Source organism: Ursus americanus, chromosome 1, assembly GCF_024610735.1.
Source record: "Ursus americanus isolate L20-20 chromosome 1, mUrsAme1.1.p, whole genome shotgun sequence".
Lineage (NCBI taxonomy): Eukaryota > Metazoa > Chordata > Mammalia > Carnivora > Ursidae > Ursus > Ursus americanus.
In genome coordinates, this window is record NC_142127.1 from 74,803,673 (window position 1) to 74,919,625 (window position 115,953).

The 115,953-nt window shown below is 37.1% G+C and overlaps 2 protein-coding genes across 9 annotated transcripts; one reads left to right on the plus strand and one right to left on the minus strand.

Moving 5' to 3' along the window:
• Positions 1 to 4,819: 4,819 nt before the first annotated feature.
• TRAK2 (trafficking kinesin protein 2) lies at positions 4,820 to 71,645 on the minus strand. 4 transcript variants are annotated; one of them, XM_045806493.2, is made up of 18 exons: positions 71,352 to 71,645; positions 62,613 to 62,650; positions 61,417 to 61,609; positions 42,725 to 43,009; positions 36,278 to 36,472; positions 29,228 to 29,304; positions 27,197 to 27,313; positions 25,975 to 26,184; positions 25,251 to 25,329; positions 23,627 to 23,757; positions 23,063 to 23,137; positions 21,419 to 21,556; positions 18,417 to 18,496; positions 17,911 to 18,114; positions 15,334 to 15,632; positions 13,728 to 13,976; positions 11,688 to 11,793; positions 4,820 to 8,828 (listed from the first exon to the last, which is right to left on the minus strand). In XM_045806493.2, the coding sequence occupies exons 4-18, from the start codon at positions 42,813 to 42,815 to the stop codon at positions 8,150 to 8,152; spliced, it is 2,730 nt and encodes a 909-aa protein (XP_045662449.2). In that variant the 5' UTR covers positions 42,816 to 43,009; positions 61,417 to 61,609; positions 62,613 to 62,650; positions 71,352 to 71,645; the 3' UTR covers positions 4,820 to 8,149. The 4 variants fall into 4 exon arrangements, with proteins under 4 accessions (XP_045662449.2, XP_045662448.2, XP_045662447.2 ...); XM_045806492.2 differs by lacking the exon at positions 61,417 to 61,609; XM_045806491.2 differs by lacking the exons at positions 61,417 to 61,609; positions 62,613 to 62,650.
• Positions 71,646 to 71,739: 94 nt separating this feature from the next.
• STRADB (STE20 related adaptor beta) lies at positions 71,740 to 115,532 on the plus strand. 5 transcript variants are annotated; one of them, XM_045806501.2, is made up of 12 exons: positions 71,740 to 71,967; positions 80,931 to 81,011; positions 96,878 to 97,013; positions 106,312 to 106,411; positions 109,332 to 109,453; positions 110,401 to 110,509; positions 111,321 to 111,444; positions 112,665 to 112,836; positions 113,130 to 113,234; positions 113,390 to 113,619; positions 114,239 to 114,281; positions 114,729 to 114,891. In XM_045806501.2, the coding sequence occupies exons 3-12, from the start codon at positions 96,894 to 96,896 to the stop codon at positions 114,747 to 114,749; spliced, it is 1,146 nt and encodes a 381-aa protein (XP_045662457.1). In that variant the 5' UTR covers positions 71,740 to 71,967; positions 80,931 to 81,011; positions 96,878 to 96,893; the 3' UTR covers positions 114,750 to 114,891. The 5 variants fall into 5 exon arrangements, with proteins under 5 accessions (XP_045662457.1, XP_045662453.1, XP_045662458.1 ...); XM_045806497.2 differs by having other exon boundaries at positions 71,741 to 71,967; positions 114,753 to 115,532; XM_045806502.2 differs by lacking the exon at positions 96,878 to 97,013 and adding an exon at positions 75,383 to 75,479 and having other exon boundaries at positions 71,742 to 71,967.
• The last annotated feature ends 421 nt before the right edge of the window (positions 115,533 to 115,953 follow it).

Consider the following 115,953-nt stretch of genomic DNA (forward strand, 5'->3'; position numbering starts at 1 on the left):
ACTTGACTAGTTTTGAATATTAGAAAGATCATTTTGACTGCAATGTAAAGAAACAATTGGTGAGGCCAAGTCAGGAGGCAGGGAAACCAGTTAGGAGTCCGTGGCAGTGGTCAAATGAGACACAGTGGTAGCCTTGGCTGAGGGAGCAGCAGTAGGGATGGAGAGAAGAGGACACAGTAAGACTTGGCGATTGATCAGATGTTACAATGAGGAAAAAGGAGGAGGTAATGATGACTCATGGGTTTCTAGCTCAAGCAATTGAATAGATGGCAGTGCCATTTTATTGAGATGATAAAGCCTGGGGGATAAAGAGGCTCGAAGGAGCAGATCATAACTTCAAGCTTGGATATGTTGAGTTTGAGGTGCTAGGGAGACAGACACCCATTACAGAGTTTGTTCCATGATTTGGGGTTCAAAAGAAGAGTCTGGGGCAGAAACACTTTAGGAGTCTTCAGGGTAGATGATACTTAAAGATAAATGAATGGATGAGATCACACAGGGGAAGGGTGTAAGAAGAGAATAAGGTCTAGAACATAGCCCTGAGGAATGCCACCAATATTTACGACAGTATTCTTAAAGGGTGGACCATGTTACAGCTCAAATATGTACAACCATCACCTGAATGAAAATGGCTTAAATAAAAAAGGTTCATTAGTTTCATGAAATATGAAGTCTGGAAGTAGTGCTACCAGATTGATGCAGACTCAGCAACGTCATTGGAGAATTGGTTTTTTTCCATCTTTCTGTCATGCCCATCTCAGGTGTCAACTGAGGGGAACCTCATGATTACACTTTGGCTGCCCCAACTCCAATCACCATGGGCAGACTAGATGCAGACAAACTTCAGAAACGAAAAGGGAGGCAAAAAAGTTACAAAGAGAACAATGAATAGATTTGACTAATCCAGTTGAATCCATCTCTGTCTAGAGATTGGATATTGCTTCAAATCTGTTTTGTGAAATTTTATATTTAAATGCTTTCTCATGATTTATAAAAAGCAGGATTTGGGGAGAGTGGCTAACAGCAAAGATACAAAGGAAGGCACAGGAGGAGGTCACTTGACTTGGCCAAGGCTTAGCACTAATTACCACTACTTCAGGATTTTTGTTTCCTCCTTTCCTCTCTTTAGACATGAGTACAACTTTGTCAGATCCAAAACGGCAGGGGGAAGGAAATGAAGGCTTTTAGGGTCTAAGTGTCAACTGCTCTTTTCTTTGATTGAATTTAGGGAAACTTTGGCATTGTGCAAAAGGCTCTTTCCAAAGATGCAGGAAGGGGACTGAGGCTACTAACATTGTCCGTAACTTTCCCCAAAGCAATGTGCCTTAATATTTGGAATGGAGGTGGAGAAGGCCAGAATACCAACAGTATAAAAGTAGAAGTTGAATAAATAAATGAGAGAAACTGTGACTTAACAATCCAAGTCGATCATCAAAATTAGCTTGCACACTGGGTTGGGAAACGGGCAGCACCTTGGGGGATGCTGTGGCCCTCAGGAAGTGACAAAGATGATCAGCCAGTTGAGTATTCAGAAGCTTTCCTTCTGGGTAAGCCCAATTTGTGACTTTCTGAGAATACTCCCAGTGTGGAAAAGACAGAGTTCTTTCAAGGGAGCTTATCATTACCTCCAACTGCTCGATTTCCTTTGATTCCTTTTTGTCTTTGAAGATCTCACTTTAGGGTGCTCTGCTAAGTCCCACCGACTGATTCAGCTGTTCCCAAATGTCCCCCAGCCAGGGAGCCACAGGAGTCATACAAGCGCCTGCAGTGCCACTCTCACATCAAAAAGAGGGGCCGCTGCCCTGAGCCCTGGGCTTTAAAGGATTCTGCATATCACAGGTATATACAAAAATCTAAGTTTATTAACGAACACATAGGCACTTGATCTGGAGCTCAGCGCTTGAACAGCAGGACCCATAACCCTAAACATCTGTTGTTCTCATCAGTAACATCATTCAGGATCCAGGGGAATGCTTCTCCACACTCTTACCTTTTATCTTCAAAACAAAAGTTGACTCTGTCAAAATGCTATGACGGTATTTGTCTTTCTCTGTCTGCCTTATTTCACTTAGCATAATACCTTCTAGGTCCATCCATGTTGTCTCAGATGGCAAGATTTCGTGTTTTTTTTTTTTTTTTATCACTGAGTAATTTTTCATTGCACATAAGCCACATCTTCTTTCTCCTTTCACCTGTGGATGGACATTTGGGTTGTTTCCCTATCTTGGCTATTGTAAGCAATGCTGCAATAAACACAGGGGCACATGTATCTTTTCAAACTAGTGTTTTCGTTTTCTTTGGGTAAATACCCAGTAGAATTACTGGATCATATGGCATTTCTATTTTCAATTTGTTGAGGAACCTCTATACTGTTTTCCACACTGGCTGCACCAATTTATATTGCAACCCGCAAGACAAGAGGGTTCCTTTTACTCCCCATTCTTGCCAACACTTATTTCTTGTCTTTTTGATAAAAGCCATTCTGACAAGTGTGAGGTGATATTTCATTATGATTTTGATTTGCATTTCCCTAATGATTAGTGATGCTGAGAATCTTTTCAGGGAAAAAAAAATACTATATGGTTTCACTTATATGTGGAATCCAAAAAATGAAGCTTAGAAAAACAGAAACAGACTCATAAATACAGAGAAAAAACTAGTGGTTGCCAGAGGGGTGGAGATGGGGTATGGGCAAAATAGAGGGGGATGAAGAGGTACAAACTTCCAGTAATAAAAGAAAGAAGTCACGGGGATATAAAGTACAGCACAGGAAATATAGTCAATAATATTGTGTTAAACATTGTCTGGTGACAGAAGGTGGCCACACTTCTGGCGAGCACCGTGTAATGTATAGCACTGTTGAGCCACTATGTTATAGACCTGAAACTAACATAACATTGTGTGTCAACTATAGCTCAAGAATATAGTTTTTTTCTTAAACACTAGGAATGTTTCTGGGTTGTGCTGCTGCTAAGGTCAGAGACAGACACTGCTTTGGAATTCAGGAGGAACGAGGGCAGCAGCAGTGAGGAGAGAGGAAACTTGTCAAAAGCCCTCAGCATGGATGCACAGATTCACGCATAGTGAAATACTGTTTTCCAGTGGTGCTGAGCATCCATTTTTTGCTTCTTTTAATATTTTTTTATTTAAAGATTTTTATTTATTTGAGAGAGAGTGTGTGTGAATAGGGGGAGGGGCAGAGGGAATCTCAGTGGCATCTCAAGCAGACTGCGCTGGGCGTGGGTCCCATGGGGGGCTGATCTCACCACCCTGAGATCATGACCTGAGCGGAAATCATGAGTTGGACACTTAATCTACTGAGCTGCCCAGGCGCCCCCTAATGCTTTAATTTGTAATTCCATGGGTACTTATATATTGGAGCGGTACTTGCAAGACCTGCATTTTGTGGCTGAAGAATATTTTGCAATATGAATTCTGATTACCTTAAAATTTATATATATGTATGTATAGGTCTAGATGGAACATGAATGAAGCATGGCGCTAATTCTTCACATTATTGTATGGCACTGTGTGGATCTAGAGATGCCCTTGGAAGATGGTGAAATCGTTTCCTAAGTGGTAGTGGATTACACAAAATTAAAATATTTTGTAAAATTTTCTGGCCCTTTGTTGTAATGTTTAAATGTAATGTGAAAATCTTGCTTTTAAATAACTTAGTGATTTTGCTAGAAGGGGGGAAAATTAATGTTATGGAACACTTTTTAAATTATTTTTTATGCATTTTTCTCTAATATCTCTCATCTTTGGTGTGCTTTACTCACATTTTCATAAAGAATAAACTCTTCATGCCTGCCAGCCAGCAGCTGAGTTTTTGCCAAACCTGGACAGCAACATTTGTTCATTTGAAAATTCTATGGCATTTTGGTCATTTTATAAAAACTAATGAAAAACAAAACTTGATACTAGCATAAGTCAAACTTAATATAGTTAAAACAGAGATGGAAGTCAACAGAATGCCCTCAAATATTGCCCTCCTCAGGTTTTGGGACTTAAACACATCTACTGATGCTTATCATTTGTGAAAGAAAATACAATTAAAGATGCTCGGGATATCACAAAATCACTAAATTTTATATCAAAGAATTAGAGACACATATTTCATTTATTTCTCATAAAATGCTCATAATTCTAAATGGATACTAAATGAGTTTTTTTTTTTTACATACAGCAATGAAATTGTGACAGGGAAAAGAGAACATCAAAGAACTTTTCTACTAGAGTCCAACAATTTTCAAATTTAGTTTCTTGGAAATAGTCCCTTCCATCTTTCCTTCCTTCCTTTTCTCTCTCTCTCTCTCTCTCCCTCCTTCTCCTTCCTTCCCTCATTCGTTTCCTTCCTTTTTTCCTCCCTCCCTCCCTTCCCTCCTTCTTTTAAAAAGACATAAGTTTACTGAATACACCACAAGGGAGAAGCAGGCAGGTCAGCAAAGGGGAGACTGTGTGCCGAAAACAGTTTCTAAATAGCCAAGAGCATCAACAGTAAATTGTGGAGTACAGGAAAAAAATTGCTTTACATTTTCTCAGTCTTTTCAAATTAAAGATCTGCAATGACTTTTTGTTGCTGTTTCTTTGCTAAGGAAATATGGTAAATACAGATACTCCATCCACTCTGTTTTTAAAAAATGTCTCAGAAAATACAGTAAGATCTGTTTACTACTTATGACTACTGTTGGTTTGTTTTGTATTGGCTTGGCAAATAGGTTGTTTTCTCTACCAAAACCAACATAATGGGAAGGAAAGACTCAATGCAGGATAATCTGTGAAAAGAACGGGGACAAAAACACAGAAAGACAAAAACTTAAGAAGATACTCATGTTTATTATCTGATTTACATGTGACAGAGCAAAGGTAGGTGCACAAAGAGCTGTTGACAAAGTCAAGCCCTAGAGAGTCAACCACAGGGTTCCCCGGCTGCCCCAGAGGCACTGAAACACTGCTCCCCGCGCTGTGCTCTGCAGCAGTGCTCCCCGCGCTGTGCTCTGCAGTGCAACCGCGCGGCTGGGACCGCGGTGGTGCTGCACTTGGAGTACAGGCCTGTGCGCATCAGACATCAAAGGACTGGACCATTAAACACTTGAGAGCTCTCGTTCCAGATGTCAAAAGTCAATGTTAGCAACCAACAAGTACTAATTATGTACTAGAATGGTCAGAAAAACAGAACAGACTTTGAATACTGTATAAAATACACCTTTTCTAGAGAATAAGCTCTTGTTGTGAGCGGTCTCTTTATTTCCTCCCTTTGCCAAAGTTTGTTCATTCATGTCAAATCAAGGACATAAAGTATAAAATCTTTTAAAAAGCTACTTTAACGATGGTCTTGAAGTTCTCCCTAAGACCCATGCCTAAGGCTATTTACATAAGATTTGGGATCATCATAATTCAGGAAAACTTTTCATTCTGAGCTCACAAAGGTATCCCTCCTATAGATAGTAGGATACTCAGAAATACCTGAGGTATAATCACTGAGAACCTTCCTGAAGGAGAAAAAAAAAAAGACTATAGAGTTTCCTACACTGGCATAAAAGTACATACACAGTTGATACTGAAAAACTAAAATGTGACAGGACTTAAGTATAACAGATAAACTGAGGAGAAACTTCCTACAAGGCTCCAGGTCTTCTTACTATACTTTGCACAACTTTGTTATAACAGAGATTCTCAGGCTGTACCAAAAATGATTTTAGGTGGAATCTTTAAAAACAGCAAAACCCAATTTCAAACAGATTCCCTCCTAGAGACAAGCATGTACCAGTACACAATCATTATGTTTCTGGTGGAACAGTAACATCAGTCCAACTTTCAAAAACTTAAGTCTGTATCTCTTTAATTAGATGTGCTTATTTGGCTGTGAATATGCCCTCACCCTGCCTCCAGAATGATCATTTTAGCATCAGTTATTAAAAAAAAAGTATACTAATTATATAAAACACTCCAAAATCTAGCTTAGTTTATAGCTTAAATAGCTATAGATACACAAATCTGATAATTTAACACTTTGTACTACTCTCTGGCCCTACATTTTCCCACTTCCTGATGTTTCCTGGAAACTGGCAACAGGAAGATTACTTTCTTAGAGAATAAATAAAAAGCTTTAAGAATTGGCTAAAATAAGCACCCCAGAGTTACTTTAGGAAGTAGAAACTCAAATACTATTTTTTAAAAAAGTGAATTGGAATATTCTGGAAATTTAAACATCTTTAAACAAGGAATTCTGTTTAGTGTCTACCACATTCAGGGACACTTACATTCACTTATGGACCTGCTGGAATCCTTTCTGAACGTGTTGTGACCTCAGCATGACTGACAGAAGGGGAGAGGACACTTTCACTTTTTTTTTAAAAAAGAAATTTAGAAAGGTCTCAGTAAGCTTCTAAAAAGCATGTGGTAAACTCACACATTCTTACTACTGCATGCATGTTGGTTTTTCTACCCTTTCGAGCGCACAGCTCTTCATGTAGGCGAGGCACCTCGAGAGGGGAAAGGAAGGACCCTCTTCGGGCATGAAAATAGGTGTATCAATGGGAACCAAAGGAGCAAGACTCTCGTCAAGAACTCTTCAGAAAACTGCCTTTCAGTTAAGTCACAAGAAATGAGCAAAACATTTGCAAATTAAGCTCCAAAAAGATCAAGTAATACCCTCCCATTTTCAAAAACAAAATAATTAGCCCCCTTCCCTCATCTCTTCATCACCATGCCTTTCATATACCGACATTTTTTCCTGAACTGTACTGTGTAGAGAAGCCTTGTCATCTGATGAGGAACAGACCCTGATCAGCAACACTCAGCGAAACAGGTCTATTTCTTCCCAATTCACAGCCTTGCATCACACTGCTGAATGCTGAAACCTAATCCATGAGTTTCACTTTGCCGTTTCACAGAATTTGTAAAAAGAAAAAAAAAAAAAAAAAAGGAATCCCAGAAAAAAAGCAAAAGCTTTGACTTTCCCATTAAAAAGTTCATTCTGTAATTCTACAGATATCAAGAAAAAGGCAGATGTGTTTTAATTTTACATCTAAAAAAACCACAATCTCAAAGCAAGCACCTGGGTTTTACTTTAGCTTATAATAACTTCATATGCCTGAGAATTTTTGTGCAAATACATGTCATCTTCAATGAAAAATATGCATAGCACTTTGGAAAAAGTTTAGTTGCAACTAACTTTCCTTACAAAAAAACATACAGACATAAATACACAACATTCCCTAATTTCTATTGATTGCACTTCTGGTTTAACCCCTTCCAGCCTCCAAGGAAATTTGAAAGACATGTAATTGTGTTCATATGCCTTGGCCACTGTCCTTATCTAAAAGAAATATTCTGAAAACAAATTTCCTTGGTTCCAACTTACCCATATTTTCATTCTTAAAGTAAATCCTTCCTACTTCCCAATTCATGTTGTTTGGGAGGTATTGTATAAAAATACAAATTTAAAAGTGAACTTTTATTAATCACAAATACAAAAGGAATTTGGGCGGTGTTTGGGCTCCCAGTGGCTCAAAGGCTTAAAAACAGAAAGCAAAAGGGAGTTTCCACTACTCTGATTTTATGAAAAAGATAAAATTCCTTGTTTGCTACTGCTGCATACATACCACTTAATGGATATGTGATTTAAGCAGACCTAATGGGGTAAAGCATAAAAGCCATCTCAGTTGTCTCAGTAACAGACAGGGCTTAGCCCAGCAACCCTGGAGTGCAGCTTTTTACAGGCAATGGTCAAAGTTGCTCCCTTTCTCTTCCCATCTCTAACTTGGGTTCTTCCTGCTTTTAGTTACTAGAAGTAAATGTGCTAGCAAGTTCAGTATAACTGGTATATTTTGATATTACTGAATTTATTGTCCAGTCACTTTTTATTCTCAAGATAGGAATACCCAACTGAAGGAGTTATTAAACCCTTCCTCCTTTTCTGCCTCCAAACACTCATGACCCATTCATTTATACTTTCAGTTTATTAGACCTCATTCATTAGGGCCTCATCCCAATTCTGTTTCCATTCTTCCCCTTTCCCCTTTCCACATTCACAACCCATCTGCAACATTCCTTGTCTCTCAGTCAGACCAGACTACATGTATCAGTGCAAAGCTATCCTTCATGTGCTATTTTGTTTAAGAGGTCAGTTAACTGCTGAACCTCAGTCTTCCTTCAGGATATCCATTTTCGGTGAAGTTGTGCAAACTGGGGTGCCCAAGCTACCCATCATGACTGGAAGACTCTGATTCCTCCTCAGTCCACTCAATAAATTGCTACCTGAATTTAAATAAGGAGCAGAGTCCGGTCTTTGAAGGCCAATTTCTGCCTCTTGGCTTCTTCCATTTTCCTGTGCATCAGGGGTCTTGATCACTCTGGCTATCCCCAGTCTCTTGAGCCTGTCCACTAAGTTCATCTTCAACTGGCCAGCATCAGGAGGGTTCCGTGTAGGTCTCAAACCATACATCTCCTGGAGGAATGTTTCAGCTGGTCGGGAGGCCAAAAAATTTTCAGAGAGATGCACTCGAGGCTCAAAGGGCAAAGGAGAAGGGCAAGGTGAGTGAGACGGTGAATTTGGTGGTGTGGAAGGAATAGCCAGGGCTTTAGGGATAGGCTGGAGGAGGGGGCTCTCTGAAACTGGGCTGTGATACACTTTAGCAGAAATGCCTCGCTCTTGCAGAAGTTTGGCCAAGCTCACGGTGCTACTGAAGGTTATAGTGGAATCTCGTCGGTTGGTAACAGATTCACCAATGCTGAGTCTATAGGACATAGCAGGAGAATTCACCGCCGTGTTTGATGAACTGCTACCACCACTTCCACAGGATAATGAAGGGAACCCAGAGCTTTGGGGAAAAGAAAGAAAAAAGAAAAGAAAAGAAAAGAAAAGAAAAGAAAAGAAAAAAGAAAAGAAAAAGAAAAGATAAAGGAGTGTTTAAAAATAAAAAGTAATTTTCAAGTCAGCATTTAAAGTAATTATATTAGTTATCCATAGTAAATATAGAGCAACAGGCAATACATCAGTAACTGAACTCTGTGGAAAGATCTGAACAATAAGAATTTTGATATGTTACTTCAGTGATTGGTTAATTATCTGTAATTTGTAACTAAGTCACTAACTCACTGAAACATACTTCTTTTCACAGGATATGAAAAAGTTTACCCTTAGATAACTTAATTCTTAAATTATAACTCAAACTATGTGTCTTTGGGAATATGACTAAGTTTTATGATAGAAATCAAAGAAATTAAAATATTACAGAAAGTAACCAGAAATTTTTATTTTTATATATCCATTCCATAAAGTGAAATACACCAGAGACAATAATCCATGAGTAAATAATTCTCCAACTTTTTAGAAAATACGATCTTTTACATTAAACCTAAGATGCTCTTAAGGAAAAATTGTTTTCTTTTCAATCTTTTAATTTTATATTACTAGGAACTCATAGAAGTTAAAATTGTTAAAATTTCCATTTTCAAGAATGTTAATTCCAAACAACAGTAGTATAAGGATACCCATGAAACAAATTTTTCTTAACCTTGACTTTGAACATGTGTTTCTGGGAAAATAAAAATAATTAAAAGCTTTGACAACTACTAGAAACTTTCTTATTCTATGTTTTGTTAGAAAGAAAAGAAAAACTAAGAAACCACGTACTCAAGGGAATCGTGACAGAACGGAGAAGGGACTTCTTTAGCCAATTCTCCTCCCTTGAGCAAATGTTATCAGTATTTAATAGATAAACTTTCACTTTAACACAAAATACTCAAGTATATCAAGATAACAGAATTTTCAATGATTATGAACAAAATTATTATTAAAACTAATAATTTATTAATAAATAAACTTTCTAAAGTACCAAATGGTATGAAAGAAACAAAGTACAAACAAGTTTGACTCCTTGGTTAAACGAGTCCAACTAAGAACGTCCAATCTGATGCAGTTTATAGACTGTACTCCCAGTTTCCCACCCCCCGTTCCCACTTTACTGTAGAACTGCCTGTCCTTCAAAATTGTACACTTCATATGGTATCAACCTGTATTGAGAGTCCTCCTAAGAACTAATTTTATAAAACTTGTTATCTCGTTGACTACAAGAGCAATGTAGAAAAATTGCGGATATGCCTGTTCATTACAGACTTTATTGAGATCTTCGCTGGATGAAACCCAAACGTTTACCTAAATAATTGATTTGCTCTTATATACACTGTGAATTATAAACTTATTTCTCTCCACATTGGCAGCTAGAAAGTTAAGACTCAAGTACATGGCTCACATTAGCAAGTATATAAGACTTTATGTTATAATTTGTATACTAGTTTTATTCTTCTATCCATTTTATATCCTTACTCTTGATTCCTCTGTTTCATTTTTCTTCTCTATTCCTAGTTAATATTACTCCAATGTTGTACATATCTTTGAAAACTACCTTAGATTCTTTTGGGAATTGGTAGGACAGAAATAGCAACAATATGGCTTAATAAGATCTCTCAGCTATGTGTTAGAATATGCATGGTCTAGCCTGTATAGTAAATAATTTGGCCTTACCCAGAGGGTTCTGGCCTTTGCCCTCAGCTTCTGGGAGGTAACCTATGGTGTGTCCAATACAAGTGTCTTTGTTTAGAATGAAGGCTGGCCATACTAGATCTTGGGGTGAGCCTGGCCACACCCAACAGTTTTAGGGTGGGGATAGCCATGCCAGAGAGAACAACCATGTGATTTAGGGTGTGGGCTTTAGGTCAGTGGACCTGGAGGTGAGCTCAACTATATGGGCAATCAATCAATCAATTAATCATGACTATGCACTGAAACCTCAATAAAAAATCTGGACACTGAGGCTTGCATGGGCTTCCCTTGTTGGCAATACTCTGCATGTACTATCATACATCGATGCTTGGAAAGTAATGAATCGTAAGGACAAGGAAAACTTTTCATGTGGTACCCTCCCAGACTCTGACCTATGTTTCTTCCTTTGGGTAATTTTAACCCGCATCTATTCCTTGTAATAAACAGCAACCATGAGCATAATAGCTTTCAGTGAGTTCTGTGAATATTTCTAGCAAATTATCAAAAGAGAGTGGTTTTGGGGATGCCCTGAACTTGCAGAACTTGCAAGTGGTGTCAGAAGTGAGGGCAGTCAGAAATAAGGGCAGTCTAGGGACACCTGGGTGGCTCAGTTGGTTAAGCGCCTGCCTTCAGCTCAGGTCATGATCCAGGGTCCTGGGATCAAGTCCTGCATCGGGTTCCTTGCTCAGCAGGGAGCCTGCTTCTCCCTCTACCTGCCATTCTCCTTGCCTGTGTGTGCTCTCTCTTTCTCTCTGACAAATAAATAAAATATTAAAAAAAAAAAAGTAGTGAGGGCAGTCTTGTATTGAGGGCTGGTCCCTCAAATCTTGCAATTTAGCTTATTCTGGGTACAGTTGCAGCTGGGTCATTGCTACCTCTCTGCCTTTGGACCAGTTACCTAAACTATCTGTGCCTCAGTTTTTCACTTACACAATACATACTCACTTGCCCTGCCAACTTCAAAGAGTTATAATGATCAAAGGAGAAGATACAATGTGAAAATATCCGAAAGACAAATGATCACAGAACATTAATTAAAATTCTGGGAGTTAAAATGAAAGTAATTTTTAAAATAAATTCATGAAAACACAGTTAAGGAAATCAATATTAGGCCTCAAATTGCCAGACCCCTTACCTGGGGGTAACCTGAGTGATATCAGAAGGATGCAATATCCTACAGGTAGTGAAGGTGAATGTCGAGTTTGTGCATGACAGACACTTGCCTGGGTTTGAGGTTGCAACTGAAGTAGAGATTATAATGGAATCAAACAAAATTGAAAGACTAGGTTAATAATGTAAAACATTCATCACTATTTATTAATTAAGCATTAGTCAAGGGTCTTTTCTACAAAAATCACCAAATTTGGTAATGAAATATACATAAATATTGTATTAGTATCAACTGGCTAGTATATAGCTGAATTCTTCAACACTTTAAAACTGTAATTCAAAAGGATTAAAAATAGGTTAGAAATAAGAGAAAAACATATTCTGAAAAAATACATTAATCCCACCCCCCACCCCTGCCCTGCTCCCAACAAGATCTAGTCATTCAGTCTTTCCAGCCAAACTATCTACTTTTAACATTTTTCAAAGTGTGGTTTGCAGACCTTGCGGGAATCCACAGGTCACAGGTCAAAACTACTTTCATAGCAATGCTAAGATGTTATTTGCCTTTTGGACTGGGCTGGCATTTGCACTGTTGGTGCAAAAGCAATGCTGAGCAAAACTGCTGACTTCTTAGCACAAATCAAGGCAATGGCACCAACCTATGCCAAGCTACGCTAATATTCTTCACTGCTGCCCACCCACAATAGTAAAAAATAAATAAATAAATAAAAATAAAATAAATAATGAAAAGCCAGATTCATATAAGAATGTCCTTGATGAAGCAGTAAAAACTACTTATTAAATCTTGACCCTGTATTTTAATGTTCTGTGTGATTAAATGGGAAGTAAGCATTAAGCATTCTGCTGCGTACCAAGATACAATGGTTACCTAAAGGAAAAGCACATGGGCAATTGAGTTGAAATTTTTTCATGGAACACCATTTTTACTTGAAAGAACAACTAACAAACTACAGTTATTCAGACTTGGCTATCTGGCAGACATTTTCTTGGAAATGAAGGCAGTAAACCTATCTCTCCAACAAAAATAACTTACAGGATTTGTTGTCAGTGACAAAATTTCACCTTTCAAGTGAAAATTAGAGTTTTGGAGAACTCATATCTACTCTTGAGAGCTTTAAGCATCCTAATACTAAAAAGACTTATCTGATGAGATACGTGGTGACAGTAATGTAATTTCAATATATTATGTAATGAAATAGGTTAACATTTGGAAGATCTGCATAACTCAGTGAATCAATATTTTCCAAATGACCAGTGTATGATGTTACAAAATCACGCATGGGTAAAAGATGCATTCAAAGTGTAGGATAGACCAACAGATTTTGTAACTAAGTATGAGAAGTTCACTGATAGGCTTTTGGATTCCATATTGCTATAAAGCTTAAAGAAACTACCACTTACCAGGTTTTGGTGTAATATCAAAGAATTATCCACAAATATCAGAAGAGGCTAATAAAATACTCTCTCCTTTTATAACTACACATCTGTGTCAGCCTGTATTTTCTTCCTACTCTTTAAACAAAGCAACATACCATACCAGACAACGTAGAAGCTGTATGAAAATCCAGCCATCTTCTTTTAAGCCATAAATTAGAGACTTGCAAAATTGTAAAACAAAGCCATTCTTCTCACTACTTAAAGAAAATAGCTATTTTTCATAAAACATATTATTTGTGTTAACATGCAATTGTTATTTTTAAATTAATTAATAAATATTTTCATTATTTCTCAGTTTTGATTTCTAATACGGTAAATATTGATACAACCTACAAAGATAAGCTGTCTGGAATTTCTCAATGATTTTTAAGGGTATAAAGAGATCCTGAGCCCAAAAGGCTTATGAATCACTGACTGAACTGATCTTTCTCTTATGCAGGCTGGCTAAGAGGTGGGGAGAATGAGAAAGGCCACTGTTGCTACAGATCTTTTCTCTTCTTCAAGACGCAGTGCATTCAAGTTAGATTTAAATGGAGGTGGTCAAGTGGCCATCCTGTAAGTCAAAATGCAGAATTACTGGACACACCCCACCAAGCACTGTTCTTACCTGTAACTGGACCACCACCTGAAGTAATAGCTGGAAGGAAGATTCCTGTTACTGGCTTGGATACTGAAGGTTTCTGTTCCACTTGAAAAGTGATACCTTCCTCTTCATCCTCTTCTAAATCTGAGAGGTGATAGATGGTATCCTTGGGCAATTGGGTAAAGCCTTTAGTGATGACACCTGGTCGTGGGTCAAGAATGGTTCCTAAATTTGGTTGAGCAAGCTGCTGCCAGTGGTGTAAAGTTTGTGATCCTGAATGGACAAGACCAAAAACAACAACGACAACAAAAAAATCAAAACAGAAAAACAAAAAACACCATAAGGCATGTTTTAAATTTCCCACAAATATTCAATCTTGAAACAGAGGCTAAAATTACATGTGCAAAAAAGTAAGGATAATGAAACTACTTATTTAGTCTTAATATTTTGGTAAAATTTATATAAAGTTCTCTGTGGAAGACTGACAAGATGCTAAAGGTATGAATAATAATCTTTCTGTTTCAAAAGTAAAGTTTAAAAAGGACATCTAAGCAGTGGTGAAAAAGCCAAGACAACACCCTTAATGGGAACCAGGATGCTGAGGCAGTGAGAAGGAAGATATGCATCCTGGGGTGGGGTTGTATTTTCCCAGGTGACAAAAATCAATACTTTCTTGGCTTGAAACATGCTTATGACCTTTGAAGTCAAAAGCCAGGCTTCTAGACTGAAAGACACCTGAATTTCAGTGTTTTGTTTTGTTTTGTGTATTCTTTCCCACCCTGCTCATGACCTTCCCTTCCCCAGGTTCTCCAGGGTGAGGTGAGTAGGAAAGTGAAGGAGATGCTAAAAAGAGGATATATCCCCATGGTTCCTGTCTAAGAACCCTGGTCAATGACCATCCCAAGCACCTGCAGTGTCTAATTATGTCACTATAGACATTTCACCCTAGAGTGGGCAACCCTGACAAATACCTGCACAGATCATTAATGAATGAAACTAACTTATAGAACCCTTGAGTTTGAAGGGTCCTTATAGATTACCTACTCAAAATGTTGTCGAACGCAGACTCCTTTATAATAATAACAGAATCATTTGAAGGTAATCAATATTCCCTAAATAAATTCATTTTGAATTCAAGTTCTATCTTAGGAGGGAACAGAAACTAAAAGGGATTTATCAAAACTTTTGAAAAAACAAAAAACAAAAAAAAACAAACCAACCCAGGCACACATATCTTTGTAAATGACACTTCCTGGGTAAAGAACTCTTTTTTGAAAAGGAAGGTAGAGATGAAGTATTACATCTATATTATTTTTATTTATTTATCACATGCCATTTATTTTACTGTGAAAACTGCTGTCAATGATATATCTTAGGTAAGGACAAGAAAGGATGTTCCTCCTCCCTCACATTTATATGAAAAAAATGATGGCTGATGACTTGGAGAAAGCAGCTCTTCATTCTTTTAGGTACAAAGTACCTAATGGACTGTCACACAAATGAGGTTTAGGGGTAATAAAGGTATCTCCTGCACACAGTCCTCTGATAATTATAATACAAAGTTCAATTCCAGGAAAGGGAAAGGCTCATAAGCAATATGGCTTAAGAATGGCCCTTACTGATTTATTACCTTCAAGAGGCTTGACAATTTGTAATTTTTCAGGCATAAAACCTCGAAGGCAACTGGCACTGCTGAGGTCTGTGATCTCCGACTGGTCAGTGCAGAGCGAGGCAAGGCTCTCTGTGGGGGTGCCGCAGCCACTAACCCCTTCTTTCTGGTCAGCCAGAACCTGGATCTTCCGCTCCCATTCTTCAGCAAAGAACTGCTTCTCACTTAAGTAGTTCTGTCGCCGCAGACTAAGGCGATGCAGTGCTGTGGCCAAATCACTATCTCCAGAGGGTCCTGGCTGCCCCACCTTCTGAACGTTCCTATGGGAAAATCATTCACTAGAGATCTGTAAAGGTGATAAGCACAACCTAGACTTCTTTTTTCTACAATGGTGACTGTTCAAGAGACTGATCTTAAAATCACAGTGATTTTTTTCTTAGTTATCAAGAATACAGAAATAATAACAATAGGGGCACCTGGGTGGCGCAGTTGTTAAGCGCCTGCCTTCGGCTCAGGGCGTGATCCCGGCATTCTGGGATCGAGCCCCACATCAGGCTCCTCCTCTAGGAGCCTGCTTCTTCCTCTCCCACTCCCCCTGCTTGTGTTCCCTCTCTCACTGGCTGTCTCTGTTAAATAAATAAATAAATAAATAAATAAATAAATAAATAAATAAATAAATAAAATCTTAAAAAAAAAAAAAGAAATAATAACAATAAGCCCAAATCACTAATACTACACATCATTTTTTACAGATCATTTCAAGCAACTTCAGACAAGCAAAAATATACTTATGTTTACTAACTTTTCTATTTAATTTTTTTTTAAAAGATTTTATTTATTTATGTGACAGAGAGACAGCCAGTGAGAGAGGGAACACAGCAGGGGAGTGGGAGGGGAAGAAGCAGGCTCCCAGCGGAGGAGCCCAATGTGGGACTCGATCCCGGAATGCCAGGATCACGCCCTGAGCTGAAGGCTGACGCTTAACGACTGCACTACCCTGGTGCCCCTATTTCATTTAATTTTTATACTGAAGTATAATTAACATAAAATGTTATATTAGTTTCAGGTATATAATATACTGATTTGAGAATTGTAAACATTACTCAATGCTCACCATGATAAGTATGGTCACTTAATTTATGAAATTAAAGATATGATTATCTATAAATTTAGTTTAGGTAGCCAGAAAAGTAAACTCCAGCATATTGCATTGAATCTATAATACCACTGATTACAAGAGGTACTATTATTTTATTTTATGTGCTACTAAGAGAGAAAAAAAGGCTACCCATTAAACTATGATATGCCATTAACAAGTTCAAAAATATTAAAATGTGAAAGAATTTGCTTTGGGCCATGGACTCTTCTAAGAATATTGTATAATATTAAAAAAAAACCCAAGATTTGTAAATACTACATTTTCATAGTTCTGTGAACACATTTGTTCACTTTTTAATATTTTTGAAATTAGAGGTTTCTTACAATTGATACCAAAAGGAAGAGTAGCAAACCACACTGTAGCTGCTCCTGGTTACTAGATGTGAATTCACGAAGATCTGTTTGTTGATCTTCTCCTAAGGTAATTGTGTACAATGACATAGTATTGACACATAAAGCTACTGCAGGTACAAACTGAAAGACAAAAGAAAACCCAGGGTGACGGATCTTTTTCTTTCTTTGTTTCTTCCGTTTTTTTGGCAACACAAATATTTTTATTTTTGAACCAAACAAAGCGCATCCATGGACCAACTCTGTAGTTTACAGAAATGTGACCAGTACCCTCCTGTGGAGTGACCATGGGCAAGCTACAAGATGATTTAAGCCTCGCTTCCCTCAACTACCTACTCTACAGGGGTGTTGTTGGCAGGATTAACTAAGATTTACATCCTAGTCCACAATTAGTGTTCATTAATGGTAAGAATACTATCCCATCTACTACTGGTAACAGCTAATACTTATTGGGTATTTGGTATGTTCTAGGATAGATTTCTACACTAAGGAAGATTTCTCTCAGATGCCAAACATCTCACAAAACTCTTCTGCTGACTTTCCAGTGATGCTGTTTAACTCTAGTTATATGTAATTCAATAGATGAATTAATGAAAACTGGAAAAAATCTAAGTTTAAACAAATAGGAAGTTAAGAGCAACCTACTTTTCTTCAATAGGTATTCAAGCTTATCATCCTAAAGGCACCAAAGCAGTTGAGATTATGAGCATGGGTTATGAGAAAGTGTCATCTGATGCTATGCATAACTGCCAATGACCAAACAGATTCAAACAAATCTGACTTAGAACATGAAGATTTAGACTCAAACTTTGCCATACTAAAGAAGAAAGGAGTAAAGAATTTTATAGTGCAAAACGAATTCCATTTTGAATATACTTAGTTAAATGTAGCCTTTTCACTCTAAAAACTTTTAGGAAGTCAATGATCTGTCTTACAAATAATGCTATAGGGCATCATTACTGAATGAAAACTGACAGTTCCAGAACCTCCTTGGACTAGCACAGAACAATGCTGGACTATAAGTATGTGAATCTGGTATGTCAATGACCTAAAAATTACAGAATCACTGTCAGGATCTATGTTTCTTACTCTGAAACCTCTTCTGAGCTGCTCCCCTGATTCAGGAGTGTTTTGTCCTCTGTTTGTCGTAAACCAGATTCAAAAGGTTTTGCCGTCATGATGACACTTGAACGGTTGGACCCTGGAATGGGTAGCAGAGCTGGGAAAGGGATGGAGCGGCCTCGTGTGTCATTGGCAACCTTGACCGTATCAAATACCCGTTTCTGTTGGGCTCTGTCAAAAGAGAAGCGTTCATTATTGCCACTGCCTACCACTGAAGTGCTTTAGAAGAGACATGCATATGCAATTCATTAAAAATAAAGCCACCCTGACTAGCCTCTAAACTTCAGAGGAGAAATTATTAGAAAATAAACTTCAGAATAAGAGAGTGCTCTTACAAATGTGAGCACTAGGAAAAAACCCTGAATACTAAGCAGATTTACAACTGAATCTCAAAATACCTATCAGTTAGGACTGTGGCTTCTTTTTAATTCCATCCCAATGCTTGGGTAGTAATACATGTGACCTGTACTTACTTTTGTTTAAAGAGAGAAGATTCCTCATCCAAACTCAACTTTTTTCGCATGGTCCCCTCAATCTCAGCTGCCAGAGATTCCTAAGAAAAAGAGTTTGAGATTCCTATAATGATTATGTAAGAAGCTGGTTAGGAGAAATGAATTATCCTTAAATTAATTAACAGAGTCTCCAGAATCCAATATTTTCGGTGTTAGAATAAAAGAAAACACAAGAAAATAGTCACAGGCCAAAATGTAAGGAAAAAAGAGACATTTTGGAAATATAACTTTTAATAAGAACCAATTTCTTTTTCATGATGTATTTTTACAGGAGAACAGTGGAAAAAACCAACATGATAACCAGAAAATATTACGTATAGAGACACAAAAATCAAAAGATCTGAAAGGCTTTATAGGGCGCCTGGGTGGCACAGCGGTTAAGCGTCTGCCTTCGGCTCAGGGCATGATCCCGGCGTTATGGGATCGAGCCCCACATCAGGCTCTTCTGCTATGAGCCTGCTTCTTTCTCTCCCACTCCCCCTGCTTGTGTTCCCTCTCTCGCTGGCTGTCTCTATCTCTGTTGAATAAATAAATAAAATCTTAAAAAAAAAAAAAATGACCTGAAAGGCTTTAAACCAAGATGCCAATAATGATTCTCTGGAGGTCAGGATTTGATGGTATTTCACAATTTCTTTTCGCTTCTTTCAATTTCTAACTTTTCTATAATAAACACATATAGCTTTTATAATGTAGAAAAATCATTAAAGGAAAAATAAGCAAGTTTCCCCTTTCTCTGGTCAGAGATGAGGATTCAACTAGCATGGGTGCCATGCTCAGTGAAGCTGAGCTGACAATGACTAGAATTGGAGATACTGGTGTGAACTCATGTTTTTAAATATATATAGTTAGATGAACATAAATATGGATGCAAACATAGATACTGGTGTGTTTGAGTGGGTGTATGTATGAATGCACATATATTTCCTAGCTCTATCTGCTGAGAGGGCCTAGACGTAATGACACTCTAGTGGCAATGGATATACAGGACCCAGATCTTGAGTTTTAAGTATCATTCCTCATTGAAACTAACCAGACCTCCCTGGAGAAATGGCTGATTCCAGGACTGGGACAGGAAAAGGCAATATGAGTTTTAAGGCGCTCCCACTGGCCATATCGGGAACAATTTAAGTATCAAAATAAAAAATAGTAGTAACAGATTATAATCCACTGACTAAAATAGGAATGTAAGACTCCATATGGACATAACTAAATGAACAAATGAATAAATAAATGAGGCAGAAATGGGGCGCCTTGGTGGCTCAGTTGGTTGAGTGTCTGACTTGATTTCGGCTCAGGTCATGATCTCAGGGTTGTAAGATCTAGACCTGCATCGGGCTCCATGCTGGGTGTGGAGTCTGCTTAAGATTCTATGCCTCCCTGCCCCAATGAATGAATGAATGAATGAGTAACACAGAAAGGCTCTGACAAAAGAATGTTGATCAATAAATGTCCAAAAAATGATGGAATTAGAAAATCACCATTTGGCAATCATCATAGTAACAACTAAGTCAAATATGAACTATCACTGTGTGTTAAAACTAGCAGATAAGTGTTTGCTGAGAAAAACAGGATATTTAAATAGTCTCCAAGTATAGTATCTTCCCACAGAAGATTAACTTTGACCACCTGGGTAAGGTAGCATCTGCCAATTTTCATCATTATAGAGTTAATTAGTAACATTAATTTAATTAACTACAATTAGCATTGATTAACTTTAGAGTGGGGAAAGTTGGCAGATACTACATTAACATAGTGATCAAAATTAACATCATCAGTAATAGGAAAAATAGACAATGTGAGCCTCCTATTACAATGTACCGAGAAGAACATGGCATTATTTCGGCCAAAAATACATTGCCTGCATCTGATCATGAGGCAACATCAGATAAACCCAAACTGAGGACATTCTACAAAGGTCATGAAAGACAAGCAACAACAGAAGAACTGTCCCCAGTTGAAACAACCAAATGCAACATACCCTTCAAAGGACATCGTTGGGACCACTGGCAAAATTTAAATGGGCTCTGTGGATGAGGTGATAGTACTGTATATCAGTGACAGTTTCCTGACTTTGATGGCTGTAGTGTGGTTATATAGGAGAGTGTCCTTATTTTTAGGAGATGCATACTGAGTTAATAGGGTATATCTGTAACTTACTGTGAAATGGTCCAGAAAAAAAAATAAGAGAACAATATGGTAAATGTAGTAAAACGCTAAAAACTGAGGAATCTAGATGAAGGATATATGAGAGTTTTTGTACTATTGTTGCAATATTAGTCTAAGTTTAAAATTATTTCAAAATAAAAAGTTAAAAAACAAAAATCCTGCTCCCATATTCTTAAAAAAAATCTATTATAATTTATAGTTTGTCTTTAAAAAATTTCACAGTATTGCGTATAAGTATTTATGAACTAGATTGCTAAAATAATTCTTTGAACCAATATTACAAATTCTGGCATAAGCTCACAAGTTTTCATTGATTTCTTTAATTTAAAAAATACTATATATTGATGAATTAAACAAACATGAATCCTGCCCTCATGGCGTTGACACTTAACTGGAGTTAAATATACCAAGAAACTCATGATCTGTGGAAAGAGGTTTTAGATGTTCAGAATTCTATTTGAATAAGTAGCATGTGGTGGGCCTAGAGTAAGGATGACCCAAGTTTAAGCAGCTCTATGGTGCACAGACCTAAACCTCATTTCCTTAGGGTTCATCTCATATATTATAATAAACCTGGGAGGTCATCTGTTAGAAGAAAGGTTGCAATAAAAAAGAGTATTAAGACAGATGTAAATATGTAAATCAAAGCCTAAATCAATATCTGAATTCCAGAAACAAGGACAAACCACATTATCTCTTCTCAAGATACTTTATACCACCAGAAACCATATCACTCTCAGAACAAGCTAATCTTAAGAAGTTTCCTTAAACAAGTAACATTTCCCAGAAAAACTCACCCCAGAGAAAGCTCCACATGACTGTGAGAAGTAAAGATGAGCAGCAGGGCCAGATCTGCTTCGAAGTTCCTTTATTTCTTCTTGGGATTCATGTAACATTCCCAGACACTCCATATTCCTGTCTTGTAACTCATGCAGCTGAAAAAAAGGATGATAATTAGTGTACTTTATTATATTCTCAACATGACAATGGGGAAAATAAACGCCATTGGAATAAGTATTAATTTTATCCAGAGGGCTAGATAACTTTATGAACATAATTTCAATAGAAAAACTCTAAAACAAACTAAGCAAGGAGAGAATATATATATCTCAAGTCACCAGAATTAGGGATGTTTCGGCTATCATAAACATGATTTCCTAAAAATTTAAAACGTAGCTGAAATAACCATAACCGTTAATTCAATATTTAACGTTTTGTATCCTTAAGAAAAACTTATGGGGGGGCACCTGGGTGGCTCAGTCAGTTAAGCATCTGCCTTTGGCTCAGGTCAGGATCTGGGGGTCCTGGGATTGAGCCCCGTGTTGGGCTCCCTGCTCAGCAGGGAATCTGCTTCTCTCTCTCTCCCTCTGTCCCTACCCCTGCTCATGCTTTCTCTAATAAATAAATAAAATCTTAAAAAAAAAAACCTTATAGAGGAAGAATAAGAGCTATGAGTCAAGTTAGGTTTAGCATAATGTTAGATGTACATATTTTTAAATGTCACTCTGAAGTCTGTAACTGACCAGATCAAGTCTACAAAGTACTATATATGTTGCTAGGGTCCTCAATCATCCTAAACAAGTAGTTTCTCCTACCTTGTTTCAGAATCTTCTTTATATGGTCAGGTACACAAGCATGGTAAAAGAGCATACAATTTTCAGAGTACATTTTTTTAAAGATTTAATTTATTTATTTGAGAAAGAGAGAATGAGAGACAGAGAGAGAGAGCACAAGCAGTGGGGAGGGGCAGAAGAAGAGGGAGAAGCAGACTCCCCACTGAGCAGGGAGCCTGATGTGGGGCTCAATCCCAGGACGCTGGGATCATGATCCGAGCTGAAGGCAGACACTCAACTGACTGAGCCACCCAGGTGCCCTTTTTCAGAGTACATTTTAACTTCAAAAATTTCTTCAAGTGCCATATGTGGACTGGATTATGCAGATTCTAGACCCTTACTGTAGACCTACTCTATTGGAAATTTTTGGGGATGGTGCCTAGCAATCTCCATTTATAACTCATTTTGCCAGGTGATTCTTAGTATATGTTAGGGGACCACTAAATTATATCTAATACATAGAATTTTTTATATAGATAGAAAGTAAAAGATTTTTGGTGTTTCTCCTGACATATCTGCAAAAACACTTATGAGAAATTATTTTAAAAACTATTGGGTTAAGGCAGACTGGTAAAAGGGTCACATATTCCTAAAGAATCTTACAAAAGACAAGGTTTTCTCTATTAATCAAGAAAGATGTCATGTTATTAGCTTTAGGGACAGAATCTTTAAAGTGCTTTACTTCTTAGATCTCATAATTTAATCTTCTTCTTTTGTTGTTATTTAAAATCTGGTAATCATCTTTAATCATTTTTACTCATGCAGATGAAAGAAACTATTCATCCCCCCCCCCCCCCCATTACACAAGATAAAGGAAGATTTCATTACCTCCATTGTCAGCTGTCTTTGGGCATCTTTGGAAGCTTGTAGGTGAAGTCTCAGTTCCTCCTTCTCAATCACATGCTAACAACATATTAAAAGAGAAAAATGAGCCTTCCCTTATAAAATACGACCTACTCTTCCTTTTTCAAAGACATCTTAAGAGTGTCTCTCAGGGGTATGGTCTAGAGGCCTATAAAAAGCTAACCTTTCAAAAGCCAAATAAGAGCAATAAAATGGACAGAATCAAAATCTATTAAGGTGTTCAGAGGTCAATGAGCATGAGTCACTAATTCACATCACAGCTTTCTAAGGAAAATCTAACCCCACTTGACAGAGAGGAATAGTAACTTGAAAGAGAAATAGTATATAGAAATAGAAAGAAACAGTAACTTATTCATATATTTCATGGCAGAGAAAGACTATACCAGCAGTCAGACTGAAGCACTGTAAAGGGGTAGGGAGCACGCTTACTTTGCTTAACGTATCTAGCACTTAGCAGACCGCATGGTACTAGGCCAGTGCTTAACAAACATCTGTTGAATGAATGAATGAATGAATGAATGAACCTACTTCTTTAACTTTGTGCTGAAGATCTACAATTTGAGACAAGAGAGAGGAGATCTCTTCTTGGTACCGAATCAGTTCATCACTCTTCCCAGATAATTCTTCAGTCATTCTGGACATCTGAGCATTTGTTTCACCTGGGAAACAAAAGAGAAATTTAAAAATTAATATAAATGTAGGATAGGGGTTGGCAAACTATGTCCTGTAGGCTAAATCCTATTTTGTAAAAAGCACTGGACTATATCACAAATAGATTTTTAACATAAATTTAAAATATAAACCCAGATAATCGAGTAGAAGAAAATAAAGGTTCTTCTGAAATAGCCTAATGCTGAGAATTGAATAGGAGGCAATGAAGCTAAAAGAGGTGACCTGTAAAGGCAAGCAAGCTAAAAGTTCTGCCTCAATCTTTTTCTTTATGAAGGACAAGAAGGCTGAAAAGAGATAGGTGAACTATATATGTCTGCAAGTACCAAGACATCATCTATGTCTTTCAGAACTCTTCAGAAACATCAATAATTTCCCACAAGCAAAATTATTTGAAAAAATTCATTTCCCACAATGAAAATTAAACTTAACAAATCTAACAAAGGAACATTTCCAAATGAAACAGTCACAATCTATTAAAGCTATGGAGATGATTTTGTTACAAGAGAGACTTTCCAGGATACCTAGCAAACTGAGCAAGGCCTCTGAAACAATCCCTAGAGCCTACCATTCTTACATGCGCATGAGATAGAACTTTTGGAATTCCATGGAGGAAGAAAATCTTGCATATAAAAACCCTGACATCAACACAAGTGGCAAAACCATTTCTCAGTGTTAATAAAACTATTTTAAAATTCACAGAAGGTCTATAACATTTCAAAGAGTGGCAATAAGGAGGCAGGAGACTGGGATCTAAGCTCTTGGGCAAGTCATTTCCTCTTTTGTTTTTTAAAGGACAAAAAGGTGCGTAACGGAGTTCTGATGAAGATTCAATCGACATTCTTCCTGGTTCTCTAACATTGTTTTGCTAAGCTATCACATTTTGACACCCACAGCCCAGATGAATTGGCATGATGTTTTATATGTTTTCTTTCAACATAAGAGCTTATATATTTATAGAGAAATTAGGTATTTTTCTCTAAAGCCTTTTTCTAGCTAATTTATTTTTAAAAATTATTTTTAATTAACAATATCAAACCAAAACATGTTCTGTTATAGATACATAGTTGGCACTTAATAAATACTCATCAAATGTAAAGTTTTATGCCATCATTTAAGCCCTGGTTGTGCCATTTATCAGTTTTCCAACTTTGGCAAATCATATTCTCTATATTGTCTATAGGACTATTTCCTCATCGACAAAATAAAAGCTTCAGTTCCTTTCACTCTAACATGCTATAACCAATAGGAATCTAGGTCTTTCTTTAACGATGGCAATTTGAAATAAAGATATTTCTTAGAAGTACATATGATATTTTGTTTAGAGTTGTGGGTTCAATGTGATATTCTAAGATTTTCAGTAACTATTTAAAATTGCTTCTTGAGGATGCCTCTACTGAAACGATTGATTTAATTTCTGAGTTGGTGATATACCACCAAAGAATTGCCCCAAAACTGTGAAATAAAATGTGTTAATACATACGAAGTTCTTTAACACAGTCATTGACAAGCTGTTGTTCCTTCTCTTCATAGGTAATAGTTTCTGTCTTTATGTGACAAGCCTTCAAGAAAAAAAAAAATCAGTCTGTGATAATATCTTAAAATGACTTTACAGTATTAACTTAAAAAACCTTTAATTCTCACTTGAAGGTAAAAGTTCACCAGCTGAAAAGGAAAAATAATATCCAAAAAGTTTTATCTAAAATAAAGATATGGGACAGGATATGACAAACATCTCTGCCTCATTCCTCTCAGGGCCTTTGTACATGCCTACTCATCCCCCCGCCCCCTGCCCCGGGCATCCCCTCCCCCATACTTTTCTGCCTCACTAATCCCTAGGCTCAGCTAAAATGTCATTTACTTAAGTAGGACTTTGATTTCCCCCCATTATACAAGTTCAGGAAACCCTGTAATTTTCCAACATAGTTCTTATCACAGTTGTAATTATTTAGTTATTTGTTTAAACTCCATAAGATATATTCCATGCTGTGGCTTTCTTTATTTTATATAGTAGGTTGCTATTATCTACTTGTCAATGAATGGGATCTAAGTGACAATAAAAGGCAAATACATATGCCTTGACTATCACTCCCCAATTGGAATGTCAATAGCAAATCGTTAGGTATGCCATACTTTACCTCAATGCTACATGGACCTAAATCTGTGGCCTTTAAGGTAAAGGAAAGTGGTAATTAGGTTGAATGTACCTTGGATCGAAGAGCCATATTCTCCTCTTCCAGTTCCTTGAGTTTTTCTTGCAACATGTCCAACTGCAGCAAACCTTGAGATAAGCTAAAGGACTCATTGAACCGGAGAGGTGTAGAACAGCTGGAATCAGTTTCGCTCTCTTCAGAAGCAATAGAGACAATTCGAAGTAATTCATCTTTCTTGGACAGCTCATGCTGCAGTTGGTTAACCTGCACATCACAGGGCTTGACTGATAAGGTGTTCTTTATCTTGCACTATTTCCATGTAATACTACTTTAATTCACGGAGCAATTGTTTCTCACCATAAGATAAAATCATAAAATCAGTTGCTAGATTTTACTGACTAAAGTGCTAAAAAGAGAATAACAAACTTCAGATAATTCCTAAGATACAATGTTAGAGTGTTAACCAATATAGCTTTTTCTGTACTAGGTGAAAAGCCAATCTTTATATTCTATATAATAGGAATGTAGGAAGAAAATTTCACATAAGGTAATGATACATTCACAATTAAAAACAAAATAAAACTGAAGAACCTTTGAAGTATCAGAATAGACCCCTCTTCAAAGTCTCATTCTAAATAAAGGCTTATACTTTTTAAGCTTTTAGGTTAAGTATAACTCTGCATGACTTCCTAACGTTAGTTTTAGAAAATCAGTATTTTCAATGCAAAGGCTCAAATGTTATTAAGTGTAATGCATTTATAAAATATAAATGAAACCAGATAATAACAAATTACAGGAAATTTTAAATGTAACCACTCAAGTTAATAACAAATCAGCTCTCACTAAAAAATATTTATTGCATGAAATAAATTTCTTTACCTTTTCCTTTTGTTTGGGTTTTTGAATAAAGATACCTCATTTGGGTATACCTATTACTTAAGGTTATTTTTTCAAAATAAATTTAAAATAAGATCACCCAGAGAAGTCTACATAAAGGGATGAGGAAAAAGCGTTAGAACCTAAGCAGGGTGCCTCATGTTTGGGAGGTACTGCACATAGGCTTTGATACTGACTAAGCTAGAGTCCCATGAGCACTCCTCTGCACAAAACATTTCATTTCTCTACTGGTTAGTTCAACGGCTGCCAACAAAGTCAACATGTGCTGGTGTTATTTATCTTCCTATTGTTATCACTTCAGGGGCACCCAGAAAAATCAATTTCTTCATTGCCCAAAAACTAATTATTTCATGCTACAAATACTTGATCAAAGACTTACTTGATCAAAGGCTTGTCCCAGTTGCTCCTCCAGGGCTTCATTCTGCTCAGACAAGACATGGTTCCGTTTTAAGAGAGCCTGTCCGATTCGAGCAGCTAGCTCCAGATCACGATCTCTCTGTCAAAATACCAAACATGTCTTTTGAGTACAAGCAAAATTAAATGGTACTTTAGAAATTCTTCAGTTTTGCTAAACTCAAAAGCAATGTCCTAGAAAGCATCAAGATTATCAAGACTCATTTTAATGTCCAGATACCATAAATAAATATAAGGCCTGACACACAGGTGGTGTTTAATATACGTTGGTCAAATGGATGGCCATCATAGTTATAAATGTAAGAGGGTGTTTCAAGTGAGATTTACTGATCACCCTATTAATTAGAATCAAACAACCCAATCTTTAAACTTATGATTTGGGGGAATTAAAAAATCAATAGGGTCTTTTAAAAATGAGGATAGAGCCTGGCACACAGTGAAAGCCCAACAAGTATTTGTTGAATGCATTTGCCTGTTATACATGGTAGTGATATAGTATGTATACTGGAAACAGTTCCAATTAGGGCAAAGTTTCTGCGTATTCAGAGCCAGAGGCTTAAAGGAAAGCATAATCAAGAGCCCTACTGTCAATTGTTGCAAAAGTGATAATGTAAGATAAAAGAGGGGATAATAGACTAGAAGTTTTGAGGCTACAGGTTCTGCTAAAGCATAAAAAAAGGAGTCTAAAGAAGTTGGCGGTAATGATGCCAGGAGGCCTATAGAAAAGCCAAGCAAAGGGGCGCCTGGGTGGCACAGCGGTTACGCCTCTGCCTTCAGCTCAGGGCGTGATCCCGGCGTTGTGGGATCGAGCCCCACATCAGGCTCCTCCGCTATGAGCCTGCTTCTTCCTCTCCCACTCCCCCTGCTTGTGTTCCCTCTCTCGCTGGCTGTTTCTATCTCTGTCGAATAAATAAATAAAATCTAAAAAAAAAAAAAAAGAAAAGCCAAGCAAAGCAAGAGTTACTCCTACGTAGCTGGTGATACTTGGTAAGCGTGTAGGAATCCCACCTGTGTGGTGGTGGTGAGGACTGTATTCTGCAGGATGAAAACTGTCAATATATATCTAGCTGCCTTATATACAAGCATGGATTCCACTTACATTAATCACTATAAATAAAATTAAGCTTCTATCCTTTTGCTCTATAACACATGATAACAGGTGGATGAATTATCTCCAAATATTCAAGGCCCGCTTATCTCATTTGCAATATAGGCTAAGTGGCATACACAACGTCATTCTAGGGAGCTGCGGGGAGAGGGGAGAAGGGTACTTCAAAGAGAAAGACAGTTTCTATAAGATCAACTGAAGTTGACCTCTAAGAATATCAACTGGAAGAGATACACCTGCACATATTAAAAGTGTCATGGACAAACTGAACTCAAGTAATAGTCCAAACTGAGAGTAAAAAAGCGAAGATGCTGCAAACTGCTGGTATTGATTTGCAATGGAGCTGCTTCTAGAATGGGCAGCTCTGCTCCAGGGTAAGAGCAAGGATTTATTAAACAAAACAAAACTTTTCTTTTTAAAAGATTTTATTTATTTATTCGACGGAGATAGAGACAGCCAGCGAGAGAGGGAACACAAGCAGGGGGAGTGGGAGAGGAAGAAGAAGGCTCATAGCAGAGGAGCCTGATGTGGGGCTTGATCCCATAACGCCAGGATCACGCCCTGAGCCGGAGGCAGCCGCTTAACTGCTGTGCCACCCAGGCGCCCCCAAAACTTTTTTTTTTAAAAGAGCTTTTCTAGGATAGGGAAGCCAGCACCATTATAACAACAACAACAATTAAGCCCCCTGCAACTTCCAAACAATAAACTTCAGGAACCATTCTACTTTGGAATGCTAGTTGGTATGCTGGTTCACTTATAACAACCTTATACAGAATAACCCAGAACAAAGATGTCACTGTTTTTCATTTGGTCTGCAAACTTGATAGATTTTAAACGATCGTCAAGTTTTAGCTTTTTGTACTGGAAAAAGGAAAGATATATTCTTACCTCTGCCAGGAGGTGTGTAACCATGTCGATATCATTGTAAGTTTTGGTCATCTGCTCCACCCTGTCTGTGCCTAGAACTAAGACAGTTAAAAACAACTGTTTATAGTATTTAGAAATAACAGAAAGTTTTAAATATTCATAACAGTTGAAAGATAACAACAACAAACCCAGGCTTTTCCATAATGCCATTCAGGCGAATAAAAATATATGTGAAAGAAGAAAAGAAATGTTTATGTATTAGACACTCAGGAAATAGACCAATTATTACAAACAAAATGCACATCATACAATGAATTAAGAAAGTTATCAAATGATATAAGGCAGCCACTTCCTGACTATCTCCTCCTCCCTCAGTAAGATTAGAACTTTGGTCCACTCACACTAGAGACTGTGGGCCTGAAGAATGGATTAAATCACCAATTGTTTTATGCCCTAATCTAAATTAAAGTTCCTGAGGGGCAAGTTAGTGAGGGGTTGGTTATGCTATTACAAATGTATTTAATTAGAATTCTGTTGTGATTATCTTGAGTATCTGTGATCACCTATTATGTGAGCTAATATCAATAAACCAGGACTAGGACTTGTAGGACTTTTTGTAGTTCTGTTATGAAGCATAATTCTTTTTAGCTTAATTAAAAACTCTTCATGATAATCACCATATCTAGGCCTCTTCTATAAGATAAACTGTATATTGTACTATTACTTGCATAATTTAAGTCCAGGATTTCTGCATTAAATTCAGGAACTGTCAATGCATTGAATAATATAGCTCCAAAGAGAATGACTACTATGACCCCAATAATTCCACAGTCACTATAAGCAATACCCTTTTAAACTAATGATGCATACTAAAAGAGGGATTTTTTGACTTTGGAGTGCATTACATCAAATACATCTGTGTTTGACTGAGACTGATTTTATAATTAGTTTGCTTTGAAGTGTGAAAAATAAGAGGTTTTAAAGCAGAAAAGCTGAGCTCACATATCTGAGTGAACTTAACCCTTCTGAAATTCATATTGCATATTTATGATATGGAGACGATAACACTCAGCTCACAGGATCATTAGGAAGATGAAATATGATAATCTAATGAGGAGTATTAATCTGCTAGGTATCATACAAGTGTTCATAGTTACTAGTCTTTAAACACAGCTGGTATGTATGAAATAGACCCGATTTAAAATTCTCTGTAAATAACGCACTGTGTTGGCAGCAGATACTATGATTTAAGCCACTGTAGTTCCTTAGTCCCATCTTAACCTTGAGGTTGCCCAAAAGACACCATGAGACATGTTTTATTTTTATTTAAGCTTTTTATTTTCCTTCCTAGCAAAACTGCTTAAAATGAATCTGGGAATTACCTAGAACTTAATTATTAATACCATCTTATTCCCAGCAAAAAGTAAAACAAAATGCTGGATTAATAGTAATAGGAGATAGAAAACTATAAAGATCTGGATAGAAACATTTTTACCCCCAAAGGATTTATATTTATAAGTAGAAAAACTGGCTCCATAATTTAACCACAGGGATAAGGGAAACAAGCTTTTGGGACAAAGGAATCTTCACAATTTACTTACAGCGTGAGGTCTCCACTATTTTTGGCCTCAATAAAATGAGACAAAAACATCAAATCATCTCTATGCTCTTAAGTTAATCACAGAAAACCAGCCAATGGTTGCAAACCTAAATGTAACGTAGGGTGGTGGGTCTCATCTCTAGATTCTAATTTAACTGATTTGGAGGAGCCCCAGGGCACACACAGTAAGTAAAAGTTGCCCAGGTGTCCTGACGTGGAGCCAGCAATAAAAACTACCAATTCAGAAGTAATACTTAAAGCAAAAATCAGGAATCCTATAGAGACTCAGTTAAAGACAGCTTTTATAGGGATGTCTGGGTGGCTCACTCGGTTAAGTGGCTGCCTTTGGCTCAGGTCATGATCCCAGGGTCCTGGGATCAAGTCCCTGCATCGGGCTCCTTGCTCAGCGGGGAGCCTGCTTCTTCCTCTGCCTGCTGATCCCCCTACTTGTGTTCTCTATCTCTGACAAATAAACAAATTTTAAAAAAGTTTTATAAAACTAATTGAAAAAATATGATTCCCCCTACTTGTGCTATCTCTGGCAAAAAATTAAATTTAAAAAAAAGTTTTTAGAAAACTAATTGAAACAATATAGGACATAATTTATATTACACGATTGACCAGAGTTGAAGGTGAAGTGGTAAATTTATTTTGAAGTAAAACCAGTTGTTAAGGCTGTAATAAAGAGCTGTGAGCTACAAGTCACGCATGAAGAAAGGGGAAGAGAAAATAAAGGACACAGTAATACACAAAAGAGATGTTTAGAATCAAACATGTTTTAATGAGGAGAAACTAATAATAGTGAGGATAATAATGAGGTGATAACAACAACTTCCACCTCACAAGGTCATAAAAAAAAACTTGGGTCTGCTCATTCTCAGTAATGGACTCTTTGTGCCATGCTGCTGTTCCTGTCACAGTTCCACCAAGATCAGAAGGCCTTTATCTGATGAAATAACCAGTGTCCATCTGTGAATGCAGGTTATAAAACAACACAGATCTCAATATTATTTTAAAATTGTGAGCATATCTATCTTATACATATGGATATATAAGAGAGGCTGGACGGATACACATTAAAATGTTATAGTGGTTATCTCTGGGTAGGGATTATGGTTGATCTCTTGTTTTCTTTTTAATCTTTTGCTAATTTTCCATGAAGAATAAATGTTATCTTTGCAATAAAAAAATAGCAGCTCTTGTTCAGAGGTTTCAAAAAGCAAAAATGAATTTTCAAATGCTTAAATATTTATTATGGCAAAGAAGTTAGATAATGCAACCAGAATTCTCCAATTTCTGTTTTATGTGAAACAGTCTCTATCTATGCTACTGAGCCCCCAAAGCTGGGCCACCTCAATTGCATAGACCAGCTCAATTGATGTCAGTCAGTCACAAAGCATATAGAAATGCAATGAATTCCTCCCTGCAGCCTAATCAGTGACGTCTTCTCTTCCTTAACACGTACTCTTGGTAGATATGTTGCTTGGGAAGATTCCAAAAATACTCAGGGCAAAGCTCTTAAGTGTTCTCTTGGCATTTAGGCATTGTGACTAAATGCTTTCAAAGTGAGAGACTAATTCTTCACTATAATTCTGTAACCAAAAATGCAGAGCCAAGCAGACTGATTTTATTATAATCAATTCTATCAAATCCTATTTTCCCTTCAGTTCTCAGCTGTTAAAATAAAAATGTTATGTAGTACAGAAATTAGCAGTGTTCCTTGTTTACAGACACAAAACTCCTAACTCTTAAAAAATTTTTATATATTAGGGGAGATGATAAACATTTTTACAGGACAATTTCGCAAGTTGTTTTTCAAAGGTATAAGATTTGGAGAATCTGATGTTCCTGGGAAAAATGTGGGGGGGGATATACTTAAGTACTTTACCAATCCTTACTTTAAGTTCTAATTCTGCATAATTTCACATGGACCACTCAACCTCACATTTTTTTCAGGATAGGAAGGGCCAACTCTCTGTAATTTATACGAGATGGTGCTTGATAGTTCTCTCATGTGTCCCTTTTCAAGGTCTAGAGTTTTTACCACAATTACTGAAATTTAAGAAGACTTCTAATCTCTCCAACCCTCTCGCAGCAAAAAATAAAAAACAAAGCAACAAAAACCAAAAATGAAACACAAAGCGCCCACGTGGCATAGTTAAAGCCACAAGAGCTCCTTTCTGGTAACTACAGACAGGTCTTATAGTTTTAACCCCAAAGAAGTGGCTGCTGCTCTTGCTGCTATAATATGGAGAACGTTCCTGCAATACAAAAAACTGCCTTCAAAAGAACTGAGAACAAAAAGAAGGTGTTGATGATATATACCATCTAGGACAGTCTCTCTCAACAGGGTTCCAGGGGAGAATTAAGACCTACATATAATGATTTGAATGAGACAATTTTCTCAATTCTCCCATAGATAACACTCAATAGGTGTCTTGGGGCATACGACTTAATTGAGAGGAAATATAAATACGCTAACTTCCGTGATCTGACTTATGGTTACTGCTTCCTGAACATTGTCAGTTATATTTCTTTTCCTGCCAGTATAGATTAATAATATTTGAGGGCAAACCTTGAGGAAAAGTATAACCAAGAGTAATTATTTCTACAACTGTATTTCTCTACAAAATTATACAATCTCCTTAATTCCTTAAGTTCTCCAATGAACATCACTGTGAAATGGCCGTAGAGCTTTGGTTGACAATGGTTTGTACCGGTGGTTCTCAGATCTTCGTGTGCATCCGTACTCTCAGGAGGACTTACTAAAACACAGACTGCTATGCTCCACTTTCAGAATTTCTAATTCTGTAGATCTGGGGTAGGGGCCCAAGAATTTGCATTTCCAAGTTCCCAAGTGATATTGAGCTCTTAACTAAAACTTATAAGACTAATCATTTCCCCCTAACCCTTTTTTCTTATGTATTAGAAAGTGGTACAGGTGATCCCTTATTCCCAAATAAAAAATACCCTGAAAGGCAGATCAGGTTTCTTTCTATTTTTAGCTTTTCCGTGAACAAATGGTACTTTCTGTTATGATGTGCCCCGACTGCACTGCTCACCCCACAGCTCATTCTGGGTCTCTCTCTTAATAAAATTAAGGAAATCCTGAGATGACTTGTTCTGCATGTAAAATATTCTTTGAGTATCTTAAATTTTATATATGGCAGGGACTACGATGGAATTATTTTTTTGGACCCACCCATTGCTCTCAAGTGTTCTATTTTATTAAAAGTAAACAATCTCTTTCTGGTTTGGTGGGGGCTTCAGAGAACATCCAGTCTCCTTTCATCCATGTGAGGTAGGCTCCTGACCCCAAATCCTGCCCATGCTTCCTTCTAAATTTATTTTTCTTCTCACAGCTCTTTCAACTTCTTTGTGTTACAAAAGAGAGAAAGTACCTCTGCCTGTGCCACCTCTTTTAATTAGTTGTTAAAATTCATTTTAAGGAGCAGGTGTATCTACTGGTATGTGATGGGAGTAGGGATAAGGAGAGGCTAAAGTAGGACCAGGGAGCTAAACCCTAAGATGGCTTGTCAGGGTACTTAATAATTATGCACGACCACAGATCTTAACATCTCAAAGAGCAGAAAACTGTTGGAAAGGATCAGAGAATGCTTTGTATCTTGCTTTTTAAAACATTGATCAATTTGCTAAATAAGTAAATCGCTTATCTTTTACATTCATAAGATGCAAATTCAAAATGAAGTTTATTTATATTTGAGTGAACTGTTAACCCAAAGAATTGGTACCTTTAAAATAACAGTGAAATTGAGGTATAGTACAAAGATAAAGTATTAGTGGACCAATTACAATCCTAGCTTATTTGCTTCGTGATTTTTTTAAAAAAGATTTTATTTATTTATTTGACAGAGATAGAGACAGCCAGTGAGAGAGGGAACACAGCAGGGGGAGTGGGAGAGGAAGAAGCAGGCTTCCAGCAGTGGAGCCTGATGTGGGGCTCGATCCCATAACGCCGGGATCACGCCCTGAGCTGAAGGCAGACGCTTAACGACTGAGCTATCCAGGTGCCCCATTAAGGATATCATATATAGTGCAATTTTCAAATTGTTGAAATGAAAATATTACCTTTAGACTAGAGGACTAGGATAGTTTTCTGGACCCCGGAAGTATGGATCCGTAACATCCTATTAATCTTAAGTTTTAAATTGTTTCCTTGAACATTAGGATTTATTTTGTATAAGGTCTTGAAAACCAAGTATTTTGAATTTGATTATCATTTATTTTCCAAAGAAGTTTATTTTTATTTAAAATTCTTCCTAAAAGTAACTCCATGAAATTACGATTGAAGACAGCTTTCTAACTACAGTTCCATCCTCTAGTGGCATATATGACAAAGAAAAAAGTAAACCAAGGGGCACTTTCTGTGCCACTTTAGCAAAATAATGACAGAAACTAAACTTATCCTGATGAAATTTCAGTTTGAATTTTCTTCTCACAAATCTAAAAATGCATGGAACAAAGAGAAATGGAAATAAAAAACAAGCACTTTTCAGAAAATCTCAAGCAAGCAGCTTCTCAAACTTGAAAGTTAAGAAAACCTTAACAGCTTTTCAGCTGTTTAGTTTAATATCCAGCTCCTGACAAGAATTATTGAGGAAGAAATAGTTTTATTTGCATTTCTTGATATTCTAATTCAAGTTTAAACAATGTTTATGATTTATTTTTCCTGAGCAGTAAGTAACCTGATTCTAGGAAAACTATTAAAAGCAAGTTAATCATTACTATTAAAATCAGTATTTCACAACAATCATTAAAAACACTGAAGCACTCACTGGGAAAATGTCTAGGAACCGATGCAATGTCTTATCTAATTCAAGTGAAGAGAATTTTACGAACACATCAACGTTGAACTTTTAAACTTTTATTATATAACCTAATAGCTACTTTGCACACATTTTTATAGTGAATGAATAAAAAAAGCTCAGCCTGAAGCAAATTTTTGGAATGACGTCAAAAGCAAAAGGTCTCCATACTTTAATTACTAAAAGTATTTATGTATCCAAAAACTATGCCTCTTAATGACTGACCTAGTTCCTGTGACTGTGTTTAACATGAAATATAAAGTAAGATAGCTGATGGCTCAGGACATCAAACTACCGGCATAATAAATGTTTTGAGATATAAAGGGATATTAAACTTCTAAATTAAAATTTCAACTATTTTTTTTAAGTTCCTTTCTCTACTCAGTCTGAGAAAAGTATCAAATAAAAGGAAGGAGAAATGGAAACATCTGAGTATTGCCTGCAACCCCAGACACTCAGAGTCATAAGAATGACAAACTCGCTGCTTTCAGATGTAACACAGAATCATCTCTTTGTGTTGTGAAATCAGTTTGAGGTAAAGTAGGTACATGCCTAGGGATGCCAAATGTTTTAAAAGTCAACACCAAGATACTTATGATCTTTACTTCAATGGATAAACTCTAAAAGGGTAAAAAAAATACTCACTCATATAATGGAAAGTCTCTTCAGCAAGGACTGGAGAGAGGGCATCAGACGCATGCTGCTGCTGGTGTGGGGACTGAGTCCAGTCTTGATTTTCATATAGAAAGAGAGAGTCTACTCTTAGCTTATACTGGGGTAGCTGTTCTTCCAGTAGATTCACCAGCTCAACTTCAGGGAGATCCTCATTGGAGCAGACATCTAAAGAGGAGATGCCATGTAAATGAAGCCAATATATTCCAATTTACTAGGATACAGAGAAAACATCAGTGAAACCAGTTTGCAAAAGTAGGATAACCAAAGAAACACTAGCCAGGATAATTTCTCCAGTGATTTTTATTAATATATGTTGGTACTATAGTTGGTCTTTCTGTAGGTTTCTTTAATATGAAAACTTCTATAATAAAAATAATACTATGAATTTAAATTGCACCCTATTTAACAATATATTGCTTGGTGACTATAACTATGTTTTAAAAACTAAAATGAATTTGAAGAAATTTCTTATTTCCTCCTTATCAGTCTATTTAGTGTTGCTTGAAAGAGAGCTGAACTCAAATAACATATATGCTTGGGGGGAAAAGGCAACACAAAACAACAAGCAGAAAATAGCTAGTTCAAAAGGAACAAAGTGGCATGTTCTTTAATAACAAAATTTGAATGCTGTGGGAGGATTCTTCAAAATCTGGAAAAATTACATTTCAGTATATTCTCACAGTAGCTAGATATAAAAAAAATTAACATTTATTGGTTAAATGTTAACCAGTAATATTAACATTTCAGCACAGTGTTCCAGCACTAGTACTGGAATAAGTACTTCATCATTTTTATTTGAAAGATGTGGTACATGTGAAGTCCCGAATACTTTCCACATCATACTCTCACCCACACACGTCTAGCTACCTCCTGCATACACATCCCTGAACACACTTGGATTCTCTGCCTTTATGTGTTTGCTCCTGGCTTCCTCCTGTTCCAAATACTGCCCCTCATTTAACACTTCCCAAATTTAGCAGTTTACAGAAAAAGTAAATCTATCCCTTTAACATGCTTAAAAATAGAGAAAACACAGGATGTCATATCAACCCTCACACTTTATAAAGAGATCTGGTATTTCCTTTGTGGGTGGTATAAAGAAACATTCTAACTCTGGCAAAGAACAACAAAGTTCATTTTAAGAAAACATATCTTAAAAGAGTAAATTTCTACTATTTGACCTTAACAATGACACTTCAATAAATCAAATACGAGTAAGCTGACAATATCACACACCCCTCTTTGCCCAGGACAAGCAGTGACTTCATAGTCACAAAGATGAGGTACATAATCACAGAGATGAGGTACATTAAAATCTTAAATACGGTTCTAAAGAAGCTCTCAACCCTTAGCAGATCTTTTTAAAAGCCCTGAAAATATGACATTTTATCACTACAAATTCCATGTGATCATCCAAATTTTTCCTACCATAAATATATCACATACAGATTGTCAGTGTAATACTTGAAAGAAAAGAAGTTGACTATAAATACACGCTGAGCTATAAACAGGCTTGTGGGCAATTCAGGAAATGAAGAACAAAGTTTAACATTTATTAAAAGAGCTTGTATTCCCTAGAAACTGTCTTTTATTTTATTTTATTTTATTTTATTTTATTTTATTTTATTTTATTTTATTTTATTTTATAGGAGAGCACTTAGCAAATCTTTAGTGTAAATGACATTTTAAAATCTTTATTGCAATTTCCTTCCCTGTCACCTCCTCTTCAACCCACAACATGTTTATTTAACACAACTGCTAACCATCTAAATTAGAAATTGTCTTTTAGTATGCATTAATGAAATTCTGTGAAAATTCAAGGTTACCAATTCCCTATTTCCAAAAGGCAGTTTTAAAAACGCATATAACAATCAAGTTTTAGCTGATTAAATATTCTTGACTCGCTCCCTCTATTTGCTTCTGTATTTTTGATAATGTACTATTTACTACTCTCCTGATTATCCAGTCTTAACAACCCCCTTGTTAACATTTTATCTTCCAAATGTCCCCTCCATATGCCCACTTCTATTTTTAGCCACATTGTATCCATTTAGATTCAAGGACTCCTTTTCTTTCTCTTGAAGAGCCTCAAAACTGGTCTGTCCTCATACACTCAAATTTTCCTCCATATCTTCGTACCTACATTATGTCATTCTCCTACACAAGAGGTCTGAATTTCATCTAGCCATTGGAGAAAAACCTTATGAACAGTTGGGATAATCAGTAAACAGGCTCAATAATGACAAAGATGATAAAATTAGTAAACAACAATATAAAAACAGCTATTACTAATATGCTCAAAGATTTAAAAGGAAAACATAAACTTGATGATAAGAGAAACAGAAGCTATATCAATCTTAATAAAACACAAGTAGAACTAGTGTACAATATCTAAACTGAAAAACTCACTGGATAACATTAACATATTAAACATTCTCCAGTAGAAAAAAACAGTAGTAGACTTGAAGGCATACTAATGCAAACTATCTAAAATGAAGCATGAAGAAATAAAAAAATAAAAAAAACTGGGGAAAAAAAGGAACAGACCATTAGTGATTTCTGTCATAGTATCAAACTGCCTAACATACATGCAACTGGAGTTACAGAAGAGGAGAGAGGCAGAGCAGAAAGAATATTTGAAGAAATAATGGCTGAAATCTTACAAATTTAACTAAAACTATAAATCCATAGTTCAAAGAAGCTTGACTCTAAGTAGAATAACACAAAGAAAACTCAGAGAGAAAATCTTAAAAGCAGAGAGAGAGAAAAAAAGGACATATTACATTTGAAGGAACAAAGACAAGAATAATCTCACCAGAAGCAATGCAAAGTAGATGACAAGAGATGCACTAAAGTGTATAAAAAGTCAACTCAGAATTCTGTACCAGTGAAAACACCTTTCATAAAAGGTGAAATAAAGACTTTTTCAGACAAGCATAAAAGTGTAACTATTCATTGCCAGCTGACCTATATTACAAGAAATGTTAAACTTTCTCAGGCAAAAAGGATACAAAATGCAAAGTTCAAGCTACAAAAAGAAATAAAAACTGATAGAACTGACAAATCTGTAACTATATAAACATTTATCTCATAATTTAATTTATAATTGACTGTTTAAAGTAAAAATAATAACAATTAATTAGGTATATAACATGTAGATGTAAAAGACATGGCAACAATAATACATAGGATGATGAGGGAAAGAGAAGAATACTGTTGTAAGGATGTCACTTTATGAAATAGTATAATGTTATTTGAGGATGTACTGAGCTAAGCTAAAAAGGAATATTGCAAACACAGAGCAACCACTTAGAAAAATGAGATGTATACCTACTAAGTCAATAGTGGAATTAAAATGGAATCTTAAACAAAACAAAATAAAACTCCAAAACTCAGTTCAAAAGAGGGAAGGAGTGGGGGAAAAAACAAAGAACCATTAAGTGGAACAAAGAGAAAACAAATAATGTACACAGTCTACTGACTCAACCAAACTGATAATTATATTAAATGTAAATGTCTAAACATCCAATTATAAAGTAGAGATTGTCAGACTGAGTTAAAAAAACAACAACAATCTAACCATAAGCTCTCTATAGGAGAAGTCCTTTAAATATTCAGGTAAGTTAAAAGTAAAAGGATGAAAAATGCTATCATACTAATTCTACACAAACTCTTTTCAAAAAATAGAGGCAGGACTATTTTACAACTCATTTTATGAGGCCAGCACTACTGCAATACCAAAATCAAACAAAGACAACGCAAAAAAAAAAAAAAAAAAAGTACAAACCAATAGTTTTCAAAAATGGGGCACACACACATACACACAAAACATTAATAAATCAAATCCACGATTTATCAGAAAGATACTACATCATGGCCAAGTGTGGGTTTTCCCCACAAAGTTAGGTTTAAAAATTCAAAAATAGAAAAAATTAAAAATCAACAGAATTCACCACTTAACAGACTAAGAAAGAAAAACCATCTAAGTAATGGAGAACAGGCATTTGACAAAATTCAACACCCATTCATGACAAAAACCTCTTATCCAACTCCAATTTCAAAAAGGCCATTTTGAAGAAAATGAATGGCAAAACTGTAACTTTTCTCTAATATTGGAAATATGGCAATTCTCATTACTTTTATTAAAAAATATACTGAGATCCTGTACTATTCAAGAAGGCAAGGAAAAGAAACAAAACACATCCAGAATGAAAAGGAACATGTAAAACTGTCTCCATTTGTAGACAACATTATGGTTTACATAGGGAATTCTAAGGAATCTATAAGAAAGTTAATAAAACTAAGCTGGGCTGCCCAGGTGGCTCAGTCAGTTAGGAATTTGACTCTTGATTTCGGCTCAGGTCATGATCTCAGGGTTATGAGATGGTGCCCCACATTGGGCTCTGTGCTAAACATGGAGCCTTCTTAAGATTCTCTCTCTCTCTCTCTCTCCCTCTGCTGCTCCCCTGGCCTCCACTCCCTGCTGGCATGTTCTTTCTCTCTCTCAAAACAAAATAAAAATAAGAATAATTTTTTTAAAAAAATAAAACTAAGTAAAGCGAAGTTGCAGAATACAAGGTCAATATATAATTAATTTCATTTCTATATATCAACAGTGAACACCTGGAGAATGAAATTAAATAAAAAAGGCCATTTACAGAAGCAGAAATAAATATAATTTTTAAGATTAAATTAAATAAAATATGTGTAAGACCTGTATAATAAAAACTACAAAATACTGTTAAAAGAAATTAAAGAAGACCTAAATCAATGGAGAAATAAAACATGTTCATGGATTGGAAGACTAAACTGTCTTAAGATGTCAATTCTCTGAAGTCTATGTAATACCATTCGAAATTCCAGCACTCTTTTTTGGTAGAAATTGACAAGCTGATTCTAAAATTTATGTAAAGATGTGAAAGATTTAGAATGGCCAAAATAATTTTTGGAAAAAAAAAGAGCAAAGAGAGTTTATACTACCTGATTTTAAGATTTACTATTGAGTTACAGAAATCAAGACAATGTGGTATTTATGTAAAGACAGATTTAGGGATTAAAGGAACACAGTGAAGCATCCAGAAATAGAACCACACACACATACGCAAGTGATTTTTCAGTGAAATTACCCAGGTAATTTAATAGGGTGAAAGACAGTGTTTTCAATAATTGGTGCAGAAACAACTAAACATTCAACTGAGGAAAAAAAATCTGGACCCTAACCTCATTCCATATGCAAAATTAACTATAAAATGGACCACTCGGCTAAATGTAAAAGCAAAAACCATAAAACTTTTAAAAGAAAACAAAGGAGGGTGCCTGGGTAGCTCAGTCGGTTGAGTGTCTGCCTTCAGCTCAGGTCATGATCTCAGGGTCCAGGGATCAAGCCCCGCATCAGGCTCCCTGCTCAGCGGGGAGTCATCTGCTTCTCCCTCTCCCTCTGTGCCTCTCTCTCTCTCAAGTAAATAAAAAAATCTTTATTAAAAAAAAATAAATAAAAAAGAACAAAGGAGAATATCCTTGTGATCTTGAAGTATATGAAGATTTTTAGATTTTTCAGAAACAACACACAAAAAATTAAACTATTATAAAAGCAAAAATTGAAAACTAGACTCCAACAAAATTTAAAACTTTTGCTCTTCAAAAGGCATCATTAAGATCATGTAACTAGTGGTTACATGAGTATATATATTTGTCAAAACCAAACTGTGCACCTAAAATGGGCACATTTATTGTATCTTAATAAAGAGATTACAATAAAGTTGAATAAAAAATGGAAAAAACTTTGGGTTTGGATGGATTTCAGAATTTTTTGGAGTTTTAGAAAACTAATGCTATATGATATATAACAACTCCAACTGGTTTTGTAGCAGCACCCCATATTTAAAAACAGTAATACATTGTCAGCAAACAAATATTCACACTAAGTGAAATAACTCTAGAAATAGCTACACAGGTCAGGTTTTGTGTACCAATGAATTTTAGAACCAAAGTTTAGAAAAAACTTTGGGTGTTCAGAGTGTTTTTGATTTGGTCTTACAGATAAGGGCTTATGGGCCTATACCTGTGTTTGAATAACCGATATGTCCTGAGAGCTTCTTAAGTGTCATAAACTGTTGTCAGGTGTCTGCAGGGTATATAAAAAAGCAACTCTGTCCTTGCCGAAGATATAAATAGAAAGACAAGAAGGGATGATAAGTATGATGCAGGTCCTGCTGACCAGGGCTCACATGGTACAGAAGAATCTGACACAGACAACACACAAGGCAGATTTTGATAATTCAGAAGGAGACCAGGAGAAGGAAAGATTAATTCAGTTGGTCTCTAAGGAGATCAGGATGGAAGGCGAGGCCCAAGTTTCATCATGGCAGATCTTACATGCTAGGAATAGCACTTCAATATTTATTAAACTGGACTCACCAGTAATACTCTCTGAGTCTCTGTGACTGATATTCATGAGGTTTTCTTCACCTGTTGGTGATGTAAAAATGGCATTCTGTGATTGACTCATGCAGGATCCTTTCTTGCTTTGGTTGACAAGGACAGCTTTGGTATGAATCAGAGTAAAGGAAATCCATTAAGCCATTCAATAACAAAATGGATCTGGTCGTACAGATATTTTCAACAGCTTTTTTCTGATGAGTCAAATGACATCTGCAGCAATGAGTGCTCTCATGTGATTATCATACCCTGGAGAGTCATGACCTAAAACAAAGAACACATCAAGTGACTTTAGAATTCAGCATGCTCTTTAATAACAGCGGTCCAATTACCTGAAATCTTTGTCATTAAGAATGTCTTCCTAGTGATACATACAACATGGTTAAATCTCAAAATAATTATGTTGGATGAAAGAAGTCAGACAAGGATAAAATACATAGTGTATGATTCCATTTACATAAAATTCTAAAAATGTACACCTATCTACACTAACAGAAAGCACAGCGGTGGCTTCCTGGGCCTGGGGATGGGATTACCAAGGGGCAGGAGAAAAGTTTTGGGGATGATGAATATGTATTACTGTGGTGTGCAGTGGTGGCTTCACAACTATATACACATGTCAAAACATCAAATTGTTCACCTAAAATACGTGAAATCTAATAATAAATTATAATAATGTTGTTTAAAAAATTTAAAGAAAATCAACTGTTTAAAGTAAAATAATAATAATAATACTACATTATGGGGTCTATAACATGTACAGAAGTAAAATGTATAACAATAATAGCACAAAGGCCAGGAAGAGAAAAATGGAAACATACTGTTATAAGGCTTTTATATTATACATGAAATAGTAAAATATTCTTTAAGGTAAACTGTTATAACTTAAAGGTGTATACTATAAACCCTAAAGTACCCAATAAAATAACTCAAGAATTACAGATAATAAACCAACAAAGGAGATGATATGGAGTAACATAGAGTTTCTCAACTCTGGCACTACGGATATTTGGGGATAATGAATGCTTGGTCACGTACATTGCAGGATGTTTAGCAGTATGCCAGTAGAATTCTCTCCCTACACCCTCTCCCAGTTGTAAAACCAAAAATGTCTCCAGACATTGCCAAATGTCCCCTGGTAGGCAAAATCACTCCCAACTGAAAATCACTGACATAAAAGATGCTCACCTCACTTAACTAAATAAAAATGTAAAGAAACTATTTTTCACCTATTTGATCAGCAAACATTAAGTTTTATTATACTTATTGTTGAAGAAGCAGCACTCATACGGTTGATAAAAGTACAAACTGGTACAGGCTTTTTGAAAGGCTATTTGGCAATGTCTACCAAACTTTTAAGTGCACATACACCATAACTCAACAATTCTACCACTAGGAATTTATAATATGGATATACTCACAAAGTATGACAAAATACAGGCACAAGAATGCCTATATGGTATTTTTTTAAAGCATAAACACATGACTGGAATGAAAATATCCATAAAGAAATGGTTTAATAATGGTATACAAATAAATGTAATGCATTAGATATGTGTGTGTACTTGAAAAAATTATTAACAGTTAGGAAAACTGTTCAATACTAATTATAAGCCTGGCTTTATATCAAAAGACAGTCTCTACCAAATAGTCCCTACTTGGCAACTTGCAGCTTCTATTTGTGGCTAATTCATTCTCATGCATACTATTTATAGGCATTGTAAACATTCAGTGTTTTACAAGAGTAACCCCCAAGATATGGAAAGCAACAAAATAAAGACATTAAAAGAGACTGAAAAATGGTCACTGAGGTAGAACAGAAAAGCACTCTCAGTAAATACTAGGAAAGAGGGTTTCAGAGATGAAATGGGCAACAGAATTAAACACTACAGGAAAGGCAAAGGAGAGATTTGGTTTAAAAAAGGGGGTACTAGGATCATAAAATCAATATTAACCTAGAAACCAATTCAGCCAATTAGGCCCCAAGCTAGGCTGCAAGGAGTAAGGAAGTGAGATGGTAAGAATGGAGTTTACTGAGTACAGACCAGGATTTTCAATACCAACTTTCAGGTTTACATGGACCAGTAAAATTTCTAAAACTTCTGTGGTTATTGGCATAGGGTTGCCTTTTTTTTGAAAAATACATTTTGTAAGGAAAAAAAGACATAATGGAATAAACAATTCTTCCCAAAAAAGGAGTTTATAATTTTATGTTGATATAACAACAATTTAATTTTTCTATATTTGAATTCAGAAAATTTTAATAAATAAAAATTCTTAAATTCTATACTAAAAGGCAACTTAAGGAATAGGAAAAGATAGTTGCAAATGACATATCTGATAAAGGGTTAGTATCCAAAATATATAAAGAACCTATAAAACTCAACACCCAAAAAACCAAATAATCCAATTAAAAAGTGGGCAGAAGACATAAACAGACATTTCTCCGAAGAAGACATACAGATGGCCAACAGACACATGAAAAGATGCTCAACATCACTCATCATCAGGTAAATGCAAACCAAAATTACAATGAGATATCACCTCACAACTATCAAAATGGCTAAAATCAGCAACACAAGAAACAACAGGTATTAGCAAGGATATGGAGAGAAAGGAACCTTCTTGTACTGTTGGTGGGAATACAAAACTGGTGTGGTCACTGTGGAAAACAGTATGGAGGTTCCTTGAAAAGTTAAAAATAGAACTACCCTACGATCCAGCAATCGCATTACTAGGTATTTACCCAAAGAATACAAAAATACTAATTCAAAGGGATACATGCACCCTGATGTTTACAGCAGCATTATCTACAATAGGCAAATAATGGAAACAGCCTAAGTGTCCATCGACTGACTGATCTGGTGTACACACACACACACACACACACACACACACACTGGAATATTACTCAGCCATAAAAGACTGAAATCTTGCCATTTGCAATGATATGGATGGATCTAGAGCATTATGCAAAACACATCAGTCAGAGAAAGACAAATACCATATGATTCCAGTTATATATGGAATTTAAGAAACAAAACAAATGAACAATGGGGAAAAGAGAGAGAGAGAGGCAAACCAAGAAACAGACTCTTAACTACAGAGAACAAACTGATGGTTATCAGAGGGGAGTGGGGTAGGAGGGGGGTGTGAAATAGGTGACTGGGATTAAGGAATGTATTAGTAAGGAACACTGGGTCTTGTATGGAAGTGCTGAATCACTATATTGTACACCTGAAACTAACATAACACTGTTTGTTAACTAACTAGAATATAAATAAAAACTTTAAAAAAATCCTATTTTATCTGTAACTGTTTTCTTGAAATATGTCTGTCAATATAGCAATTTGTACTAGCCAGTGCAAAATGAAGTAATACTCAAAAGTATTTTTTTAGGTACTTTAATTCCAGTTGTCAAAAATTCATTTTCATATCCAGGATCAGTCTACTGTATGTAACTGAATTCTTCCCCATGTACCTTATTGTCCATATTGCCATTCTTAAATCAATTACTTGCAAGGGGAATGGAACTAAAATTGGATCAAACCAATAAAGATTTATCTGCCCACCCCTACACCCAGAAATTGGGAGGAGAAAGAAAACAACCTCCCCTGAAGTATATGACCACCAGGTATTTGAACAAAATCTCAACTAGCAGTTCTGCCATCAAAGAAGTGAGGGAGAGGATGATGATGCTTGAGTAGGCAACCAAAACCATCTACTACATAAGTCTTTATGTCACATACGATCTTACCAAGGTCTTTTAAATTATAATATTCCAGAGACCTGGATTTATAGATTATAAAGCCAGCAGTATATTTTTAAAAATAGAATGGTGATATAAATATAAGAATAAACATGCTAGTGTATAATGGGCCTAGTGCAGGGTCAGCAAACTGCCTGAAAGCTGAATTTGGCCTGCCACCTGTTTCTGTATAACCTGTGAGCTAAGAATAGTTTTTATATTTTTAAATAGTTGAAAAAAAATCTAAGTTAAAATGTTTCATAATATGTGACAATTATATGAAATTCAAATTTCAGTGTCATAAATGAAGCTTTACTGGAACACAGCCAGCCTTATTTGTTGATATACTGTCAACCTGGTTGTTTTCATGCTACAATGGCTGAGCTTACTTAGTAATTGTAATAGAGAACTTACAGTCAGGCAAAGCCTAACATATTTACTATCTGACCCTTTACAGAAAATGTTTGCCAACCGATCTAGTAGTAAAATAATTCAAGCATCAAATAACCATCTGTCTAAGTCAATGATTTCCTAGATCAACTTAAACAGGGAATTCCTCCTTAGATCACTACCTCTAGAAGAATTTCAGTAAAGAACAGACTTCTTTCTTCTTTTTTTTTTTTTAAGATTTTATTTATTTATGTGACAGACAGCCAGAGAGAGAGGGAACACAAGCAGGGGAAGTGGGAGAGGAAGAAGCAGGCTCCCAGCGGAGGAGCCCGATGTGGGACTCGATCCTGGAACGCCGGGATCACGCCCTGAGCCGAAGGCAGAGGCTTAACGACTGAGCTACCCAGGCGCCCCCAGACTTCTACTTTCTATACCTACAAGTGTATTTAAAGTTATTTCAATTTCTAAGAAAGCATTTTTTAAAAAGTATAAGTTACAAATTTGCTTGTGAAGAAAGAAGTAGAGAGAGGAAGATAAGGAAGAAAGAAGAGAAGGAGGAGGAAGGGGATGAAAAGAGAGAGAACAGAAGCAAGTGCTTCTCATACTGGTCCAAATTGGTGTGTGTTTTTGATATATTTTTTATAATAATTTTTTATTATGTTTTGTTCGTCACCACACAGTATATCCCTAGTTTTTGATGTAATGTTCCATGATTCATTATTTGCGTATAACACCCAGTGCACCATGAAATATGTGCCCTCCTTAATACCCATCATCCCAATCCCCCACTCCCCCTCCCCTCTGAAGCCCTCAGTTTGTTTCCCAGAGTCCCACAGTCTCTCATGGGAGGCTAAATAGCTACACAATAGCTAAATTGTGGAAGGAGCCGAGATGCCCTTCAACAGATGACTGGATTAAGAAGATGTGGTCCATATATAGAAGGAAATATTACTCAGCCATCAGAAAGAATGATTACCCAACATTTGCAGCAACATGGACGGGACTGGAGGAGATTATGCTAAGTGAAATAAGTCTAGCAGAGAAAGACAATTATTATATGGTTTCACTCATTTATGGAACATAAGAAATAGGAAGATCAGTAGGAGAAGAAAGGGAAGAATGAAGGGGGGGTAAACAGAAGGGGGAATGAACCAAATTGGTTTTTAAACAGAACTATGACTCTTAACCATATTTTAATCAGAGACCACTGTGAAAATCTAATGATAACCTTGGGGCATTCTGCCTGCCATTCACTTACCCACTAGCTGGTTTAATCTTTAATATTTATATTAGCATTCATATTTTTTCTTTTTAAAAAATATATGTATCACACAGAAACAGGAAAAAAAAACTATGGACTACAGATCTTTACTCTATGGACTCTAGATCTTTACTCTAGAGGCTCACTTTTTAATTCATTTTGGAGGTAGTGTTGTTTAGTGTTAACTCTAAATACAAGAATAAAGGAAACCAAGTTGAATATATAACTAAGTCCATCTTCAGAGTCATGAAGGAAGAATCCAGACCTCCAGGGTAATCCAGGAACGTGCCTAACATGAAGAGTGTGCCCCAGGTCAGGGGTGATCTGCAAATGATATGTTCTTCCCAGTGACTCTTAAGAACTAAGTAAACCCTTTGGATATGCCCTGGTCTAAATCAGCTTCTCAGTAGGATTAGTGTGGAGTACCAATGCTGAGTATAAAACAATGTATGCACCTTGGCATTAGGCAAGCCTGAATTTTCATCCTGTTTACTGGTTTTCGGACTCTGAAGACACTATTTAACAGTTCTTCATTGTAAAGGTGGGAGTGACAATTGACTACTCTTTATAGGGAGGGTCAGATATGAGAACTAGATAAAAAATAGAAATTCCTAGTCTGGTACTTCAGATACAGTAGACACTAACATGATCATTCCCTTCAGCTTCCCCTTTTTGTTTGGGCCTGAAGAAAGATGATGTCTTCTGCCTAATTCTTAAATTTCTGGCTCAACAGCCAACTCTAAGCTCAGAATAGCTACCCTGTTTATGTAATAGATGTAGTCTAAAGATTGAATAGTCTTGATATAGAAAGAGAAAAAGACTATAAAATAAAGTGACAAGTGCCTTATAAAGCAAGACTATTGAGGGAGATTATTACTGATTATAACATATATATCTCTTAACAATTATAATAATAATTATTCCTTCAAGGATTCTGGGGAAGGGCTGTTATAATAAAAGCTTTAACTATAACTAGTACCTTTATTCATAGCATGGTAGCTATATTAGTTTCCTATTGCTGCTGCAACAAATTACCACAAATTTAGTGGTTTAAACCAACACCAATTCATTATCTTACAGTTCTGGACATCAAAGGATGAAGTGATTTCAATGGACCAAAACTAAGGTATTGGCAGGACTGTACTTCCTCTGAAGGCTCTAGGGAAGAATCCATTTCCTTGTCTCTTCTAGCTTCTAAGGCTGCATTCCTTGGCCCAGGGCCCCTTCCTTCACCTTCAAAGACAGTAGCACAGCATTTTCAAATCTCTCTGCTTCCATTGCTACGTAACCACCTTCTGCCAAATCACTCTCTACCTCCCTCATATAAGGACATCTATGATTACATTTAAGGCCCAACTATCTAATCCAGAATAATCTCCCCATCTCAAAATCCTTAATTTAGTCCCTTCTGCAAAATCCCTTATGCCATATAAAGTAATATTCATAGGTCCCGGGGGATTAGGATCTGGGTGCCTTGGGCAGCCATTAGTCAGCCTACTACAGTGGTTAAGAACACGGATACTGGAGCTAGACTGCCTATATTTGAGTCCCAGTTCCACCACTTGCTGGTTGTAGAACTGGACAAATTACTTAATCTCGTTTTTTTCATCTGTAAAACGGGCCTAATAACGAGGTCTACTTATTTGGTTGCTATGGGGATTAAGTGAGTTATGAGAGGCTAATAGGAACACCTACTACCTCAGAGGGTCTCTGAGGGAATTACATCAGTTAATACATGTAAAGCTCTTAGAACAATGCCTTACATTACAGTAAATGCTATGCAAATATTAGTTATTATTTCTATCAACACCAAATAGTACTGTTTTATTATCGTTACTGTTATTGTGTCTTATACAAAGTTGGGAACAATGTAAACCCGACTCTTTACCACTTAATGGCATCTTCTCTTAACATAAGAAATCCCATTTACTTCCTGCCCTGTAACAAGTGATGTTAGCTTAGTGCCATTAATCATTTTTCTTTCTACCTCTTGATGCATGAATAAAACAGAAAGCTTGCAGAGCCAGAATCCTAAATGTAGAAGAAACTGCTGACAAACTCTGGCAAGCACAAACAACACATTTTCAGTGCCCTTCCTAGTTTGTACAACATATTCTTAGTACTTCCTTGAGCACCAACTATTTTCTATGCTGGAACTTAATTCACTCTTTTCAGGAACAACTTCACTGCTTTTCTTCAGTCAACCAAGCATGCATTATTTAACAAGAAGCCAGCCTTTACAATTCATGCACATGTAGGAGAAAATAGAGTAAACAGCCAAGTGACTTATTTAAAGAAGAATAAGACTTAAAAAGACCAAAACATGTCATTGATAGAAATATTGCTGAAGAAAATGTGGCTAATGACTTAGTTTAGCCTAGCCATGGAAACAAAATGGTCAACAGTGTGTGCCAAAATATAGGCCCTGTGCCTTAAAAAAAAAATCTTACTACTTCCTTAAAACAGCATACTATGGCCCAAACAGCCTTACAGAAAAGGCTAAAACAATTCAGAGAAACTTCATCTTAACAGAAGCACGAGCCTAGAATTAAAATAAACAGAGGTTTTTTTTTTTTTTAAAGATTTTATTTATTTGTCAGAGAGAGAGTGAGTGAGCACAAGCAGGGGGAGCGGCAGGCAGAAGGAAAAGCAGGGTCCCCGATGAGCAAGGAGCTCAATGCAGGACTTGATTCCAGGACCCTGGGATCATGACTCGAGCTGAAGGCAGCCACTTAACCAACTGAGCCACCCAGGCATTCCTAAATAAAATCTTAACAACAAAAAAAAAGAGTTGGGAAAAAAAAAAGCGGGGGGGGGGGGTAGTGTCACCACCAAAACCCAACCTGAGGAGTGAGCAGCAGAGCTCACAAAGGCAGAGACCACACACCAACATCAAGTCTGGCTGCACTCATGTGCCCTACTACATTACACTGGCTATATTCAGCACAGCTGTTCTATCAGCAGCTGTAAAGTTCACCCTTAGGAAATAGGAATTGTGCCCAGCAAATACTTTGTCCCTTTTTTTAAAGTGATCTTTTTAGATTTAAAGATCAGTAGGGTTTGTTGGGGCGCCTGAGTGGCACAGTCAGTTAAGCGTCCAACTTTTGGTTTCCACTCAGGTCATGATCTCAGGGGCATGCATTCCTTGGCATCAGCCCTGCACCGGCCTCCGTGATCAGTGCGGCGTCTGCTTGAGAGTCTCTCTCCCTCTGTCCCTCCTCCCTGCTCGCTCTCTCTCTTAAATACATACATACACCTTAAAAAAAAAGATCAGCAGGGTTTTCAGAATATGAAATATATGGAGGCAACTCTACTTACAAACAGGTTGGATTCCAAAAGGCTGTTAAATCCATTAGTTTAAAAGTTCAAAACCATGAGTGAGATTTAGGCTTATGGGCTCCGCATTGCCTCCTAACTATATATTTTGAGCATTTTTAAAAACTGCCCTGTTTTGTTTACAATGAACATTTGCTGAGGAAGGCAACCCCTCCCGGCCACAATCTCTACCAACAGGAGAAGGGAGTGAACCTCTGGCAGCTAAGGAATCCACACCAGGGCTTCACCTGCAGATTAGGAAAAACGGTGAACCCATGGTGCCATCTGTGGTTTTTGATAAGGTTCCACAACAGCACTTGCATTCGACACGCTTAGTCCTTAAATTCTTGAACTCCTAACTTTAACTGAATCTTTGACTAAACAGGCATCCCACTTTAACAATGATCCTCTGCCAAAAACCATTTCAAACATTCACACTTCTTCACCTTTGGCTGTCAATTGCACAGGTACATCGTTTTTCATGGAATTGTCCTTCATGATCATTCTTATTGTCTAATCATATATTTAACATGTGTAATTTTCTCACTTTCAGTTTTTTATACCATTTCTACTTATGTGTCCATCAGTCTATCACTAGCACTGCTTTTAGGGACAAAATGGGGTTTGTAATATTTATAAAATACCTCAAAACTATATACATATAAAACAAACATGCTACCGATAACAATAATGGCTGAACTGAAAATGACCACCTGATGGTGACCAGCAGAGCTGAATGTGCTCTGGGGCATACTCTGTCCCTAGCCAGAAAGTTCCTAAATTATACATTTTAAGCAGATGAGCTTGCATTTAAAAAGATTTATAAGAAAGTAAACCTACTGTGCAAGAACAGGGCTTTTTGTCCTATACATTTAGAGATATAATTTTAGATGTCTTGAAATGCTTGGCATTTCATTTCAAGCCAGATATTAAAGGTCTAAAGAAAATTTCAGCCCAATGTCTTGTTTGCAAAAGATAATGAATTTATATTCTTTGAAGTAATCTAGCCCAAACTACTGAAGTGCAAAGGGATGCTGTTTCTCTGTACCTTCCTCAACAAATAGTGAATAGCTAGAGAATGTGTGACAGCTAATAAGTATTTGTGATTCATCAGGGTCTTCAAATCACTAAGAACTAAAACCACCACAGCAACACTGAAGAAGGTTTTCTAGATAAGGAACCACTTGTGAGTCATGATCAATTTTACAGAAGAGCAGCCACATTATACAACTGTGGTTGCACATTCCATACCTTAACTCTTATAATGTTAGGCAAATAATCCAAAAGCAAAAAAATATTATGGGTTTTTTCAAGAAAGCAAGGTCTAGTCATTATCAGAAGCCATTCTGTTTCATATTTCACATTTATATCCTCACCAAAGTACAATGACAGTTATCAAAATGTGACCCCAATTACAAGGAAAATGTTAAATCATGCTTCCATACCTACTCTTTAAGAAGTTATGAAAACAGGATTTAAAAGAATTTATTAAAAGATAAGGTTTTATGGTGCTTAAATAATTAAATGTTACCCGTCTGGAAAAGTCACACAGCCAACGTGCTGGAGTACCAACTACGGCATCTAGTAAAAGGTTATGATTATCACTGGATTTTATTTTCAAATCTTAGAAGTACAATATTAACAATATTAAACATGTTAGTGGGTGTGTTTCCCTTTCCTATTTGGCCTTAGGACAAATTACATATATTGGCATTCTAAAGTTAAATAGCTCCTTTGTATTTGTATTGGACTATGAAGTAACACATACTATATAACCCATTTATTTTTTACAGATTCTTATTTTGTTCTCCATATTCCCTAATTAGTAATATTACAATTGAGAAATCTATACTTAGATAACTTAATCCCTCTTTGCCTCAGTTTTCTCATTTATAAAAGAGGGACAATCATAGTACCTTTCTTCTAAGTTATGTGGATTAAATGTGTTAATATTTATAAAGCATATATAACAGTACTTGAACAGTAAACATTATTTATGTGTTAAATATAATTTAAAAGTTAAATAAATAAAGAAGTAGAATTATAAAATACAACAATACCAGGGCACCTGGGCAGCTCTGTCAGTTACTGTGTCTGACTTGATTTCAGCTCAGGTCATGGTCTCAGGGTCCTAAGATGGAGTCCCGATTTGGGCTCCGTGCTTAGTGGGGAGTCTGCTTGAGGTTCTCTCTCTCCACCTCCCTCTGCCCCTGGCCCCTCCCTCTCTCTCAAATACATAAATAAATTAAAAAAAAAAAACCCAAACAATACCATTTCATGATACCTGGTTATCTGGACATAGAAGATTCAGGATTCAGATCAGTTCCTACCCTTCCACATTGTTAACAGCTCTACTCTCAAAAGGGACATGCTCTTATAAAAAGCATGTCTATATTTCACCTGGAACTGCCACCTAGCAGTCATTCAGGAGTTCTAACAATTATTCTTACCTAAGGTAATTCTTTCTTGTCACTAACTACTAGTGTTAGGGAAACTCTTACAAAAATTTCCCCCCAAAAAAAGCCCATGGTGAGAATGCATGATGGGAGTATAGCCATTCAAAGGAACCAACAGAAACTATAGTCAAATTAAGTATATATGTACCCTAAGATCCAGCAATTTTGCCCCCAGTAATTACCTATCTCAAAGAAATTCTCCTATCAGCCTATAAAGAGACATGTAGGAGACTGTCTCCTGTATTGTTGTTAGTGATAGTAAGGTGAGGGCCTACTTCCTAGGGAGCAGATTGGTAAAATGTGGTGGATACAAACATGGAACAACACAACCCTAGAAATACAGTGCTGAGTGAATTAAGCAAGAAGCAAAATTAGAGAGCTACCATAATGACATTTACACAATAAATTAAAATTTTTTTCTGCATTAAACTTATAAACATATTAAAATGCTTGCCCTGTGGGTAGGAAAGTGGGGGAAATTTGGAGCAAGGTATGAGATAAAAGGGAAATTTTTAAAAAAACCTATGGAAGCCCTACTGTTCTTTCGGCAGACTGCTTCTCATATAATTATCATTGTGCCTCTTTAATTCTTAAAGTTTGAACATGTGCCTGAACAGGAAACATTTGCTTTATATATTACTACCTACCTAATCTAAAGCAGTGTAATTAGATTTCAACTAAGGAAATAGTAAAAAAAAAAAAAAAGAGAGAGAGAGAGAGAGATTCGGCCTCAATATTGGCATTTTCAGGTACTTGGTTAACTGGTAAAACTTTGAAGGGAAAAACGTTTAAGTTCAAAGATGACGAGTTTAAAAGTAGTGAATAAGCTACATTCCTTAAACTTCTTTCTTATCTGATGAAAATCAGCCATATGCTACCCTGGAAATTTTCATTCAGTTTCTCTCTCTTTAAAACACAAAAGCACAACACATAAAATATACACATATACACCTTTGTTTCTCATTATAAACTAATATATTAATTCAAAAAAATTCCAGGCAGTAGAGAAATATGAAGAATCAAATGAAAGCTACTTGTCATCTTTTACCAGCTTTCATTTGGAGACAGAATGTTAATATGCTGTTTAGCAACCTACTCATTAATCTTTCCAAGTCAACATATTATCAATCTATACCATTATTTTAATGTGAATTACACAGAACTTAAAACATACAATTATATAAGCACGACAGTTTCCATCAGTGACTTCCTAACAATTAACAGGTTATTCATCCACTTTATTTATTTATTAAGGATTTATATATTTATTTTAGAGAGAGAGAATGTGCATGGCTGTGGGAAGAGGATGGGGGGGGGAGAGAATATCCTCCAGCAGACTCCCCATTGAGCATGGAGCCTGACTCAGGGCTTGATCCCAGGACCCTGAGATCATGACTTGAGCTGAAGTCAACTCAAGAATCCACAACATGGGCCAGCAAACTTTTTTGTGAAAAGCCAGGTAGTAAATATTTTAGGCTTTGCAGCCATGTAAGGCTTCTATTACCAATTATCTTTGTTGGTTTTTTTCAACCCTTTAACAATGTAAAAACCATTTTTAGCTCACATAACTGGCTGAATTTGGTCCATAGGCTATAGTTGGTTGACCTCTGGTCTATACCTTAAAATCATGGTATTTTGCACCACAGAATAAAACACTGCAACATCAAACTTTTACAGAAAATGCAATAAATAGCTGAATAAGTATTAACAACATCATCTTTTCAAAACTAATACTAGACAGGAATTCCATCTTTTACTTGACATTTCAGTGTGACAGTAGGTATCAGAGGAAATAGTACATATATAAAATCCTTAAGATAGACTTGCCTACTAATTACACATTCCTAATTTAATGCACTTTTCCAATACCCATTTTTTTCAAAATCATTTCTATAAAAAATTGTGATTGGCTTAGAAATATGAAAAACAAAGCAAATTATTATCTGGCAGTCAAAAATAATTTAGTGATGTCATATGGTAGTTTAGTCAAAGAAAATGGGATAGAAAATAGCTCAAAGATACTAAATAAAAACAAACCTCAAAAGGGTACACTTCAGTCTCACATTCACAAATAGTGTTGATTTATTTCTCCAAGGAAAGAAACTTGACACTTAAACTCTATCTCAAATCCTATATCCTTTTAAGAGAGCATTTGCTTCTCTGTATGATCCGGCAAAAAAGCTATACAATGTTATATAGTATATTCAATTTTAATACTGCAAAAGCTTTTTCAAGATAGGGTTTTCTTAGAATTTCTAAAGAGTGGAGACTGAGTTTAGTATGAGTTATTTAAATATTTTAAAGCTTGATAAATGGAGAAAATAAGATTTATTCAAAGATTATTATCACATTATACCTAATAAGGTACACATTTCACCATCTGAACATACGACAGCAGAGCTCCTCTTAGGAAACGAATGCTTTTTGTTTGGGAAAATACACAGAGGGGTGCCTGGGTAGCTTAGTCGTTAAGCATCTGCCTTTGGCTCGGGCCCTGATCCCAGCATTCTAGGATCAAGCCCCACATCAGGCTCCCTGCTTGGCAGGAAGTCTGCTTCTCCCTCTCCCACTCCCCCTGCTTGTGTTCCCTCTTGCTGTGTCTCTCTCTGTCAAATAAATAAGATCTTTAAAAAAAAAAAAAAGAAAAAAAGAAGATACACAGAAAAGCCACTGTAGAAGGTGAGGCCTTGAAGCATCAAAAGGAAGGCTAAGGGGCGCCTGGGTGGCTCAGTTGTTAAGCGTCTGCCTTCAGCTCAGGGCCTGATCCCAGGGTCCTGGGATTGAGCCCCACATCGGGCTCCATGCTCTGCTGGGAGCCTGCTTCTTCCTCTCCCACTCCTCCTGCTTGTGTTCCCTTTCTCACTGGCTATCTCTCTCTCTGTTAAATAAATGAATAAAATCTTAAAAAAAAAAAAAAAGGAAGGCAAAGATGCTCTGCATAAGACTAGGGAAATAACTGTATAACTGTTTTTTCTTTCTCTGGAGAGGGAGAGAGAAGGCAAGGGAAAGAAGCCCCATCTAGATGGCAGTAGCTCAGAGGCCACGAGAACACCAGGAATTTGCAGAAATCTTAGGGAGGGTTTTGGTTTCCCCATAACATGAAACTGAAGGTTCAAACCAACCATTTAGCTTTTACAGGGTCTGTCTGGACACTCAGCAGACATTTGGGTTATAGACATATTAAAATATTTGTTCACAAGTGCAGTTGGTGTCAAGAATTTATATTCTGGGATATTAATAAAATGACCATAGCTATTATATTTTTTAATCTTTTTTAAAAAAAACAGAAATTTATGGGCTTTTCATTAAAAAAAAGGAAAAAACAATTATAGGTCTTCAAATATGAGTAATACAGAGTAAATGGCACTACAGAGTTTAGGATTTCCTGTTCTCTTAACCAAAAATGGGGGGAAACATCTTGAGCAGAGACATTTTATACAACAGATTCCACAAAAGAATATGTACCCCTAGAACCAAATAAATCCTTCCCCAACAAATCAGGACGTATTTTCTTTCAGTGTTGAGTGGCAAAATTTAGGTAGTAGATTAAATCAAAAGACATTATCACCTGAAAACCTACAAAGAGTTCACAGAAGATTAAGAAATAAACTGAACAGATGTAATTGCTGGCCGACTTAAGAGTATTACTGTATAATCTGCTCTTCAGAGCTTACCGTCAAGGAAAATAGCTAAGATCCCTTGAAACACCACTTTAACACAGCAGTAGGGTAAATACAAATTTTAAAAACAGAAATAATTAAATAAAAGGAGAAAACCTGTGTCTTCCTTTCTTTTTGCCCCCTTTAACAATCAAATTTAAACTTGCTTTGGGAGGCTTAAGATGATCCTAAATCCTTCAGTTATTTTAAACTTATAGACTTAAAAGCACAAAGTAGAAGTTTCCAAAAGATGCCAAAAGAAAAACTGTAAGTACTACAGCTCTTCAGATCAACAAAGTAATCAGTGGCACCAGAACGTGCAATCTTACATGACCAGGAACAGGGTGTAACTTAAAATGGGAGTGAGTGCAGGACAGAATATTATAAACATATTTATAAACATATATATTTCTAGAATGATTTTTTTAAAAAAATATTTTATTATTTATTTGAAAGAGAACGCACACACAGAGAGAGAGTGAGAGGGTGAAGCAGAGAGCCCAATGTGGGACTTGATCCCAGGACCCTGAGATCAAGACTTGAGCCGAAGGCAGACGCTTAACCGACTGAACCACCCAGGTGCCCTCTAGAACAATGTAATTCTACTAAGCAAAAAAATGCTCAAATTACATTGAGGTATTAGTCATTGTTTTCCAAACCAGTTGTCACAATTAACTCCAGGACTTCAAGGTAAAGGGGAGAACTGACATGTAATAGGTGATTCTGTTTTGCCAATGAAATTCAGGAACCAAGTAAGAACAGATCAATTTTTTGAGCTATGGCTATTATCTGCCACTCAGGAGACAATTAGAGTCTGAGCTTGATGGGCACAGTAAGTAGGCAGCTGAGAACATTTAAGAACCCTCTTTCTCCATCTGCCTTATTAATAGTTAGTAGCCTCAGTTCTTCAGGATTTTATCACAGGTCTTCTCCTTTCTCTCCCTAAGGAATCTCATCTACTTCAAAGGCCTTAATTTCCAATTATATTAAAATTACTTCCCAAATCTCTACCTTTAACCCAAATTGGCATATGATTTTAAACTGGAACTCTCAATATCAGCTTGTAATCAATACCATAAATTCATCACTTTCCAAACTGAAATTATATCCTTCTCCCATGAAATGTTTTTTCCTGCTTTACTAATTAGTTAATATTATCAAGTCACCTGATCAGCAGAGCCAAAAATCTAAGAGACATCCTTCTTCTCCTCAATACTTGCTTTCCAGGTAGTCACCTATTCCTGTCAATGTATTCTCTAAGCCTTTGCTATGGCCTTAGTTCAAGCTCTTCTCTCTGGTTACCTGGTCCACCAGCCTCAGCCCTCTTCTACTCTGAGCTAATGAGCCTCTTGGAATACTTACTGCTACTCAGCCCACCCTTCCCCATTCCCTTAGGGTACTTTTCCTTAAGCTTCAGATGTCCTCCATGTCTAAACGCATGTGCGTGCGGCATACACATGTATATATACACACACACACACAACTTTTTTTTAAATAATTTTTTATTATGTTATATCACTCACCATACAGTATATCCTTAGTTTTTGATGTAGTGTTCCATGATTCATTACTTGCGTATAACACCCACTGCTCCATGCAATATGTGCCCTCCTTAATACCCATCACCGGCCTATCCCAATCCCCCAGCCCCCTCCCCTCTGAAGCCCTCAGTTTGTTTCCCAGAGTCCGTAGTCTCTCGACACACACAACTTTTAACTTGGTTTCTCCTGTCGACACACACAACTTTTAACTTGGTTTCTCCTGAAGATTGTTCTATAAGGGGAAAAATATAGTAACTATGGAAACCAAAACATAGTTCACTTGATTGTTCTATTGTATATTAAGAGCAGACATCCTGGCATATTGATTCTTCTTTAGTGAATTTGCTTAGTGTGTCTTTTCCTCCAGACCTATCAACTCAGAATACACTGAGAAAACTTCAGTTTCTAGACACGAACAATTGAATAGGAGACCTCTCTGCCTTGTGAAACTTTTCCTGAGCAGAAACTATTTTCTTCTGACAATAAAAACAACCCAAAACCTCTTTGTTAAATTCATGACTTTACTGTAGAACAAGTGAAACTAGCATTATAGAAGTTTTCTAAGATCAGTTTATAATGTTAAATAATTGATAACAAAGACACAAGAGCCTTCTGTGTTTCAAATGAAAAATGCATGATAAAGAAATATATTCTCAATTCTGTTCCAAATTCAGTCTTTTCTAATAATAGCTAATGGGGACAGAGCACTTACTATGTGTTAGGCATTGCAATAAATGCTTTATGCACATGATCCTTTTTAATTCTCACAACAACCCCAGGATGTGAATAATATTATTCATTTTATAGATAAGAAAACTGAAGCTTAGAGGTTAATTAACTTACCCAAGCTAGGGAGACCCCAGAATCAAACACAAGACTATGTTTTTCCAAAGCTCGGACCTCCAACCTCTGAGCTCTACTAGCAAGAGACTAGGAGTGTGAAGGACAGTGAGTGTGTGTAGTTTGAGAAATTCTCTCTTCACTCCACTTTGTAAAAACACATATTGATTAATGAATAAAGAAAAACAATAAGCTTCCAAATTTTTTTTAGTCTCCATTTTTTTCTTAAGTGGGTTATAATTTGCTTTTAGAAATAAGTCATCTGATCCCAAAGTTGGCTGTATTTACAATGAAGCAGAATGATCTGTGTTTTTATGTATATCATATGCCATAAGAACTCCAAATCTGAGTTTGATTTTGTCTTTTTTAAAAAAGATTTTATTTATTTGAAAGAGAGAGAGCGAGCGCACACAAGTGCATACGCAGAAGCATGGGGGAGGGACAGAGGGATAGGGAGCAGCATGAGGGATTTGATCCCCGGGCTCTGGGATCATGACCTGAGCCACCCAGGCTTTAAAAGGGCTGTTCTACAGTATCAAAAAAATGATGCAGATGTATTACCATAAATTGGGAATAATTCTGTTATGTGTTATGAGCTGCTAAAATTAGTGGAATATAGACCAAAATAAATCCTTATTCCAATAAGCTAAGTCCACCTGTATCTTAATATCTTACAAATGCCAGGCATTCAATATTTATTGAATGACTGAATTAACCTCTAGTCAAGTTATATCCTTGTAATCTGCAGTAGGTTAAACTACATTAGAAACCTAAGACTGTCACAGCATTTGAAAATTGACGGTTTTCTTATTAGCCCAATTTATAAAAATCTATATAGGTTTCTTATGAGTTTCAATAAGAGATGTTAGTTACGCGCAGAGCTATATCAATTAAGCCCTCCAGTTACAATGAAGTTGCAAATATCCCCTAGAGATGGGTTTGACACACTGGCAAAACCCACAAAATATTTAATAGCAACTCCCCCCGCCAAGTTTTCTTATTTTAAAAACATTGGTAGTAAGATATTTTCCCCCTAAAGTTAAGACATAGAATGAGAAAAGTCCAACTGCTATGGGGAGGGGGGAAGTCCTTAGATAGAACAGACTGAAAAGAATCTGATGACTCAGGGTCATTACTATGACTAGCAATCACTGCATTATAACATAGTGACTACAGCTATAACCTCCAGGATCATAAATTCTTAAAGAGCACTTTCTTCCTACAGTAAATGGCGTGAAATGCTAATTTTTGGAGATTTTAAGTCTACTTCTCACTTTGTTCTTCCCCCTTTCTGGGAGGCTATCAACCATTACACTCCACTGTTGCAGTGTGGCTCTCTGCTTTCTAACCTTCTGTTGGCTGAGAAACCAGATAACCAGGTTATCAGAGAACCCAGAAGGCGTCTGCATGAGACTGAACCCAAGGACCTGTTTTTCTGCCCATGGCTGGTTCTTCAAGTACCTCTTTCTTTCATCCTCCAGCAGGGATTTAGTTGGCTTGCTTCTCTTCCTTTAGCAATCTTGTCAAGTGCTTTTCTCACCTGGTGTTCTTTTTTCTTTTCAGTAGGCTGGCTATGAGAATACATTCTGTCCCTTCTTTACTATCTTCCAAGAAAAGTATAGGTTCTTCTCTCTTGTGAGAATTTTAATGTTAACTGATATAGAGAAATACATAGTGGATTACAAACATGGAAAAAATGGTTTAGGAAATCTTAACATTTTTCATTATGATTTTACTTCTTAATCAATATTTACTAACTCCTCATCTTGGGTGTTACCAGAAGACTATGTGCTCACTTTCTTTCTTGCTACAACACTGCAAGCTCTTTGAATGAAGGTATTTTGTTTTTGTATGCCCCAACGCTAAAGGCAATGGATACACAGTAGGCTTGCAATACATGCCTAACTATAAGCTTAAAGATGAAAAATGTCAATACACTGAATTACAGAAGTAATTTAATGAACAAAACTGATTACTAATACATTTCAGCCCCACATCAATTACATGAATTGCCTTGAAAAATTAAGCAAAGATTGAACATTTGAAAGAAAACACTGTCTTTGCTTTATGAAAAACTATTATGAGTTTGCTGTTAAAACGGTGCTTTATCATTTTTATAGCAGTTACACAGTACCCATTTTCTTGTAAAAACTAAAAACTATTTGTCAGTGTCACAGGAAGGCTAACTCAGAATCTTTGTCTTGTTGCTTAGTTTTACCACGTTTTCCACTAGCTACATTTGCAGTTGTTTATGGATGCATTTAAAATAACCCCACATCAATTTAAGAAACAAAAGAGATGAACATAAGGGAAGGGAAGGAAAAATAAAATAAGATAAAAAGAGAGAGAGGCAAACTATAAGAGACTCTTAACTACAGAGAACAAACTGAGGGTTGTGGGAGGGGAGGTGGGTGGGGGGTTGGGCTAAATGGGTGATGGGCATTAAGGAGGGCACTTGATGAGATGAGCACTGGGTATTATATGCAAGTGATGAATCACTAAATTCTACTCCTGAAACCAATACTACACTATATGTTAAATAACCTGAATTTAAATAAAAACTTGGGAAAAAAATAAAGTGAGAAAATAAACAAATAAAAAATAAAATAAGCCCCACATCAAAGGAAAATGATCAAGTATCTTCTTAAAAAACTCACAATTGCTAAGTCTCCTTTGTAGTCTTCTGAATTTGCGACTAAAAATAAAACAAAGGAAAAGACAGTAGTTTAGGCTAGTACTAGCTAAAGAGATAAAAATGGTTGAAAAAAAATTTTAAGTTGTTAAATTACGTGCTTTAGGAACAGTAGTACCATCTCGGAGACATTTTAATTGGTTTCTAGTCTCCTTCTCTTCCTTTCTTCCTTCAGACAGAGAATGCTCTTTCTTAACCAACAAGTTTCCCTTTGTTTTGATTTATACGACTGGTCTTAATAACCTCAAAGTACCACACACAACATGCCTATGACTGAAAGCAGTAAGAATAGAAAGCGGAGCTTTGGCACTTGGACCCCTAACATGTATTTATTTAAGTGATGAATTTTTGAGAAGTTCATTTTCTAAGTTGACATGCATTTTAAATATAAAGTAGTAGTTAAGTTCTCCTGAAAAGGTCACAAGACCATGGGAAATGGGCTGCTGTAAAATCAGTCATCACCCATGGGCCTCACACCACAGGCATACCCTCTGTTATCCTCTTAAATGTCCTTTTCTGAGACAATTCCGTATCACATCTTTTATACTAATCTCTGAACCCCCACTGTTCTCCATCTCTCTTACTTTTATTCCACCCACCAATAAATCCGCATAATCTATAGCTAGCTTTCTCTCCAAACTCTCAGAATTAAGTACAAGCATAACCTCCTTCATGTACTTGCACACTCGTTAATGGGTGTGTAAATTAGCAATCCTCTTAGAACTGGGTGGCTGGAAAGCAGAAGGGGGAGAGAAACTTATTTTTCATCATATACCTTTCAATTTGTCTACCATATGTATATGTCCACCCAGTGAAAAAATAACGAAATATATGTTACTTAAAAGTCTCTACTCCTGCCTTCTCTAAACTTTGCTCTACCAGTTATCCCTATCCACTAGCCACACCCTCTTCCTTGGCATATTATAATGCTCAAAATCTGCCATTTTATTAAAAACAGATAAAACTAAAATTTCAAAATCTCCCTTCCTCAAGACTCTGGGTTCCCCTCTAGCTACTGCCCTCTGTCCTCAGTCAAGCTTCTTCAGAGTATTTACTCTCCTTTTTCCTCATCTTTTATTCATATCTCAACCACACTGCAATCTGATTTTTCCTGAAACTGGCTTCCCTTCAGTCACCAACAGGCCCTGCTAACCAATCCAATGGTAATTTGTTAATTGTTATCTTATATATCTCTGGTTCAGTACTGTTGACTACTCCCTACTTCAACTTTCCTATGGCTCTCCTGAAGCCTACATCTTATAATGAATGCACTTTCTCAAATTCCTTCGTTGGATCACCTAGCTCCCTGCCCTTGATCCTTAAACGTTGGTATTTCCTAAAGTTCCGGCTGTGACTGTGTTCTTTATTACTGCTGTTTTTCATTTACCTTTGTGCAAACCAATCACTACTACAGATTAAACTACTTCTTTACTATTAATAACTCCCAATCTGGCTCTTCGGACCAGACTTCTTACAGATATCCACTCAAATTTCTCACAGGCTGATTGTAATCCTTGAATTGATCCACTCCTTTCTTTCACCTTCCACATCCAATCCATTACCAAATCCTGTATAGTCTAATACCTCAAATTTACCCACTTCTCTTCATCCCCTCTTTTATCATCCTAATTCTAACCATCATTATCTCTTAGTCTACGAACCAACCCTTAATAGGCCCCCAGATTCAATTTCTTGGTTTCTCTCTTCTAAGACAAGAAAAATGTTTTAAAAACTAAACTCCTTAAAAAAATATACCTAGAATAAAATCCACACATCTGGTCTAGCCTGGCCTCTGACTACTCTCTTCCTTCATCTTGCACCACTCTCCTTGCTCAGACTCAGCCACAGAGACACAGCCTTGTGTCATGCTTTTTTACTTCTTCATTACACTCTCTTCTATTTCTGGATCTTTGTAACTGTCCACTTTACCTGGAATATTCTTCCCTCTTATTCTTTATATGGTAACTACTATTCACCCTTCCAATCTCAGCTGAAAAATTATCCTCAGAGAGAAGTTACCAGTCCACCTGAACTAAAGTTGCCTCCCCTGCCACCTTTATTTTCTAACTCAGCATGTAAGTTGTTTCTTTCACAACATAAATTACAACTTACTTTCGGGAAGGAAGGGGGAAGTGCTACATCTTCTTCCTTTCTTCTTCCTTGCTGATCAGAATGAGAATATAATGGCAGAAGCTTAAGCAACTCAATACATATTTGTTATTAAATGAACTATGAACTGAGCCGGTGGGTGAATTCTTTCACCATTTATGCACATATCAACTCTACTGTAACACAAAATAGTGTCAACACTCTTAAATTAGACCCTATTTTATTTGAGCTATTCCTTCTCTATTGTCAGAAAGCTTTCTAAAGAGAAAAAACTTGAAGTTTGGCAAACACTGACAGATACATATGGATAAGCTTCAAAGACCTCAATGATCTTTACAACATGAATTAGTTACACCTCTATACCATGAGTATGCTCATTTTCTAGCACAAAAAAATCATAATATAGCATGGTTAAACAGGATATCCCCAAGGTTATGTGAGTTAGTATAGCTAGGAACATTACATATTAAGAAGCCTGTTACATAAGAAATTTCAATAAAATGGCCGAGCTAACAACTGGTCAATCAGCTGCTTATTGAACAGTTTTCAATAAATGCCTCTTGAATTAAACTGAAAGACTGAAAAGAGATTTTTTAAAAAGTAGTATACAACAGCATACAACAATATACAATCTGCCCTAAGGGAGATTAAAGATCTAACAAATCTAAGATCTATTAGGGAGAGCTCTAATGAGTTCCATAATCTAGATTAAATCTAAGATCTAATGGTCTAGGATATCTCAGAGAAGAAGATAACACCACCAGATAATAAATATTTAATGAGTATTAAATTATACAGTCAGGTGGAGGGAAAGCTCTTTTCAGCTTAAGTGGTCTGGTTTCACATAGGAGTAAGATTTAAGTGGGTTTCCCACGGAAGGAAATATTTGGATAGTGAGAAGGGGAGTATCCAGTAGGTAAAAGGCAAAGAAAAAAAAAAGAAGCCCCAGAGCAAACAGCTGACAGAGCCAGTTTGGCATTAGTATATAGACCAATTTAAGTGGGAATGATTACTGGGAAATTACTTGGAGCTTTGAACTTGACAAGTTCAGATTAAGAAGTCTAAACTTGATCCCACAGGAAACAAGTTTCTAAATAAAAAGTGACATCTGAGGGTCACCTGACTAACTCAGTCCATACAGCATGGAACTCTTATCTCAGGGTTGTAGTTCGAGCCCCACGTTAGCTGTGGTAGAGATTACTTAAAATCTTTACCAAAAAAAGTGACATTTGAGAAGTAAATCTGGAGTCAGAACACAGGATAAATTTAAAGATGGAAAGATTAGAGACAAAAATAATTTAAAACTTTTATCACATGATGCCTGGATTATTGTAATAAAGGCATAATTGAGTTGAATGGAAACAGTAAGAGGGATCTGTGAGACAGTGAAGATAGGACTTGTTAACTTACAAGTTGGGACTAGACGAACTTTATCTTCTCCTAAAAGATAATTACATCTGGCATATACCTGAATCATCTGACTTCAAACCTCACAATTTTCATTGCCCCTCAATCCATAAGACCTCTCTTTCCCAGACATTTGTTGTCCCCATGACCCCCAAACTGGATTCTCTAACCACACAATATATCCTAGCCAAAACAAGATTGTATTTACTAGCTCCCTAGACACACCAGGAAATTCCCAATCCTGTAAGTTTGTTCATGTGATTTCTTCTATCTTTAATATCTCTCCCTCCTTCTACATATTCAAAGTGTAGCCATTCTTCACATCCCCGTTCAAATGCCACTTTTTCCCAATGCTAGATTTCCCAGAAGCCCCAACTTGAAGTAAGATTACTTCCCAATACTCTCCACTTCTCTCTAAAACATTTTTAACCATATAATTATTCCTTATCTCCTCTGATAAACTAATACTCCCTACAGCATACATACCCAATTTATTTTTGTATTACACCCTCCTCCTTCCATAGGTAGTTGAAGATCTTGATAAATAATATATGGCAACATGTAGTATAATGGCTAGGAGCACAGACTCTGAAGACAGACTGCTTGAGTTTGAATCGAACACAGCCATTAGCTATGCAACCATGGGCAAGTTACTTAACTTCTCTGTGCTTTGATATCTTTATGTATAAAATGGAAATAGTAATAGTAGATATTTCATAAGGTTGTCAAAGGGCTTGGCTTAGAATAGTGTAAGCACCATAAAATTGTCTATTAGTTGGAAAATACTGAATATTCTGTGATAGTTGAGTAATGCTTTATTTATTTATGGAAAGCAAAATGTCAAAAGTAAAGCCAGTTTCTAGGTACAAAGAGGTACATAAAAATTCTTCCTAAATCCTCCGTGTTTGCCCTAAGGGTTAGCTGTGCCTTTAAAATCTCCCTTATGTTAACAATAGTTCTGTTTTAGTTGACATTTCAATATTCTGAGAAAGTATTTAGTTCAGCTTCTACCTAATTGATCTTGCTTTCAGTCTTAACCCCTTTAATCCATCCTCCACAAAGGTCAGAGTAGTCTTTCTAAAATGAATATTCAATGTTTTTCCTCTGCTACAAACCCTCTCCATGCCATCCCCTTTAGGATAAAGTTCAGCTCCTTAGTGTTTCATACAAAATTGTCCTAATACGGCCCCAGCCTAATCTCCACCTTCATCTCTCAACACTTCTTACCATGAAACCTAATCACCTGGCATACCTCAAAGGCTTTTTGTATGTCATTCCATTTGCTAGAACATCCCTGAATTAGTTTGCTAGAATTGCTATAACAAAATACCACAGACCGAGTAGCTTAAACGAGAGAAATGTATTTCCTCACAGTTCTGGAGGCTAGAAGTCAAATATCAAAGTGTTGGCAGGCTTGGTTTCTCCTGAGGTTTGCAGATGTCCACCTTCTCAATGTGTTCTCACATAATTTTTTCCTCTGTGCACACATCCTTGGTGTCTCTTTTTGTTTCTAAAGTTCTTTTTATAAAGACACCAGTCACAATGAATTACGACCCACCCTAAATGCCCCATTTAAGTCAATCACCTCCTCAAAGGCCCTATCTCCAAATACAGTCATACTCTGAAGTTATAGGGGTTAGGACTTTAACTTTTGGTGGGGCACAATTCAGCCCAAAACAACCCCTTCTTTTCTTTGCCCAGGCTAATTCCCATTTGTTTTTCTAAGACTGGACCAAGCCTTCTCACCCTACAGGCAGAGTTCACACTGCCCTTTCTCTCTGTTCCTACAGAACCTCTGTATGCTGCATTCTGTATACTGCTATCCTATTAATACACTATAACAATTGTGTCTTTCTCTCTTCAGACTGTGTGTTTTTTTTTTAAAGATTTTATTTATTTATTTGACAGAGACAGCCAGCGAGAGAGGGAACACAAGCAGAGGGAGTGGGAGAGGAAAAAGCAGGCTCCCAGCGGAAGAGCCTGATGTGGGGCTCGATCCCAGAACACTGGGATCACGCCCTGAGCCGAAGGCAGATGCTTAATGACTGCACCACCCAGGCGCCCCCAGACTGTGTTTCTTAAGAGCAGAGGCTAAATCCTTAGCACTGTGTCTGGCCCATCAAGTATTTAATAAATATTTGATTATTAAGGGAAAATAGAAGAAAGAAGAAGAGCTTTGAAGAAAGGCAAGAGTGGGTTCAAATCTTGGTTCAACCATTTACTTATTTTGTAGCTTTGGGCAGTCACTAAATGCTGAACTTACATTCTATTTAAGGTAGTTGTACAGATAAATGATCTAATTATAATGAAAACACCCAATTGTGGGGTTGGTTCACAGTAGGTGCTCAGTAAATGTTTTTGGTTTTTTTTTTTTTTTAAAGATTTTATTTTATTTTTTATTCGAGAGAGAGAGAGAAAGAGCAAGAGCACAAGCAGGGGGAGAAGCAGGCTCCCTGCTTGGCAGGGAGCCTGATGTGGGGCTTGATCCCAGGACCCTGGGATCATGATCTGAACCGAAGGCAGATGCTTAACCAACTGAGCCACCCAGGAACCCCAGGGCTCAGTAAATGTTAAAGATTCTGACCTTGCCTGGATTTGACACCCAGTTCCACCACTTAGTAGATGAATGACCTTGCGAATGTTAATTTACCCTCTGCTTCAGTTGCCTATCTACAAAAACACTTCATAGTGCTACTGTGAGGATAATATAGGTAAAACGTTAAGACAGGTATTTAACACATAGTATTACATAAATGTTTCCTATTACTACATGAACACTGCAGGTCTGAGCAATTAAGACTGGAAACCATGAATAATTTAGTCCCTTCATTTACTAAGTCATTTTAAATGTATTACTTTCATGCCTTAGATTTCTTAGCAACTAAACAAGATGGTAACTAAAGAGCTTCAAAAACTGCTACAGATAAAATATAAAGAGCTCAAAATAATCATGAAATAATATATTACTTTTTGTCTCATTCTTTATATTGGTGTTTAACATATTTTGGGTATTGATATAAAATTTTTAAGAAACTAGTTTTTCTGCTCTTTGTGACTATTGATGTTAATCATGTTTTCCAGTTTCCAGTGGAGAATAATATTCTTTGGCTCATATTTTCTTTTTTTTTTTTTTTTAAGATTTTATTTATTTATTCGACAGAGATAGAGACAGCCAGCGAGAGAGGGAACACAAGCAGGGGGAGTGGGAGAGGAAGAAGCAGGCTCATAGTGGAAGAGCCTGATGTGGGGCTCGATCCCACAACGCCGGGATCACGCCCTGAGCCGAAGGCAGATGCTTAACCGCTGTGCCACCCAGGCGCCCCTTGGCTCATATTTTCAATTATAGAATCACTAAACCTTTGAACTAGAAAGGACCTTCGAGATGAAAATCCAATCCTATCATGCCTTACACAAGTAAACTGAGGTGGATTCGGAATAGGCTTTTGGGGTTGTAATGAGCAGCTCTGTGGGGTACAGGAATGGCAAGCAGAGAGAACACTTTGTTCAAAAGTACTACAGCAGGCGCTCAGAACTTCTTCTAGATATTCAAGGTGTATAAGGAACCAGTATTAGGAAATAATGCTGGAAAATAGTTTTGAATCATCCAGACTTTAAGGTGAATAATTTCTGATGTAGGTACAACTTACCTGACCCGTAACTTTGACACAAGGCAGCTCTAGGTTTGACTCTCCACTTGTAACGTAAGCAAAATCTTTGAGCCTCAGATTAGCACAACAGGGTTATTACAGTGATTAAGTGAGTGAACGTATATGGAGCTCATGTCTGGTGTGCCTGGCTGACTGAAAGTACAGCTGATTTGAACATGGGTTTGAACTGTAAGGGTCCACATATATACAGATTTTTTTTGATACAGTACAGTAAATGTATTTTCTTTTCCTTATAATTTTCTTAACATTTTCTTTTTTCCATTTTACTTTATTGTAAGAATACAGCATGTAATACACATTATGCAAAATATGTTAAACAACTGTTTATGTTATCAATAAGGCTTCTGGTCAGTCTATTAGTAAAGTTTCTAGAGTGTCGAAAATTATACATGGATTTTCAACTGTATAGGGGGTTGGTGCCCCTAACTCCCCTGTTGTTCAAGGGTCAAATGTACTCAAATGTTTGTTCTTTCTTATGACTCCTTCAACATGTGAATAAAAACCTGTAAAATAACAAAACACTGTCTTTCATACATGTGATTGCTCAATGTCTGAGACTTGTTGAACATTAATTTTAAAAATAGAAAGCTGGAAAAACTGCTGAGATGATGAAGTGTCTTCATCTCTGCCCTTTCCCACCACCAAATGTCCTTCACAATTTGTTCTGAAGTGTCACGTCAACACTATTAACATGCTATTTGGAGATCACTGTAACTCAGACTTCCAATTCTACAACAAAGATATGAAGGTCAGGACAGATTTTCCTGAAATATATTTTTTAAAAACCTGGAAGGATACATGTCATTTTATTTACATGGTCTATTTTAGCTTGATGACTTTCCAGTGAAAAGTTACTGCTTTCGGTTTTCTTTTTTTTTTCTGGCTCAGAAACTGCAGGTTTTAACATAAGGTTCGTGGGCAATGAACTGATTTCACCATTATTATTATGACCCAGAACTCTTAAAGGTTTGGGAGATTATCTTTACGCTGGTACTAAAAAGGACATCTGCCAACATCTATTATTTACGCTTGAAACTAAAGTTAACCGTTTCTTCTAAAGCATATATGGTATCTGGCCCAAAATCAATCGCAAGAAAAGCCTAATTCAGCATAGAAAGAGCTCTTTGCAACATCCTCTCCTTTCGCTCACATCACAGATGGTGACCGAGGCTTAAGGTTTAACTCCAGACACTAAAGCCGCTCATCCGTCAGGGATGGGGTTCCGGGTGGATGCTCTCCGGCAGAAAATGAGATACTGCCAATCCTTAGAGGTGCAGGGGGATGAACCCGGAGACCAGAGCCCAGAGACCATCACTTCGCACCCACACTTGGGAAACAAATCACTTCCCACCGCGGGGCGGGGACCCGGGGAAGACCCAGGCCTGCGATACCCAGCTTTCGGTTCTGATGTCCGCGCGTGACCCCCGAGGACCGGGAGGAGCTCGGGACGTGGAGGCTCCTCTGCTTTCAGGAGAAGCTGGCAAGGGCAAGTTCGAGTCACGCGCGGGAATGTTACTCACAAGAATGGTCCGATGTCCTCCGTTCTCCGCCCGCGGTCCCTCAGGGAATAGGATCTACAGCAGTGGCAGCCTGAGAGCTGCAGCCGAAGCGGCCGCCGCTGCCAGTAACCGCCCGGGCGTGGCGGGGACGGGGAGCGACTTCACAACATCATCACTCGGCGACTTCAGTTTTGCAGCGAGGTCGGCTCCCTAGCAGCCCCACACATTGGAGAAGAGCGAAGGAGACCCACTCTCCCAGCAGCCTTCACGGCGCCAGCGCGCGACCTGCCGGGAAATGTGGTTTCCTGTCCGTCCGCCCCCTCACCCTTCGGAGTTGTAGCGCGTTTGTCCCGCCCCTGAGCTAGAAGACCCCGCCCCCTAGCAGCCAGGCCCCGGGGCGGGAGGCGGGGCCGCGACCCTGGGGCGAGTCCAGTCTGGGCTGACTGCCTGGGGCTGGGGCAGAGTTCCAGGCCTGCGGCCCCAGTCTGGGTCGCGCCGCCTTGCTGCGCCCCGCGGCCCGCGCTGGGAGCGGGTCTTGTACGCTCGCGGTGCCCCTCGGCGGGCTGGGCTCCCGGGGCCGCCAAGTCCCGCACCGTTGGCCGCCTGAGGAGAGTCGCTGGTCTTGGTCGCCGCCAGGGTAATGAGGGGAGGCCAGGCCGGGGAGGGGGAGGTGTAGGGCCGGGTCGGGGACGTGAGGGAGCGCGGCTTGGTCCGCGCACGCTCGGCAAGCCCGAGGCTAGAACTGGCCGCCGCGCCTCGAACCCAAGCCCGGGCAGCGGGCGGACGGTGGCTGGAGTCCGGCGTGGCGTGGCGTGGCGAGCGGCCCCTGAGCCCCGGGCCGCCCAGTGGCGGAGGCACCTGTGTTCGGAGTAGGCGGTGCTTGCCAGGTGCGCCCGGCGCTAGCTGCCCGAAGTGCTCTCTCCGCACCCCCACCCCTTCTCACCTTTGGCAGCGCTCCCGAGCCTGGAGAAGTTTCCAAACAGAAGACACACTCTGGCCGAGGTTCTGTGTACCACCTTCGGCGAGTTCGCTGTCGCGATTCCCCAAAGCCGGACTAGGAAGGAACTTCTTGCAAAATTAAACGCCCAACTTCGTTGTGTTCTCAATATTTAAATTCAGCGTTGTGTTTTTTCCTCGTGGGTTTGTTGTGTCAAATACATTTTTCCTCAAAACTTGGTCAGGATTTTGTGACACAGCGTCTGCCTAGCACTGAGTCCGTCTGGCGCACAGTAGGCACTCAGTAAATATTTTTTGAAAGCATGAGTCACGATACTAAGTTTGGAAAATCTTACGGAGTTGTGCGTCGCTATAATTTTAAAAATTTTATGGCTTCTCAAGATACCTTTGAAAATTACGGTAATTGTAAGGCTCCGCAGAGTTAAATCGGTGTGGTATTTTTTTTTTTCATCGCCTGTAACAATAGCCTCTGTTGGATGCCTAAATTAACTCAAAATCCGAGTTCTGTAAATGAATGCGCCCTATGATTTTCACAGAAATTTTTAACCTTTGATATTAAAGACCTTGGACGAACCATTCTACAATGGCAAATTTAAATTATTTATAAAGCTTTACCCTAATTAGCTTGTTAGATACAAATGCAAGGGACCACACTGATGTAATATATTTTAAAATATAGGTCTCAAGTATGATTTCTTTAAAAAGAATTTATATTCGGGGCACCTGGGTAGCGCAGTCGTTAAGCCTCTGCCTTCGCTCAGGGCGTGATCCTGGCGTTATGGGATCGAGCCCCACATCAGGCTCCTCTGCTGGAAGCCGGCTTCTTCCTCTCCCACTCCCCCAGCTTGTGTTCCCTCTGTCGCTGGCTGTCCCTGTCAAATAAATAAATAAAATCTTTAAAAAAAAAGGATTTATATTCATATCTAGTGAAAGGGCATGCAGGAGGAAATTATGACGGTGAATCTAACCGTTCCACCCCACCACCATTCTTCACCAGGTGCAGCTGCTGCCTTGACCTCAAAATGTCTTGTAAAACTATCTCTTAATCTTCTGGCGTATCTAAAGTAGAAATCTGTGGGATTAAATCACCCCAGTGGGACAACTGCTTTAGGACTAGCAATTCTCAAAAATCATGTCAGTTTCTTCTGAGTTTTTCAGAAATACAGGTAATGGATTGGAATTTAAAGTTTTTTGTTATATAAGAACTTACTGATATGAAGTGGAAAAAGAAACAAAATCCTGATAACCAGAAAACTGAGTTAATCACACCATCCCTAATCTTCCTATTTGTGGGAATGTAAACTGCAAGTATTCAGGGCCTTGTCTGCCCTGATCACCAGTGAGTGTCCCCAGTGCCTGACCATGGTAGCCATTCATTAAACGTGTGGAATGAATAACTTGGCTGCTTCAGATTAACAGTGTAATGACTTTCTATGTGTGTATGGTTTCTTCATTTATTTGGACATTTCCTTGGCGTTGATTATGGGAAGTGAGAATTTTACTGGATCAAAAGGTATGAGTATTTTCATGGTAATTGAAACATTGCCAACTTGCTTTCCAAATGAGCCTTACCTTTTTGAGCTGCCACCACTGATATTTGTACCTTTCAGAGCTTCCACTCAAGCTCTTGCATTGGTACAGTGTTTGGTAGTTATGAGCCCTTTCAGATGAAGTATCTCACTTGATCTCAGTCACCCTGGAAGGTGGGCAGGGCAGGTATTGCTGTCCCCCTTTTGTAATACAGCAAATGCCACTGTCTTAAATTGATGATAATGAATAGCAGGTGACAAAATAATCACACCTTTTCAGGTTTTTCTTCCTTCTGTTCTCTACTTTTGGTTTGTAGTAAATATCCTGAATAAATTCATGTCTTTCCTTAGCAGTAAAATTGGATGCTGCGCTATAATATCTATTTTTTACAAAATCTTCCTTTTCTTTTTCATTTAGCTTAGATATTTGCAGATACCTTGATTAAACTTGGAGATTTCATTAAAATGAAATAATAAGCCACAATTAAGAAGAAAGAGATGATATTGGTTGGGTATAACGAAACACCCAGCACTAGAAAATTTAGAACATTGCCACCTTTTCCGTTAGGAAAAAATCTGGAAAGTTTTGGTAGTGCCTTTGTAGTTCCTTGAATCTGAGGAAGTTGCTATTTTAAACTTCTGAATCTGTTACAGTGTCTTCATAAACTGTTGAGATTAATACTATGCTAGTGAAAGTGGAAAGGAATTATTTGTATAATCTTCATATCTTTCATATTTGTCAAATTCTATGAAGAGTATAACTGAGACCTAAGAATCATAAGGTAAAAAATATTCAGCCTACAGAAAATATTTTTATGTGAAAACTGAAAAGAAATTTCTTTTTTAAAAACACATGACAATGAGTGGTGCCAGGGTAGCTCAGTGGGTTAAACATCTGCTTTTGGCTCAGGTCATGATCCCTGCGTCCTGAGATGGAGCTGAGTCTGGCTCCCTGCTGGGTGTGGAGTGGGGTGTCCGCCTCTCCCTCGCCCTCTGCCCCTCCCCCCACTTGTGCACGCTCTATCTCAAATAAATAAATAAAATCTTAAAAAAAAAAAAACCATGGCAATAAGAAAATGTTATTTCTAGTGTGTTACTAATCCAGATTTTTTCCCAAATTTGCCGGTCATGGACCCCAAATGATTTAATAGGTAATTAATCCCATCAGGAAGCTTTGGAACCTTCAACATTTACTCATACCTGAAATCATCGAAAATTATTGGGGTATATTTGTAAGTGGGTCCAACATTGATTTTTGTATTGCTTTCACATTTGCTTAAGCTTCTTAAAAAAAAAAAAAAGAACAGAAAAGATAGGGAAGGAGAGATGCAGGTATATTGGTCTTTGGAAATACTCAGAATCTCCCTTCAACTTAACTCTGTCTTTCTGTTGTGATGTCAGATCCCAAATAGTGTTCTGTAAACAGGAATTGCTCAGTAAAGACACTTTTCAAAAATGCCTCTAGACCTTGTGTCAAAGAATAGCTGCCTAAATATCATATGGGTTTATAGCAAGTAGGAACTTTTATGTAAATCTAAATTATTTTGCTTTTGTTTTTTATGATAGGATATTTCTTCATCTTGAAGATAAAGCAAAAATCTTTTTTGGAGTAGATGGATTTTTGATACTTTCTGTGAACTAAAACGATTCAATGTCTCTCTTGGTAAGTTTGTGTTAACATAGATTTAATTTTGGGGCACCTGGGTGGCACAGTTGGTTAAGTCTCTGACTCTTGGTTTTTGGCTCAGGTCATGATCTCAGGCTCCGTGCTCAGCAAGGAGTCAGCTTGGGATTCTCTCTCCCCCTCCCCCTCCGTGCGCGTGCTCTCTCTGTCAGTCTCTCTCAGACAAATAAGGGGTACTTGGGTGGCTCAGGTGGTTAAGTGTCTGCCTTCGGGTCAGGTTATGATCTAAGGGTCCTGGGATCAAGTCCCACATTAGGCACTCTGCTTAGTGGGGAGTCTGCTTCTCCCTCTCATTCTCTCAAATAATTAAAATCTGTAAAATGAAATAGCATAAATAAAGAAATCTGAATTAAAAAAAGCATAGATCTAATTTTGTGCCATCAGAGTAGTTAGATATTAGTGCAGAGCCATAACTGAAGGCATATTCTGATGGGATATTGTTATGCTGAGATGTAATTTTGACCTGAATGGCTTCTGGTCTTAAAAAAATGAGTTAAATTCTCATTGAGTTTTTGTTGCTTTAAAAAAGAGCTTCTCCTTTACTTTTCTGATATATTCATTATTATTTTTCTTTGTCCCATACCCACTTGTTTTCATACACATACTGTACTTAGATATATGCCTCTCCCATCTAGTTAGCTATGCCTTATCCTTAAATTTTTCAAAAAATCCCTTTTACAAATTCCCATTAGATCAAAGGCAAGCAAAATAATTTTTTTTATTTTTTATTTTTTTTATTTTAATAATGAATTTTTTATTATATTATGTTAGTCACCATACAGTACATCCCCAGTTTTCGATGCAAGGCTCGATGATTCATTAGTTGTGTATAACACCCAGTGCACCATGCAATATGTGCCCTCCTTACTACCCATCACCGGTCTATCCCATTCCCCCACCCCCCTCCCCTCTGTAGCCCTCAGTTTGTTTCCCATAGTCCATAGTCTCTCATGTTTCATTCCCCCTTCTGATTACGCCCCCTTTCTTTATCCCTTTCTTCCCCTACTGATCATTCTAGTTCTTATGTTCCATAGATGAGAGAAATCATATGATAGTTGTCTTTCTCTGCTAAAGGCAAGCAAAATAATATTAAAAATAAGCCTTTTAACAACAAGACAAAAAACATTTGATCAATGTATAATATGATGTATAGATCTAGATTGAGAACCAGGCATCATATGGTAAAAAATATTCAATCTGGGCCGCCTGGGTAGCACAGTTGTTAAGCGTCTGCCTTCGGCTCAGGGCGTGATCCTGGCGTTCCGGGATTGAGTCCCACATCAGGCTCCTCTGCTTGGAGCCTGCTTCTTCCTCTCCCACTCCCCTGCTGTGTTCCCTCTCTCGCTGGCTGGCTCTCTGTCACATTAAAAAAAAAAATCTTAAAAAAAAATATTCAATCTATAGAAAATATTATTTAGGTTAAGTAGTTTTAGGTCTTTCATCATGTCTTGAACATAATACCGTATCTGACTTTATTAAAGTAGTGATGTTTTAAAAAGTGATGGGTGCATTTGTATGATGATTTGCAGTTTATTAATACTTTCATATATTATATCTCTTTCAGTCTTCAAAATTATGAGTGATTGGCAGGGCAGGTGGCTTAATGCTTATTTTGAGTGGCCCAAGATGGCAAAGAATTGCCAGGGCTCAAACTCCTATCTGTCAATCCACTGCATCATTTGCCAAGTCTGAGAGGCAGAACTATGAAGTGAGGAAATACAGAATGCATTTGTTGGATTTATTGTATGATTTGTTTGGTATATGGAAAATACAGAATGCATTTATTTTTAAAGTAAAGCTTTTCTACTTAATAGGGGGCACTTTAGGGACTCCTGACTGTCTCAGTCAGTAGAGCATGTGACTCTTGATCTCAGGGTTGTAAGTTCAAGCCCCATGTTGGGTGTAGACATTACATAAAAATAAAACCTTAAAAAAAAAAAAGGTGGGGAGCCTTATCTATCTGGAAAGTTGTTATGAAATATCCACCTCATTTTCTAATGCAGAGATGAACAAATACTCTCTGTAAAGGGTCAGATAGTATTTGTGTGCTATGTGGTCTCTATAATAAATTACTCTTCGGTTGTTATGTGAAAGCAGTCGTAGACAATATGTAAAGGCATGAAAATGAGTGTGTTAGTGTTCAAGTAAAACCTTATTCACTAAAACAGGTAGTGGGTCAGACTGACCATATAGTTTGTGGACCCCTGTTCTAAAGGATTACTTAAGATTAACAATTTTATGTCAGTTTGTAAATTGGATGAGATGTAAAAGGGCATTTGATAGATAAAGATCCTGAGATTTAGAGGACTGTGTGGATTCCCAGGGCTTCTGGATTTTGGAAAAAAAAAATTTATTCTATTCTATAATTATGGGTTTTGTGAAAAATAATAGAACTTAATGGGTGATTTAAATTTATTCAGTTAATAATTTTACTTTTAATTATATACTTCCTGTAATGATGAAATATTTAGTATTCTTTGAATATTTTCCTAAATGAGGTATTTGTACAACTGAGATAAAGTTGAGGTTTATACTTATGAAGGATTTCTCCCCATTCAAGTTTTATGCTCTGTTGGAGAGCTAAGAAATGATGTTTTCAAAGGAGCAGCATAAGTAAGATATTTTCCTTTAGATTCTCTTTTAGGTATAACTTCTTTTCATTTGGCTATTATGGTAGTGGATTAAAAAATTACATTAAAAATATTTTGGGGAGGTTTCTGGATGGTTTTAAATCATTTGTGCTGCCTAAAAGACCTTAATATGTGTATTTTTCATGAGCTATTATTCACCAGCATCTAATTCATTCAGTGTGGATATAAAAAATGTTTTGAAGGGTAAGCTATGAATGTTTTTTTATGAGTTTTATAACTTGGGCAGCTAATGGACATGCTAACATTTTTTTAGGAGAGGTCAACAAAAACATTTTGCTATAATGGCTGATTTTAGCTGTCTTCACATTAGCGATCACTTTTTTGAACTGTGAAAATTCTTATATAAAGATAATGAAATGGAGGTCTGTATTATTTTATGAAATGTTTTCTATATTTCTATAAACCAAAAACATTGTTCACTACTCTTATTTTGACAATAAATTAGGGTCAATATAAGCTTAAAAAATATGCCCAATATGTCTTCTTCTTCTTCTTCTTCTTCTTTTTAAGATTTATTTATTTACTTTAGAGAGAGTGTGTGTGTGTGCACAGCGGGGAAGGGCAGAGGGAGAGAGAGTCTTAAGCAGACTGCGAGCTGAGTGTGGAACCCATCACAGGGCTCAATCCCACAGATGCTGAGACCACAGGGCTCAATCCCACAGATGCTGAGCTGAAACCTGAGTCAGACGCTCAATGACTGCGCCACCCTGGCGTCTCTAAAAATATGCCCAATATGTCTTAAGTTAACTTTTCTTCCATCAAAAAAAAGTGATGGACATATTTTAGAAAGACTTTTTTATGTGTGACTATATTTTGATAACCGTATTAGAGGTTCCCCCAAGACTACCTCCAGGTTGCTGGGACTTGCAAAACTTAGTCATGTAGTCATAACTAAGATTTATCATAGCCAGAGAACACAAAGCAAAATCAGCAAGGGAAAAGGGTACATGGAGTAAAGTTCAGAGGAAACCTGGCTCAAACTTCCAAGAATCCTCTCCCAGTGGAGTCACATAGGATGTGCTTATCTCCCAGGGTAATGACAACATGTGTAAAATGTTGTCTACCAAGGAAGCTCATTAGAAACTCATTCTCAGGCTTTTTATTGGGGATTGATCATGTAGGTACCTTCTGCTAACAGGTAACAAATTCCAGACTTCCAGGAAAAAACCAGTAATTCGGCAGAAACCATATTGTTTACACAGTTTAAGCACATGATCTGTTCTTACCAGGGAAAGGTGGGAACCCTCCCAAAATCCAAGTTCCCAGATACCAGCCAAAGGTCAACTTTGCAAGCAAGCCTTTTGTAAGGATAGCAGTTTTAGGCCTGCTATGTTAACTCTTTTCTGTACAATGGTATTAACGACTATTGTGAAAGACTCAGAGTAAATGTTACAAAATGTATGTAAATATCAAATACAATATGTAAGTGACCTAACTGGTGGTTATTTTCAACCACTATGAGCAATAGTAATACACATCTTCAAAAACTTTTATTGGTCATTTTATTCACTCTAGACAAACCAATAGAAACTTTGCAAAGGAAATGATTCTATAGCTATCATGGTATTGTAAGCTTCTGTTCTTCTGGGGTGAGTTTTACATAAGACAGTGGAGATTTAGATCAAATTATTGTGGTAAGATTGATAAGATATACAAACTGCAGGAATTCATCTTAAAATAATCAGTAATTTAGGCTAAAAAAATGACTGGTTAGACTAGTGAGAAATTTTGGCATTATTTTAAATGAAAGGAAGTGTGATTACTTTTAAGTGACTACAAAGTGTTAGGTAGACATGGGAGAGCTTATCTTGAAGACTTATTTGATATTAGTACTTTACTGTTCATATACAAATAGATGTTCATGAGATGTTTCAAAAAATTTATTATAAAAGTCTCTTTCATACAATTTGTTTATACTTTTGACACACCTTTTCTTCCTAGAATAAGGTCAGCTTTACCCCACCTGATAAATCACATAGAGGTGTTACATTTCCTTATTGGCAATATGATTGTAGGACCACGGGTTAAAGTGCAGGAAGATGTAAATTGTGATAGTAGAACAAGTCTCCTACTTTTTTTTTTTTTAAGATGCTTATTTATTTATTTATTTATTTGAGAAAGAGCAAGCAGGAGCAGAGGGAGAAGCAGACTCTCCACTGAGCGGGAGACACGGGGCTCGATCCCAGAACCCTGGGATCATTATCTGAGCCAAAGGCAGACACTTAATCAGACTGAGCCACCCAGGTGCCCCAAGTCTCTTACTTTTAATTTGCTTTCAGTTGAAGTGAGATGTTTATCACCTTAAGAAACAAAATTGGTTCCAGATGCACTCATTGTGTAGTTTAATGTGGATAAACATGGTTCCTACATTTAAGAAACAAAGAATCTGAGGATTAAAATAAAATTGATTATAGTGAGTACAGCAGAATAATCTTTAGCTAAATATTCAAAACAAAACTTCAAAGATGATGAAAGGGTTAAAAATTAACACCAGCAGTGAAAATGAATTGATATTATGACTTCCAAAGGATAGGATAAGGATCAGAGATAGTGCCAAGTCAGTTATACCAGATATGAAATTTGTGTTCTTCATACCCAGCTGCTTCTCCCTTCTCTCCCATACTGAGTACCTCCATGGTATGAATCCTGGCAATTCCAGGTTCCTGCGTGCTGTCCTTTCTGTTCCTCACCCCAGTCACCAGACCTTTGTATCCACATATCACCCCTACTTATCTTGTGACTTATTTTTCACTTATTTAATGCATTTCTGAATTTCCAGGATTGTTTCTGCACTTCACGAACACAAGTTGAATCACTCAGACCTGAAAAACAGTCTGAAACCAGTATCCATCAACACTTGGTAAGAAAATGGTTAAGTACAATTAATATTCCTCCTTTGCTTTCTGTAGTATCATGGTACAGAATGTAATTCCTGGTTCTTCCATATCTCTTTTCCTTTATAGTATCTTTTACTGTGTCTTCTTCCTCTACTTCTGTTATTCTCCAGAAGTCTGCAGTTGACCTCTTCTGCCTAAACAGGGTCCCCCTAAGCAGCACCTGTTCCTAGGCTTCAGTTGCTCAGATTTCAGACTGTCCTGTAGCTACCTCAGGTTTTCCTTCAGGTTATGAGGAGACTCTGCCATCAAGCAGGACTGGTGATTCTCAGATTTTTAGCTATAACCCCACAATCTTTCCTGGGCACTTGAAGTGTCTATAGAATGCCTCTAATTAGACTTTTCAAAGGCATCTCTTTGCATTTGAGTGAAACCTTAATCTATCAAACTTCTCTGACCCCTTGTATTTCTTTCTTTGGCTAATGAAAACCCATTTACTAAGTAACCCTAACTAGAAACTTTGAAGTTGTGCTGACACATGCCTGTACCCACCACATCTAGTTATACACAAGTCTTTTGTATCTGTCTCTAAAATGCCATTGAGTGCATACCCTCCTTCACCCCATCACTGCTACTACCCAAATCTCATCATTTCTTTTTTTTTTTTTCCAAAGATTTTATTTATTTATTTGACAGAGATAGAGAAAGCCAGCGAGAGAGGGAACACAAGCAGGGGGAGTGGGAGAGAAAGAGCAGACTCCCAGCAGAGGAGCCTGATGTGGGGCTCGATCCCATAACGCCGGGATCACGCCCTGAGCTGAAGGCAGGCGCCCAACCTCTGTGCCACCCAGGCGCCCCCAAATCTCATCATTTCTTACCTGGACGATTGCAGGTAGACACATTGCCTCTAGTGTCCTGGATAAACCTCCTCTCACACTCAGATCAGAATTCACACCTGTGTTTGTGTCACTTTCCAGCTTTAAAACTTTCATCGGTTTCCTACAGCCTATGGGATAAAGCCTAAACTTCTTAGTATAGTATAAGGACTCTTACTGGTGTGGAATAGGTCTAATTTTTGAGTTTCATTTCTTGCTACTGAGTCTTAGCATATACTCTTTTTTTCTAATTGAAATATCCTTCTTTTTCTGCCTCCAAATTTCTCCTCATTCATGAAGAGTTGGCTCAAATATCACAGCTCTGAAGCCTTTCCTCTTGTACTTTTTGTTTCATTATGCTCCTGCAAATCTTAGACATTCCCAGAAAATGGTATTTATTATATTATCTCATAATGATTGATGTACTTGTCTCTCTAACATGAGTCCCATAAAATAGGCATCCTGTCTTTTTCATCTGTATTTCCCCTGGGCAATGTCTGATACATTAAGTAATATTTTAAAAAACATGCTTGGGAATCAGTATTTCTCTGGGGTCCTCGCTTCCTTAATCCTTACTTTATTCTGCAATTCTTACTACAAAACAGAACCTGCCTTGCAAATGCCTTGTTTCCTACAAAATAAGGTAATCCCAGTTGTTCCTGTTTATAAGTTAATCTTGATCCTATATTCAGTTGTCTTCATTTTTCTCATTTTACTTTTTACTCACTAATATTCTAAAGTCTTTTAGTCTTCTGCCCTTTTGTGAAATAGAATATATTATCCAATCCTGGTTTTCATTCAAGTATTACCCTTCAGATTGAGGTAAAGTGTCTGCTGTTGTCCCCTTGCTATTGTCAAGAGAGAGGTCTTAAACTTCAGGAAACTTCCACAGGTGCTGCTGCCTGTGTGTGTGTGTGTGTGTCTGTTTTGTTTTGTTTGGCCTTGTGCTAAAATATACATAACATAAAATTTACCATTTTAGCCATTTTTAAGTGTACAGTTCAGTGGTATCAAGTACATTCATAGTGTTGTGCAGCTGTCACCACCATGCATCTCTGTAACTCTTTTCATCTTGTAAAACTGAAACTGTATCCATTAAACAAAGCTCCCCATTCTCCCTCCCTCCCTAGTTTCTGTCAACCACCATTCTACTTTCTATGATTTTCTGACTACTCTAAGTACCTTATATGAGTGGACTCATACTGTGTTTGTCTTTTTGTGACTGAGTTATATTTCATTTAATGTCCTCAAGGTTCATTTGTGTTGCAGCATATTGCAGAATTTTCTTATTTTTTTAAGGCTAAAAATGTTCCATTGTATGTATATACCACATTTTGCTTATCCATTCATCTGTTGATGGACACTTGGGTTGCTTTCACTTTGTGGCTATTGTGAATAATGCTGCTACGAACATGGGTGTGCAAATATCTCTTCGAGACCTGATTTCAGTTCTTTGGGTATACCCAGAAGTGGAATTACTGCATCATATGGTAGTGCTATTTTAATTTGGGGGGAAACTACCATAATGTTTTCCACATTGGCTATACCATTTTGTATTCCCACCAGTAGTGCACAAGAATTCCAGTTTCTCTACAACCTAGCGAACACTTCTTTATTTTCTGTTTTTTGATAGTAGCCAACCTAATGGGTGTGAGATGATGCCTCATTATAATTTTGACATTTCCCTAATGACTAGTGATGTTGAGAATCTTTTCATGTGCTTTTTGGCCACTCGTATGTCTTCTACGGAGAAATGTCTATTCAAGTCCTTTGTTCTTTTTTTAATTGGGTTGTTTGTTTTTTTATAGTTGAGTTTTAGGTGTTCTGTATATATTCTGGATATTAACACCTTAGCAGATATTTATAAATGTTTTCTCCCATTCTGTGAATTGCCTTTTAACTTGTTGATAGTATTTTTTGATGCACAAAATTTAAAAATTTACATGAAGTCTACTTTTTCTGTTTCTCTTCTGTTCCTTATACCTTTGCTATTATATCCAAGAAATCATCTCCGAATCCGATATTATAAAGCTTTTGTCCTATGTTTTCTTCTAAGAGTTTTATTGTTTTAGGTATTTAATTTAGGTCCTTGATCCATTTTGAGTTAATTTTTGTATGTGGTGTTTGATGAGTCCATCTTCATTCTTCTGCATGTGGATATACACTTTTCCTAGCACCATTTGCTGAATATACTGTCCTTGCTTTATTGAATTGTCTTGACACCCCCATGAAATGCCATTTGACCATATATGTGACAGTTTATTTCTAGGCTCTCTATTCTCTTCCTTGGTCTATATTTCTGTCTTTATTTCAGTGCCATGCTGTTTTGTTTACCATTGCTTTGTAATAGGTTTCAAAATCAGGAAGAGTGAGTCCTCCAATTTTGTTCTTTTTTTTAAATATTATTTGAATTATTCAGGGTCCCTTGAGCTTTTAACAATACTAAGTCTTCCAATTAATGAACATGAAATATATTTCCATTTATTTAGGTCTTCCTTAATTTCTATTAGCAATGTTTTATAGTTTTCATTGTACAACTCTTTCACTTCCTTAATTAGCTTAATTTATAAGTATTTTATTGATGTTTTAAAAATTACCCTTGCAGATTATTCAGTAAACAGAGTCACTGAATTTTTAGGGTTACTAAAAAGTTTAATAGGAACAAGGACCCTGCCATGAGTTTTTTTAAAATTCCAGTATACTTTAAGTGTTATATTAGTTTCAAGTGTACAAGATAGTGATTCAGCAATTCTATACATTACTCAGTGTTCATCATGATAAGTGTGCTCTTAATCCCCTTTATTATTTCACCTCTCTCCACTCCTTCCCCACTACCACTCTGTTAAACACCAATTTGTTCTCTGTATTAAATTTGGTTTTTTGTTTGTGTCTTCTTCTTTGTTCATTTATTCTGTTTCTTATATTTCACTTAGTATCATTCCCTCTAGATCCATCAGTGTTGCAAATGGCAGGACTTCATTATTTCTTATGACTGAATAATATTGTATTGGGTATGTATACCAAATCTTTAGCCATTCATCTATCGGTGGACACTTGGGTTGCATCCATATTTTGGCTATTGTAAATGCTGCAGTAAACATAGGGGTGCATATATGTTTTTTGTGTTGTTGTTTTTTGTTTTTTTTCTTAAAGAATTTTTTATTATGTTATGTTATTCACCATACGGTATATCCTTAGTTTTTGATGTAGTGTTCCATGATTCATTACTTGCGTATAACACCCAGTGCACCATACAATATGTGCCCTCCTTAATACCCATCACCGGCCTATCCCAATCCCCCACCCCCTCCCCTCTGAAGCCCTCAGTTTGTTTTCCAGAGTCCATAGTCTGTTACGGTTCATTCCCCCTTTTGTTTACCCCCCCTTCATTCTTCGATTCCTGCTATTTATGTTCCATAAATAAGTGAAACCGTATGATAATTGTCTTTCTCTGCTTGACTTATTTCACTTAGCATAATCAACTCCAGTCCCGTCCATGTTGGTGCAAATGTTGGGTAATCGTTCTATCTGATGGCTGAGTAATATTCCATTGTATATATGGCCCACATCTTCTTAATCCAGAAATCTGTTGAAGGGCATCTCGGCTCCTTCCATAATTTAGCTATTGTGGACAATGCTGCTATGATCATTGGGGTGCATATAGCCCTTCTCTTCACTACGTCTGTATCTTTGGGGTAAATACCTAGTAGTGCAGTTTGCTGGATCATAGGGTAGCTCAATTTTTAACTTTTTAAGGGACCTCCACACTGTTTTCCAGAGTGGCTGTACCAACTTGCATTCCCACCAACAGTGTAAGAGGGATCCCCTTTCTCCACATCCTCTCCAGCAATCGTTGTTTCTTGCCTTGTCAATTTTTGCCATTCTAACTGGCGTAAGGTGGTATCTCAGTGTGGTTTTGATTTGAATTTCCCTGATGGCTAATGATTTTGAACATTTTTTCATGTGTCTGTTAGCCATTCGTATGTCTTCATTGGAAAAGTGTCTGTTCATATCTTCTGCCCATTTTTTGATTTGATTATTTGTTTCACATATATTGAGTTTGAGAAGTTCTTTGTAGACTTGGATACTAGTCTTTTATCTGTAGTGTCATTTGCAAATATCTTCTCCCATTCCGTGTGCTACCTCTTAGTTTTTTTGACTGTTTCCTTGGCTGTGCAGAAGCCTTTTATCTTGATGAAGTCCCACAAGTTCATTTTATCTTTTGTTTCTCTTGCCTTTGGAGATGTGTCATGAAAAAAGTTGCTGTGGCCGATGTCAAAGAGGTTGCAGCCTATGTTCTCCTCTAGGATTTTGATGGATTCCTGTCTCACATCAAGGTCTTTCAACCATTTCGAGTTTATCTTTGTGTGTGGTGTGAGAGAGTGGTCAAGTTTCATTCTTTTGCATATAGCTGTCCAATTTTCCCACCACCATTTATTGAAGAGACTGTCTTTTTTCCACTGGATGTTTTTTCCTGCTTCGTCAAAGATTAGTTGCCCAAAGAGCCGAGGGTCCATTTCTGGGTTCTCTATTCCATTCCATTGGTCTATGTGTCTGTTTCTGTGCCAGTACCATGCTGTCTTTGTGATCACAGCTTTGTAGTATAGCTTGAAATCCGGCATTGTGATGCCCCCAGCTTTGTTTTTCCTTTTCGACAATTCCTTGGCGATTTGGGGCCTTTTCTGGTTCCATACAAATTTAAGGGCTGTTTGTTCCAGTTCTTTGAAAAATGTCATTGGTATTTTGATCGGCATTGAAAGTGTAGATTGCTCTGGATAGCGTAGACATTTTAACTCTGTTTATTCTTCCGATCCATGAGCATGGAATATTTTTCCATCTTTTTGTGTCTTCTTCAATGTCTTTCAGGAGTGATTCGTAGTTTCTAGAATATAGATCCTTTACGTCTCTGGTTAAGTTAATTCCAAGATAACGTATGATGTTTGGTGCTATTGTAAATGGAATGGATTCCCTAATTTCACTTTCTTCAGTCTCATTGTTCGTGTATAGAAATGCAACTGATTTCTGAGCATTGATTTTGTATCACGCCACATTACTGAATTGCTCTGTAAGTTCTAGTAGTTTGGGGGTGGAGTCTTTTGGGTTTTCTATATAGAGTATCATGTCATCCGTGAAGAGAGACAGTTTGACCTCTTCTTTGCCTATTTGAATACATTTATCCCTTTTGGTTGTCTGATTGCTGTTGCAAGGACTTCTAGTACTGTGTTGAATAATAATGGTGAGAGTGGGCATCCTTGTCGTGTTCCTGATTTAAGGGAAAGGCTTCCAGCTTTTCCCCATTGAGAATGATATTCACTGTAGGCTTTTCATGGATGGTTTTTATGAAATTGAGGAATGTACCCTTTATCCCTACACTCTGAAGGGTTTTAATCAGGAAAGGATGCTGTATTTTGTCAAATGCTTTTTCTGCATCAATTGAGAGGATCATATGGTTCTTGACTTTTTTCTTATTGATATGCTCTATCACACTGATCGATTTGCAAATGTTGAACCACCCTTGCATCCCAGGGATGAATCCCGCTTGGTCATGATGGATAATCCTTTTAATGTACTGTTGGATCCTATTAGCTAGGATCTTGTTGAGAATTTTGGCATCCATATTCATCAGAGAAATTGGTCCGTAATTCTCCTTTTTGATGGGGTCTTTGCCTGGTTTGAGGATCAAGGTAATACTGGCCTCATAGAATGAGTTTGGTAGTTTTCCTTCTGTTTCTATTTTTTGAAACAGCTTCAGGAGAATAGGTATTATTTCTTCTTTGAATGTTTGGTAGAATTCCCTGGGGAATCCCTCAGGCCCTGGACTCTTGTTTTTGGGGAAGTTTCTGATCACTGCTTCAATCTCTTCATAACTAATCGGTCTGTTTAAATAATCGATTTCTTCCTGTCTCAGTCTTGGTAGTTTATAGGTTTGCAGGAAGGCATCCATTTCTTCCAGGTTGTTTAATTTATTGGCATAAAACTGTTGATAAGAGTTTCTATTGATCCTTCCTATTTCACTGGTGTTGGTTGTGACCTCTCCCCTTTCATTCATAATTTTATTAATTTGGGTCCTTTCTCTATTCTTTTGAATAAGTCTGGCCAGTGGCTTATCGATCTTGTTTATTCTTTCAAAGAACCAGCTTGTAGTTCTGTTGATCTGCTCTACTGTGCTCCTGGTTTCTAATTCATTGATCTCTGCTCTAATCTTGATCATCTGCCTTCTCGTGCGTGGGTTAGGCCTGTTCTTCTGTTCCAGCTCCAGCTTCTTGAGGTGAGAATATAAAAACTGCATTTTAGATTTTTCTCTTCTTTTGAGTGAGGCTTGGATGGCTATGTATTTTCCCCTTAGGACCGCCTTTGCAGTGTCCCATAGGTTTTGGACCGATGTGTTTTCATTTCATTGGTCTCCAAAAATTGTTTGATCTCCTTCTTAATTACCTGGTTTACCCAATCATTCTTGAGCAAGATGGTTCTTAGTTTCCAAGTGTTTGAATTTCTTCCAAATTTTTCCTTGTGATTGAGTTCCAATTTCAAAGCATTGTGGTCTGAGAATATGCAGGGAATAATCTCAGTCTTTTGATCTCGGTAGAGACCTGTTTTGTGTCCCAGTGTATGGTCTATTCTGGGGAAAGCTCCATGTGCATTTGAAAAGAATGAGTATTCTGTTGTTTTAGGGTGGAGTGTTCTGTATGTATCTATGAGGTCCATCTGGTCCAGTATGTCATTCAGAGCTGTTTCTTTGTTGATTTTCTGCTTAGGTGATCTGTCTGTTGCTGAGAGCAGAGTGTTGAAGTCCCTATACTATTAACATATTATTATCTATATGTCTCTCTATTCCGGTTAAGAATTGTCTTGTGTATCTAGATGCTCCCCTGTTGAGGGCATAGATATTTATAATTGTCATATCCACTTGTTGGATACATCTTTTAAGAATAATATAGTGTCCTTCTGTATCTCTAACTACAATCTTTAGTGTATTTTTTATTTTTTTTTAAAGATTTTATTTATTTAGTTGACAGAGATAGAGACAGCCAGCGAGAGAGGGAACACAAGCAGGGGGAGTGGGAGAGGAAGAAGCAGGCTCTCAGCAGAGGAGCCCGATGTGGGGCTCGATCCCACAACGCCGGGATCACGCCCTGAGCCGAAGGCAGACGCCTAACGACTGCGCCACCCAGGTGCCCCTGCAGTCTTTAGTTTAAAATCTAATCTGTCTGATACGAGAATTGCTACCCCAGCTTTCTTTGAGGTCCCTTGGCATGAAAAATGGTTTTCCATCCCTTCACTTTCAGTCTGGATGTATCCTTAGGTTCAAGATGAGTCTCTTGTAGACAGCAAATGGATCGGTCATGTCTTTTTTCCAATATGCAACCCTGTGGCATTTTATGGGAGCATTTAGCCCATGCATATTGAGAGTGATTATCGAGAGAAATGATTTTAGTGATGTCATGTTGCCTGTGAAGTCTTTGTTTCTATAGATTGTAAATTTCTGTTCTGTATCACTCTTGGGGTCTTTTTGCTTTTATAGAACCCCTCTTAATATCTCCTGTTGGGCTGGTTTGGTGGTTACGAATTCCTTCAGTTTCTGCCGATCTTGGAAGGTCCTTATCTCTCCATCAATTCTGAATGACAGCCTTGCTGGATAAAGGATCCTTGGCTACATGTTCTTCTCAGATAGAGCTTTGAAAATACCCTGCCAACCCTTCCTGGCCTGCCAGATCTCTGTAGATAGGTCTGACGTTGTTCTAATATTTTTCCCTCTGTACGTAAGTATTTTCTTCCCCCTGGCCGCTTTCAGTATTGTATCCTTGGATCTAATATTTGTGAAATGCACTATAACGTGACATGGCGTAGGCCTGCTCTCATTGATCTTGGGTGGGGTCCTCTCTGCCTCTTGGACACGAATGCTTGTTTCTTTTGCCAGATTGGGGAAGTTTTCAGCTACAGTTTGTTCAAATATCTCTTCTATACCTTCCTCTTTCTCCCCCCCTTTGGGGATGCTGATGATTCTGACATTGGAACATTTCATGGAGTCAGTAATCTTCCGTAATCTACATTCTTGAGATTGGATTTTTTTGAGCCAAGTTTCCGTTTTAACTTCCTCTTCTACCATCCCATCCTCCAATTCACTAATTCTTTCTTCTGTGTCATTTACCCTGGCTGTCAGAGCGTCTAATTTAGACTGCATTTGTTTCGTAGCATTTTTAATTTCTGCCAGATTCTCTCTCATTTCTGCCCTTAGAGTCTATATTCTCATTAATATTTTTTTGAAGCCTACACATCATCTTGACCATTGTTACTCTTAACTCCATTTCTGACAATTTGGTTATATCCATATCCATCATTTCTGTGGCAGAGGCCACAGTCTCTCTCTCCTTTTTTGCTGAGGGTTTCTCCTCCTCGTCATTCTGATGAGGAGAGGTTGTGGGGATGCCCGGAGCCCAAATTATTGACCAGGACCCAGGCAGTGTGCACTTGTTTTATAGGGACCTTAGGGATGTGGGCTTCTTGATTTTTCAGCCTGCCTTCTGGGGGAGGGGCCTGTTGGGCTGATACTCAGGTAAGCCTGTTTGGGTAGAGTTGCCCCGTCCCCTGCGAAGGGGACAGGGATGGCACAATGTGAACCGGTATTTCCAGGCTTTTGTTCTCTGGCGGCTTTCCCTGGCGGTTTTCTGTGCCTCTTCTGAGAGTCAGAGCAGCGTCTGTCTCAGAACAGAGAGATTACAGTCCGCTCTCCACTGAGCTCTCCTGGCCACTCTAACTCTGTTTCTGTCAGTGCTGCTAAAAACCCCGCAGCATCCCGGGATGTGCGCCCCACGGCCACTCTCCCAGCCCTCGCTTCCAGGGCTGGAATGTCTCTGTCCTTTGTGCTTCTAACACCGCCAGCTGCCCCAGGTGCCTGCGCCCGCTCCTGAGCTCCTAGTTTCAGTCTGGTTCCAGTGAGCGCTCCGGATCTCCAGTTTTCGGTCTTGTCGCGCCTGCGTTCCTGGGCTCACGGTCTCATTCTGCTTTCTCCAGAGTGCCAGTCCATGAGTCCTGCTGGCTCCCCAGTGCAGGTGGCTACTGCTTCCCGGCACCCGAGCGCGGCGGCTCCCTCCCCCTTCTGTTTGTCTTCTGATATCTGTGCACGGATTCACGGCTCCCCGCTTCGTACTTTAGCGCTAGAGATGTTCATTTGTAGAGATCCAGATGTATCTTCCTGCATCTCATGCTGATTTCGTGGGTGTTCAGGATGGTCTGGTAGATATCCAGCTCGATTCAGGGGACCAGCTGAAGAAAGGGTCCCCTACTCCTCTGCCATCTTATTCCTTCCTTCATAAATGTTTTCATATTCTTGGGTAGATACTCAGTAGTGGAATTACTGGATCATATGGTAATTCTTTGGTAATTTTTTGAGAAACCTCCATACCGTTTTCCACAGTGGCTGTACAGTTTGCATTCGTACCAAGAGTGCAAGAAGGTTCCTTTTTCCACAACTTTGCCAACACTTATCATTTCTTGTGTTTTTTGATTTTAGCCATTCTGACAAGTACAAGGTAATACCTCATTGTGGTTTTGACTTGCAGTGCCCTGATGATTAGTAATGTTGAACATCTTTTCATGTGTCTGTTGCCCATCTTATGTCCTCTTTGGAGAAATGTCTGTTCATGTCTTCTGCCCATTTTTTAATTAGATTATTTGTTTTTTGGTTGTTTATTTATATAAGTTCTTTATATTTTTGGATATTAGCCCCTTAACAGATATATTTTTTATAAATTTATTTTCCCATTCAGTAATTTGCTTTTTTATTTTGTTGATTATTTCCTTTGCCATGCAGAAGCTTTTTATTTGGATGTAGTCTCTATAATTTATTTTTGTTTTTATTTCCCTTGCCTCAGGAGACATACCTAGAAAAATGTTGCTATGGCTGATGTCAGGGAAATTACTACCTGTGCTCACTTCTAGGATTTTTTTTGGTTTCAGGTCTCACATTTAAGTTCTTAATCCGTTTTGAGTTTGTTTTTGTGTATGGTATAAGAAAGTGGTCCAGTTTCATTTTTTGCATGTAGCTGTCCAATTTCCCAACACTGTTGAGGAGACTTTTTCCCATTGCATATTCTTGCATTCTTTCTCATAGATTCTCATCCTTTTTCATGAGCATATAATTATGACTTTATTTCTGGGCTCTATTCTGTTTCATTGACCTACATATCTGTTTTTATACTAGTACCATACTGTTTTGATTACTACAGCTTTGTAGTGTATCTGAATATCTGAGATTGTGATACGTCCGTTTTGTTTTTCTTTTTCAAGATGACTTTGACTATTTGAGGTCTTTTGTGTTTCCATACAGATGTTAGGATATTTGTTCTACATTTATGAAAAATGTTATTAGAATTTTGATAGGAACTGCATTAAATCTGTAGATTCCTTTGAGTGGTATGGATATTTTCACAATATTGGTTCTCCCAGTCCATGAACATGGAATATGTTTCCATTTGTTTGTGTTATCTTCAATTTCTGTCATCAGTGTTTTATAGTTTTCCGAGTACAGGTCTTTCACCTCTTTATTTCTAGGTATTTGGTTCTTTTTGGTGCAATTTTAAATGCTGTTTTTAAAAAATGTCTGTTTCTGCTGTTATTATTAATGTATAGAAATGCAACAGATTTCTGTATATTCATTTTATATTCTGTGAGTTTTTTGAATTCCTTTATCAGTTCTAGTGGTTTTTTGGTGGAGTTGATAGGGTTTTCTGTATGTAGTATCATGTCATCAACAAATAGTGAAAGTTTATCTTTTTCCTTACCAATTTGGATACCTTTTATTTCTTTTTGTTGTCTGATTGCTGTGGCTAGGACTTCCAATACTATGTTGAATAAAATGGTGGAAATGGACATCCTTATCTTGCTCCTGATCTTATAGGAAACGTTCCCAATTTGTCACCATTGAGTATGATGTTAGGTGTGGATTTTTAATATACAGCTTTTATTATGTTGAGGTATGTTTCTCTAAACCTACTTTGTTGAGGGTTTTTATCATGAAAGGATGTTGTACTTGTCAAATGCTTTTCTGCATCTATTGAAGTGATCATATGGTTTCTATCCTTGCTCTTATTGATGCAATGTATCACATGATTGATTTGTGAATACTGAACAACCCTTGCATCCCAGGAATAAATCCCACTTGATCATAGTGAATGATTTTTTTAAGGTATTGTTGAATGCCATTTGCTGATATTTTGTTGATTTTTTGCCTCTTGCATCCAAAGATCATCAGAGGTCCTGGCCTATAGTTCTCTTTTTGTGGTGTCTTTGTATGGTTTTGCTATCAGGGTAATGCTGGCCTCCTAGAATTAATTTGGAAGCTTTCCTTGCTCTTTTTTTTTTTTTTTTTTCTTTTTTGGAATAGTTTGAGAGAATCAGTATTAACTCTTCTTTAAATGTTTGGTAGAATTCACCTGTGAAGCCTTCTGGTCCTAGCCTTTTGTTTGTTGGGAGTTTTTTTTGACTACTGATTCAATTTCATTGCTGGTAATTGGTCTGTTCAAATTTTCTATTTCTTCCTGATTCAGTTTTGGTAATTTATTTGATTTGAGGAATTTATCCATTTCTTATAGGTTGTTCAATTTGTTGGCATATAATTTTTCATAATATCCTCTTATAATTGTATTTCTGTGGTTTTGCTTGGTATTTCTCTTTTTCTTTTGAGTCTGGCTAAAGCTTTATCAATTTTGTTGATCTTTTCAAAGAACCAGTCCCTGGTTTCATTGATCTGTTCTATTGTTTCTTTAGTTTCTATTTATTTCTTCTCTTATTTATTATTTCCTTCCTTCTATTGGCTTTGGGTTTTGTGTGTTCTTCTTTTTCCAGCTCTTTTAGGTGTAAGTTTAGGTTGTGTATTGGAGATTTTTCTTGCTGCTTAAGGTCAGCCTGTATTGCTGTATTCTTCCCTCTTTGAGCAGCTTTTGCTGCATCCCAAAGATTTTGGACCATTGTATTTTCATTTTCATTTTCATTTGTCTCCATGTGTATTTTCATTTCCTCTTTGATTTCTTTGTTGACTCATCCATTGCTTAGTAGCATGCTAATTAACCTCCATGTATTTGTTTCTTATCAGATTTTTTCTTGTGGTTGATTTCTAGTTTCATAGTGTTGTGGTCAGAAAGATGCATGATATGATTTCAGTCTTTTCGAATTTGTTGAGGCATGTTTTGTGGCCTAGAATGTGATCTGTTCTGGAGAATGTTCCATGTGCACTTGAAAAGAATGTGTATTCTGCTGTGTTAGGATGGAATGTTTTGAATATATCTGTTAGAAACATCTGGTCCAATGTGTCATTCAGCGTCACTCTTGGGGCACCTGGGTAGCTCAGTTGGTTAAGCATCTGACTCTTGATTTCAGCTTAGGTCGTGATCTCAGAGCCCGCATCAGGCTCCATGCTGGGTGTGGAGCCTGCTTAACATTTTCTGTCTCTCTTTCCTTCTGCCTCTCCCACCGCTCCAAAAAAACAAAATAAAAAAATAAAGTAAAATAAATAAAAACAAAGTCAGTTTTTCCATGTTGATTTTCTGCTTGGATATTCTATGTATTGAAGAAAGTGGGGTGTTAAAATTCTCTACTATTATTGTAGTACTATTGATTTTTTTTCTTTGTGTTTGTTAATAGTTGCCTTATGTACTTGAGTATTCCCATGTTGGGTGCATAAATATTTACAGTTGTATATCTTCATGTTGGATTGTTTCCTGTATTATTATGTAGTGTCCTTTGTGTCTTGTTACACTTTTTGTTTTAATGTCTGTTTTGTTTAATATAAGTATTGCTACACCAGCTTTCTTTTCACTTCTGTTTGCATGATATTTTCCCATCCCTTCACTTCCAATATGCATGTCTTTAGTTCTGAAATAAGTCTCTTATAGGAAGCATTAGGATGGGTCTTGATTTTTTATCCATTCAGTCACCCTATTTCTTTTTTTCTTTTTTTATTTAAACTCAAGTTAGTTAACATATAGTGTAATATTAGCTTCAGGTGTACAATATAGTGATTCAACAACTCATCACAACTAGTACACGCCTTAATCCCCACCACCTATTAAAGTAATCCTCCCACCCACCTCCCTTCTGGTAACCATCAGTCTGTTCTCTGTAGTTAAGAGTCTGTTTCTTGATTTGCCTCTCTCTCTCTGTTTTTCCCTTTACTTGTTTTGTTTCTTAAATTACACATATGAGTGAAATCATACAGTATTTGTCTTTCTTTCACTGACTTATTTCACTTAGCATAATACTCTGTAGCTCCGTCCATATCACTGCAAATGTCAAGATTTCATTCTTTTTTATGGCTGAATAACATTCCATTGTGTGTGTGTGTGTGTGTGTGTGTGTGTGTGTGTGTGTGTGTGTGTATATATATATACACACATACATCTTCTTTATCCATTCATCAGTAAACGGACACTTGGGTTGTTTACATAATTTGGCTCTTGTTGATAATGCTGCTGTAAACATTGGGGTGCATGTATCCCTTTGAATTAGTTTTTTTGTGTCCTTTGGGTAAATACCTAGTGATGCAATTGCTGGGTTGTAGGGTAGTTCTATTTTTAACTTTTTGAGAAACCGCCATACTGTTTTCCAGAGTGGTTGTCCCAGTTTGTATTCCCACCAGTGTAAGAGGGTTCCTTTTTCTCCACATCCTCCCCAATACCTGTTGTTTCTTGTGTTGATTTTAGCCATTCTGACAGGTGTGAGGTGATGTCTCATTGTAGTTTTGATTTGCATTTCCCTGATGAGTGATGATGGACATCTTTTCAATCGTCTGTTGGTCATATGTATGTTTTCTTTAGAAAAATATCTGTTCATGTCTTCTGCCCATTTTTAAATTAGATTATTTGTTTTTTAGGTGTTGGGTTGTATAAGTTCTTTATATATTTTGGATACTAACCCTTTATCAGATATGTCATTTGCAAATACCTTCTCCCCTTCCTTTAGATTGCCTTTTAATTTTGTTGATTGTTTCCTTCACTGTACAGAAACTTTGATGTAGTCCCAATAGTATATTTTTGCTTCTGTTTCCCTTGCTCAGGAGACATATCTAGAAAGAGGTTGTACGGCCGATGTCAAAGAAGTTACCGTGTGTGTTCTCTTCTAGGATTTTTATGGTTTCAGGTCTCACATTTAGCTCTTTAATCCATTTTGAATTTATTTTTGTGTATGGTGTAAGAAAGTCGTCCCATTTCATTGTTTTGTATGCTGCTGTTTTTTTTTTCCAATGCCATTTGTTGAAGAGACAGTATTTTTCTCATTGGATATTCTTTCCTGCTTTGTCAAAGATTAATTGATTATATATTTGTGGGGTCATGTCTGGGTTTTCTGTTCTGTTCTATTGATCTGTGTGTCTGTTTTTGTGCCAGTACCATGTTGTCTTGATCCCTACAGCTTTGTAAAATAACTTGAAGTCCGGAATTGTGATGCCTCCAGCTTTGCTTTTCTTGATCAAGATTGCTTTGGGTATTTGGGGTCCTTTGTGGTTTCATACAAATTTGAGGATTGTTCTAGTTTTGTGAAGAATGGTGTTGATATTTTGATAGGGATTACATTAAATATGTAGATTCCTTTGGATAGTACAGACATTTTAACAATATTTGTTCTTCCAATCCATAATCATGGAATGTCTTTTGATTTCTTTGTGTCATCTTCAATATCTTTCATCAGCATTTTATAGTTTTCAGAGTACAGGTCTTTTACCTCTTTGGTTAGGTTTATTCCTAGGTATCTTATTATTTTTGGCGCAATTATAAATGGATTGATTCCTTAATTTCTCTTTCTGCTGCTTCATTATTGGTATATAGAAATGCAACAGATTTCTGTGTGTTGATTTTGTATCCTGAAACTTTAAGGATTTCGTTATCAGTTCTACCAGTTTTTTGGTGGAGTCTTTTGTGTTTCCCATATATAGTATCATGTCATCTTCAAATAGTGAAAGTTTTACTTCTTTCTTACTGATTTGGATGCCTTTTATTTCTTTTGTCTTGTCTGATTGCTGTGGCTAGGACTTCCAATATCGTGATGAATAAAAGTGCTGAGAGTGGACATCCCTGTTTCCTGACCACACAGGAAAATCTCTGTTTTTCCCCATTGAGGGTGATATTAACCATGGGTCTTTACTATGGCCTTTATTATGTTGAGGTATGTTTCCTCTATGCCTACTTTGTTAAGGTTTTTTTTTTTTTTTTATCATGAATGGATGTTGTACCTTGTCAAATGCTTTTCTGTATCTATTGAAATGATCATATGGTTTTTATCCTTTCTTTTATTAATGTGATGCATCACATTGATTTCTTTGTGAATATTGAACCATCCTTGCATCCCAGGAATAAATTCCACTTTGATTATGGTAAATGATTTTTTAAAATATATTGTTGGATTCCGTTATTTGTTGAGGATTTTTGCATCAGTGTTCATCAGATATATTGGCCTGTAATTCTCTTTTTTTTGTGGTGTCTTTAGCTGGTTTTGGTATCAGAGTAATGCTGACCTTATAGAATGAATTGGAAGCTTTCCTTGCTCTTCTTTTTTTGGAATAGTTTGAGAGGAATAGTTATAAACTCTTCTTTAAAAGTTTGTAGAATTCATCTGTGAATCCATCTGTTCCTACATTTTTGTTTTTGAGAGTTTTTTGATAACTGATTCAATTTTTTTGCTGGTAATTTGTTCAAATTTTCTATTTCTTCTTGGTTCTCTTTTGGTAGCTTATATGTTTCTAGAAATGTATCCATTTCTTACAGGTTGTTCAGTTTTTTTGGCATGTAGTTTTTCATATTTCCTCTAATTTTATTTCTGTGGTGTTGGTTATCATTTCTCCTCTCTCATTTGTGATTTTTTATTTGGGTCCTTTCTCTTTTTGATAAATCTGGCTAGAGGTTTATCAATTTTGTTGACTTTTCATAGAACCAGCTCCTGGTTTTGTTGATCTGTTCTATTATTTTTTTTTTAAAGATTTTATTTATTAATTTGACAGAGACAGCCAGTGAGAGAGGGAACACAAGCAGGGGGAGTGGGAGAGGACGAAGCAGGCTCCTAGCAGAGAAGCCTGATGTGGGGCTCGATCCCAGAACGCTGGGATCACACCCTGAGCCGAAGGCAGATGCTTAACGACTGTGCCACCCAGGCGCCCCTGTTCTATTATTTTTTTTAGTTTTTATATAATTTATTTCTGCTCTAATCTTTATTATTTCCTTCCTTCTGCTGGATTTGGGTTTTGTTTGTTCTTCTTTTTCTAGCTCCTTTAGGTGTAAGGTTAGGTTATTTGACATTTTTCTTGCTTCTTGAGGTCGGCCTGTATTGCTATAAACTTCCCTCTTAGACTGCTGTTGCTGCATCCCCAAGATTTTCAACCACTGTGTTATCATTTTCATTTGTCTCCATGTATTTTTTTAATTTCCTCTTTGATTTCTTTATTGATCCATTCATTGTTTAGTAGCATGTTAATTAATCTCCATGTATTTGTGTTCTTTCCAGATACTTTCTTTTGCTTGACTTATAGTTTCATAGTGTTGTGGTTAGAAAAAGATCAGTGATGTGACTTTGATCTTCTTGTATTTATAGAGGCCTGTTTTGTGGTCTAATATGTGATCTATTCTGGAGAATGTTTCATGTGTACTTGAAAAGAATGTGTATTCTGTTTAGGATGGAATATTTTAAATATATCTGTTCAGTCCATCTGGTCCATCTGGTCCATCGTGTCATTTAAAGCCAGTTTCCTTGTTGCTTTTCTGTTTAGATGATCTGTCCATTGATGTAAGTGGGGTGTTAAAGTTCTCTACTATTATTGTATTATTGTCAGTTAATTTCTTTATATTATCAACTGTTTTATGTATTTGGGTACTCCCTTGTTTGCATAAATATTTACAATTGTTTTATCTTTTTGTTGGAGTATCCCCCTTTATTATTATGTAGTGTCCTTCTTTGTCTCTTCTTATAGTTTTTGTTTTAAAGTCTTTTATGTCTGATACAAGTATTGCTACTCTGGCTTTCTTTTGACATTCATTTGCTTGATAATTGTTTCTCCATCCCATCACTTTTCATTCTGCAGGTGACTTTGGGTTTAATAGTAGTCTTTTGTAGGCAGCATACAGATGGGTCTTGTATTTTTATCCATTTTGATACCCTGTGTCTTTTGAGTGGAGTGTTTTGTCCATTTATATTCAAAATAATTATTGATAGATATGAATTTTTGGCATTTTATTACTTGTTTTGTGGTTGTTTCTGGAGCTTTTCTCTGATCCTTGTCTTTTTTATGTTTGCTGATTTTCTGTAGTGATATATTTGGATTTCTTTTTGTTTTTTTAATTTATTGTTATGTTAGTCACCATACAGTACATCATTAGTTTTTGATGTAGTGTTCTGTGATTCATTGTTTGTATATAACACCCAGTGCTCCATGCAATACGTGCCCTCCTTAATACCCATCACTGGGCTGCCCATCCCCCCAACCCCTCCCCTCTGAAACCCTCAGTTTGTTTCCCAGAGTCCATAGTCTCTCGTGGTTCATTCCCCCTTCTGTTTAACCCCCCTTCATTCTTCCCTTCCTTCTCCTACCGATCTCCCTGCTATTCCTTATGTTCCACAAATGAGTGAAACCATATGATAATTGTCTTTCTCTGCTTGACTTATTTCACTTAGCATAATCTCCTCCAGCCCTGTCCATGTTGCTGTAACTGTTTGGTAATCGTTCTTTCTGATGGCTAATATTCCATTGCATGTATGGACCACATCTTCTTTATCCATTCGTCTGTTTAAAGGGCATCTCGGCTCCTTCCACAATTTAGCTATTATGGGCAATGCTGCTATGAACATTGGGGTACATATGGCCCTTCTCTGCACTACATCTGTATCTTTGGGGTAAATACCCAGTAGTGCAATTGCTGGGTTATAGGTTAGCTCTATTTTTAACTTTTTGATTTCTTTCTCTTTATTCTTTGCATGTTTATTAGTGGTTTTTGATATATGGTTACCATTAGGTTTATTTATAACCTCTTTGGCATGTTAAGTTGATGCTCATTTAAGTTTGAACCCATTCTCTCCTTCTCACATTTTGGGTATATGTTATTTTATATCTTCTTGTGTGGGTTCCTTCACTAATTTTTTACAGAATATTCATTTTTATTGCTTTGTGTTTCCTACCTTTATACTGTCACTGTTGGTCTCCTCTTTGCACTCAGAGAGTCCCCTTTAATATTTATTGCAGCACTGGTTTAGTGGTCCCAAACTCCTTTTTTTGCTTTTGTCTGGGAAACTCTTTATCTCTCCTTCTATTCCGAATGATAGCCTTGCTGGATAGAATTTCTTGGCTGCAGATTTTTCCCATTCAGCACTTTGAATATATCCTGCCACTCCCTCTGGCTTGCAAAGTTTCTGTTGAAAAATTTCCTGCTAGCTTTATGGGTTTTCTGTTGTGAGTTACTGACTTCTTTGGTCTTGCTGCTTTTAAGATTTTTCTTTATCACTGTATTTTGTTTAATTACATATTTAATTACATATTTAATTACAATATGTCTTGGTGTTGACTGCCTTTTGTTGATTTTGATGGGAATTCTCTGTGCTTCCTGGATCTGGATGTCTGTTTTCTTCCTCAGATTAGGGACATTTTCAACTTTACTTCTTCAAATAAATTTTCTGCCCCAATTTCTCTCTTCTGGGACTCCTGGAGTCACTGAGTTCCCTAAGTCTATTCTCATGTTGCATAATTCTTTCTCTCTTTTGTTTGCCTTAATTGCCTTCCATTACTTTGTCTTTTATGTCATTAATTTGTTCCTCTGCTTCTTCCAGCCTGGTGTTCATTGCAGTAAGCATGTTTCTAAACTCGTTTATTGCACTCTTCATCCCTGATTGATTCTTTTCTAACTCCTTTATCTCTGTGGTAAGGGTCTCACTCATGTCTTCCACTCTTTTCTCAAGCCTAGTGAGTATCCTTATAAGTGAGCATTGCTTTAAATTTTCCGTCAGCCATGTTACTTATATTAGTTTTGCTTAGATCTCTGGCCATGGCCTTAGCTTGTTCTTTCATTTGGGATTAATTCCTCTGTCTTCTCATTCTAAGTCTTCACCTGCTTAAGTGTGTTAGAAAAGCCACTTATGTCTCCTGCTCCTAAAAATAATGGTCATATGAAGGAGAGGTCATGTAGTGCCCAGGGCCTGGCACTTCTGGGAGTATCTCTGGTGTGTGCTGCCTGCACTCTGCTGTTGTGTTCTGGATGCTCTGTCCTTCAGGCTGGTCATCTGTAGAGGCTCTTCTTCCCTGCTGTGGGTGGTGTTTGGTCCTTGGCCTGAGTGTGGTGAGTTCCAACTAGGTGTGCCCTGGTCTGCTTATGAAATGAGACCTATCACTACCTCTACCAGAACTGAGACCCTGCATAACTCTCCGGTCCACCCTATGTCTTTTGATTGCACCATTTAGTCCATTTACATTCAAAATAATTAGAGGTATGCAGTTATGGACATTTTGTTGTTCCACAGTTGATTTTGTAGTTCTCTCTTCCTTCCTTCTCTTGCTCTCTTTTCTCGTGGTTTGATGGCTCTTTTTATATGCTTGGATTCCTTTGTTTACTTACTGCATATTTATTACAGGTTTTTGAATTGTCATTACTGTTAGGTTTATATATAACATCTTATGCATATAGCAGTTTATATTAAGTTGATGGTAGCTTAAATTTGAACCCTTCTAAAAGCACTAAAATTTTACTCCCGCCCCACCTTTTATGTGTATAGTCTCATAATTTACATATTTTTATTTTGTGAATCCCCTGACTGATTTTTATAGTTATACTTAATTTTACTGCTTTTGTGCTTCCTACTTTTTAAATCCTGGCTTATAGCCTTTCCTTGCCATTCAAAGAATCCCCTTTAACATTTCTGGTAAGGCTGGTTTAGTGTTGATGAATTCCTTTAACTTTTGTTTGGGAAACTTTTTGTCTTTTCCATCCTGAATGATAGCCTTGCTGGATAGAGTATTCTTGGTTGCAGGTTTTTTCCTTCAGCACTTAGGATATATCATGCTACTTTCTTCTGGCTTGCAAAGTTTTTGCTAGAAAGTCAGTTGATGGTCTTATGCAGTTTTTTTTCCCTCTCTCTTTTTAAAGATCTTATTTATTTATTTGAGAGAGAGAGGGAGAGCACAAGGTGGGGGGGGAGGAGCAGAGGGAAAAGCAGATCCCCGCTGAGACGAGAGCCTGATTTGGGGCTCCATCCTGGGACTCCAGGATCATGACCTGAGCCAAAGGCAGATGCTTAACCAACTGAACCACTCCCCACGTTTCCCTTGTATGTAACTGTTTTCTTGCTGCTTTTAAAATTCTCTTTTTATCACTACCTTTTGCTATTTTAATTATTATTATTTTTTAAAGATTTTATTTATTTATTCGACAGAGATAGAGACAGCCAGCGAGAGAGGGAACACAAGCAGGGGAGTGGGAGAGGAAGAAGCAGGCTCATAGCGGAGGAGCCTGATGTGGGGCTCGATCCCACAACGCCGGGATCACGCCCTGAGCCGAAGGCAGACGCCCAACCGCTGTGCCACCCAGGCGCCCCTGCTATTTTAATTATTATGTTTTTGGTGTGGACCTTCTTGGATTGATTTTGTTGGGGGCTCTCTGTACCTGCTAGATCTGGATTCCTATTTCCTTCCCCAGATTCAGGATGTTTTCAGCTATTACTTCTTCAAATAAATTTTCTGCCCCTTTTTCTGCTCTTTCTGGGATCTCCATAATGCAAATGTTGCTGGGCTTGATGGTGTTGGTGAGTTCCCTTAATCTATTCTCATCTTTTTGCTGTTGGCTTGATGGTTTTTTATTACTCTTACAGGTCACTGATCCAGTCTTTGCTTCGTCTAGTCTACTAATTATTACCTCTAGTATGTTTTGAATTATTGTATTCCTCATCTCTGCTTAGTTCTTGTTTATATTTTCTATCTCTGTTGGAGGTCTCACTAGAGATCCTCCACTCTTTTCTCAAGTCCCGTGAGTATCTTTATGACCATTACTTTAAATTCTGTATCAGGCATATTATCTCTGTTTTGTTTAGCTCTTTTGCTGTGATTTTGTCCTCCGTTTTCATTTGAGACATATTCCTCTGACTCCTCATTTTGTCTAACTTTCTCTGTTTCTGTGTGTTAGAAAAGTCAGCTACTTCTCCTTCTCTTAAAAGTAGCAAGTGGCCTTCTGAAAAAGAGGTTCTGCAGTGCCCTGCACGGCACTAGAACCAAGTGCTTCAGGGGTGTCTCCTATGTGTGTTGTTTGTGTCCTGATGTGGCTGAGCAGTGTTTGCCTTCAGTCCAGTGATCTGCAATAGTTCTTTCTGCTGGTTGTTGGCAGGTTTTGGTCCCAGTGTTGTGAATGGCCAGTTTGGGGCTGCCTTGAGCTTAAGAAGGGTCAGACCAAGCATTTGCCAGTGCTACGGTCACACCCAATTGCAGTGTGCTCTCCCTGTATTATCCCCTGAGAAGCTTTTATTGGTGGGTGGGTGGCCTGTAGTCAGTCAGACCAGATGTTTGCCCCCCTACTGCTGGGGTCAGGGTCAGATTGGTGTGTATGGTTATCTTCCCCTCTTCCTGTGGTAAGAGTCACTTTGGAGTGATACTGGCTGTTGTCTAGACTGCCTCCACAGTGCAATTCTGTGACTCTGCCTTGGATGGAATTCCTCTGAGGGCAGGTCTGCAGGAGAATGTGGGGGCCAGGCATGCTGTTAATGAGCTAGTTGGAGAGTGTTCCTGGAGGTGTAGGTGTGTATGTCTCTATGTTGGGGATTGGGGAGGGAAATGGCTCCCTTCCAGCTCTTTTGTTCTTGGGGAAATCTAAAGATTCCTGCCCCTCCAAGTATGTATTCTAAGATTAGAAAATAAATCTCCTCCTGTATACTCCAGGTGTTTTTCAAACTACTGCTTCAGTGCTTTATCTTAGAAGGATTGTTTGTTGTGCTCTGGCTTTCCCAGAGCTGAGCCCAGAGCCCAGAGCTGACTTTTAAATTACCAGGTGTTAAGTCCCACTGATTGTAAAAACTCATGAAACTCCTCTGGTTTTCACAATCAAATGTTATGGGGATTCATCTTCCCAGTGCAGGTCCCCTGTGAATGTGTTGCCTGGTGTGGGATCTGCTCCTCTCCCTTCTCCATGCTTGCAGTGTCTGTCCCTCCTGCAGTCTTGTGGGTCATTTTGGTTCCAGACCTCACGTCTACCCTTCCTACCATTTTTTTGATGTGGTATCTTCTGTATGATTAACTGTAGAGAATCTGTTCTGCTAGTCTTCAGGCTATTTTCTGGGTTATTTACACTGATGTGGGTAGTTGGTGTATCTGTGGTATGAGATGAGCTTAGGATCCTCCTACTCTACCATCTTCCCTGGAAGGCTGACCCTGCCATGATTTTTGCTAATTATCTAGTCATCAAATCAAAAAAAGAAATGAGCTTAGTTTAGGATGATTCACTCTTGGTAAACCTTTGCTGTCTTCTTGTGATTACCTTGTTGTTTTCTTAAGTGTCCATAACTCATCTATCTATTAATTTGATTTTAGACTTTACTGGACAAGTGTATCAAGCCTTTGTAGTTTTCATCCTTTTTTGAAAATTGTGTCAGTATTTGACTATTTTCATTGTGGTTTTTCTTCTCAGTACTACTACTTCTGCAGACCTAATATCCTAGATATAATTGTCTTTGGCTGGTAACTTTGAACCTATTTAAAACACTTTGTTTTGGACTTCAGCTACTTATTTACAACATATGTCCCTTCTATTTTATTTTTTTATTTTTAAAGATTTTATTTGGGGGAGAGAGAGCATGCATGCACATGCGCACAAGTAGGGGGAGGAACAGAGGGGGAGGAAGAGGAAAAGAATCCCAAGCAGACTTTGTCTGCACTGAGCACAGAGCCTGACACAGGGCTTGATCCCACGACACTGAGATCATGACTTGAGCAAAAAACCAAGAGTTAAATGCCCAACCAACTGAGCCACACAGGTGCCCCGCCCCTTCTATTTTAAAGAAAACTATCCTGGGGCGCCTGGCTGGCTCAGTTGGTAGAGCATTGGACTCTTAATCTCAGGTTTGTGAGTTTAAGCCCCATATTGGGCATGGAGCCTATTTTAAAACAAAACAATACAAAACAAAACAAAACAAAAAAACAACAACCATTTCCCTAATGGAATAGATGGAAGCGAAGAAGAGGTTGATTAGCTTGATTTCAGTCCATCATCTGGTAACCAATCCATTTTTCTCTAACAGTGAACTGTAAACTTCAGTTCATTCAGTGCTCTAGCCTTCCCGACAGGCTTATAGGTTATCACTTTAAAATTAAAAAAAATACTGTTATATGTTCTTCTTTCTGTCTCTTATTTGTGTTCTTTCATTCTGAGGTAATTTGAAGACTACCTGTTCTGAAGAAATTATTTATTTAGATTTCTTTTCTTTATTGGGATTATTTCCAATTGTAATAGGATTTCTTTTTATAGTCTTTCACCCCTTTTGAACAATATTTACCTTTATTCTTTAACTGTGAGCTTGTATTTTTTCTGCTCCTTTAAAAGTTTAGGGAACATGTAGAATCAAGGATGTAAAAAGCAGCACAACTACTACACAGTAATGTCATTTCTAATCCCATTCTTCCTTCTGTCTACCTTGGAGGCAGTAACAAGATTCTTGCCACCTGCTGGTGCTTGTGAAGCCTCCCAAGTGTCTTTTGTACGGCTGTCTTTTGGGAGGTCCTCTTGGCTATCATATGACACTAGTGGTGTTGGCCTCGTCTTTCGTCTGTGTGTGTGTTATTTCACTGTGACTGGGATCTGGTACAAGCCTAAGACTCTGATCCTAAAGCACCCCCATGAGACCTCGTTTAGTGACATGGTCATTAACTCAGGAAGTCTGTACCCTATTCTCCCATCTCTTGAGGTTTTTCTTTCTTGTCTCCCTTCTGATTCATTTCATCTTGTGAAAAATGTCAGCAATTTTAATAGGCTGCAATGTGGAAATTTTTCCTTGATTTGTTAACACCTCCACTAGCTGATCAGGTACTTATGTGTGTAATAGATACAACTGGCAACCACTTGAAGCAAGAGCAAAAGTATAGAATATTCCTCACAGGTCCTTGCATTTCTTCCCTTCACGTATTTATGAGATACCCTGAGGAATTAATAGCTGTTTCTAGCAACTCCTAAAAATGCTTACTGGAAATTGTGCAAGAAAGTATTCTTTGCTACCTATAAATCTGCTTTTTCCACCCTCTCCCCCTTTACATGCTGATAGCTTGTTAACTAACCACTTATTAGCAATTGTAAATTCTTTTTAGATCTTGAAACAGTGTCTTAAGCCACCTTCTGGTGCTTTCCTAATGAGCGCTTGTGTGTTTGAAATAAAATACCAGTATTTTATATTAGGGTAGGAAACTAAAATGGGGGACCAAAAAAGTTTATTTTGTTTTCATCTTTTTAAAATAATACAGGTTGATGTGCCAGCCTTTTCCCAATTGCCTCCATCCACTAGAGCCAAGGATGTGATCTGTTCCACCAACGTTTCTCACTATGAACTCCAAGTGGAAATAGGTAATTATTCTGGGTTGACCCTTCATTGTTAGAAATGAAATTGATGACAAAAAGATTATTTTGTAGGCAGGTCTTTTTCTGTTGTCACCTATGGCATAAAACTAGATGTTGATTGTGTCAGACAGATCTATTAATAGCCGTATACATGTGAAACATTTGTTGTAAATATTCAGAAATATCTATTAAACACTGCAGATACTATATTAGATGCTAGGCATATAAAACCATGTAAAACACTTGAGGAATCCATATTCTCTCTGGGAAGATGAACACATAAGATAGTCCTGTGTATGTACTAGAGGGTCCTGTAGTAGAGGTGTGTTGTTATGGGGACAGAAAAGATGGAACATCTGACCATCCATCTTGACTACTCTGAGAGTCAAGAAAGGTTACAGAAGCAAGCAGGATCCTGAAGAATGAGGAAACGTTTACTAAATGTTCTACTCAGGGTTTTTGTTACAACAGAAAACAATCCTGACTGACTTAAGAGAGGAATTTTTTGAACAGTATTGCTAACTGACACAATTGTTCTCTAGAGAGAGGAGAGACTTGGAAGAAACTAAGAAAATCTATGTAACTAGAACCAGAGTCAGGGCTTTGGCATGGAAACAGCCTATTTAGCGTACTACCTGTTAGAGTACTTACATCCTAGATATTGGAACCCACTGCAGTGAGTTCTGATGGCCTCTGCTTCTGTTTGTCACTAACTCCATCCTTCATTTGGCTAAACTTAAGTCATTGACCTTCCCATGCCAGTATCAAGGAGATCAAGAGAAAATAAGGATCTGACATTTCTAAATAGCACTGGTGGAAAATGCCCCCAAATTAGAAAGGACGTTCAGATGGTGTCAATTTAAAAAAGGTAAAAAGAAAAAAAAAAAGGTAATTTCAGTAGATGACTGAGGAAAGATGGTTAGAGGGGAGCTACCCCACAGATGATCTTTGCCTACAAGAGGGAACAGAGGGAGAGTAGGCAGTGGTAGGAGACAAATCTGGAAAGGGAGGTTTGTAACACATTGTGAAAGATTTCATATGATGTATTTAGAAGTTCAGACTCTTGTCATCCCTCACAACTTACCCACTTCATTTCTCAAAGAATTTAAGGCACAAGTTTGGAATTTATCCTCTCTGTGTCTGAGATACATTGTGGAATGGTGACAGTGGTTATAATATCATCTAACAGGCACTGTGCTCAACATTTCATGTGTACTTTTTCACGTCAGCCTTTTACCACACCCATTTGTCTGACGAGGATACTGAGGCTCTGAGAATTTAAGTAACAGCCCTATAGCTAGTGATTTGAAAGCAAACCTTTCTGACTGGAGAGGTGCTGCACTGTAGAACCTTTCTATTGATAAAATGCTGAATTTAGAAGGAAAACTGGCAGCAGTTCCAGGCAGCAGTCTGGAAGATGTAGATCAGTGATTTACAACTGAAAGGATCATTCATATCACCTGAGTCTTTAAAAATTACAGTGTCTATATCCCATCACCGGCCTACTGACTTAAAATTTCTGGTGAATGGGACCTGGGTGTAGGCTTTCGAAGTATTGTTTCCCCACTAATTCTCAACCATGCCTTGGTTGAGAATGCAGGGCATGGTGGGGAAGTCACTATATGTGACCAGCGACAGAGGACAGGACTTGAACTATGGCAGTCATGCCGACACTGGAGTAGAAGGGGTGAATTTGTGATTAACTTCAGTAAACAGAAGGGGGAATGAACCACAAGAGTTCTGTGGACTCTGGGAAACAAACTGAGGGCTTCAGAGGGGAGGGGGGTAGGGGAATGGGATAGGCTCGTGATGGGTAGTAAGGAGGGCACGTATTGCATGGTGCACTGGGTGTTATTCGCAAATAATGAATGATGGAATATTGCATCAAAAACTGGGGATGTACTGTATGGTGACTATATAACAAAATAAAAATTATTAAAAAAAAACAAAACAAAGATAAATGGCACAATTTGGTGACTGTGGAGAGAGGGAGGGGCTAACATTTATTAGGCTTCTATTGATAGGTGTCACTCCAGGTGTCTTAAATGTTAAAAATTGATGACACCAAATGCTGGTGAGTATATTGTAGCTCTCATACGTTGATGTGGGAATAAAAATGGTTCTGACATTCTCAAAGCCAGTTTGGCAACTTCTTATAAGGTTAAATATACATGACCCAGCCCTCCCATTTGTAAATATTTGCCAAAGAGAAATGAAAACAGATGCCTAATTAAAGAATATTTTGGCAGTTTTATTTATAGTCACCAAACCTCAAAAACAACCCAAATATCTGTCAACTTGTGAATGGATAAATTGTGGTGTATCCATACAGTGGATTACTACTCAGCAATAAAAAGAAACTACTGAAACACAACTACATGGAATAGTCTCAAAAACATGATGTTTAGTGAAAAAAGCCAGACACGAAGGACTGCATTCTTTATGATACCATTTATGTGACAAACAGAAAGCACATCAGTGGTTCAGGGATTGCTGGATAATATTCCAGTGTTTGAATTTGTCATAATTTGTTTATCAAGTCACAATTTGAGCCATTATAATAGATATGTAATGGTATATCATTGTGGTTTTAATTTGCATTTCTCTATCTTGAGCATTTTTCCATGTACTTATTAGACATTCCTATATCTTCTTTTGTGGATTGCCTATATAATCTGCGCATTTTTAAATTTAGTATAGGGTTGTATAGAATTGTAAGAATTCCTATAGAGTTGTAAGAATTTTTTATATATGCTGGGTGTAAGGCTTGTCAGATATAAGTAGCAATACTTTCAGTCAGTGGTTTATCTTTTCATTTTCTTAACAGTGTTTTCTTGACGAGCAGAATGTTTAAATTTTGATGATGTCCAAATTATCAAGTTTTTTCTTCTTTGGTTGCTAACATGAGTTTTACATCTGATTATAGGAAGAGGATTTGACAACTTGACGACTGTCCATCTTGCCCGTCATACTCCCACAGGAACACTGGTGACTGTAAAAATTACAAATCTGGAAAACTGCACTGATGAACGCCTGAAAGCTTTACAGGTAACAATATGAGAAAAATGATATATTTAATGTCTATTTGACAAGATTACATCTGTAAGAATTTTTACCCCAAATTATAGTTCTTTCTGTTAGAGAAAGTTAGATTTCTTTCTTCTAATAAACATGCAATAACAGAATTAGAAATAATACTTGGAAGCCAGATCCATGAAAGAACAAATATATTCAAACTTTTGTAACTACTGTAAATTCTTTCAAATGAATATCAAATTCAAAATGCTGATCTGGAGATTTACAACCCTCCTAGTCCAATCACAAATAGTCATACAGGGAAATAGAAAAAAACAAAAGCAAACAGTTTCCTTTTCATCCAGCTAAGTAATAAGTAAAATCAACTTCTGAATTGATATATTTTAACAGAATTCCATTTTGGGAATATTATAATACCATTTTCTTTGTCACTAATAATTTTTGATATAAAGAGGGAAAACATTGTTTTGATATTGTCCCCATTTTTAAAGTACTTACACGTACACATGTGTATTGCACAGAAAACCTAAAGAAATTACAATGAAATGTTAACAGTGGTTGTCTCTGTGATTTAGTGTTAGAAGTGATTATCTTCATAGTTTTATGTATTTTTAAATGTTTCTGTAGCAAGAACATAGTATAGTTATTAAAAGTACGACCTTAGGAGTCAGACTAAGTTCACATCTCACTTCCTCTCCTTTTATTGATTATGTGCTTTTCAACAAGCTTTCTGACTTATTTCCAAGTTTCTTACTTCCTGTTTCTCTCCTGTAAAATAGGAATGATCATATGACATACTTCGTGTCGTGGTGGTGACATTTAAAGAGATGACAGCACCGAGAACAGTGCTTAGTACTAATAAGCTGTGCTGAGTGTTAGCTGCTACCTCTGCTGTTATTTTCATCATAAGGGGGGAAAAAGGTTGTTTTTAAATGTCTTGTCTCTTGTGTTTATCCTAGAAAGCAGTGATTCTATCCCACTTTTTCCGGCACCCCAATATTACAACTTATTGGACTGTTTTCACTGTTGGCAGCTGGCTTTGGGTTATTTCTCCATTTATGGCTTATGGTAAGAAAACTCAGATAAAATAACTCATAGTTTAGCCTGGAAGCTATAATACTGAGTGGAATCTTAGATTTATGAGTTACTACTTTTAATTTATAAATCTGGTGGCCAAATCCAGATTTCATGATAAATTTCTATATCTGGTTCATGTTGAATTTTAGTCTTTGGCAAAAAGCAGAATGGGTCTGATCGTCAGTGAAACTAGTACTGCTTCCCTAAGAAGTCCTTGCCTTTGAACAAACTGTTTCTTCCCTTCAGTTTCCTGCCTATTAATTGAGAGCCACTGTAGGTCTTCAGGTAGAATGTTTCTTCACCTGTGCACACCATCTCTGTCCCAGTTTCTCTCACTGTAAACTTACTTTACTATGTGGTAAACAACTGTGTGTGTACCTGTCTCATTTCACTGGACTTGAGGTTCTTGAGGCCAGGATCATGTATTTTTCATTTTGGTGCTCATACCGTTCCTCACACAAAGTGTTCAATAAGTGTATTGAATAAATAAATGAATGGATTCTAGAGCTTTGATTTTTTTAGGACAACTTTTGTGAATTGCCTGTGGATTGAAAAATAAATCTATCCCCAATTTTCTCAGTAATACTGAAAATTGATAATTTTCTAATCTCCAGAGTATCATTAGAAAGGTCTTTTTGAAGATTCTTGAAGGAAAATTATCTTTGCATCATAGGATAGTGGTTAGACTCTAAAACATAACAGGTGTGTATGTGTGAGTTTATGGTTGAAAGAACATGTAAAACATAGTTAGAAGCAGGGTCATTTTCAATGTTCAATTAAAGATTTCAGGTGTTTCTTTCAGGTTCGGCAAGTCAACTCTTGAAGACTTACTTTCCTGAAGGAATGAGTGAAACTTTAATAAGAAACATTCTCTTTGGAGCAGTGAGAGGGTTGAGCTATCTGCATCAAAATGGCTGTATTCACAGGTATTTACTTATTTGTATTTTACAGAACGAAAGGATTTAAGTGGAAGAAATCCTTTAAGGACATTTTAGGAAGGAGCAGTTGAGTATTAAGAGAGATAGGAAACTCATAAATGAAAACTGAGGGAGGAACCGGGCCAGTAGGTACAGTAATTGTTTACATTTTATGTTCATTCACTAAAAATGTTCAGACCACATCCTCCTTGCCAGATGCTGTGCTCAGTGTTCTGGGGGAGCACCTGCCTTGTGGAACTCTGGGGTCTTGGTCGTCTCTTATTTTTCTTAAGCAAATAAAGAGCTTCTTTATCTGCTTTTCAGCTCTGTGTCATATTTATATCATGTACAAGTTGGAACTAAACCTTTCTTTGATTTCTTAAATATTTTGTAGCACCTTAAAATTATCATATTAAATATCACTTATTTTTAAACTATAGATGCAGAAGTAATTGGCTGAATGTTAAAAACAATATTGTTTTATGACATACTGGAACTTTTTCCCTTTTAATTATTTTTAAAGAAGCTTATTTTTGTTACTGTTCATTTCAATCTCTTTAAAGCTTTTTTCATACTATTTAATTTTAGGAACATTCTGGTTAACTGAGGAGTTCTAACAGACTATAATTAATCAAGGTTTTATTATAGTTAACCAGACTGTTGGCCATCCTACTCTGTTACTTTCCGAATTGAGTATTTTGGATGAAAAACAAGGCTCTTGTATAATTTATCTGACAAAGGAAATTTTTATAGAGGATATCTTTGTAAATGATGTTCATACCATGAGAGGCTGCCTTTTATTGAATAATCCTGCATTTAACTTCAGATTCTAACTTTATGCTTCAAATATTACTTGACTTTTTAGACTTCTCTTTGGGTATTTTGCAACCGTATCCTAAAATAGTGAAATTAATAATTTGATTCCATTCCTAGTTTGAAAAAAATATTATCTCTTCCAAATGTGGCTGTCAGTTGTATTTTCCCTTGTTCTAATGCTGTATTAAATCCTTAAAAGGATTCCTTAATTCCCCGAACATTTCATATGTATATGTATACATATATGTGTGTATATATGTGTTTGTATAAGCACACTTACATATAAGTGTGCTATTTTGTAATTTTATAAAGAGTATTTAATTTCCAAGAGAATACATGGATTTGTTCTGACCAGATTTTTATTCTTCATTGGCCAATTTCCTAGTATTTAGGATTGTTTCTTTTTGTTCTAGGAGTATTAAAGCCAGCCATATCCTCATTTCTGGTGATGGCCTAGTGACCCTCTCTGGCCTGTCCCACCTGCATAGTTTGGTTAAGCACGGACAGAGGCATAGGGCTGTGTATGATTTCCCACAGTTCAGCACATCAGTGCAGCCGTGGCTGAGCCCAGAACTACTGAGACAGGTCAGGTGTGGCCTTCGTATTGGGTTGTCTGTGCATCTTGAGTGTCTTCTGAGCTTGACTAAAGGACCATTGTGCCCTTAGATTTGGATTGGTGAATGGCCTACTGCAAGACTTTTTTCCTCTTTCTTGTCAAAATTATTATGTTAGGGGTCTTAAAATGGTTGTACCACATACTTAGGTATAGCTTGATTTCTCAGGAGTTTTTTCCATTTCTCAACATCCTTTCTCAAAACACATTTATTTAACTTTTTAAGTTATTTTCACTAAAGGACTTCAAATTAATTGTTCTACAGGATTTACATGGATATAATGTAAAGTCAGATATTTACAGTGTTGGGATTACAGCATGCGAATTGGCCAGTGGGCAGGTACCTTTCCAGGACATGCATAGGACTCAGGTAAATGCTACTGAAAGCCCCAAACTACTTTTCTTTCATAAGATCCCTTATATTCTAGACAATTTCTGTTAAACATCTTTGCTGTTAGAATCTTTGTGGTTGTTGTTTTAATGGTTTCTCTGAAAAGGGTCGAAGGAAATTTTTCTTTCTTTTAGATGTTGTTACAGAAACTGAAAGGTCCTCCTTATAGCCCATTGGATGTTAGTATCTCCAGAATGAAGAATTCCCGATCAGGTGTGGACTCTGGGATTGGAGAAAGTGTACTTGTCTCCAGTGGAACTCGCACAGGAGCTAGTGACAGATTGCAAACTCCATCCTCAAAAACTTTCTCTCCTGCCTTCTTTAGCTTGGTCCAGCTCTGTTTGCAACAAGATCCTGAGAAAAGGTAATATTGGCCACTTGTAAATAGCATCAAACTTATGTGTTTTATATTTTATAGAAGCTTTGTGATATTCCCTTCCCACCAAATTCAAATCTCTTCTATCTTTTGATAAAAAATTATAGTCTAATACAGAAAATATCAGTGCTTAAAACAAGTAGAGGCAATGAGCAAATGGGAGGAGTACTGGATCTGAAGTCAGAAGACTTGGTTAAGAAATGATACAGCTGAGACCAGAGACCACGTTATCTTGTAAAAATCAGTTCATCTTTCTGAACATTAATTACTGCATTTATGTTAATACATTTTAGAAACTTCTAAGCAGTACAAAAATGTTAGTTGCTGCTATAATATTGTAACTACCTATTAGTGTTAGTATTTCAGAAATAAGGTGTCTTATTTATCTTTTTTTAGCCTCTTAATGCCTAGCATAGCTTCCTTATAATAAATGTTATTTCTCAAATTAATTCTTCCCATTAGTCAAGGTGACGCTAAGAATTGGGCTTCAGTTTTTTTAGTGTAGAGTTTTATAGCTCTAAACCCAATTTCTAATATATTTTTACACCTAAAAATATGACTATTTTTTATAATACAAGGTTCTGGTTTTTTTTAAAAAAAATTTCAGACCATCTGCAAGCAGTTTATTGTCCCATGTTTTCTTCAAACAGGTAAGCTGATCTCTCTTCTGTTGTCTAGATATTTTCAAATACTATTAAAAATTCATTTTGTTGGCTTAATAGGACAGTTTGGTAACCAAGATTCTTAATAATGACTTCCTTAAAGTTAAAAATAAGAAAACTTTTGGTAGTTCAATTATAGACTTTCTAAAATATTTCCATTCTGCAAAAGAAAATGAGTAAAAGAACCAGAATATCAGTAAATGTTACTACACTCTCAATTTATATTTTGATTAGAGACATTTTAGTTTGGCTAGAGATGAAGGGGCAAAATATTCCTGATAAAAATTAGGTTTTTTGGTTATTGCTTCTTCCTGTTTTCAGCTGATCAAAGGCATTTTTAGTGAAAATACCTAAAAACAATTGTAAACACGTTTTACTTTTTAAGAAGTCATTTATTGCTAACCTAGCTAATGTATTGAATTTATGTACCAACAGCCTTATTTTGAGTTTCTTTAACAGATGAAAGAAGAAAGCCAGGATTCAATACTTTCACTGTTGCCTCCTAAGCCATCAATAGCACTGTCTCCAATGTCACCTTGGACTGAGCCGGAATGTGATTTTCCTGAAGAAAAAGACTCAAACTGGGAATTCTAGGGCTGCCAAATCCTTTATGTCCCAGATACTTGACACTTTCTCCCTGCTGCTTTTCTTCTGTATTGCTAGGTACAAATACTAGAATTATACTTGAAAATACAGTTGGTGCACTGGAGATTGTATTGTTTTAAAACCACTCTGTTCAAAGGAGCATGAGTTCATAACCTATTTGGTTAACTCAGAGTTCTAGTATAACTCCAGGAAAACTTCAGAATAATGAATCTAGCTACATTTAGTGTCATCTGTTTTCAGTTGTTTTTCCCCCAAGCTGTGACTAACTCCCCTCCTTGATCTTTCAATATAATTTTTGAGCCAGTTAATTTTTTCAGCATTGTGTTGCCCTCAGAGGACAGTGCTTCCAAGTATATTTTTTACTTCCAGATTCTCTAGCCTTTTTGATCAGCTGTTGTTAGACCAACAGACTAGTTTATCCTGGCATCAAAACCATTTAGTCTGTTAATACTTATGGTAATATCAAACTGGCCTCACATTAAATGATTCACTTGAAATATACAGAAAAGTTGTAATTTGCTTTTTTTTTTTCATTTTTAAGAGGCTAAAGAAGTGACACTTTTCTACTTCTGTAAATTATAGATCCTAAATTCATGCACCCCGTGGGAGCTCAATAAAGATTTATTGAATTGAGTTTATGCTTTTATTTTTCTTTGTGATTTGACAAAGCTGAAACACAGAGTCTAATTTGTTTTGCCAAGGAAAGCCCCTTCTCAGATTTATTTACATAACATACATGAATTGGGGACAACCTGGTATTTATTCAATGAGGCAAAAGATGTTCTTGCACTTTATATGATTATTCTTGCTCCTGTAGGGGATGCAGCATTTAAGGACATAGAGATCTTAATTAATGGTTTTACCTTATTAGCAAAAAAGAGAGATGTGTCTCAAAGTATATAAACTGTGGTAAATTGGGACCTACCTCAGTTAATGGATTGTCTTAATCTCATTTAACATTACATTAAAAATTCAGATGATTGTCTTAAAACTAAAGAATTAAAACCGATGAGAAATAATGCAAAAATGAATAGACAATTTGAAACACAAACCT

Bases quoted from the DNA above. Each gene is read 5' to 3' on its own strand.
- STRADB (XM_045806497.2), top strand. From the start codon at position 96,894: ATGAATAAAAGTGCTGAGAGTGGACATCCCTGTTTCCTGACCACACAG. The intron at 106,412-109,331 runs GTAATTATTCTG...ATCTGATTATAG, and splicing joins TGAACTCCAAGTGGAAATAG to GAAGAGGATTTGACAACTTG. The intron at 113,620-114,238 runs GTAATATTGGCC...AAAAAATTTCAG, and splicing joins CAACAAGATCCTGAGAAAAG to ACCATCTGCAAGCAGTTTAT.
- TRAK2 (XM_045806491.2), bottom strand. From the start codon at position 42,815: ATGAGTCAATCACAGAATGCCATTTTTACATCACCAACAGGTGAAGAA. The intron at 13,977-15,333 runs GTAATAAATCAG...TTGTCCATTCAG, and splicing joins AATTGTCAAGCCTCTTGAAG to GATCACAAACTTTACACCAC. The intron at 8,829-11,687 runs GTAAGGGGTCTG...TTTTCCCCAAAG, and splicing joins ATCACTCAGGTTACCCCCAG to CTCTGGGTTCCCTTCATTAT.